General features: G+C 43.4%; 1 protein-coding gene and 2 long non-coding RNA genes across 5 annotated transcripts; 2 read left to right on the top strand and 1 right to left on the bottom strand.

The window, feature by feature from the left end:
• Nucleotides 1-27,478: 27,478 nt before the first annotated feature.
• On the top strand, nt 27,479-30,115 carry LOC119625117 (uncharacterized). Its single transcript, XR_005241237.2, has 3 exons — nt 27,479-28,023; nt 28,940-29,082; nt 30,016-30,115. It is a non-coding gene; the product is annotated as an uncharacterized lncRNA (long non-coding RNA).
• A 29,692-nt stretch (nt 30,116-59,807) lies between these two features.
• Nucleotides 59,808-104,708, bottom strand: GAD1 (glutamate decarboxylase 1). 3 transcript variants are annotated; one of them, XM_007965322.3, is made up of 17 exons: nt 104,481-104,702; nt 102,869-103,013; nt 99,403-99,465; nt 91,362-91,520; nt 89,809-90,051; nt 84,029-84,119; nt 76,747-76,859; nt 75,294-75,409; nt 75,130-75,209; nt 74,852-74,906; nt 73,092-73,208; nt 71,535-71,599; nt 68,119-68,197; nt 66,886-67,035; nt 63,798-63,905; nt 62,063-62,152; nt 59,808-61,247 (listed from the first exon to the last, which is right to left on the bottom strand). In XM_007965322.3, exons 2-17 carry the CDS (start codon nt 102,948-102,950, stop codon nt 61,074-61,076), a joined length of 1,785 nt encoding a protein of 594 aa, XP_007963513.1. In that variant the 5' UTR covers nt 102,951-103,013; nt 104,481-104,702; the 3' UTR covers nt 59,808-61,073. The 3 variants fall into 3 exon arrangements, with proteins under 3 accessions (XP_007963513.1, XP_072875907.1, XP_072875908.1); XM_073019806.1 differs by lacking the exons at nt 59,808-61,247; nt 62,063-62,152; nt 63,798-63,905; ... (5 more) ...; nt 75,130-75,209; nt 75,294-75,409 and adding an exon at nt 78,246-78,331 and having other exon boundaries at nt 76,751-76,859; nt 104,481-104,708; XM_073019807.1 differs by lacking the exons at nt 59,808-61,247; nt 62,063-62,152; nt 63,798-63,905; ... (5 more) ...; nt 75,130-75,209; nt 75,294-75,409 and adding an exon at nt 78,252-78,331 and having other exon boundaries at nt 76,760-76,859; nt 104,481-104,708.
• Nucleotides 99,489-102,847, top strand: LOC140712579 (uncharacterized). Its single transcript, XR_012094216.1, has 3 exons — nt 99,489-100,541; nt 101,209-101,332; nt 102,426-102,847. It is a non-coding gene; the product is annotated as an uncharacterized lncRNA (long non-coding RNA).
• Nucleotides 104,709-122,297: the final 17,589 nt, after the last annotated feature.

Genomic DNA, 122,297 nt, shown 5'->3' with positions numbered 1-122,297 from the left:
GTTTTTCGTTATTGTTGTTTGAGACAGTCTCTCATTGCTGGTGGGAATGCAACATTTTATTGCTAAATGGTACTGGCTTTGACCATGGGAAGCGCTTTTCAGGTTGGCTTTTGTGTCCCTTTGACAGACCACCATTCTTTAAAAGAAAAAAAAAAATTGTGGTAAAATATACATACATAATATTTACTAGCTTAATCATTTTTACGTGTACAGTTAAGTGGTATTAAATATATTCACATTGTTATGCAATTATCCTTTTGTATTTTGAGCACGCCTGTACTTTCTGGCACTATAGGATGCTCAGGTTCATCTTGTATTTTTTCTTGCTCTAGCCCTAGAGTTAGTCATTTATTTAAGGCACCCTGAATTCCTTAGAATGGAGAATCGTATTTAGAAACCAAGATTTGGCTTGTTTTTTCATTCTCTTAGTGTAAATCACAGGGCAAAATCTTTAAATTTTGATAAAGTCCAACTTATCAATATTTTCCATGGACTGTACTTTTGATTTTATATCTAAAAACTTACCACCAAACCAAAGGCCATGCAGATTTTCTTCTAAGTTTTTTTCTAGAAGTTTTACAGTTTTACATTTTATTTATAGGCCTATGATCCATGTTGACTTAATTTTTGTATAGGTGTGAGATATGTGTTTAGGTGGATTACTTTCACAGTTGGATATCCAATTTTCCCAGCACCATGTGCTGAAAAGACAATCCTTCCTCCATTGAATTGTCTTTGTTCCTCTGTCAAAGAGAATCTCTGGAGCTGGATACAATCTTCCCAGCAAGCAAACTCAATAAAAGGCCCAAATTGTACTGATATTCTTGTATTTCTTTGACATTTCCATCATCTTCATTAACACACACACACACACACACACACACATATATAAATAAAATAATAATTATTATTTTGAGACAGAGTTTGACTCTGTCGCCCAGGCTGGAGTGCAGTGGCACCATCTCAGCTCACTGCAACCTCTGCCTCCGGGGTTCAAGCGATTATCCTGCCTCAGCCTCCCAAGTAGCTGGAACTGCAGGTGTACGCCACCATGCCTGGCTAATTTTTTTTTTTTTTTTTTTTTTTTGAGACGGAGTCTCTATGTGTCCCCCAGGCTGAAGTGCAGTGGCCGGATCTCAGCTCACTGCAAGCTCCGCCTCCCGGGCTTACGCCATTCTCCTGCGTCAGCCTCCCGAGTAGCTGGGACTACAATTTTTTGTATTTTTAGTAGAGACGGGGTTTCACCATGTTAGCCAGGATGGTCTTGATCTCTTGACCTTGTGATCCGCCCACCTCGGCCTCCCAAACTGCTGGGATTACAGGTGTGACCCACTGTGCCTGGCCACACATATATATTTTTAACTAAAACCTCTTTTACTCAAGGAAAGCTGCCAATCCGTTTTTTTTTTTTTTTTGGTTTTTTTTTTCCAGATAAAATAATCAACACAGCCTTCCTGGGCCTGCCTCAAACTGTCTCCTTGCAGTTGAGTCCTTCTAGCAACTTTGCAGGTGCCTAATTTTAGGGAATAATTGCTTGGGTTAATTATTACCTGTGGATCCTTTGAAGATGAAAGATACTGGTAGGGTCAGTCATTACTGCAGTAAGAACACTACTCACCTTTTGATGCCTGCCTTACTTGTTTGACACTTCTTTAATTCCCCTTAATATTATGAAGAGAGAGAGAACGTAAACCAAAAATAAAATTTGCAGGCCCCCGCAACCATCTGAATGGACTTCCTCCTCAGCCAGGGGACTCTAAAATTTCACCTGAAAGACTGATTCAGGCCACAACTGGAAGTAGTGGTTTGGACATGCCTCATTATTCCCCTCCAGCATTAACATCAACACAGACCTTCAGTCTGATAAGAAACATTTACAGTCTTCTCTCTAAAGCCTGCTACTTGGAGACTTCATCTGCTTGATAAAACCTAGGTCTCTACAACATCTTCCTAATCCAGATATTTCCTTCCTGTTGAAAATAACTATTTCAACCAATTGCCAATCAGAATATGTTTAAATTTACCTATACCTGGAAGCCCACCCTTGGAGTTGTCTTGTCCTTCCATATCAAACCAACGTAAATGTTCCGTATATTGATTGATGTATTATGTCTCTTTAAAATGTATAAAAGCAAGCTGTAACCCGACAACCATGGGCACATGTCCTCAGGACCTCTTGAGGCTGTCATGGTCATGTCCTTAACGTTGGCAAAATCCACTTTCTAAATTAATTGAGACTTGTCTTGGATACTTTTTGGTTTACAAAACCCATGAGCTGCACCAGATTACTTCCTCAAAATATGGAAGAAGTGGGTGTAGTTTCCATATGGTTCTGGGCAATAGAGAGGAGCGTATCTTGCCATTTCAGGCAATTTATTTCTCCTTGCCCCCTCTGCTGTATCATGGGACAGTGTCAATCATATTGTTAAAGCATGATACATACAGTGATGTTAAGAGGTGACTGCTAAAGGTCTCTTGTCTAAAGGTCACATATTTCAAGAGGCTTTCCGGGCTTACAAAAGGCTTAGTAACACATTATTCGTTACTTCTGCTGGAAATTGTCCCAAGGGGAGAGCTCTGTTTCATGTTAAGATAAATTCTTTCCCCTCCCATGACACTGTTAACAGATGGTTTTCACTTGGAAGACACACACATCTGGGGCATATCTAGGATTATGCAAAACTCTCAGTTTGATAGCTGTGATTCAAGTCCTTTCTTAAGAAAGTGATAGGCCGGGCGCGGTGGCTCAAGCCTGTAATCCCAGCACTTTGGGAGGCCGAGACGGGCGGATCACGAGGTCAGGAGATCGAGACCATCCTGGCTAACACGGTGAAACCCCGTCTCTACTAAAAAATACAAAAAACTAGCCGGGCGAGGTGGCGGGCGCCTGTAGTCCCAGCTACTCGGGAGGCTGAGGCAGGAGAATGGCGTAAACCCGGGAGGCGGAGCTTGCAGTGAGCTGAGATCCGGCCACTGCGCTCCAGCCTGGGCGACAGAGCGAGACTCCGTCTCAAAAAAAAAAAAAAAAAAAAAAAAAAAAAAAAAAAAGAAAGTGATAGCAGCAGGAGGCAGACAGGGGCAGGCCCCCAGTGAGACCAAAGACAGTTTAAAGCCTGAAAGCCAAGCTACAAGTCTTGGATAAATCCATGGACTGGATTGAGAACGCCTCTTCCCACTTGGCATGCTTTCCTCTGATTGATCCCCCCACTTTACCTATTTTACATATACCTACCCTTCTCTAATTGTTTTTTTACACTGTCATGCCCATCTTTGAGTGGTGCCTTTGTTTTAGCCTTTTTTGGAACTCACAAACCAATCAGCATGCACTCCCCATTCTGAGCCTAGAAAAGCTCTGGACCCAGCCACACTGAGGGAGAAACCAGCTGACTTTGGGTAGGGGGCCACCCTCACATCCCCACTCTGCTGAGAGCTGTATCATCACTCAATAAACAACTTCTCTGCCCTCCTCACCCTTCGATTGTCAGCATATCCTCATTCTTCTTTGACATGGGACAAGAGCTCGGGACCCACAGAACATGGGTACAAAGAAACCTGTACCACTGTGACCCTCTGCCCTCTGCCAGCAGAAGGCAGCCACTCCACGTGATGGGAAGCAGCGGCGGGGCAGAGCCAGCCCCAGAGCCATGGGCCAGAGTGGGGCAACAGAACTGACAGAGCTGTTAACACGCCACCATCTGTTGGGCTGTGGATGGTGAGACTGAAAGGGTTATTAGCATGCTGTAACATCCACTCTGCGGCTTTGGGGTTGCTGACATCCCTGTCTGGGTGTCTCTGAGTTCCTCTCATCTGGATGCTGGAGTCCACCGTGAAGGTGGCTTGCAACATGCCTGGTCCAGCCTCAAGCTCTGCATAGAGCCCACTCCTGTGCGGGCACTTGGAATGACTGGCTGGATCCTGTACTTACTTGCTCACACACCCTCTCCCACCAGGGGCTTAGCCCACAGTCATGGCAGCCATGGAATTCACGCTGGAATGCAAGTCAGGTGCAGCCCAGGTGGCCAAGCAAATGGAGCATCTCCTGTGGCAGACCAAGGTCCAAGCACGGCCTGGGCAGGGGTGTCACTGGCTGGAGATCTCTGGCTAGTAAAGCGACTGAGAAAAATCCTGCGTCAAAAATGTATTGTAATGTAACTGGATGAGAATGCTATTATGACAGGAAAACTTTGAACCTGCTTTAGTGTGGAGAAAATGTAATTTGCAAATGTTGATGCATTATTAAGTAGTAATATATTACTGATGTCACTGTAACTGTAATAAATCCATTGCCTTCTGTGCATTGCAAATCTATAAGCTAAGATATGGGTTGCAACAGAGAAAGAGGTTTAATCATAGAACTGCCAAGTAAGGAGACTGGAGGAAACCTCACATTCATCTCCTCAAGGAATTTTGGGGCTAGGATTTTGGAGTGGGCTGGAGTGTGGAGATCATTGACTGGTCAAAAAGTGCGGGGTGAAGTCATGGTACAGGGAGATGAAGAACCAATATTCTCATCCTGATTTGGTTCCTCTGTGGGGATCTTCAAACTTGGTGTCAGCTGTTCACTGGAATTCAGGATCTGAAGAACATCTTAAGTAATTCTCAAAAGCCTCATGATTCTAACATCAGGAATCCTATCTCTAGGAACAATGGGGATGCAAATGATCAGTATCCAGTGTTCTTTTAGTTTTTAAAAAGTGGGTCAAAGTGCAGCCTGATTAACAATTAAAAGTACATTTCTGTCCAGGATTCTTGCTAACCTTGTGAGAATGGCTTCATAACCAGCAGTCACAAACTCATATGTCCATGGAGGGAAATACGTTGGGCTGAGTATGTGGGAGTGGTGCGGGCTATGGGAAATAGGAGATCTCAAGCCCCTTCTAAAAGGGCTAGCTACTGCTCGTCTCCACCTGATTGAGGACGTTTAGGAATTGGAGTCCAAGGTTGTGAAATTTGGTTTTTTAAGAGAATGTAGAAACTTCCAGTACTCTTATGAAATCAACCAATTTTTAAAATATCAGTAATCATGGCCAGGTGTAGTGGCTTATGCCTGTAATCGCAGCACTTTGGGAGGCAGAGGCAAGCAGATCACTGCATAGGCCAGGAGTTTGAGACCAGCCTGGCCAACACGGTGAAGCTCCATCTCTACTAAAAATATGAAAAACAAACAAACAAAAAAATTAGCTGGGTATGGTGGTGCTGCTGCACCCCAGCCTGGGTGACAGGAGACCCTGTCTCAAAAAATTAAATAAAAAAGCTGACAATACTAAGCACTAGCAAGGATGCAGAGCACCTAGAATGTGCAAACATTGCTGGTGGAAATGCAAAATGGTACAGCCACATTGGAGAACAGTTTGGCAGTTTCTTATGAAGTGAAACAAACACTTAACATATGATCCAGTGATCTCACTCCTAGACATTTACAGAAAATAAGTGTCCATCCAAAATGTTCATACAAAAACCTATATATAACTGTTTATAGCAGCTTTGTTGTATGTTTAGTGCTAATCTGTCTGGAAGTAAACTAAACTCCCCAGCGAGGTCTTCCCATTGGGTGGGTATCCTGGGGAAAAGAAGCTCTTCCCTATGGAGTCTTTTCATGCCATCATTGCATGCAAGGGATCACTTGACCATCCACGGTACAGATGTTCACAGTGCAGCCACCTAGCACCTGGAGGAAAATGAGGGCAATGTTGGGGATAGAGTGAATGAGAAAGGGAGAAAAAGAATGAATTAAGGAAGGGAAAATTATTTAGCTGGTGGTAAATAATGAAATTGACCTGATCATCTCAAGCCCTACCTCCTTGAGGCTGATCCAGACACTGTAGGGCACACTGGTACCATGTCAGTGGAACTGTGCTTAGGACTTCTCTGAGCATTTAAGATAACGTCTACAGGAATGTTGTCAGGCTGGGCATCAACCTGTTTGGGGAAGGGTGACCTTAGTACCTTTCTTTCAGCTATGGCATGAAGTTACCAAAGCGATTAGATGGAAAGAAATATTTTTTCCAGGCCGGGCGCGGTGGCTGACGCCTGTAATCCCAGCACTTTGGGAGGCTGAGTTGGGCAGATCACAAGGTCAGGAGTTCGAGACCAACCTGGCCAATATGGTGAAACCCCATCTCTACTAAAAATACAAAAATTAGCCGGGCATGGTGGCAGGTGCCTGTAGTCATAGCTATTTGGGAGGCTGAGGCAGGGGAATTGCTTGAACCCAGGAGGCAGAGGTTGCAGTGAGCCAAGATTGTGCCATTGTACTTTAGCCTGGGAGACAGAGAGAGACTCTGTCTAAAAATATATATATAGTTTTCCCTACAAATCATGCTGGAACAGTTGGATAGCCAAATGCAAAATATAAACCTTAACTCTTCCTACACCATATAAAAATTAACTTGAAATGGATCCTAGACTATTTTCTTACCCAAATGTAAAAACAAACGTTATAAAGCTGCTAGAAAAAAAAATAGAAGAAAATCTTAGCAATTTGGATTTGGCAAAGATTTATAAATAGGTTTCAAAAACACAGTAAATTGGACTTACAAAATTTAATGCTTTTGCTCTTCAAAAGACAATTGTTGAAAATGGAAAGTCACAGAATGGGAGGAAATATTCTAAATACATATATGAAACCCACAGATGACAAAACATTAAATGACTTGAAGGAGAAGGACTGGTAAGGCAAATTAATAAGGAAAAGGTGCCATCACAAGAGGCAGTAGGGCAAATAATTCAAACAAGTAATTATAGAAGAAAAAAATCAGATAGTTAATAGAAATATGAAAAAAGTCAAGTATCTCCAGAAAAAAAAATTTTTTAATCACTTAAAATAGGTTCTACCTGTAACGAAAACTATAAAATATTGCTGAAAGAAATTAAAGGAGACCTAATTAAATGAAGAAATACCATGTTCATAGCTTGGAAGACAATATTGTTAAGATAGCAACACTACTCAAAGTTATCTAAAGATTCACTGCAATAACTACAAAATTCCAACAGCCTTTTATTGCAGAAATGGAAAAACTGACATTCAATTCATATGCAATTGCAAGAGACCCCCTCCCACGCCCCACGATAGCCAAATAATTCTTGAGAAACAGTGCTGGGAGCAGTGGTTTATGCCTGTAATCCCAGTACTTTGGGAGGCTGAGGTAGAGGACTGCATAAGCCTGGGAGTTCAAGACCAGCCTGGACAATGTAATGAGACCTCATCTCTACAAAAAAAAAAAAAAAATTAAAAATTAGCCACGTATGGTGGCACATGCCTATAGTCTCAGCATTTGGGAGGCTGAGGCTTGAGCCCAGGAGGTCAAAGTTTCAGTAAGCCATGATTGCATCATTGCACTCCAGCCTGGGTGACAGACTGAGACCTTGTCTCAAAAACAGAGACGGAGAACAGAATCAGAGGACTCATACTTCTTGATTTCAAAACTTACTACAAAAATACATTAATCAAACAATGTGATACTAACATAAGGATAGACATATAAGCCAATGGAATATAATTGAGACTCCCAAAAAAAAACCCCGTACATCTATAGCCAGTTGATTTTTGACAAGAATGCCAAGTTCATTCAATGGCAGAGGAATAGTCTTCAACAAATTGTGCTGGGACAACTGGATAACCACATGCAGAAGAATGAAGTTGGATTCCTACCGTACTCTATATATGAAAATTAACTCAAAATAGATTGATAACCTAAGTATAAGAGTTAAAACCATAAAACTCTTAGAAGAAAACATGGGGAAACCTTCATGACTTTGGATTTGGAAATATATTCTTAGATACGACACCAAAAGCACAGACAACAACAACAAAAAAATAGATAAGTTACACTTTGTCAAAATGAAAAACTTTTGCACATCAAAGGACGTTATAAAAAACGTGAAAAGACAACCTATAGAATAGGAGAAAATGGGCTGGGCTCAGTGGTTTATGCCTGTAATCCCAGTACCTTGGGTGGCTGAGGTGGGAAGATCACTTGAGGCCAGGAGTTCAAGACCAGCCTGGGCAACATAGCGAGACCCCTACAAAAGATTAAAAAATTTGCCGGTCATGGTTGTGTGCACCTGTAGTCCTACCTACTTAGGAGGCTGAGGCAGAAAGATCTCTTGAGCCCAAAAGTTATATAGTGAGCCCAAGGTTACCATGAGGTATGATTGTGCCACTGCCCTCCAGGATGGGTGACAGAGCAAGACTCTGTCTTTAAAGAACAGAAAAAGAATAAGAGAAAACAAAATAATGTATCTGATAAAAGTTTAACATCCAGAATATATAGAGAACTCCTACAACTCAATCACAAAAAGACAAACAACCTAATAAAAATAGACAAAGAATTTAGACAGTTCTCCAAAGAAGGTATGCAAATGGCCAAAATGCATGTGAAACGGTGTTCCTCATCATTAGTCTTTAGGGAAACGCTAATCAAACCCCAGTAAGATACCACTTCACACCCAGTTAGGGTGGGTATTATTTACCCCAAAACCAAAAGCCAAAAAGAAAAGAAAGAAAGAAAGAAAAATAGCAAGTATTCGTGAAGATATGGAGAAACAGGAACTCTCATGAATTGCTGATGGGAATGTAGAATGGTGTAGCCACTGTGGAACAAAGTTTGGTGGTTCCTCAAAAAGTTAAGCATAGAATTACCATATAACTCAGTGGCTGGGTGCGGTGGCTCACGTCTGTAATCCCAACACTTTGGGAGGCTGAGGCGACTGGATCACCTGAGGTCAGGAGTTCAAGACCAGCCTGGCCAACATGGCAAAACCCTATCTCTACTAAAAACACAAAAATCAGCCAGGCATGGTGGTGCACGCACACTCCTCAGCAAAGGCAACTCCCCAGTTACTCGAGAGGCTGAGGCAAAAGAATCGCTTGAACCTGGGAGGTGGAGGTTGCAGTGAACCAAGATAGTACCACTGCACTCCAGCCTGGACAGCAGAGTGAGACTCTGTCTCAAAAAAAAAAAAGAATTACCATATAACCTAGCACCTTTACTCCTGAGTATATATCCAAGGGATTTGAAAACAGGGACTCAAACAGATGCTTGTACATGAATGTTCACATTATTCAGCATTATTCACAATAACCAAAAGGTGGAAACAACCCAATTGATCATAACAGATGAATGGATACATATGGATGAGACTTGAAAGCATTATGCTAAGTGAAATAAACCAGACACGCAAAAACAAACATTGTGTGATTTCACTCATATCAACAATCTAGAATAGACAAATTCATACAGACAAAGTAAATGAGAAGTCTGGGAGAGGGGAGAATGGAGAGTTATTGCTTAATGAGATAAAAGCTTTGGAAATAGTGATAGGGTTGCAAAACATTGTGAATGTAATTAATCCCACAAAATGGTATGCTTAAAACTATTTAAGTGGTAAATGTACATATACATAAAATAAAAAAAGATATACATATATTTCATATATATCTCACAATAAAATTTTAAAAATAGATACTACCTTTCTTTGGCTTACCTTTTTTTTTTTTTTTTTTTTTTGATGGAGTCTCACTCTGTCACTCAAGCTGGAGTGCAGTGGCACGATTTCGGCTCACTGCAACCTCTGCCTCCCGGGTTCAAGCAGTTCTCTGCCTCGGTCTCCCGAGTAGCTGGGATTACAGGTGCTCGCCACCACGCCCAGCTAAATTTTTTTAAAAATATTTTTAGTAGAGACGGGCTTTCACCAACTTGGCCAGGCTAGTCTTGAACTCCTGACCTCATGATGCACCTGCCTTGGCCTCCCAAAGTGCTGGGTTTACAGGCATGAGCCACTGTGCCCGGCTTTGGCTTACCATTTTAATGATAAACCCAGTGTTAGCAAAAATATGTGCACTACTACTGGAGAGAGTTTAAACTGTTGCAAAATTCCTAGAGTTAGGTCTACCCCAATTTGCAGAAAGATAAACTGGATACACAGTGGTAACAATAGGGATTAGTGAGGAATGCAATTGTCATTCATGGGTTATATTTAAAAAAAAAAAATTTTTTTTTTTGAGACAGGGTCCCACTGTGTCACCCAGGCTGGAGTGCAGTGGCGAGATCACAGCTCACTGTAGCCTTGACTTCAGGCTTAGGTGATCCTTCTACCTCAGCCTCCCAATTAGCTGGGACTACAGCCGCCCACTACCATTCCCTGCCAATATTTGTATTTTTTGTAGAGATGGGTTTTCGCCATGTTGGCCAGGCTGGTCTCGAACTTCTGGCCTCAAGTGATCTACCTGCCTCAGTCTCCCAAAGTGCTGGGATTACAGGTGCCAGCCACTGTGGCCAGCTTCAAAAATCTTATTCTATTAATCAGTATGATAGTAAATATAAACATAGCTTTCTGTACTGTTTATATTACCATTTTCTTTACAGAGTTTTTTTTTTTTTTTTTTTAACCTTTTAAAAATTACAAGTTCCAGGGCACATGTGCAGGATGTGCAGGTTTGTTACGTAGATAAACGTATGCCATGGTGGTTGGCTGCACCTATCAATCCATCACCTAGTTATTAAGCCCTGCATGATTTAGCTATCTTTCCTGATGCTCTCCCTCCCCGCTCTTCCCCAGTGTGGCCTTCCAGACAGGCCCCAATGTGTGTTGTTCCCCTCCCTGTGTCCATGTGTTCTCATTGTTTAGCTCCCACTTATGAGTGAGAACATGCAGTGTTTGGTTTTCTGTTCCTGCATTAATTGGCTGAGGATAATGGCTTCCAGCTCCATCCATGTCCCTGCAAAGGACATGATCTTGTTCCTTTTTATAACTGCATAGTATTTCCATGGTGTATATATACCACATTTTCTTTATCCAGTCTATCATTGATGGGCATTTGGGTTGATTCTATTTCTTTACTATTGTGAATAGTGCTGCAGTGAACATACACGTGCACATATCTTTATAACAGAATGATTTATATTCCTTTGGATATATACCCAGTAATGGGATTGCTGGGTCAAATGGTATTTCTGGTTCTAGGTCTTTGAGAAATTACCACACTGTCTTCCACAATGGTTGAACTAATTTACATTCCCACCAACAGTGTAAAAGTATTCCTATCTCTCCGCAGCCTCACCAGCATCTGTTGTTTCTTGACTTTTTAATAATCGCCATTCTGACTGGTGTGATGTGGTATCTCATTGTGGTTTTGGTTTGCATTTCTCTAATGATCAGTGATGTTGAGCTTTTTAGCATATTTTTGTTGGCTGCATAAATGTCTTATTTTGAGAAGTGTCTGTTCATGTCCTTTGCCCATTTTGGCACCACATGGCGCTTACTCTAAAATTGATCACATAATTGAAAGTAAAACACTCCTCAGCAAATGCAAAAGAACTGAAATCATAACAGTCTCTCAGACCACAGCGCAATTAAATTAGAACTCAGAATTAAGAAACTCACTCAAAACCACAAAACTACATGGAAATCGAACAAGCAGCTCCAGCATTTTGTTTTTAAAGACAAAGATACTCGAATGGTAATGAATGCTGATGGATTTTTCTTAGACAGTGACACCTAGTGATGGTATAGCTGTTTAACAAAGAGCCAATAATTTAATAGCAAGTTGTCCAAATTTAACCCAAATATTTATGGAGGCAATGCCCTAACAATTTTTTTTTTTTTCAACCTAAAGTTTTCTCTGTATACTAACAATTCTCAAGTACTATTTTAGCAAACCTTCTGGTCAGGTGACAGTAGTATTTCATTCCAAGAAAAAAGATTTCTAGCAAATGGTTGAGCTCAGACCTTCCATAAGATTATCATTACCTTATTTGAAATATGAAATTATTTTGTTACTCAGAAAAAAATCTTTTTTATGGTCAAGGCTAGGTATGGAGCAGGAAATAATAAGTGAGTTCTAGAGATAAAGTACCTAAGGTATATTGTTAAGAGTAACAGACTGAATTGAAAAGAAAAAACATTAGTAATGGATAAATGAGATATTTTTGTTTCAAACAATACCCATCTCAAAGGGTCGTCCTTGAAGCTAGTAACCACGTTTCATTTCTTTGGGGGAAATGATTTCCAAGAGACTGAAGGAAGTTCTTGTCATGGTACTAATTTGTCCTAAATTTTCCATCCATAGCATTTGATTCCGTGTGTCAGGGTCTTTGCATTACCACATTGCTTTTGAGGAGAGCCTCCATTTCCCTCTGGCCTCACCTGTTCGCAAGGGTCTCAAATTGAAGGAGTTCTCCTTTCATCTCTCCCTAGCCCTTATTCATTATGCTTGATAGGTGGTATGGGCCTGGCATTCATTGGTTTATGCTTCTCAGGTCAGCAGAGGAAATGAATTAAAATCTAAAATCACTGCAAGGAGTCTTGCCCCACTGGGACAACCGTGTGCTGTTTGACTATGGAGTTAAATGTTAACGCCCAATGGGTCAAGTGAGAACGTAAAGCTGGAGAGTATTAGAACAAACACTTATCTGCCCTCCTCAAGCTTCTACAGGGAGGTAATTTCCACATGCTTGCCAGGAAAAATAAGTTAGGGAGTATCCTTTCAGCTTCTCTGTCCAGGGAGAGGAGTGGCGGATCTCACTGGAGTGTCTGGGGAAGGAACTGAGCATACTTAGTTCCAGTCCTCTGGGCTCTGCCTGCTGGGTGGGCCACCCCGCAGAGACCAGGCTTTCAGGTTTGTTGTTCACTCTGTGGTAAACATCCCGTGCAGGCTCTACAGTGTCCAGCTCTCCTCCTATGACTGAGTGGAAAAGTAAATGCTGGGATGAAGAAGGATTAGGAAGCCCACTGTGGCTGCACATTTAAACCATATCCTTCAATTGCTTTCTCCATCATAATGGCATGACAAAAGTCACCATCTGCCTAAACCCTATGTCTTATCCTTCAAAGGACAGAGTTGGTTCTGAACTCTGTGAGGATGAAAGGGGTGTGTCTACAGCCTCTAAAGCCCCAACAGGGTGCTGAATTTGTTAGCTACTCTTTGGTTAGAACCACCTTGTAAACCCAGAGATGCCAGAATTTAGTAATGATGGACACATATACCATGTTTGCTTGAGTTGTCCTCAGGTTTTTGTGATTTCCTGAAAACTTTGTCTAGTCTCATGCCTTTGCTCTTACTGTTTTCTGCAGAGAACACCCCTCTTACTGGTTCTTTATTCAGTGAACTCCAGGAAGCCGCCTTTGACTACCTCCCATCTGATTAAAAATTCTTTTTACTTTATTAGATTTTTATATTTATTTATTTATTTTTTTGAGATAAGCTCTCACTGTGTCACCCAGGCTGGAGTACAGCAGTACGATCTTGGCTCACTACAATCTCCACCTCTAAGGCTCAAGCAATCCTCGTGCCTCAGTCTCCCGAGTAGCTAGGGCTACAGGCATGTGCCACCATGTCCAGCTAATTTTTGTATTTTCAGTACAGACAGGGTTTTGCCATGTTGGTCAGGCTGGTCTCGAACTCCTGACCTCAAATGATCTGCTTGCCTTGGCCTCCCAAAGTGCTGAGATTACAGGCATGAGTTACTGCAGCTGGTCTATTAGAGTTTTAGATTATAAAAGGATACAGGCCATTTTTAAATAACAGAAAGGCAAATAATACAAACGATTATTATGATGTATAATTAAAATGATAAAAAATTCATAATTCCCATACTGTAATTCTACTCTTCAGAAATAACCAATATTAAGAGTGTGGTGTATATAGTTCCACTTCTTTGGCTAAATATAAATGGATACACACCTATGCACACACTGGTTTTCTTTTTGCCCAAGCCCTCAACCCCCACACAAAAACAGGGTCGAATTATATACAGGACTCTGCAGTGTGCTTCCCTTCCTTTCATTTAGTAGTATATCATGAACATTCTTCTATTTTGATAGCAATATTATAGTACATAATTTGATACTTATTAAAATGCCTAATTTTTATTTCCTTTAAATAATTTTTGCTGTATTATCTGACTTCCAAACCAAGACAATTACCAGTATTATCTTACTCTTGACTTAAATGGAAACGTATTTAATAATCCTTTTTTTTTTTTTTTTTGACAGGGTCTTGTTCTGCTGCTCAGGCTGGAGTGCAGCAGCAGCTCAATTACAGTTCGCTGCAGTCTCAGCCTCCCAAGTTGACGCGATCCTCTCAACTCAGCCTTTCGCATAGTTGGGACTACCGGCATGCGCCAACACACCCAGCTATTTTTTTTTTTTCCAGTAGAGACAGGGTCTCATAATGTTGAGAGACAGGGTCTCAAAATGTTGCCCAGGCTGGGCTCAAGCAATCCTCCCACCTTAGCCTCCCAAAGTGTTGGAATTACAGGCCTGAGCCACTACTACTGGCCAATAATTCATTATTTAATATGGTGTTTGCTTTTGGTTTTGTTTTTTGTTTGTTTGTTTTTTGCTAACTAGTCTTTATCATGTTAAGATGGTTTCCTACTCACCCTGTTTTACTTCAAGTTTTTATTAGGAAAAGCTGCTGAATTTTTTCAAGTGACTTTTTGACATATTACCCCTTAATTCATGATTTTTCTCATGTAACATGTTGTATTTATAAGTTTTTAAAAATATTGAACCACTTGCATTCTTGAAATAAGCCTTTTTTGGTCATATTATTTTTTTTTTCACTATATTGCTAGATTCCATTTGTAAAACATTTTATGTATTTAGAAAATTGTAGTCTCTTTTTTCCTATCAAGCTCTGTGCCTTCATAGTATCCTAGTCAGGCCTCTATCATAGTACTTGTGACCTTGATGAAACCGGAGAGCAGGGACCAGATTGTATTCTATATTCTGTCCTTTGTGTCAAGCACAATGCTTAGCACATGGTAGAAGCTCAATGACTCTATTATATGTTGAATGAAAGAAGAGACGGCTTATTTATTTATTTCTCTATTTGTATATTTTTACTCAACATGCCTAAGGTAGAAAAGGAACAGCTTTTAGAAATATTTTCCTTTAATCTAGTTTTACCTACTTTTTGTGGTTTGCCATCTAGTACATTTAATACCTCTTTTGTTCCAATGCCAGGGCTTCAGTGTTTCTCTCTTCACTAGTTCCCTTGAAGAAATATCATTATTGAATATAATATTGCAGTAAAAATGGAAAAACTAGAGCCACATGTATTAACATGAATAGATCTCAAAGGTATAAAGTTTAAAAAGCAAGGATATGTATGGCATACAATCTATGTAAAGTTTTAAAAATGCACACAAGGCTGGGTGAGTTGGCTCATGCCTGTAATCTCAGCACTTTGGGAGGCCGAGGCGGAGGGATCACTTGAGGTCAGGAGTTCGAGACCAGCTTGGGCAACATGGTGAAACCCCATCTCTACTAAAAATACAAAAATTAGTTGGGTGTGGTGGCTGTGCCTGTAATCCCAGCTACTCGGGAGGCTGAGGTGGGAGAATCGCTAGAACCTGGGAGGCAGAGTTTGCAGTGAGCCGAGATCATGCCACTGCACTCCACCCTGGGTAACAAAGCAGGATTCCACCTCAAAAAAAAAAAAAAAAAAAAAAAAAAAGTGAACAACGCCAGTGAGTAATTACACACCTGTAATCCCAGCACTTTGAGAGGCTGAGGCAGGAGGATTGCTTGAGGCCAGGATCTCGAGACCAGCCTGGGCAACATTGTGAGACCCCATCTCTACAAAAAACAATTTTTAAAAAATTAGCCACGCATTGTAACATACGCCTGTAGTCCCACCTTCTCACGAGACTGAGGTGGGAGGATTGCTTGAGTCTAGGAAGTCAAGGCTGCCCTGAGCCATGACTGCACACTGCACTCCAGCCTGGACAACAGAATGAGTCCCCTGTCTCAAAAAAAAAAAAAAAAAAAATGCGAACAGTACTAGGCACTTGTACTGGTTATGTGCCGTGCACTCTTCTGTATTGCAAGAGGCTAGAAACCTGTGAGCTACATACCTGTTGCAGGCTTCCTGGCTAGTTGGATTCTGATTAGGTTTTGCCAATGCAAGGCAGTAGCGGGAGATTAGAAAACAGAAGAAAGGGAGATGCCATTTTTCTTTCTGTTCCTGGCAGTGCTCCTAGCAGTGGCAGCAGCAGCAATAGTAGGTGACTGAAGAGGAGCATTTCAGTAGTATCAGTGGCTATTTTGGCAGTGCACTGCCAACCTGTAGCAACCCAACAGGAAAGAAGCCAAGTGAACAGGTACTCTGATCTCCTTCTCCTCTTCCTCTTCACCGTTTACCAGTGTTTCCCATTGGCCAAAGCCAACCAGAAGCCAGAGATAAAGGGAGTCCAGTGAGGCAGTCTGCACCACCCACTTTTCTGAGCATATAAAAGGTAGAGAATTGATCTGGCGGATAAATGGGTGAAATTGAATATAACCCCTTATTCCTTTCTGTGAAATGCATAGAGTGGTTTCCATTTTCCTGATTGGACAGTGGTTGATTGAATATAGTTTATGGATACAAACATTTAGCAAAGGAATAAAAACTTCCATGGAAATAATAAACCCCATGTTCAAGATACTGGTTACTGCTGGTCGAAAGAGAGAGAATGGAATTGGGAATAAGTACACAGAGGCATCATCTGTATCTGAAATATTTATTTCTTAAGCTGGAAGGTGAATTTATGGATATTTTCCATATTATTGTCTATGTTTGTTACATTAGACTCTGTTTTCGGTTGCCAGAAGCATTTATTTACTCTCAAAACTAGGTGTGTATAAATAAATGAAAAAATTAATAAATGAACAAATGAATGAAACTTGACTCTGAATTCTGACCCTCTCATTTAATTGTTGTTTGAACTGAGATGAGTTAAACTACTTAAAGTTCTCTTATTTTGTGTCTTCATCCACAAGACAAGGTTAATAGTAGCCACCTTATAGCACTATTATGATGATAAGTGGCATGGTATATACAAAAGGTCCTAACCCTCAACAAATCATAGTCTCCTTCCTTCCTGAACTTTTAGAAAGAATAAGAGCTTGATTTTTTATAAAACTTTTAATTTTTATAAGCTTTGAATTTAGAGACTTGATTTTTACATACTCTGTATGACTTAAGGCATACCATTGTGCTATGCATCAAGAAAGTTGCTTGCTTGTTTTTTTTGTTGTTGTTTTGGGACAGGGTCTTATTCTGTCACCCAGGCTGCAGTGCAGTGACACAATCATGGCTCACCGCAGCCTTGACCTCCCCTGGCTCAGCTGATCCTCCCACCTCAGCCTCCTGAATAGCTGGCGCTACAGGTGCGTGCTATCGGCTAATTTTTGTAGTTTTTATAGAGACCCCGTCTCTTCAACATGTTGTCCAGGTGGGTCTCGAACTTCTCAGCCCAAGTGATCTGCCCTACTCAGCCTCCCAAACTGTTGGGATTACAGGCGTGAGTCACTGTGCCAAGCCCACTTGCTTTTCTTTTAAAAATCATGTAATGGGCCTGGGGCGGTGGCTCACGCTGTAATCCCAGCACTTTGGGAGGCCGAGACGGGCTGATCAAAAGGTCAGGAGAACGAGACCATCCTGGCTAACACGGTGAAACCCTGTCTCTACTAAAAATACAAAAAATTAGCCGGGCGTGGTGGCGGGCGCTTGTAGTCCCAGCTACTCACTTGGGAGGCTGAGTCAGAAGAATGGCGTGAACCCAGGAGGCGGAGCTTTCAGTGAGCGGAGATCGCACCACTGCACTCTAGCCTGGGAGACAGAGCAAGACAACGCCTCAAAAAACAAAACAAAACAAAACATGTAATGTTCCTTTAAAAAATGAAAAAGGGGGTAGTTAAAAGAGGGGTAGTTGTTCAATGCAGAAAACTTGAAAAATGCAGAAACATAAATAAATGAAAATAAAATTTACTGTAATTCTATCACTCATAACTGTTATAAACATATACAAATATTGAAAATTAGGCTGGGCACAATGTAGTGTGCCTATAGTCTTGGCTATTAAGAAGGCTGAGGCAGGAGGATTACTTGAGCCCATGACTTTGAAGCTAGCCTGGGCAATATAGCAAGACCCCTGTCTCTAAAAAAAAAAAAAAACAAAAAAACCATAAAATTAGAATAACATATTATATATAGTTTTGCAATATGGTTCTTTGATTTCATATTATAGAGTATATGTGTTCCTGTGTCAAATATTATATGATATCACTTCCACTGGTTATATTATATTCAGATGGATGTACTTGAATTTATTTAACAAATTGGCCTATTTCAGTACTGTAATTAATGTTGTAATGAATATCTTTGTTGATAAATATTTGCCTGCATTTCTTATTATTTCCTTGGACAAAATACTTGTGGAAATTTTGATCAAATGATATGTATATTTTATGGCATCTGAAACTTACAGCTATCATGCTTTCAAGAAAGATTGTACCAAAAAAAAAAAAGCAGAAGAAATTTACAAAGAAGGATTATACTAATTAATGCTGCCTCTAGCAGTGTTGGAGGATACTACTTTTCCACATTAGGAAGTTACTTTCAAAAAGATAAATTGGAACAAGCATGCACTTAGTAATGAAATCTACAACGGATTATAACTGGTTTGATGTTTAAAGAATACCAGCAAAATGCCACATCTTCACAGAGCAAGGACAGCCATGAGCCATTAAATATAATTTTAACAGGTTGCCATGCAGAGGGATTCTAGCAAAGCTTTCAAGTGTCACCTTCTATCTGGAATTAACTAAACATAAACATCAGCTGGAAGTGATTTGGACACCAACTGATCTGTGGGTTTCCTAAATCCAGGCGCAGTAGTGATTTAGTTAGGAAAATGATGGAACAGGAGCCAGGGAAATTCTCTGCTCTTGCCTGGGGCCTGACACTTGGATTTCTTGTGTCTTGGACGCTTAGCTCTTACCTTTTCTCTGCTTCCAGTTTGAAGAGTCTTAGACCCACTCTGAACTAATTAAATGGCAGGAAAAAAAAAGATAGCAAAAAGTATCAGCTCAGCCGGGCACAGTGGCTCACACCTGTAATCCCAGCACTTTGGGAGTTCAGGACCAGCCTGGGCAACAGTGAGACTGTGTCTCTAAAAAAATAATTACCTGAGTGTCGTGGCACACAGCTGTAGTTCCAACTACTGGAGAGACTGAGGTGGATTGCTTGAGCCTGGGAGGTCAAGGCTGCAGTGAGCTGAGATTATGCCACTGTACTCCAGCCTAGGTGACAGAGTGAGACCCTGTCTCCAAAAAAAAAAAAAAAAAAAAATTAAAAGTGTCAGCTAATAAGAGCTTCCACTTATTTGTTAATTAATATCTATGAACCTCTGGCACCTGCTAGCTTCACTTTGAACCAATGAATTTCAAAAATAATTAAAGTTAATGAGCTGCTTTTTGTGATAGGACCCTGACAACTCAACAGCCTTATGATGAGTGGGAAGTGCAAAGTGGGGAAAGTGTCACTTGCTGATGAACAGGATTTCCTCATCTTCAAGATACAAGAATCCAGCCCATAGGTGAAAGTGATGATCTATTGAGTCAAAGAAGACATAGGACGGGGTTTACAAATTTAATTGAAGGACAAGTACCAACCTTAAAAATGATTTCTCTAGGCTAAAATCAGACTTTCTCCCAAAGTTATAAAATTATTGTGTCAAAATGTTGGTAAGAATTCATGGCAAATCGTAGGCTGGGTGCGGTGGCTCAAGCCTGTAATCCCAGCACTTTGGGAGGCCGAGACGGGCGGATCACGAGGTCAGGAGATCAAGACCATCCTGGCTAACATGGTGAAACCCTGTCTCTACTAAAAAATACAAAAAACTAGCCAGGCGAGGTGGTGGGCGCCCTGTAGTCCCAGCTACTCAGGATGCTGAGGCAGGAGAATGGCGTAAACCCGGAAGGTGGAGCTTGCAGTGAGCTGAGATCCGGCCACTGCACTCCAGCCTGGGCGACAGAGCGAGACTCCGTCTCAAAAAAAAAAAAAAGAAAAAAAAAAAAAGAATTCATGGCAAAGTCTCCCATGAAGTCTGGGAACCCAAGAGAGTCAGTCATCACAGCCAAAGTAGGACACCAAACTTTCCATCCCTTAGTAACAAAAGTCAGAGTTGGGAATTATGGGTATGGAGGACTAGAACACTAAGTTGGCAGCAGCTGTCTATGAATTCAGTTTATGCAGGGATTTTTAGTGGGAATTTCTTGAAGCAAATGCAAATCGAGTCTGGAAATGTCAGGTTGGGATCTGCCTCACTGGCTGGGAGGAAAAGATAAATCTGAGGAGGTAGAACATCATCAAAATTTATTTCCCCAAGGGATCCTGTGCTTGTCTGTATTCTACTGTAAGACAATTTTATGTGGTAAATGGGCAAACTTTTTTGTTCATCTTAATGGGAATAGATTTATTTTAATTCTTTTTTTTTTTTTTTTGAGACGGAGTTTCACTCTTGTTGGCCAAGGTGGAGTGCAAGGGCACGATCTCAGCTCACTGCAACCTCTGTCTCCTGGATTCAGGCAATTCTGCGTCAGCCTCCCGAGTAGCTGAGATTACAGGTGCATGCCACCATGCCTGGCTAATTTTTTTGTGTTTTTAGTAGAAACGGTGTTTCACCATGTTGGCCAGGCTGGTCTCGAACTCCTGACCTCAGGTGATCTGCCTGCCTCTGCCTCCCAAAGTGCTGGGATTACAGGCATGAGCCACCGCGCCTGGCTGTAAAAATTCATATTTAAATAATGCAACTAGCTCATCAAAACCTTCATTTTACATCTACAAGAATAATATATTTTTTTGCCAAAAGAAATGTGCTTAGGTTTAAACAATGAGATAAGTTTTATTTTATTAAAAAAATTTTTTTCTTGAGATAGAGTTTCGCTCTTGTCACCTAGGCTGGAGTGCAATGGCCCGACCTTGGCTCACTGCAACTTCCGCCTCCTGAGTTCAAGCGATTCTCCTGTCTCAGCCTCCCGAGTAGCTGAGATTACAGGCACACACCATCACGCCTGGGTAATTTTTGTATTTTTAGTAGAGACAGGGTTTCACCATGTTGGCCAGCCTGGTCTCGAACTCCTGACCTCAGATGATCCACCCAACCCTGGCCTCTCAAAGTGCTGGGATTACAGGTGTGAGCCACTGCACCCAACCAAATTTTAAAATTAAATATGGCTGGGTGTGGTGGCTCAAGCCTGTAATCCCAGCACTTTGGGATGCTGAGGTGGGCGGATCACTGGAGGTCAGGAGTTCGAGACCAGCCTGACCAACATGGAGAAACCCCATCTCTACTAAAAATACAAAAAAAAAGGTAGCCGGGCATGGTGGCACATGCCTGTAATCCCAGCTACTCGAGAGACTGAGGCAGAAGAATCGCTTGAACCCAGGAGCTGGAGGTTGTGGTGAGCCGAGATTGCCCCATTGTACTACAGCCTGGGTGACAAGAGTGAAACTCCGTCTCAAAAAAAAAAAAAAAATTAATTAAATATTATTAGTGCTGGTGGAACTTAGTTCTGCCACTAGTTGAAAATTTGGAATGTTGGGAAAAATTTCAAGGTAGCTATTTTGGGCTCTCCAGATTGTTGCTAGCACTCTGAAATGTATCATATTTCATCAAATCTAAAAAGCTTTTAATTGTAAAATGAATCATTATTTTGTGTACCATGAAGAAACAAGAAAATGCTGCCAACTAAACTATGATGCAGTGCTTTCTTAGCACTTAGAATTTTGTTTTATGTTTAATGAAAGCACTTTTTTAGGCTGACTAGGCATATTTCTTAAATCATATATTGCACTGCTCTGTTTCTGTGCCGTTCTGTATGTGTGATAACTTTTCGTTTCAATCTCAATCTGAAAGACATTCTAACATCGATAAATCTCAAATCCTGTGCTACGAACAATGCACATCACTCAACTGTGGGGACAGATGAGCAGCTATAAGCATGTTTGTGCACACGTAGGCAATGGCAATGCTTTCTTGCTGCATCCAATTTCAGAGGAGGAAAAAAGTGAAAAAATATGCACCTTACAATCACTGGTATACAGTAACACCTTCCTCAGGGTTCTCTTTAAAGGGGACTGAATTGTTTTCTTTCTTATGTCCTGAGCTTTTTCCAGAAGCACAGACTACAGACAATGGTGAGGTAATTTAGAAAGGTTTAAAGGAAATAATGAGTTGGCTATCAGAGCACTGTGACGCTTCATATTATCTGGTGATTTACGAGGCCCTGACTCAGTCACAGCCAGGTTGCTACAATGGGGTGACTTCTGCATGCAGCAACTCATCACATGATTGTGATGTATGTGCAAAATCACCAAGCAACCAGAAAGTAGAGCTTATGTAGGAGTCACCCTTGTGGCTCCATCACCCCACCGTTACCCACGAACCGGCTAATAGATGAATGGTAGTTGACATGACAATTAGTTGTAGGTAATTTACAGTCTCACCCCTTGATGAAATAATGATCTTTCAGTAGTGACATCCTCTAATAAATGCTCAATGATGAGGGCTTACTATGGGCCCAGGCTCCATTCTAACTGCTTTCCATTTATTAGCTTATTTACTACTTAACACCAAGGCAGACGCTGTTATTATCCCCATTTTACATACGAGGGATCTGAGGCGCAGAACTGTTAATTAATTTCCCCAAGATCACATAGCTGCTAAATGTCAGTGCTAGATTTGAGGACAGGCAACTGACTTAACAGTCACCCTCTTAACCTTTATACTGTATCGCCTCCGCCATATGGTACTGAAGAGCTGTAATCAAATAATAAAAATGCATACGATTGTCTAAATCCACAGCTACTAAGTAAATGTAGAAAGTAAACTGTGCTCTCTGGATTTTCAACAAAAACTTGTTTATTGATTGTTCAAAAAATGAGACAGAGGGAAGTACCCCACAGTTCGTTAAAATGAACAATAACTAAACCCATGCTGTCAACGAGTCTGGGATTGGGTGAGGGATGGAAGACTGATTTTAGGACTTTGACCATGAAGTGGGGGCAAAATGTCAAACTCAGGGCAAAAAGTTTCAGACTGTCCAAAATCCCCTTTGATGGACTCAGAGCTGAGGCGTCCTCGTGTGTGCAAGCTAAAAGTCCATACCTGATTTTGACCACACAGCCCCGAGATGATATTTGGAATTTAGTGTGCTGCAAGCAATGAATCATCTCAAACTGAAATCAAGTATTAGGAAGTCTCAAATCACTGTCTGAATTCTGGCAGGCTGTGGTAAATACTGTGTCAAGGAAGTTAATTAAATCAAGGAATTGAATTTTTCTTTTTTAAAGAAATGGCCATTGGGTGTTAATCAGCTGTAAAGAAGAAAGCAGAAAGCCAAGGGAATCCATAAGAGCTTTGTCCTGTAAGCACAGTTGCCTCACCTCTGACCTCCATAACTGAGAAAGAATTTGGCTCCAGCAATATTCTCTGTGAGGTTAGTGGCTTGAATCACTGCCACGAGCAAATGAGTTTTCTCTACAGAGAATGAATTCTCCTGAACTGCTGAAACAAAGGTCTATGTTCCTGAATTTCTTTGGAAGATTGCTGTAGACACCCCCTACCCTGTGCTGGAAGCTGCAAGCTATGGCATTTAGCCTCTGATCCACTGGAACAAAGCTCACAGAAAGGAAAACTGGCTGGGCAAGTAGTATGCCCAGGGCGAAATGTGAAAACTGCCCCACAAATCTGAGCAGGCAATAAAGGGCGGTCTTATTTATTGTATTGCCTTATACCTTTGAGATAACGCACCTGACTGAACTATTGATTTTTTATTGCACCAGACAGTGCGTTTGGGAACAGGTAAGGAAGAGGGGCTGAACTCTACTGATTTTGAAATCCTCTCTGAGTCAGCTGTAGTGAATTACTGAACAGCTGCCACAGTATCATATTCAGAAGTTTCCATTTTTTTATGTCAATAGTCTGGAGATTTTTGCACTAAAATATTTTAACTTAATCACTGTAAAAGCTGTTATATATTCTACTACCATGGCTAATACTGCTACCACCATCACTACTGAGTACAAACTCTTGATAGCTTTGCCTTTTGTGAAAACATATCCCACGTGGTGAGTTGTCTGGGACTAGGGTTGTATCCGTTCCCCAGGTCCCAAAGAAACCATTTAGAGCATTTGTGCATTCTACATGTCATCTCCAGGTCCTGTCTAATCTCACGGTTCAATGGAAACAACATATCATTTGGAGAAGTATTCTATTTCATGTACGCAGATCCTATTCCATTGAGGATCTGAGGATCCTACACCTCTTAAATATTTCAAATGAAATAGTCTTCTGAATGTTCAACACCGAAAATAGAATCCTTTTGCAGAAACAAAATACAAATAGGTATAAACAATTTACCATATTATTTATTTTGGAGAGCACAGTTCGTAGCTCATAGTAAATAATAAATATTTATCAAATAACCAAAAACATAAATATGTAGTGGGTGCTAGTAGAGCAGCTGGACATTGCCCTCTACTAGTCACTTTTTCTAAATGACAGCTGGTGGGTGCTCTGGCTCTCCCAGTGCCCTGGCTTGCTACTGCAGCCAAGGTTCAGGTAGTTACCTGGAGGGCTGTGTTAGCTGCCCACAGATCTTTAGGGGTGCAAGTTCTGTGTCTCTTTCCTCTGTTCTCTGGAGTGGGTTACTGGTTATGAAAGAATGCAACATTACATTAAAAGTAACAGACTATATCTAGCGGGGAGCGGGGAGGGATAGCATTGGGAGATATACCTAATGTACATGATGAGTTAACGGGTGCAGCACACCAACATGGCACATATATACATATGTAACAAACCTGCACGTTGTGCACATGTACCCTAGAACTTAAAATAATAGTAAAAAATAAAATAAAAAATAAAAAAATACACAATTAGAGTAGAATAATTCAACACTTGCCTCTCAGTAAATGAACGAATAGACAGAAAATCCGTAAGGATACAGAGGATATAGAAGACTTGAACAATGCTATCAACCAGCTGGACCTAGCTGACATTTATAGAACACTCTATCCAACGTCAGTAGAACACACATCCTTTTCAAGTGCACATGGAGCATTCATCAGGACTGATAATCCACTGGGCCATGAAGCAAATCTCAAGAAATTTTAAAAGACTGAAATCATGCAGACTATGTTCTCTAATCACAATAGAATTAAATTGGAAACTAATGCCAGAAAGATAACTGGAAGATCTCACAAATATTGTGTTTGATTAACCCATTGGCCAAAGCAAAAATGAAAAGGGAAATTGGAAAATCATTTGAACTAAATAAAAATGAAAACACACACACACGCGCACAAAAAGTAACAGACTATATCTATCAGAAAGATAAAAAGTAAAAGGAATGAGAGAGAGGATGGGGAAATGCATTTTTACACACTTCTGGGGGAATGTAAATTCATGCACCTCACTGGAGGACAATTTGGAATATTTATAAAGTCTTTAAAAAGAAGATCCTGTTGGCCGGGTGCCGTGGCTCATGCCCGTAATCCCAGCACTTTCGGAAGCTGAGGCAGGTGGATTGCTTGAGCCCAGGAGTTCAAGACCAGCCTGGGCAACATGGCAAACCCCATCTCTACTAAAAATACAAAAAAGTAGCCAGGCATGGTGGTGCATGCCTGTAGTCCCAGCTACTCTAGAGGCTGAGGTGGGAGGATCACTTGAGCCTGGGAGGTCGAGGCTGCAGTGAGCCAAGATCACGCCACTGCACTCCAGTCCAGGCAACAAAAGTGAGACCCTGTCTTAAAAAAAAAAAGGAGGATACTATTAAACCAAGGAATTTTACTTCTAGGAATTTTTCATAAGGAAACAAAGAAATTAGACAAGGTATATATACATGAATGTTTAATACAGCAGTATTTATAATAGCAAAAAGCCTAGAAGTTTTGTAAAATTTTGGTGTGTTTTTACAATACAATACTATGATCATTAAACGTTTGTGTGTATGTATATATGACATAAAAAATAGCAAAGTAATATATATGACAGAATAATAGCAAAAAGCCTAGGAGTTTTGTTAAATTCTGGTATATTTTTATAATAAAATACTATGATCATTAAACATGTGTATATATATCTGTCATATATATGACATAGAAATTTTTTTTTTCTTTTTTATTTATTATTATTATGTTTTATAGAGACGAGGTCTCGCTATGTTGCCTGAGTGGTCTCGAATTCCTGCGTTCAAGTGATCCTCCCACCTCGGCCTCCCAAAATGCTAGGATTACAGTTATGAACCACCACACCTGGCCAGAAAAATGTTTTGAATTTTGTGTTCAGTGAAAAATGACAGAACAGTTTACAGGATGTGATTTTTTTGTAAAAAGATTTTTAGCATGTTTATGATTAGATAAAAGTCTGGAAGGATACACACAAAACATTAACAGTGGTGAGATTATGGAATGTTTACATTTTCATCTTTCTGTGAATATGTATTTGTACTTTTGGCAAATAATGTGGGCTATTTGAGCATACAAATTTGCTATAGTCAATAATATTGAATTGTATACTTGAAATTTGCTGAGAGTAGGTTCTGACTGTTCTCACCACATACACACACACAAAGTTGATTATGTGGGGTGACGGATGTGTTAACTAACTTGATTGTTGTAATCGTTTCACTATATATGTAAAGCAAATCATCATGTGGTATACCTTAAATATATACAGTTTTATTAGTCAATTATGCCTCAATAAAACTCGAAAAAATAATTGGTCACATGCAACGAAAATATAGATGAGTTTTCATTTTTCTTTTCCAAATAAGAAAACTCACAAAATTCTAGTACTTTAAAGCTGAAAGCTTTTAAAAAGGACACTTAAACTCATTATTTTACAAATAAATGTACTAAAGCCCTGGGAAGTTAGATGACTTGCCTGGAGGTGTCACCCCAGGCCATGTCTTTTTTTTTCTTTTTATTATTATTTTTTATTATACTTTATGTTCTAGGGTACATGTGCACAACATGCAGGTTTGTTACATATGTATACATGTGCCATGTTGGTGTGCTGCACCCATTAACTCATCATTTACATTAGGTATATCTCCTAATGGTATCCCTTCCCCCTCCCCTCACCCCATGACAGGCCCCACTGTGTGATGTTCCCCTTCCTGTGTCCAAGTGTTCTCATTGTTCAATTCCCACCTATGAGTGAGAACATGCAGTGTTTGGTTTTTGTTCTTGCGATAGTTTCCTGAGAATGATGGTTTCCAGCTACATCCATGTCCCTACAAAGGACATGAATTTATCCTTTTTTATGGCTGCATAGTATTCCATGGTGTATATGTGCCAAATTTTCTTAATCCAGTCTGTCATTGATGGACATTTGGGTTGGTTCCAAGTCTTTGCTATTGTGAATAGTGCCGCAATAAACATATGTGTGCATGTGTCTTTATAGCAGCATGATTTATAACCTTTTGGGTATATATGCAGTAATGGGATGGCTGGGTCAAATGGTATTTCTAGTTCTAGATCCTTGAGGAATCGCCACACTGTCTTCCATAATGGTTGAACTAGTTTACAGTCCCACCAACAGTGTAGAAGTGTTCCTATTTCTCCACATGCCCTCCAGTACTTCTTGTTTCCTGACTTTTTAATGATCGCCATTCTAACTGGTGTGAGATGGTATCTCATTGTGGTTTTGATTTGCATTTCTCTGATGGCCAGTGATGAGCATTTTTTCATGTGTCTGTTGGCTGCATAAATGTCTTCTTTTGAGAAGTGTCTGTTCATATCCTTTGTCCACTTTTTGATGGTTTTTTTTTTTTCTTGTAAATTTGTTTGAGTTCTTTGTAGGTTCTAGATATTAGCCCTTTGTCAGATGAGTAGATTGCAAAAATTTTCTCCCATTCTGTAGGTTGCCAGGCCATGTCTTAATTGGATGAGTCAGCATTTGAACCCAGATCAGCAGTTCATTGCTTGTTCTAAAGCAACGTGGCACCTCTGAAGAACTAAAAGGGGCCTAACCACAGAAGTGTTGCCAGCAGTTCTATGTGGCTTATGCAGCCTGGTGTGTGGGCACAGCCGTTCACTGGCTCTCAGTAAATCTTGAAAATAGCCCAGGACCACAGCCCAATGAACAGCTGAACAAAAACACTCAGAGCATGAAGAATGCCTTGCACAGCTGCCTGACAAGCTGTATTTTCCCATTTGGCAAGTGAAGTTCTCTCCAGAAAATGGTATGTTATAAAGAACTTCCTTTTCCAGGGGGTCAATGACATCTTTCATGAGGAAGACTCTAAGGCAATAAAGTAGATGCCAAGTATAGTTAAGCAGGCCCCACAGCCAGGAGGAGACAAATTGGACCAGCCTCCATTCAGTGCAGGTTGGATTAAATTAATAGATCAGCTGAAATTAGTAAAAGGGCAAAGTAGAGATTCTTCTTCATATGTGCTGCCCTTGCCATGGGGTTAGTTCGGGGTGACAAAGGAGTGGCTTCACTAGTTCAGCTTTGGGGTCTGGGTGACATGCTGCATGGATTCCTGTATCTTTACACCTGCATAGGAGACTGTTAGCCTGTGGGCAGGTGAAGCCCTTAGGCTGCCCCTTCTCCTTCCCTCCATCCAGCTTCTACCTTTATCATTACTCCTACCTGCCCTTATGCTTCCTCCGGTGACTTGGACCAAAACCCAATTAAAAGTTAAAATTATTTTTTTCCTGGTCTGGCAAAAGGTCATCTTACCATCTTTGGGCTGGTTAGAGGAATATTTTCAGTTCCATAACAATATACCCTCAGTTATTGAGCTAATCTTATAGCTGTATTATTTTTCTAAACTGTTTTTTATTTTATTTTTTTACTTTTCCTTCAGTTGATCTCTTCTCCTTGCTTTCGAGGGGCCCTAGGCTAGGAATGCCCAAGTGATTATACGTTTGGGGAATTTACCCAAATGGTGAACTCTAGTTGCATTGGTTTGGATTAGGTTAGGCCACATATAACAGAAGAATGCATAATATCTGTCTTAAATTGAGAACAATCTCTCATCTGGAAGTAGACCTTCTAGGTGTGGTGTTAGAGCAGTTTTTCTGTGTCAACAAAATCTTAGACTGCTATACTTTTAAGTTGCTGTCTTCAGCAAAGTGGCTTCTCTTCTCCAGGTCATCTCATGATCCAAAGTAGCTGGGAGAGCTGCAGCCATCTCAACACATTCCTAGCAGCAAGAAGGAGGAAGAGCAGAAATTACATTAAAAAAGATTGTAATGGAGAGTTTCTAGCCTGGGAGGCATCCTGTCTTCTTCAGGTGACTTTGACCCTACCTACTCTAATCCAGAATGTATTTCTCTTGCATTTTAAACTTTGAAAAGTTGACATTTCCTTCACTTCCCATTCTTGGTAGAGCATCTTATTGTGGCCCCTAAGTAATTGTAATCGGGTCTATCTCAGAATCCCACCTGCCTTTCTCGGGTATCAGGCCAGAATTCCTGCAACTCATCCTAACACATCTCAAACAGCTCAGAACTGCCAATGCAAAACAAAAAATTCCTGAAGAAGTAGAATGTTATTCTTTCTCTCTCTTCTTAAAGCCCTGACTCTACTGATAGAGACTCTTACAGATGGAGAGGCAACTTTCCCTGTCCCCATACTTAACATTATAAAGAACTTCCCTCTATGTAATCTAAATTTCTGAAATATAACTCAAATCCATTTTATGCTTTATCATCATTGGAAATTGAGACCAATTCGCCATCTTATACTTATTTCTCAGAAGAAGAGCTAGTGCTTTGGTTAACAGGTAGGTAGGGTGGATTTATTTAGATTTTTCCTTCTAAGGAGAGAGTTGCAAGGAATTTCAGTATTTTAAAATATTGCTTAACAAGCAAGAGAACATGTTGAAGATACAGTGGTCTGTAAGCATTGTATTCCCATAGCTCAAAAGCTCATGCAAGCTTTTGTGAAAGTCAGGGTCTGATCTTATAGTTGTGATATTTAGACAGGGATAGACTGCCTGCTTCAAGGTTATGCCCAATACAGCTTATCTGGGAATCTGAGACAGATGTTCTATGACCAATCTTGTCTGTGATGAGGATTCAAATTCCCCTATATCTGCAGCAACTCTTTGTACACCTAAGATTTTGATTTTTTAAAAAATCCTTGGGAACGAATTTTTAAAAACAACACAGGATGCACCATGCTGTAGTGAAAGGATATGATTTTTTTTTTTTTTTCTTTTCAGGATACCAGAAGCAAAACAAACAAACAAACAAACAAATGGTATGATCTTTAGAGCAAAGAGACCTGGATTCAAATCCTACTTCTGTCACTTCCTGGCTGTATGGATTTAAGTAAGTCAATTTTCCTGAGTTTCAGTTTCTCTATCTGCAAAATGGTGTCATACCTCCCCTTCTGAAAATAATCTGGGAGGAATATTGCCTTAAAGTGGTGGACGATATAAACTGCTGACTCCACTGACTATAAATATCTGCGAATGGTGTTTGGTATTTGGATTGGGACAGGGTAGGTTGCATGAGGAATGTAAAGTGTGTTTTTAGGGACAAGCTGGTCAAATCTAGAAGACTTCAAAGTATCCTGAGGGGGAAAGAGAAAAATGCCAAAATAAAACTATAAAACTAGTTTCTCTGAAAGACATCAGGAACTTGTTTTGTTTTTACTTTTTTGTGGGGGAGGGGGACAGAGTCTCGCTCTGTTGTCCAGGTTGGAGTGCAGTGGCACAATCTTGGCTCACTGCAACCTCTGCTTCCCACATTCAAGTGATTCTCCTGCCTCAGCCTCCCGAGTAGTTGGGATTACAGGTGCACTAATTTTTGTATTTTTAGCAGAGACGGGGTTTCACCGTGTTGCCCAGGCTAGTCTCAAACTCCTGACCTCAAGCGATCCACCTGCTTCAGCCTCCCAATTTACTTTCTTTTTCGATTTTTTTTTTTTTAATTTTTAACTTTTTTTCCCCCTCATTTTGAACTTCTTCGTCAAGGAGAATTCCCTTTAGACAGGAAAGAAAAGATGAGGCAGGAGAGAACTGGAGGTGTATTGAGCACACCTGGATTAGTGGTTCTTCATCCTGCTGCACCTGAGCATCATCTGGGAGCTTAAAACTATCGAGGCTTCAGCCTCAGCCACAGAGATTCTAAGTGTGGGCTCTGGAGATTAGATTTTTTAAAACCATACACACAAACCCTCTGTGAATGGCTTCTCACCTTGGTGGACATTAGAATTATCTGGGGTGCTTAAAAAATGAATACCCTGCTGGGGCTTCACCCCAGATAAGTTGATTTAATTGTCCTGTTGACAGGTCTAGGCCCTGGTGGTTTTAAATTTGTCTCCGGTGATTCTAATGTGTGGCCGGGGTTGCATTCCACTGACCTACGTGCTCTAAATCAGCTTGAGTGATCTGACCTGGATGAATTCCAGAGTATTGAAAACACATGCAAATGAAATTACTGAACTCCTTTGATTGTCTTTAAGGAATTGTGAGGAATGTGTTGGAGGAATATAAGGGGTGATTTTAGAAAGAGTTGAGATGGGCAAATCTTCAAAAAAAAATCTCAATTTTCAAAAAGTCAGAAGAAGCTCCTCTAATCTGTACTTCTGGCAGTAAGCCCAGCCAATATTTCCTTTTATTAAAATTATGGTTTATCAGTAGTGATCAATATGAACTTTCACAGGTTCAGCAGGAAAAGACACATCAAACTGACTACACTGGCTATTTCAACAGGGTTGCCTGACATTTAGATAAGGGGTATGTGTGTGTAAGTTCATTACATTTTAGAAGGCATAGAGACACAGAGAGAGGAATGAAAACCAAGAAAAGCAGCACATCTGAACTTTACTGTACAGTGAATCCCCTGGGCATCTTGTTAAAATACAGATTCTTGTTCTGTAGGTTTGGGATGGGGCCTGTGAGTGTATTTTAACAAACCGCCAGGTGCTGCCAATTATGCTGGTTCATAGGCCACACTTTGAGTGGCAAGGGTGTAGACTGCACAGTAGTACAGTGAGGGGGGTTAGTAAGCAACTGAACAGTGATAGCAAATGAATACTGGATAATGGGTCAGTGTTATTCTGGAAGAAGATTTCCTTTTCTTTTCTTTCTCTTTCGAGTCAGGGTCTTGCTCTGTCATCCAAGCCAGAGTGTAGTGGTGTGGTCATAGCTCACTGCAGCCTCCAACTCCTGGGCTCAAGTGATCCTCCCACCTCAACCTCCCAAGTAGCTAGGACTGCAAGTGAGCACCACTGTGCCTGGCTAATTTTTTTAAAGAGATGTGGGTCTCACTGTGCTGCCCAGGCTGGTCTTGAACTCCTGGCTTGAAGCCATCCTCCCACCTCAGCCTTTCAAAGTGCTGGGATTATAGTGTGAGCCACCACTCCCAGCCCTGCAGGAAAGATTTCGATGCTTGGGATTTAGTTTTGTTTTGTCTAAGAATATTAGTAGTGGCTTTGACATTCATGATATCCTTATCAAATTTTCAGATGACATAGAACTGGAAGAGAATTAATGACAGCATCAGCATCCAAATACTTTTTTTCTCTGAGCCAGTAGGAATAGATGATCCATGTCACATTCTTTTAGAACTTCTTTTCTAATTGGCCACGTAACTTACTAGCTGAGTGGTTGGTCATAGGCAAATCAGTTAACCTCTTGGACTCCCAGTCCCCTCATCTGTACAATGAATGGAATTATTAGTTAGAATTCTGTTAGTTGCATGTAACAGAACACTTGAATAATTTAAGGGGAAAAAAAAGAATGTGTTGGCTTCTTTGGGCGTAGTTGGGTCCAGTAGAGAAAACTTATTATAAAAGTTATAAAATGATTTAGCTTTCTGTCTCTCTTTCTTTCTTCAACTCTGTTCTGCAGGACTTCCCTTGTCTTCAGGCTGCCTCAGGCTTTCTCATGTCATAAGGAAGAGGGCATTGGGCTACCTCAGCTTGCTAGCTTAACCAGGAGTATCTATCATAGAAAACACTCCAGTCTTGCAGGGATCACATATCCTCTCTGCACCATCACTGAGGCCAGAGGGATGGTGTACTGTAATTGGTTCAGCCTGGATCATTTGCCAACCACTGAGGATGGAAGGGACAGGACACTATCACAGACACTCCACTCCACCACATTGAGTTGGAAAAAGATAGTTCCCCTGAGAAAACAGTGGTGAACGACTCAATGTGTCAAGCAAATATCCAGCAAATAACTCACACCCAAACATCACAAAATGATTAGGGCACGTTCTTCTTCTTCTTGTTGTTCTTCTTCTTCTTCTTCTTCTTCTTGTTCTCCTCCTCCTCCTCCTCCTCCTTCTTCTTCTTTCTATTTTAGACTCAGAAAGTACATGTGCAGATTTGTTACATGGATATATTGCATAATGTTGGAGTCTGGGCTTTGAATGATTATCACCCAAATAGTGACCATAGTACCCAATGGGTAGCTTTTTAACCCATGCTCCTCCCACTTCCTCCCTCCCACTTTTGGAGTCCCCAGTGTCTGTTGTTGCCATCCTAATGTCCATGTGTACCCAGTGTTTATCTCTCACTTATAAATGAGAATATGCAGTATTTGGTTTTCTGTTTCTATGTTAATTCACTTAGGATAATGGCCTCCAGTTACATCCACGTTGCTGCAAATAGCATGATTTTGTTCTTTTTTGTGGCTGCATAGTATTTCATGGTGTATGTGTACTGTTTTTTTTCCAGTCCACTGTTGATGGGCACCTGGGTTGATTCCATGTCTTTGCAATTGTGAACAGTGCTGCAGTGAACATGTGAGTGCTAGTGTCTTTTTGGTAGAATGATTTATTTTCCTTTGGGTGCATACCCAGTAATGAGATTGCTGGGTTGAATGGTAATTCTATTCTTAGTTCTTTGAGAAATCTCCAAACTGCTTTCCACAGGGGCCGAACTAATTTACAGTTCCACTAAGAGCATATAAGTGTTCCCTTTTCTCTGAAACTTGGCAGCATCTGTTATTTTTTTGACTTTTAAGTAATAGCCATCCTGACTGGTGTGAGATGGTATCTCATTGTGGTTTTGATTTGCATTTCTCTGATGATTAGTGATGTTGAGCCTTTTTCCACAATACTTGGCCAGTTGTATGTCTTCTTTTGAGAATAGGGCACATTCGGCCGGGTGCGGTGGCTCATGCCTGTAATCCCAGCACTTTGGGAGGCTGAGGTGGGCAGATCACGAGGTCAGGAGGTCGAGACCATCCTGGCTAACATGGTGAAACCCCGTCTCTACTAAAAATACACACAAAAAATTGGCTGGGCATGGTGGCACCTGTAGTCCCAGTTACTTGGGAGGCTGAGGCAGGAGAATGGTATGAACCCGGAAGGTGGAGGTTGTAGTGAGCCGAGATCACGCCACTGTACTCCAGCCTGGGCAACAGAGCGAGACCCTGTCTCAAAAAAAAAAAAAAAAAAAAAATAGAATAGGGCACATTCTTTACAATGCAATGCTGCAGGCAGGCAGAGTTGGCATGAGATGAGTCAGGTTTGCTCTTCCTGGACTAGATGGTCTCTAACGTACTATTTTGTCAGACTCTCAAGTTGCACTTGTGTGTAACATATAATCCAGTAGCAAGACTTTTCCAGACACAATTTCTTGAACTTTGAGATTCGAAGGAGTAGCTATTTAGGTGGTTGGGTTACCCTCAGATCACACCTAACCTCCTAAGAGAATGGCAGGTCTTAGTAGAGGAGTGGCATTTCATCAGGAGGCCTTCCTACCTTGCACCCTTCTGGAAGAGTCCCTGCCCCTTCTGCTGAGGACCCCATTCCCAGCCCCTGAATCCCTAGGCCAGTGACCAGGGGCCTCCATGCAGAGGTGAGCCAGTGCCCTCTGATTGGCATTGGTTGGCCTAAAAAGATGACCTGAACTTCTCAGAAGCTGTTTTGAGAATTAGAAGTAAAAGACACAGAGAAACCCCAGTGATCTGTGGGTACTGTGATGCATGGGCCTGCAGAAATGGAGCATAGGGTGGGCTTTGTTTAATTAAAAAAGGAAGCTGCTGAGAGTGAAAAAAGAATGTGGTGGGTGCACAGAGAGAAACAGACACAGAACGAGACCAGTGGAGTTAGGAAGGAGAGAGAGAAAGAGCGAGCTGTGGGTACCTATTTATTCAGCCACATAAGCCATGGGCTGTGACCATGAACTGGCTACTCCCGGAGCTTATCTGTGTCATTCGCAGACTTGAGCCCTGCTAGTTGGGAGGAAATGTCACCTTCCCTGTGGGTCACCTGAGGGATGGGGGTCCCCAAGGCTGAAGCTCTCCTTAAAGGTACATGATAGACTTGAGGTGGGAGCCGGGTGGGGGTAGCACTGTTGGTGCCAGGCAGTCTGAGAATGCAGTAGAGCTTGGGAACTTCAGGAATGAGGGAGCTGTGGAAGTTGGGCAGGAATGGAGTCAGGATGAGAGAGAAAGTAGGAGAGTGAAGAGCTTCTAGCACTTGCAGAAAGGAAATTGGGAACTCTACACCAGATGCAGTGATAATGAGATCTTTCTAATGTTCTGGGATTAAGGTAAATGCTGCCATTCTAAAACGGGCTGAAAAACACGTTATGTGGAATCTGAGGGTGGACAGAGAGTGGTGGAATGGCCTGGGAGAGCTGGTGCTTGTGATTCTCCACCACTGGCAGGACAGCTCATCCACAGTCCTTTCACTGGCCTCTGACAGCCTCACCACCTGGGCTCAGGTGCCTTCCTCATTAGTTGAGCATCTACCTGTCCTACAGATTTCCTTGAAGAGATGATAATACCCTCAAAAGATCGTTCATCTTACTGTAAGTGAGGAAATCGAATCTAGGTTTCCTAGCCCAGTGTTTATGTGTTGGGCCATTATTTAGGAGTCTGGTCATAACTAATGGAAACTACTTTATATACACTATTTATTGAGAGTCTTGTATATACTTGGCCCTGAACTTAGAATGGGAAAGACAGATAAAAACAAGAAAACCCCTAACCAAAGAAATGTGTAATTATAAGTTAGTAGAATCTATGAAGAATAAGAACAAGATGCTGTGAGGGAATAGAGGGGTTGTGGTGGAAGGACAGGCTTTAGAGTGGACTTTAGAGGTGAGACCTCTCTGAAGCATTGGCATTTAAGCTGAGAGCTAAAAGATGAGAAAGTGCGGTTTGGGGGAAGAGGGTTTCAGGTCATGAGGATGCCTGTGTGAGGCTATGAGGGGCAAGGCACATGGTCAGAACATAGTGAGCAGAGAGTGTGGGGCCAGAAATGACTAAAAGGGTGCCCAGACCATGTGGGTCTTGAAGGCTGCTGCATAACAAATTGTCGCAAAACTTAGTGGCTTAAAACAATAAACAGGCTGGGTGCAGTGGCTCATGCCTGTAATCCCAGTACTTTGGGAGGCCGAGGCGGGTGGATCACCTGAGGTTGGGAGTTCGAGACCAGCCTGGCCAACATTGTGAAATCCTGTCTCTACTAAAAATACAAAAATTAACTGGGTGTCGTGGTGGATGCCTGTAATCCCCCTGAAGCAGGAGAATTGCTTGAGCCTGAGAGGCAGAGGTTGCAGTGAGCTGAGATCGCGCCATTGCACTCCAGCCTGGGCGACAGAGCGAGACTCTGTATCAAACAACAGCAAAACAAAACAAAACAAAACAAACCCAATAAACAATGATTATCCTTGCAGTTTCTGTGGGCCAGGAATCTGGAGGCAACTTAGCTGGATGGTGCTGCTTGGAATTTCATGAGGATTTCGTCTCAGTGTTGACCATGGCTGCAGTTATCGAGAGGCATGATGGGACTGGAGGACCCACTTGCAAGGTGGCTCATGCCATGGCTGGGAAGAACAGCTGGTAGATGTGCGGGGCCTCCTTGCCTCTTGACTTGGGCCTCTCCACAGGCTGCTTGAGTATCCTCAAGACATGGCTGCTGGACTGCCCCAGAGTAGTTGAGGTGCAATGGAACAAGGTGGAGTGGCAATGCCTTTTATGATTTGACCTTGGAAGTCACACATGGTCAATTCCACCCCAGTGTAGTTCTTAGAAGTGAGTCACTAAGTCTAGTCCACATTCAAAGGGAGAGAAATTAGCCTTCATCATTGGAAGGGAGGAGTGTCAAAGAATGTGTGGATACATTTTAAAGACATCACGTGGGCCATGAGAAGAGGCCAGTTTTAGCAGAACTGAGGGCTTTGTCATAAGGCTACAGGGGGTGCTCATGGAATCTGATGGCAGCCAAAGTGAAGCTGAGCTTCAGCAAGGGCTGGACCCAGGGACTGGGATATGGTCAGAACACTGCACCTTAAAGACATAAGACTGATACAATGGACTGTGGGGATTCGGAGGGAAAGAGTCAGAAGGGGTAGAGGGATAAAAGACTACAAATTTGGTTCAGTGTACACTGCTCCAGTGATGGGTGCACCAAAATCTCACAAATCACCACTAAAGAATTCACTCATGTAACCAAATACCCCTGTTCCCCAAAAACCTATGGAAATAAATAAATAAATAAATAAATAAATAAATAAAGGCAAAAAAAAATCCCCCGAAAAACAATGCAGCACCCTTGATCTCTTGTCCTCTCTACCTGTTGCCTTCATTCTCCTTTCTCTTCAGATTGGCTTTCTTACTTCTCCTGCCCACCTGGCAGCATGTGACATCCAGCCCTCACCCCCATCCCTTGCTCCTGAGCTTGCAAAACATATACGGGCCAACTGAGTTCTCAGTCCCAATTCCAAATTCCCGGGACAAAGAATTGGATTGGCCCAACTTTGGTTAGATGGTCCCCTCAGGTCCAGTTGGCCATGGCCAGGGCAGTGGAGATGTATAGTATAAACATAGCTGCTGATGGCCCTCCTCTGTAGAACTGGGTAAGGAAGGAAGTTTCCTGAGGAGGGAGAGTTGAACAGCACCCAAATGTGTCTACTTCAGTCTTTCTGTCAGTCTTGTCAATTTGTCATTTCATCCCACATAGGCAACAGATTTTCTTTCTTTCCTTTTCTCTTTCTCTCCTCCCTTCCTTCTTTACTTCCTTCCTTCCTTCCTTCCTTCCCCCTTCCTTCCTCCCTTCCCTTCCCTTCCTTCCTCTCTCTCTCTTTCTTTCTCCCTTCCTTCGTTACTCCCCTCCCCTCCCTCCCCTCCCTTTCCCTTCCCTTCCCCTTCCCCTTCCCTTCCCTTTCCCTTTCCCTTCCCCTTCCCCTCCCCTTCCCCTTCCCCTTCCCCTTTCCTTCCTTCCTTCCTTCCTTCCTTCCTTCCTTCCTTCCTTCCTTCCTTCCTTCCTTCTTTCCTTTCTTCTCTTTCTTTTCTTTTTTTTCTTTCTTCCTTTCTTTGACAAGGTCTTGCTCTGTCATCTGGAGTGCAGTGAAACAATCATGGCTCACTGTAGCCTCAACCTCCTGGGCTCAAGCAATCTTCCTGCCTCAGCTTCCCAAGTAGCTGAGACTCCAGGTACACACCACTACACCCAGCTAATTTATTTTTTTGTAGAAATGGCGTCTCACTGTGTTGCCCAGGCTAATCTTGAACTCTTGGCTTTAAGCAATCCTGCCACTTTGACCTCCCAAAGTGCTGAGATTACAGGTGTGAGCCACCATACCTGGCTGGTGATAGATTTTCTGTAGGTTGTATTGCCATCAGTTGGAGTTTTCTAGAAGTAAAGGAGATTCTGATTATGGGACTTTCCAAAATGTAGTAGGTCTTGCTCATTAAAATGGCCCCAAGAAAGCACTCATGAAGCATTTTATGGGGTGCTTTTAGGGACTACTAAATAAAATGGTTTAGTTATAAAACAGTTGGAGTTGAACCGTTGAACAAAAATATGAGGGCTATTTCGCTGAGCTGGCTAGTGTTAAGTCTTACTAAAATTAGAAACTGGAGCCCAACACTAATAGTGAGACAGAGCATGGACAAAGATGTTAATAAACATATTACAGTGGCTTCTAGGGGAACTCACCAGTGAAAGGCAGGAGCTTTTATTTTGGAATCACTGCTGCAGAAAATGAGGGCATCAAAGACTAAGTCCCAGTGCTGTCATTGTGGTTGTTTTCAGACAGGGATGTCCATTTTTGTAGCAGGGAAATCTAGATGGTGGGCAGTCTCACCAGCTATACCCATAGTTAGAGAAGGTAACTTGACAAGGTACAGCCTGGGACACAGATTTCAGAAGCTACCTGGCCCTCCTCAAATACCTTCCCCCACCCACTGGCTGAGGTACTTTAAGATTGGACAAAAATCTTGTTCACTGCCTAGTGGTAATTTTACAGAGCAGGGATCACTGGGAAAGGTAACACATGGGCGGGCATGAGGCACTGTCATAAAAGCAGGCTTTGCTCAGACGTGTAACTGAACATCTAAAGGTGACTGTAGGAAGAGGGACGTGGGGAAGAAGAAAGGAGGTTGGTGGGATGGAAAGCAAATGGTGAATGCCTAACACTTCAGCTTGGGGTCTGTTCTGGAGGAAAAAAATATTTTTGTGCACCAGAAAATGTCTGAATACAGTCTACTATGGTTTAACTTAAAAGGGAAAAATACAGAGGGGAAATATTGCTTTCAACTACTTAAATGTAAGAAAGATTTTAATGAGCTTTATCTATAGAAAATAAAGATTTTCCGAGAAGCGAGCTGTAGTAATGAATTCTAGCCCAGGGTCAGGTTACTGAAGGGAAGTGGAACTGGGTTTGGGCACAATATTCAACAAGTTTGGAAGGGAGGATAGAGTTAGGTTTGTTTTGAATAAGGTGAGTCTGCCTTAGTTTGAGTCTTCTTTGCAGCCTATTGCACTTTTATATACCAAACAAAATCTCAGAAATCTTCCCTTTATTTTCACCTGTTCTAATACCATTCATGGGCCAAGGCAATCCATCTAATTAAGTATGCTTGCATAGGCAGGTGTTCCCACTACAGAAATAAAAATCAATGGAAGATTGTGGTAATTTTCACAGCCAACAGTGTTGGCCCACATTATTGGACTGTTATATACTTGGTTTGCTGTCTGTTTATCTGTTGGTTACTTTTTTTTTTTTTTTTTTAATGATATCATCAGGTACTCTTCAGGGCATAAAAAGGAGCTTCATTCAACTCCTCAGTAATAACAGTCATTACTGTACTCTCTAAAAACAATTGGCTAGTGATGTGCAGCTTCTAAAGAGTTCCCTAATCCAGAAAACTGCAAATTACATAGTAATGATTATTGAGGTTCTGTGGCAACTCCAGTCATCTTTTCAATGTAATTGGTAGAGCATGAATAACTATGAATTATGTCACATATACAACCTCTTTACAGGGAACTCACACAGTTATTTGTGGTATGCATAATAAAGCAAAATCTAAATTGAATGTTAATTTTAATAAAAATCAGTTTTATACCTCATTTCCATCTGAATGGGTGCCATCTGTTTTAAGGTGCTTGCAGGGAGCAAAGTAAAATTGAACTCCAGAAATACAAATATTTGTTGTTTTCCAGCTTTTCCAGTTTAATGCTGAAAGCCATGAAGGAAACAAGAGACTTTGATATAGTATTGTTTTCCAGGGCAAGGGGTTATCAAAGACATTAACAAACGTTAATTAAGAATATTAGGATTTTTTTCCATGCTGAGCTAAGAAAGCTCTCGGATCCCAGTTTTAGTTTGCAGATTTTTTGTTATTGTCCAACTTTAGGATCATCCAGTATCAAACTCACAGACTAGAGTTTGATCACAAGTAGTTCATGTAGGAGCTGAGCCAGGAAGCACCGATGGGGCAGTGGGAAAGTGAGACCAGGAGGGGAAGGAAGTGAATGAAGTGTGTATTTCCACCGTGGGCAACAGGAGCTTGATGCCGCTGGGGAATCTGGAGACCATGAGAAACATCTCAGAATAATCTGCACCTCATCCACCCATGGCTGGGATGTTTTGGGGCTCTAACTTTCTTTTTCTTTTACTTTTCTTTTTTTTTTTTTTTGAGTCAGGGTCTCGCTCTGTTACCCAAACTGGAGTGCAGTGGCACAATCTCAGCTCACTGCAACCTACGCCTCCTGGGTTCAAGTGATTCTCTACCTCAGCCTCCCTAGTAGCTGGGACAGATGCCCGCCACCATGCCCTGCTAATTTTTGTATTTTTAGTAAAGATGGGGTTTTGCCATGTTTGCCAGGCTGGTCTCAGACTCCCGACCTCAGGTGATCCACCCACCTCGGCCTCCCAAAGTGCTGGGATTACAAGCGTGAGCCGCCATGACCAGCCTCTTTTTCTTTCTTTCTTTCTTTTTTTTTTTTTTTTTTTTTTTTGAGACAGAATCTTGCTCTGTTGTCTAGGCTGGAGTGCAGTGGCGCGATCTCGGCTCACTGCAACCTCTGCCTTCCAGGATCAAGCGATTCTCCTGCCTCAGCCACTTCAGTAGCTAGACTACAGGTGCGTACTATCATGCCCAGTTAAACTTTAAAATTTTTTTTTGTAGAGACGGGGTCTTATTATGTTGCCCAGGCTGGTCTCAAACCCCTCGGCTCAAGCAATCCTCCCACTTCATCCTCCCAAGGTGCTGGGATTACAGGTATAAGAGACAATTTAAATTGACTATTAAACATTGCTTTTCTTAAAGGTCCTTGCCATCCTTCCCTGGGGGATTTATCCCAGCCATCCTTTTCTTCATTTGTTATGGGGTTGAGTTGAGTGTTCCCCGAAAAAGACATGTTAGAGTCTTAACTCCAGGTACCTCAGAATGGGACCTTATTTGGAGATAAGGTCTTTTTAGTGACAATCAACTTAAAATGAGGTTGTTAGGGTGGGCCCTAATCCAATATGACTGGTATCCTTACAAGAAGGGGACATTTTGGCCGGGTGTGGTGGCTCATGCCTGTAATTTCTGCACTTTGGGAGGCTGAGGCAGGTGGATCACCTGAGATCAGGAGTTCAAGACCAGCCTGGCCAACATGATGAAACCCTGTCTCTACAAAAAATACAAAAACTTAGCCAGGCATGGTGGCAGGTGCCTGTAATCCCAGCTACTCAGGAGGCTGAGGCAGGAGAATCACTTGAACCCAAGAGGCGGAGGTTACAGTGAGCTGAGATTGTGCCACTGCACTCCAGCCTGGGCAACAAGAGCAAAACTCCATCTCAAAATTAAAAAAAAAAAAAAAAAAAAAAGAAGGGGACATTTGGACACAGAGACAGACACAAATAGAGGGATTATAATAAGTGACAGAGGGACAAGATGGCTATCTATAAGTCTATAGTCCTGCCACAGATTATTCCCTCAGTGGGAACCGACTCTGCCAACACCTTGATCTTAGACTTCTAGCCTCTAGAAATGTGAGACAATACCTTTCTGTGATTTAAGCCACTTTGTAATACTTTGTTACATAGCCCTAGCAAACGAATACACTGTCGTACCCAGATCCCCCTCCACCAGGAGCTTTCTCTTTCACTTTCTCTCCTATACTTCCACAACCTTGATCTCCTGCACAGTAGAGAAAGGTTCAAATTTTCTGTGATTTTGTTGTGAAAAGCAATGGAACTCTTGTTAATTAACTTTTTCCCATCTAGGTTAATTCCTAAGGAGGCTAGTTGTTCATAACCAATCCATCCACTAGACTGTTTTTCTAAAACAAAAGAGCAGGTTTTCCTCCACTAATTAACTTCCTTAAACTTCAACTAGTTCTTATAATAACTGTCCCCATCTCCTGTTACATGTGGTTTTGTCATTAAATAATTGCAGCATTTTGGTCCTGCTTAAATATTTCTTGTGTTTATTTTGGATATGATGTAAGTTGGTTACATGTAGAAGTCTTTTATTCCTCCTGGAATGATCTCCAGGTGACTCAAAACTTCTCTGATTCTTCAGAACAGAACACTGTGTGGATTTCACATCTTAAAGAGGTAATAGAAACATATTAGCTCTCTTGGGAGAAACAACAGCTCTATTTCTGGCTACTGTGGAGTTTCTAAAGAGATGGGGCAAATTTTCCCTGGACATTGATTGATAAACCCTGGACATTGATTGATAAACCCTGGACATTGATTGCTTAGGAAAGTCCAGCTGGGCATGGTGGCTCACACCCATAACCCCAGCACTTTGGGACGCTGAGACAGGCGGATTGCTTGAGCTCAGGAGTTGGAGACCAGCCTGGGTAATGTGGCACAACCCTGTCTCTACAAAAAATACCAAAATTAGCTGGGTATGGTGGTGCATGCCTGTAGTCCCAGCTACTCGGGAGGCTGAGGAAGGAGGATTGCTTGAACCCTGGAGGTTGCAGTGAGCTGAGATCACCACTGCACTCCAGCCTGGGTGAGAGACCAAAAAAAAAAAAAAAAAAAAAAAAAAAAAAAAAAATTCAGGAACTACTATTTGGTACAGATATAGGTCATCATGGACTTGGTTTCTGAAAAGACTCTGGAGTGCTACTGTGATGAAATGTTTAGCTGGTACTTACAACAAACTAAATCAGCACTGCAAAGGTGAAAGGCATGCATGTACTTTATTTCCTTCATAGATGGATTTCTGAAAATTTGGGATAAATAAAAGACTTATCAGTCGTGTTTTAAATACACAAGAGAAGCTGGTTTTTGAAGGACTTTATCTGTGAATACTATTATTCACAGGGGCCTGGCCCATATTAAGTGAACATATATTTGCCAAATGAAAGAAGGAATACTTTTAAATGAAAAATTATTTTCATGGAAAACAATCACATTTAGTTTCTTATAGCATATGGAAGGACCTCAGAGAACTCTTAGTCAAACCTCCAACCCAGTGCAGAAAATCCTGTAATCCTTGCACCCTTGGAATGAAGGAGAGCATCCCACTCCATGGAATGGTAGTGTAGGGCGGCAGGTGAACTATGGGTTCTGGAGCTGGACTTCCTGGGTTTGCATAAACCCTGACACTCAAGAGCTTATAACCTTGGACAAGTTACTTATCTTGATGCCACTAAGTCTCCTCATCCATAAAATGAGGAAGAACAGTAGTACCCGCCTTATAGGTTGCTGTGGATATTTCATGAGTTCATACAAGTCGAGTGCTAGGCTCACAGTGAGCACTCAGTGATAACTATTAGTATGATTAGAAAAGTTTGATGTTTCTTCTTGTATTGAGTTGCAGTCTTCCTTCCTGTAACTTGTACGTTCATTTACTTTAGCTTTTCTCTCTGGAACTACTAACACCCTTCAAAGAGCAATCATTTCCTCTCCCTGTCCTCAAGTCATGTCCAAATGAAACATCCTCAGTGTGTCCAAATATTCCCGTGGGGCATCTTATAAGCATCTTCTCATCCAGTTGCTTTCTTTTTGAGCTCTGTCAATATTGTTTGACCACCTCCTCTTTCCCAGGTGGTTCCCAGAATTGCACACAGTCCTCCAGATGTAGTCCAAGCAGAGTGGAGAGCAATGAGGCTATTGTCATTCTGTGCTGGACAATATACTCTGAGGTGTCTGGCCACAGATTTCATTAAGTGCTTTAGTGGCCAAGTCACACTGCAAGCTCATCTACTAAAATCTCCTAACCTTTCTTTTTATTTTTCTTTTTACCTGAACTTTAAGACTTATCATGCTCATCCTGTGTTGTATAGTTGATGTATTTCAATGTTTGTACACATCTACATATCTGTCTTGTGAATCTATTAACATTATGTCATTAGGCAGAAAAAGAAGAAGTCTTTTGCATTTGTGTTGAGATAATTTTCATTTCTTTTATTTTCTTTTTTGTTTCTTTTTTGTTTTTTTTTTTTTTGTTTTTTTGAGACAGGGTCTCACTACGTTGCCCATGCTGGAGTGCAGTGGCATAATCATAGCTCACTGAAATCTTGAACTCCTAGGCTCAAGGAATCCTCCGCCTCTGCCTCCCAAATGCTGGAATTACAGTCATGAGCCCAACCATTTCTTACTTTTGAAACAGGATGTTGAGTGAGAGCTGTTTCTGGAGCCTAGGAATTGCTGACTGGGGCTCAGAGATGAGGACAAAGATTTACATACCTCATGTTCTAAAGAGAGCCACCAACTGTTGGGTTGGGCGCCTCCCTTGGGAGTATTAAGCTGTGGCTTAATTGGTTTTCCTACTTGCATCCATCATTCAAGCCCTCATCCCTGTGAGCCGTGCAATGATTTTTGCAAGGAACATTGCTTTAGTGAAGGGGAGGGAATGCCTGTTCCCCCTCCAAGCTAAATAATGGGAGAAGACTTCTAAGCAATTTACTCATAGATGTGGGGAAGCTTGAAAAGGGGGGATTTAGATATTTTATTCTCTTGTTGTCTGTCTGGTTAGAGAGTAGATATGTGAATTTGTCCTGTGCCTTTCTAAGCAGGGGAAATGAGAATGAAAGAACAATGGCAGGGTCAGGAGAGGAGGATGGATTTGGAGCAGGATTCACTCCCACTGGCTGGTGTGGCAAGGATGTATGATATTCACATCAGTCAAATGGACCCTGAGGAGGGTAAAGGAGGTTGGGCCAAGAGGGCTGGCAGGAGCCAAGGGGGACTGAGAGAGGCTGGGCCAGAGCTGGAATTCTTACATGGGCAAAGGTGCAGTAGGGAGACTCCCTGCTAAGAGCCTTCTGAAGAACTCATGCACCCAAGAGAGCCAGAGATGCAGGACAGCCACGGAACAAGGCCACAACACCGCCCATTGAATTAGGAGACACTTGTCCCTTTCTCTCTTCTTCTTCCCCTGACTCAACCCCCCCAGAGAAGCTAGAGCCCACAGGAGCTTGTGTCCTGTGGAGATGGTGTCTCAAGGGTAGACTGTGCCACAGCCACCCCAGCCAGAAGAGATGGGGGAAGAAGGGTAAAAGAGTCATTCCTGTCACACCCTCTACTCAGTTCCTTGCAGTTACAAGCTCTCAGGAGATGAGGGGAGGGAATGCTTTCAATCAGATATGATGTTGGAACCTTAAATTAAATAGACTTTTAATAACTAAAAGTGACCAGAAAGTTAAAGAAACCACCTAAGATATTGTTAGAGTACCTGTTATCCAGTAGGCAGTAAGATGTATCCTCATACAGTTGAAGGCAGTGGTTAGAGAAAAAGAAAACCATTTCAAATTTGTTTGAGTTGAGGTGTTTAAATAAATAAATAAATAAAATTTTCCCAAGACAGGGTCTTGCTCTGTCACCCAGGCTGGATTGCAGTAGTGCAATAGCTCACTACAGCCTTCACCTCCCAGACTCAAGTGATCCTGCCACTTCAGCCACTACAGTAGCTGGCATTACAGGCACATGCTACCAGACCCAGCTAATTTAAAATTTTTTTTTTTTTTTTTTTTGTAGTGATAGAGTATTGCTAATGTTGCCCAGGCTGATCTTGAAATCACAGGCTCAAGTGAACCTCCCACCTCAGCCTCCCAACTGCTGGGGAGAGTGTTTGCTCAAGTGGCTATGCCATGTAACTTTTGAGTCACCCTCCATTCCAGCTAATTCAGTTAGGGTTGGTCTTAGTTTTCTTTTGCTGCTTGACAGACTACCATAAATTGGGAAATTTACAGCACATCCATTTATTCTCTGACAGTTCAGTGGGTCAGAAATCTGGGTGGGCTTGGCTGGACTCACTGCCTAGATGCACAGGCTCCTGAGGCCAGCTAGGCCGGGCTCCCATTGCGAGGCTTCTCTGGGAGAGGAGCCTTCAAGCTCTTTCAGGTTGCTGGCCTAATCCAGTTTCTTGCAGCTGTAGATCTGAAGTCCTTGCTTCCTTGCTGCCTTTCGGTCTGGCATTGTCCCCAGCTCCTTGAGGCCACCAGTATTCCTTTTTTTTTTTTTTTTTTGAGACGGAGTCTCGCTCTGTCGCCCAGGCTGGAGTGCAGTGGCGCGATCTCGGCTCACTGCAAGCTCCGCCTCCCGGGTTTACACCATTCTCCTGCCTCAGCCTCCCGAGTAGCTGGGACTACAGGAGCCCACCATCCCACTCCCGGCTACTTTTTTGTATTTTTAGTAGAGATGGGGTTTCACTGTGTTAGCCAGAATGGTCGAGATCTCCTGATCTCCTGATCCGCCCACCTCGGTCTCCCAAAGTGCTGGGATTACAGGCGTGAGCCACCGCGCCCGGCCACCAGTATTCCTTTTCACGTGGTCCCCTTCGTCTGCAAAACAGCAACCGTGCACTGACTTCTCATTCTGCCATGCCTGAGTCCTTCTGCCTTTAAGGACTTAAGTGATGACCCTGGGCCTGCTTGCATGATCCAGGCTAACCTCCCTATCCGAAGGTCAACTGATTAGTAAACTTATGTTCAATATTCCTTATATCCAGACTTCCTCGGGCCCCAGAAGTCTTCTCCAGGCCCACAAGGGCACGCACAGTAATATAAAATATAGCGTGGATCAGAGGAGAGCTATTTCCTGCCGAGAATGAACCTCACTACTGCATGTCTGCAGGCTGGTGCTGCTGTCTTGAATAGTGATGACCTTCTAAGCATTAGACCTCTGTCTTGAGGACCAGTGAGTTCCAAATCGCCTCATCAGATACCCCAGATTCCAGATCCTTGGTGTTGCTGGAACCCTGACCAGTCCTCGGCCTTTCTGGTTCCTGACTGCTGGCTGGCATGCGGCAGCTAGGACTTCCCTTTGCTCTGTCCCACCTCTTGGGGCTCCCTGATTCTCCCGAGCCACGTTCCGTCAGTCCTGATCAGCTGCTTCTTCTACCCCAAACGTGACGGGCAACCTTCGAGGAGCTAAAGCTCTGTTTACACTCCTGCACTGGGCAGATGAAGTAAGGTGAAATGTCAACCCTGGCCGACCCCAGCTGCGGGCTGTGTCAGCTGCTTGTTTGCCCACTAGGTGGCGTCTGTGAAGCCTGAGGAGAGAACGAGGACTTGTTAAAAACGCACAAAGGAAATGTTATTTTGCTTTTCTTTTTCCTTTCTGTTTATTCCATTCACCACCATCATGGCCCCCACTACTGTAAAAGTAACACTAAAACAAGGCGTCTTTCTAAGTCTCCCTCCCAGGGGGACTGCAGCTTCTCTCAGACCCTCCTGACTAGAGTAAAACAAGAAGTCTGTGCTTTCCCCAGTTTGCCATTCGGTTGTAATTGGAGTCCACTGAGCACCAGTAACTCTCACCTCCTCCCATCCCTTGCTTTCAGCTGGTTTTCTCCAAGACCCACAGGTAAGAAGTTAAGCCATAGATTTCCTTTTGTTTTATTTCCTTCTTCTTTCTCCCTTTGTCTGTCTCTCTTTCTCTTTTCTTTCAAGTTTGCTCCGTTTTAAATTTACTTTGGAAGGAGGAGCAGTAGGAGAAGAAAATCTCTGCTATCAATTAAGTGGGATTTAACACGGCCTATGCAGTGCACGAGTGTCTATGCAGGCGGAGGGCATGGTGTGGCCTAAGAAGTGAGAGGTTACAAGGATTTGCTCAAAATAAAAACTAAAGCTATGCCTATAATGCATTGCCATTTCCAGGGAATGCAAAGCAGTTTGTACTTTAAAAGTGAGTTTTATTTATTTGTAGAGACAGGGTCTCGCTTTATTGCCCAGGCCAGTCTCAAACTCCTGGCTTCAAGCAATCCTCCTGCCCCAGTTTCCCAAAGTGCTGAGACTATAGGTGTGAGCCACGACACACAACCAAAAGTGAGTTTTTAGATCAGCTTGAAGGGAGGAAAGAGATTGGAGTTTTGTCTCTGGTCTCCTTTTTCCCATCTTTCCCCAGGCCACATCTGCATGAAAGGAAAAATAGGGTTACCACATTAGTAGTAAAAACCTATTTATTCAGGCTACCCCGTATGCATTCTCTGAGGAAACTCTAGGCCTGCTTTTCTGGTGATCTGTTACATGGCATGGTGACTATAGTTGATAACAATGGATTGCATCTTTCTAAATAGCTAAAAGAATGGATTTTAAATGTTTTACCACAAAGAAACAAAAAATATTTGAAATGTTGAATAAATTAATCAGCCTGATTTGATCATTCCACAATGTACACATGTATCAAAACATCACATTGTATCCCATAAATATATGTAATTATTATTTGTCAATTAAAAAGAAAATAAAACTTAAAGAAACCAAAGCCCCAGGTGGGGATGCCGTGCCCTCAGGCACCACGAGAAATTTATCATTTCTTCCAGCCCTGCCAGGAGGCATTCTCCAGCTCTTGCTGTGATGTGCCCAAGGTCCCCCTGGCTGCACAGGGGCCCAACATGGGAGGTGCTCTTCTAGGTCTGCAGGCCATGCTCCATTGTTCACTTCACTAATGCCATACCCTGGCATCATGGAGTCATTGCCTTGATTGGACTCCACGGCATGTCCTTTCACTCCTTCCTTCCAGTGTGTAAGAACATAATAAATCTAGTCAAAGTTCTTTGTCCTTCTCTGCTCATGAAATGATTGAGTCTGCTTTGGGCCCTTTTCTTTGTTTTTGTTCTCTGAAGTTATCTGGGGGAAAATATTCACAATCCAGCTTGCTTTTCCCTAATAAGAAAGAGTAAGGCAGCTTGACTACTATCAGGAGAAAATAAGATCCTTGGTACTGGCCCAGCATGGCGGCCCATGCCTATAATCCCAGCACTTTGGGAGGCCAAGGTGAGAGGATCGCTTGAGCTCAGGACTTCTAGACCAGTCAGGGCAACACAGCAAAACCCTGTCTCTACAAACAATACAAAAAATTAGCTGGGTGTGGTGGTGTGTGCCTGTAGTCTCAGCTACTTGGGAGGCTGAGCAGAGAGGATCACTTGAGCCCGGGAGGCCAAGGCTGCAAGGAACCATAATTGCACCACTGTACTCCAGCCTGGGCAACAGAGTGAGGCCCTGCCAAAAAAAAAAAAAAAAGATACGGCCAGGTGTGGTGGCTCATGTCTGTAATCCCAGCAGTTTGGGAGGCTGAGGCAGGCGAATCACCTGAGGTCAGGAGTTCAAGACCAGCCTGGCCAACACAGTGAAACACTGTCTCTACTAAACATACAAAAATTAGTCGGGCGTGGTGGCGGATGCCTGTAATCCCAACTGCTCAGGAGACTGAGGCAGGAGAATCGCTTGAACCTGGGAGGCAGAAGTTGCAGTAAGCCGAGATTGTGCCACTGCTCTCCAGCCTGGGCAACAGAGCAAGACTCCGTGTCCCCCCACCCCCCCCCAACAGAAGATCCTTGGTGCTTATTCCGCCATTATTGTAAATTAGTTGTAAACATTTTTGTACAGTCCTAACTGGTTGGGGTAAAAAATGAACTGGTTTTGTTTGTCATTGTCCCCTTTCCCAATTATTATCTCTTTCTCATTAGGTAGTGGACCCCTTAGCAACACCACCAGTTTGGATTCCATAACTTCCTGAACACCCTTGATTATTAAAGATGTTCCAGCTTCTCAACGCTGTCTATTTTCCCATCTTGTCAGGCTTGTGGCTCAAAGGAACTGCAGTGGTCGGGACAGGGCCACGAACTGCTCTGGTCCTCTCCTTTCCACCTTCCCTCAGAGTGGAAGGGCTGTATCACCTCTGGGATGCTGCCTCCTCTTCAGCCTCCAGGCTCTAGCTGCAGTGGGGTGTTGGGCCCCAACTCACAACCCTACCAAATCCCTTCTCTTCTTTCTGAGAAGGTGGTGGGGTTGGGGGGCTGGTTCGAGGCTATGACTGGTGTTAGAAGGGCCAGCTTGGCCAGGTATGGTGGCTCACACCTGCAGTCCCAGCACTTTGGGAGATCAAAGCAGGTGAATCACCTGAGGTCAGGAGTTCGAGACCAGCCTGACCAACATGGTGAAACCCCATCTCTACTAAAAATACAAAAATTAGCCGGGCTTGGTGGCATGCACCTGCAGTCCCAGCTACTCAGGAGGCTAAGGCACGAGAATCACTCGAACCCGGGAGACAGAGGTTGCAGTGACCCAAGATAGTACCACTGCACTCCAGCCTGGGCAACAGAGTAAGACTCCATCTCAAAAAAAAAAAAAAAAAAAAAAGAAGGGCCAGCTCAATATCCACCCCACCCAGTAAGCTGTGAGCGTGGTGAGCATCCTAGTGGTCGGCTGCTTTCTTTAGAATGTGGGGTACTTACCACCTTTTTGTCTCCAGCATTGGATCCCAAGCACCAATTTTGGGGCAAACAGAAAATCCCACTCATTAACCTGCTACAGAGTAGAATGCCATCCCTCATGCCCCTCTTCTTTTCCCCCCACTGTGTTAGGCCACCAGACCCCACCTCCATCATTGGGGATTACATTTCAATGTGAGATTTGCAGGGAACAAACATCCAAACCATATCACCCACACACAGTTGCTTTGAGGGCTCACCAGAGGAATACCTGAGACTGGATAATTTATAAATAAAAAAGGTTTAACTGGCTCACAATTCTGCAGGCTATACAAGCATGGTGCCAATATCTGCTCTGCTTCTGGTGAGGCCTCAGGAAGCTTGTACAGCCTGCAGTACTGGTCTGGGGCTTCCTGATCTCACCCCAGGAATCCCATCAGCCTGTCTAGGGTCAGGTGTCCATCCCTTTTGCCCAGAGGATTAGAATGCCTTGACTGACCACACTTGAGTTGGGTGACCACCTTGGAATCAGAGGTTGTGCTCATCCCTTTACTTTCATTGGGAAAGAATGAAGAAAGAATATTTTCTCAAAGAAAAATGAGGGTGATATGACCAGAAGAAGAAATAATAGATGCCAGGCAGGCATAAAACACAAATGTCCATTATGGAGAACAAGGGAACCAGGAATAGGAATTTTGAAGTGGTTTTATTGCAATATTAAAGCAACCTTGCATACCACATTTATTATAAAGAATCCCACTTTTCAGCCCAAAATATAGTGAGATTTTCTTTATAAATTTGCTTTATATCATTTGCTCAGATTAAAGGATTTAGGATTCTGGCAGGTACATTTTGATGCATGTATCTGGTATCTTTTAAGTGTAAGAGATAACAGAAGCCTCATAATGCCTAGAGGCAGAGCCCTGTGGTGTGACTGGAACATTTCCTGTTTCACAAAGTCTGTTTTATCTAAGAGTTACTGTTGCCATCCTCAAGGCAGCAAATCACCTGGATCACTGTGCTTTCAAACCAGCCTCAGAAATGATGCCCACGAAGCAGACAAAGGTAGAGAGCCCTTTCTAGAGAGGGGCTATTAGTAGGCTTCAATAAGGAAAAGTTCAAACACATGCAGATCAGGAAAAAAGAAAATTACCCAAATGAAAGGTCTGAGATGTAAGAGAGAATCATGCACAAACACAGTGGTAAATATATGGGCACATCAAGCAAAAATCAACCGAACAAAATTATAAATAATGTACAAATTGTGGGGTTAAAAGAAGAGAGACTTTGGATACTGGATACTGGATAGCTTTGGCATACGTATTGGGAAGAGGATCAGAGTAAAAGTATTCTTAGATTCTTAGATGACTCATAAGGAGGATAAAATTATTAACTTTTGAAATGGTAAAATATTTATGCTATTGTGTCTAGGGTAACCAATGAAAAACAGACATAGAGAGTGTAACTTATAAGCAGAGGGGAAAAATCAGAAAAACAAAAGAAACAAAAAGCAAACCTCAATGAATCCGAATTTTTTGACAAGCAGAGAAAAAAGAAGAACAGAAAAAGTGAAACAAACAGCACAAAATAAGATGATAGAATTAAATCAAAATATATCAGTAATCTCAATAAATGAAGTGAATGACATCCTTCAGTTAAAAGACAGAGGGTCAGAAAAAGGTTCAGGCATGTTGGCTCACGTCTGTAATCCCAGCACTTTGGGAGGCTGAGGTGGGTGGATTGCTTGAGTTCAGGAGTTTGAGACCTTGCCTCTACAAAAAATACAAAAATTAACTGGGTGTGGTGGTACATGCTTGTGGTCCCAACTACTCGGGAGGCTGAGGCAGGAGGATCGCTTGAACCCAGGATCTAGAGGCTGCAGTGAGCCATGAGAATGGCATTGCACTCCAGCACGTGACAGAGCAAGACCCTGTCTCAAAAGAAACAAAAAAAAAAGAAAAAAAAAAAAGAAAAAAGAAATGATAAAATCTAGCTCTAGGCCATTTATACAACACAAACCTAAACCATAAGGTACAGAAATATCCTTAAAAGAGAAGAAAATGTATATCAAGCAGAGACTTTTCTAAAGAAATGTGGTATAGCTATATTAATATAAGACAAAATATACTATTAGACAAAAAGGCAAAAAAATCCCACACCCAACACTGGTCACTACATAGTGATAAAAGCTTAAATCACCAGAAAAATATGAAAATGATAAACTTGTTGGCCGGGCGCAGTGGCTCACGCCTGTAATCCCAGCTGTCAGGGAGGCCGAGGCGGGAGGATAGCTTGAGCCCAGGAGTTCGAGACCTGCCTGGGTAATACAGCGAGACCCCATTCTCCACAAAAAGGGGGAAAAAAAAAAAAAAAAGACAAAAAAAAAAAAAAAAAAACTTGTTTATACCTAATAATAGAGCAAAAATTATCCAACTACAAGAGAAAATTGATAAATTCACTGTATTTATAATCAAATGATAATAAAATAATATGTGCCAAGCCTTGTAGTATATAGTTAAAGGGATGCTTGTAGGGAAATATATATTCTTAATGCTTCTATTAGAAAAGAAGAAAAGCTCAAAATTAATGATCCATGTATACAACCTGAGAAGTTAGAAAGAGGAACAGCAGGCCGGGCATGGTGGCCCACGCCTGTAATCCCAGCACTTTGGGAGGCCGAGGTGGGTGGATCACAAGGTCAGGAGATCGAGACCATCCTGGCTAACACTGTGAAACCCCGTCTCTACTAAAAATACCAAAAAAAAAAAAAAAAAAAATTTCAGCCGGACTTGGTGGCAGGCGCTTGTAGTCTCAGCTACTCGAGAGGCTGAGGCAGGAGAATGGCGTGAACCCGGGAGGCGGAGGTTGCAGTGAGCCGAGGTTGCACCACTGCACTCCAGCCTGCGTAACAGAGCGAGACTCCGTCTCAGAAAAAAAAAAAAAAGAAAAGAAATAGGAACAGCAGACGAAACTAAAAAAAAAAAAAACAAAAAAAAAAAGTAGAGGGAAGGAAATAATAAAAACAGAAAGATAAATTAATGAAGTAAAAAACAATCATACAATTGAGAGTATTGACAAAGACAAACATTTTCTGAAAAGTTTAATGAAACTGACAAATGTCTGCTAAGATAAAGCAATAATGAAAGAAGACAGAAATTAATACTTAAGAAAAAATGGGGAATGTAACTACAGATAAAAACATATTTTAAAAATAAGAGAATATTATAGACAACTTTATGCCAATAAATCTGAAAACTTAAAGTATGTGTAAATTCCTGGAAAAATACAACTCGCAAAAACTGACTCAAGGCATTGAAAATTTAGTTTATGAATAATGCCACATTAACACATGAAGAAGAAAGACATGATTATCTCAACCAATGCAGAAAAAGTTGATGAAATTAAACATTTATTTACTATAGAAACTAAAAATAAACAGAAATGTCATTAACATGTTAAAGGGCATCTACAAAAAAACTAAAGGAAATATGAAATCAAATGGTGACTGTGTGAAAGCATTCCCTCTGATATCAGGAATCAGGTAAGGATGCCTGCTACTAACAATTCTTTTGAACGCTGTACTGGGTATCCTGGACTGTGTAGTATATCAAGGAAAAGCAAAATAAAAGACATAAGAATCAGAAATGAATAAGCAAAATTGCCATTATTCATAGATGGTATATTTGTCTGTTTGGAAAGCATTAAAGAAACAAATTATTTGTGTTTCAGCAAGTTTTCTGGATATAAAATCATCAACCGAAAGGCAATTACATTTGTTTTTTGTTGTTGTTCTTTTTAATTGCTTTCCTTTTTTTCCAAAAAAAAATCCCTCATTGGAAGGAAATTATATTCTATACACCAGCAACAGTTAGAAAATGTAATTTTTAAGAGATGCCATTAAAAATAACAATATAAAGCACCCAGGAATAAATCTATCAAAAGTTTTGCATGGACGGGGTGAGGTGGCACACGCCGGTAATCTCAGCACTTTGGGAGGCTAAGGCAGGCAGATTTCTTGAGCTCAGGAGTTCGAGACTAGCCTGGGTGACAGCAAAACACCATCTCCACCAAAATACAAAACGTTAGCTGGGCATGGTGGCGTGTGCCTGTAGTCCCAGCTACGTGGGAGGCTGTGGTGGGAGGATCACTTGAGCCCAGGAGGTCGAGGCTGCATTGAGCTGAGATCATGCCACTGCACTCCAGCCTGGGTGACAGAGTGAGACCCCATCTCAAAGATAAACAAAAAAAAAGTTATCCATGACTGTTGTGAAACTTTATTGAACTACATTCAAGATGACCTAGGTAAGTGGAAGTATATACTATACTTATGGCTACTATATTCAATATTAAAAAGATGTTAGTGTTCTTCAGTTGATCCACAGATTCAATAAAAATGTCAATAGGAATTTTTTAGAAACTTGATGAATTGGATCTAAATTCATATGGAAGATTGAGGGGCTAATAATAGCCCTTTCAGTCTCAAAAAAGAACCAAACACAAAAATCAATTCAAGGTGGATTAAAGACTTAAATGTGAAAGGCATAAAACCTTAAAACTTAAAAGCCAATATATGGGAATGTCTTTATGACTTTGGGATAGGGAAGAATTTCTTAAAGAAGACATACAAGAAAAGCAGAAACAATGAAAGTAATTGATAAATTTACCACATTAAATTTAAGAACTCATGTTTTCAGAAAAGACCATTAACTGAGTAAAAAGGGTAGCCCCAAATTAGAAGAAGACTTTTGCCAAACATAATTAAAAAGAATTAGGATTTGGAATATATAAAGAATACCTAAAGAATCAAAAGAAAAAGACAAACAATTTAAAATTTGACGAAAGGCATGATTTAGGCATTTCGTAGAAGACAGAACACAAATGATTCATAATGATGTGAAAAGATGCTCAACCTCATTTGTAATCAGAGAGACAAATTAAATTTATAATTAGATACTATTTCATACTGGGCAGACTGGCAAAAATCTTAGGCCAACTGATGGTGAAGTTATGGAACAGTGTGCATGGCTGCTTGAAGTGCAACTTGGTATGACCGCTCTACTCAGTAAAGTTCAATAAATACCATGTGACCCAGCAATTTCACTTCTTGGTCTAAACCTTAGAAAAACTTTTGTACATGGACCCCGGAAAACAAGTACTAGAATGCTCATAGCAACGTTATCTCTAAAGGCAAAACTGGAAAAACTCATATATTCACCCCCAATAGAATGGATAATCCTTCTGGAGTATGTTCATACACTGTAATAGTATTGCAGTTATAAAAATGAATGAATTACAGCTGGAGCCGTTGTCAAAGGTGACTCTCAAAACCATGAGGCTTCTACATGAGACTGTGTTTGCAGGGTGTGCCAATGGGTTGAGTAGGCGCTGAAGTCTATTCCAGCTCCACTGGCACACGGATGCTTGGCTATCAAGGAAGGGGTTTCTTTTTTTTAATTTTAAACTGCACAAGGTCTCCCTACAGGTTAGCTCTGGACAAACAAAATCATAATGTTGACTAGAAAGACAAGTCACAGAAGTATACAAATTCTGTATTATTCTGTTTACATAAAGTGCAAAATCAGGTAAGACAAAACAATAAGGATGCATGTGTATGTGGTGAAACTATATAGAAAAATAAGAGAGTGAGTAACACAAAATTCAGAATAGTGATCACTTCTTAGGGAGTGGGGAGCACCCAATTAGGGAAGGTTCATGACGGGGTTGGAGAGTGCTAAGGTCATGATAATAATAATGTTCTATATCTTAGGTTAAGTAGTGGGTACTCAAATATAATGTCACCACCCTTTGTCCTATGCATATATGTCTAATAAAGCCCTTCTTGGCCAGGCACAGTGGCTTATGCCTGTAATTCCAGCACTTTGGGAGGCCGAGGTGAAAGGATCACTTGAGTCCAGGAGTTTGAGACTAGCCTGGGCCCCAAAACAAAACTCCATCTCTACAAAAAATTAAAAAATCAGCTGGGCATGGTGGCATGCACCTGCAGTCCCAGTTATTTGGGAGACTGAGGTGGGAGGATTGCTTAAAACTAAGAGTTGGAGGCTGCAGTGAGCTATGATCATGCCACAGTACTCCAACCTGGGTGACAAAGCAGGACCCTGTCTCAAAAAAAAAAAAAAAAAAAAAAAAAAAAAATCAGTTATTGTAGATTATCTAAGGAGGGTTTTGTTTTTGTTTCTGTTTTTTTGAGATGGTGTCTCACTCTGTTGCTCAGGCTGGAATGCAGTGGCATGATCATGGCTCACTGCAGCCTTGACCTCTTGGGCTCAAGTGATCTTCCTACCTCAGCCTTCTGAGTAGCTGGGACCACAGGGGCTCACCACCACACTCCCAGCTCATTTTTAAATTTTTTTTAGAGGTGGGATCTCCCAATGTTGCCCAGACTGGCCTTGAACTCCTGGACTCAAGCAGTCTTTCCACTTTGGCCTTCCAAAGTGCTGGGATCACAGACGTGAGTCATTGCATCTGGCCAGTAACTGATTTTAAATAAAAGGCATCCCAGCCAAATGTACTACTTGGAGAAGAAAGGATCCCAACCACAAGGTCTGGACAGTGTAGACTGCCAGGGGCCCAGGCCTGAGGGTCTGAGTCCTAAGTGGTTGCAGGAGGATAAACCTTTACTGCCTCCTGTGCAGTGAGCTGGGAGGACCCCAGAGGGATCCTTCAAAAGTGCTTCATGAAAAAGCAACTTAAAACCACAAGATAATACTTTCAGAATGGCCAGCATGGGGGAGAAAATGACAGTACCAAGTGTCAGCAGGAATATGGAGCAAATGGAATATTTGTGCATTGCTGGTGAGAATGCAAAATGGTACAGCCACTTTGGAAAATAGTTTAGCAGTTTCTAATAAAATTAAACATATTATTAATGTTATCTTGCAATCCTACACATAGGTATTTACCCAAGTTAAATGAAATCTATGTTCACACAAAAATCTGCACACTAATGTTTCCAGTAGCTTTATTCTAATTGCCAAAAAGCTGGAAACAACAGAGGTTTCCCTCTACTAAGGGATGGATAAACAGAGTATGGTACATCTATGCAAATGGAATACTATGCAGTAGTGAAAAGGAATGAACACTGATATAGAGATAACATGGATGAATTTCAACTGCACTATGTTAAGCAAAAGAAACCAGATTAAAAAAAGACTACATACTATATGATTCCATTTACATGGTGGGAAAGGCAAAAGTCTAGGGACAGAAAACAAAGCAGAGGTTGCCAAGGGCTGAGTAGGAGAGATGTTCAATACAAAGGGGGATGGGGAATTCACTGGAGTGATAGACCTGTTGTGCACCTTGATCACGATGATAGTTATTAATACATGACTGAATGGGGTTGTCAAAATCCACAGAAAACTATACACAGTACACTACAAAGAATTTTATTGTATCTAAATTTTACCTTAATTTAAAAAATCCTCATTCACTCCAGAAAATTTCTCAAAACAAAAAAAAACACCCAAAAAACAAAAACTCATGTTCCGGGGACCTTGATGCCCAATGACAATTTCATAGCCATGTAAAATTTTACCTTTTTCACTTTAACCCTTTCTCTCGCTAGGCCTGACCCTGAATGAGGAAGCACAGGAGCTAAGAGATAAGTAGAAAGACGAAGAAAAAAGGTGACCTCACCCACCATCAGCCTTGCTCTCTGCCACTGTAGGCTTGCAGCTGAAGCAGTGCCAGATCGGGGGGAGGGAGGAGAAACTCTATATCATATAAAAATTGAAACTTTGCTTATTACATCAAGCTGGACCCTCAGTTGCAAAAATGAGACTGTTCGTGCACCCAAGAGGCCAGAAAAGCTATGGGATTGGCCTAAATTCAAATGGGGGCATGGAAAAAATCAGATCCCAGAGGGGTTTTAAAGAAACAGTGAGAGAAAGAATAAGTTGCTTTATGATCACTCTCTATAGAGTCGTTTAATACAATGGTTACATGCAATCAGTGTGCTAATTACAAAGGACTCTTCTCTAATCCCTACCTGTGCTAAATAGAGAGCTTCTTGTATTCCAAATGAGTGAGATTGTATTAATATAGCTGAATAGAATATTGTAGAAAATGGGCCGGGCGCAGTGGCTCACGCCTGTAATCCCAGCACTTTGGGAGGCTGAGGTGGGCAGATCACAAGGTCAAGAGATCCAGACCATCCTGGCCAACATGGGGAAACCCTGGCTCTACTAAAAGTACAAAAATTAGCTGGGTGTGGTGGAGCATGCCTGTAATCCCAGCTACTCAGTAGACTGAGGCAGGAGAATTGCTTGAACCAAGCCAAGATGGCGCCACTGCACTCCAGCCTGGTGACAGAGTGAGATTCTGTCTCATACACACACACGCGCACACACACACACACACACAAAATATTGTAGAAAATGGGTCCCATATCCTAATGATCTAGCACCAAAATATATTTCCCTAGGAAGTGAATTGGGACCACTCTACAAGCATAAAGCAGCAGGAAGTTATGCTTCTGTGATCTTAGAGGCATTCACTTAGCACAGACACCTAGTGATATAAGGTGCCCACTAGAAGGAATACTTGTCTTTTGTTGAATGACTGAATGAATGTAATTCCAAGATGCAAGTAGGAAAAGGAGAAACAGGGATGGCTTTTCTTGCTCAAGGCTTGAACTGCACATTGAATTAATTATAATCATAATGATTTTATTGATTGATTGAGACAGGGTCTCACTCTGTCACCCAGGCTGGAGTGCAGTGGCACAATTTCAGCTCACTGCAGCCTTGATCTCCCAGGCTCAAGTGATCCTTGCACTTCAGGCTCCCAAGTAGCTGGGACCACAGGTGTGCATCACCACAGCCGGCTAATTTTTATATTTTTTGCAGAGACAGGGTTTCGCCGTGTTGTGCAGGCTGGTCTCGAACTCCTGAGCTCAAGTGATCTGCCTGCCTCAGCCTCCCAAAGTGCTAGGATTACAGGCGTGCACCACCATAATGATTTTATAGATGAGGAGCTTCAGAGCCTGTGACAGTGGATCGAGTCTCCTTCAGCTTAATCAGGGTACTGAGCATCACCTAAAGTCAGCCAGTAGAAAGCAAATGGGCTATGGGCAACCCAAGGAACTATAATTAGAAACATCTCTGTATGAAACACAAACTAGAAGAAAATTTTGTTCAAATTCTCCATGGAGAATATTTTTATTTATTTATGTTCTTCTTGCATACTCTAAAACGCACAGTGTGAATTGCCCTTCTTCAAAAACAGTTGTGAGCCTGGTCACTTTATCTGAGATCTTCAGAAGGTCTTCGGAAATGTTGCCTTAGGTTTCAGCTAAGTGAGTCACAGAGATTGGTCATCAACTACTACAAAATTACAGGAGATCTAGTTATTATCCAACAATTACTAGAAAAGCATTGAGAACACCAGACATACAGCCAGACAGAGAGGGTAAGAGAAGAGCAGATGCTATTTAAGTAACAGGATTTCCATATATATAACTCTATGTACAATCTTAGAATTCTTTTACAGACAGTAAAATGCTTAAATCATCATTTTAAGGGCACTCTAATATAAATACAAGTCTCACTAATTTTAATCTTTTCTCTTTGGCTCACAAATGCACGAAAATACCATAAACGTTTTCAGAACTTACTTCATTAATATATAAATAAGATACATTACAAATGGGAAGAAAATACAAGACGCCTCTTTAACATGGTACATCTCTGAATATAAATAAGCAAATATTTCATTGACCTACAATTAAACAATCATTGAAATCATGACACATAATCTCCCCCTCCCGCCACCAAGGTCAGACAACAGTAATTTACACAATCTACACAAATTAATCTCTAAAAATACAGCCATAGTACAACAATGACTCTGCTACTATTTTCCCTTAACAGAATGCTAATGGGGAGGGTGTGACTTGTCATCTGGTGGTGGTTTTTCTCATCCATCAGCACTTCAAGTGGAGAAACGCTGACAGTGAGGTTGATTCTCACCAACAGCATTTCCCTTGGCCCCTAGGACATGGCGTTTTGAAAAACAGCTTTCCTGGAGTTATTGGACAAGCTGGTTGGCAGCATGTTTAGCTCCTCGGTAACTGCTGAAGGTAAGGTGAATTCTCTTGGAGCGGGAAACATGCTGTGGTCTATTACTAAGCCACACTCACTATACATGTATATAGAGAGAGGGGTATGTATAACTGTACATATATACTCTGTTCCTAATGTGCAACTTTTTTAAAAAGAACACTATTTCCTGCTAACTAAACAAACAAGCTTTAAGTAATGTTTTAACAATATTCTTCAAGATATTATGTTTTCCCTCAACGAAATGGCCTATGTGTTTTAGCAACATAAAGAGGTTTGTTCTGGAGTGCCAGAGGGAAAAGGCATTCCCAGAAACTCATGTTCTGCGAAGGGTGATTACAGATCCTGGCCCAGTCTTTCTATCTCCTCAATGAGGAAGTCAATGTCAGACTGGGTAGCGGCTGGGTTAGAGATGACCATCCGGAAGAAGTTGGCCTTGTCCCCCTGGGGCTGGTAGCCAACCATGGTCGTGCCTGACTCCATCATCAGGGCTTTGATTTTTGGAGCCACCTTGTGATGGAAAACACAAAACAAAACTCAAGATTGATATTAATACCCTCTCTTTTTAACAATTGGACCCAACTTGCATTTTACTATTTGTGTTTACAATGACATAAAAGCAAAGAAATATTTCATATCCAGTAATCTTTGGGGGCTAATATCAAATGACTACCTGGTCACGGGTTCCCTCAGAAAGTACCGTGCAACTGAATTTTGAAAGTCAGTCATGGAACAATGATAGTAAAATAAAAAATGAAGACAAAACCAAAAAACTCTTACAGACAACACCACAAATTCAGGGTTTTGCATAACTCAGAGCCCAGGATACTGCCTGGCACATAGATTGTGTTTAACAAATATTTGTTAAATGGTTGGATGAATTAAATATTATATAAATTAAATATAATCTTAAGAACCCTGGATAAGATATAAACTGGATATAGAAAACAGCTAGAATGAATCAGCATTACAGTTTGCTTGAACTTAAAAGGTTATTGTGACAGACACAGTTTAATCTAGAACATCCCTAGGAATATGCACATTATTCCCTTATCCTGCGTAGGGCTCCTTTAATGAAGAACATCAACCAAGGACAAGGAGACAAGATGCATCCTTTAAAAGTTCCCGTGGTAACCACAGTAAGGGGGTGTTGCAGGCTCACGAGGAATATAACAAGATGGCTCTCCACCACCCCATTACTAGAAACCCACGCCAAGGCTTTATTTTTTATATTTCCCCCACTAGAAAGGCACATTGGAATGAGGATGTCCTGACCAGCCAGAGAAATTGCAGAGGATTAGATGAAACAAAAAGCGAGTCTATACCTTGTGTAGCTTTTCCCGTCGTTGAGGGCTGTCTGGCACACCCCTGAGGCTTTGTGGAATATACCAAAAACAGACGTTTGTGTGCTCAGGCTGCAGAGATTTTAACAGACAAACAAACAAAGAAAATTATGATAACTTGAGAGAAAACTGTTCCCAAACCAATATGCATCCTTGGTGGAAGTCTGTTAGACCAAAGAAAGAGGTTGAATGTTCATCTCAAAGGCAATGTTACTTCCACACTAGGGAGAACAATGCCTCATTTATCCAATCATATCTGGCAAGAGAGCTGTTCCCTACAACCAATTTTCTAGGTAACTAAGGTTACCAACTTTAAACATTAAAATGTTACAAATAATTACATTTGGGCAATTTTTTAAAAAAGGTATCCATCTGTCCATCTTGTTATATAGAAGATACTTGAAACATAGTTTATGGATGCTGAATATTTTATTTAGTTTATTATATTGATACTGAATCTTTTCTTGATGAATCAGGACTATCATAATAAACATTAAGACTGGTTATATCAATTAATAGAATTGATCCTTAAAAAAAACCCAAAAGACTGGTTCTACAGCATAAGGTAAGGCCTGCTGAGATGCCTCAAACTGTTTAGTGTCCCTCTTGTAAAGATTCCGTGCTTTTTGAGTTCTGTGTATTCTTGCTATAGTTTTAAAGTTTTCTTCCTAGTTGCTGTTTGCCATTACTGTGCCTGTCTCTAATTGATTTGAGATATCACATTTGTTGTTTTTAATCTGCTATTAAGAGTGTTTAAAGTAGTATGTAAATGATCAGAGCAGTGTCATTGATTTTAAACTGCCCGGGGCTCTTTTTTGTTCATTTGGTGATTCACATGTGTTCCTAGTAGTTTAGGTTGCCTGATAAATAGAATAATGTTGACTGTAGGCAGTGTTATATTATACTGGCTTATAAGTGGATTTTCTTTTATTCAACACTGGCTCCTATTCCATCTTTCTTTATTCAAGTGTGAGCTCCACTGGGTCAAAGAAAGTATCTGTTTTGTTCAATACTCTAGAATCTAGGTCCTAGCAGGAGGCCTGGCACATAGTGGATACTCAGTAAACTCTGACAGATACTTTACTGTGTGCAGTATGCACATGAACTCAGGGCAGAGACAATTTTATCTTGCTCTCCTCCTTATGAATCTATGTTAAGTAGAACCTCATTTTAGAACAAGTCTTGGGAGGTAAGAATATACCCACCCTATAAGCTTCTTGGAAATGAAAACCACTTTATCATTTTTTAAAATTTCTAAGTTATATATTTTTTTCTTATAGAGACAGGGTCTTGCTATGTTGCCCAGGCTGGTCTTGATCTCCTGGACTCAAGCAATCTTCCTGCCTTGGCCTCCCGAAATGCTGGGATTACAGGTGTGAGCCACCATGCCCAGCCTGAAAAACACTTTGTCATAAAGGTTCAACACAAAACAAACTCAAGAATGATGAAGGCTTCAGACCTGTCAAGGAAAGACCTCTTGTGTGCCCAAAGCTGGCCAAGAACAACACAGTTTTAAAAGACATAAAGGAAAAAGTCATCCCAGTGCTACCAGAAGAAAAGTTCACAGACATGGTAGGAATTAAAGAGAGGAATTAAGAGTGTATACAAATAAAAATGTTGAAGCAGTTTCTGACAATGTGGGAAAATCTAGCTTCAGGAGCTTCCCTCAATACCTTTTCTGGAAATACTGTGTACCTGGTCCAGGATGACTACCTACCTCACCATCGAAAACCATCTCAAATTCTTCTCTGTTTTTAATCTTGGCATAGAGGTATTCAGCCAGTTCCAGGCATTTGTTGATCTGGTTTTCAAATCCCACTGTGCCCTGTTTTAAAGAGAAAAGTCATGTTTGTGGTTGCGTTTCCCTGTGATGAGCATTTGAGAAAGCTAGGCCGTCCCTGTCTATGGGAAATATACAAAAAAGTATTTTTGGAGATGGTTAGGAAGAACAATCTAATCAAATATGTACAGCTTTTTCACAGATGTGCATGGAACAAATGATGTGTGCCCACTTCCTCTTTGAAAGGCACTCCAGTCTTTGGGTAGTTATTCTCAACTGGACCTATGCCTGATTCTGGTTTGCTTTAGGATGGTGCTACTCAAAGTGTCATCTATGAACTGAGGCCACTCCACAACTATAACCGGTCTACAATCAAATGAGTGTAGAAATTGAGATTAAGCATAGGAAACTTTTATAGCAATTGGACAAAGGGATTTTGTCTGTTGACTCTAATAAAAAATAGTGGCTTGTTCTTTGTATGTTTTTAAATTTCATTTTTCTAACAATTCATCTTTAGGGTACTGGTCCATGATAGGTGGAAAAAAAAAAAATAACTGGTTCTTCAGCATAGAAACTTCAAAAGATACTGCTGTAGAACTCATCTTCCCCAGCAGTAAGGCCTTGTGAAACATGTCCCATGCCCTCTCAGGCAGGCTACCTTCCACATAACAGTATTATACCTTTTAGGTGACAGGCAGGTAGGCAGATGGGGAAGCCATTGGTCTCAGTATATGCCCCGAGATTGCAGTAGTTACAACTATTGACAAACTGGTTAAGCATGAGTTTCAAAAGCCAGCATGGCTGATTCATAACAGCAGTATGAGGGTTGTTGAGTGGGTCGGTGTTAACAAGGAGAGCAGATGCACAAGGCTGGCTGTGGATTGCTAATAGGCCTGAGCGAAGTCCAGCACTGACAAAGCATCAGCCTCTCCAGGTAGTGTCACTGCTGACCGTACACCCTAGTCAGTCCACTTAGGAATGAAGCCTGTACCAGGGTCCCATTTCAGCAACCAATCACTATGGAAAAAACCTCCAGCAGATGGTTCAAGAGGTTATTGTTAGAAATGAAAAAGAAGACACAAATTACTGAAACAGGCTATGTGATCATTATATTTCAAAATGACAGGACTCCTTTTTTGTTGTTGCTATTTATGGTTCTTTTGTTTGTTTGTTTGTTTTTTCTTTTTTTGAGATGGGGTCTCACTCTGTTGCACAGGCTGGAGTGCAGTGGCATGATCTCAGCTTACTGCAATCTCTGCCTCCTGGGCTCAAGTGATCCTCCTACCTCAGCCTCCTAAGTAGCTGGGACCACAGGCATGCGCCATCACACCTATCTAACTTTTGTATTTTTTGTAGAGATGGGGTCTCACTTTGTTGTCCAGATGCGTCTTGAACTCCTGAGCTCAAATGATCTTTGCCTGCCTTCACCTCCCAAAGTGCTGGGATTACGTGCATGAGCCACTGTGCTCAGCCTATGGCTATTTATATGTTTACAATTCCTATGATTACTTTGTAATAGAAATCAAATTCAGACTATTTCTATATTAAGTCAAAACAGAGCTGGGTGTGGTGGCTCACACCTGTAATCCCAGCACTTTGGGAGGCCGAGGCAGGTGGATCACTTGAGGTCAGGAGTTCAAGTCTAGCCTGGCCAACATGGTGAAGCCCTGTCTCTAGTAAAAATATAAAATTAGCCAGGCATAGTGGCGCATGACTGTAATCTCAGCTACTTGGAAGGTTGAGGCAGGAGAATTGCTTGAATCTGGGAGATGGAGGCTGCAGGGGGCAGAGATCGCGCTTCTGAACTCTAGCCTGGGCAACGAGAACGAAACTCTGTCTCAAAAAAAAAAAAAAAAAAAGACAAAATGACTTACTGAGGAAAAAACTAATAATCTACCAAATTTTTCCTACAGAAGAAATATTTGACTAGAAATTTTGCTGGAAAATCTTGTTGTTTGAGTGTTAGACTCAATCTTAAACATAGAAATTATTAATATTAATTTACAATAAACAAAAACAAGGTATGTAATATAAAACTATGAAATCAAAATTTCTTTTACTTGATTGCATATAAATACTTTTGAAACAAAGAGTCAAATGGTAATCCTCTCCCTCACTCATATTTTGGGAGAAATTCCAATAGTTAGCTTTTTTCCTTAGGTGCAGAAATGAAACCCAAAAGGTTGGTGAATGCAGACACAGCATGCTACCATCTAACAGTAGGATTTTTCACAATAAAGTATACATTTTCCAGAATAGCGTATTGAGTACAAACAATAGGAAAGGAATTATTGAAGTAGAAGTTAAAACTGTCATACATATCCCATGATGAGAAGCCTCATAAAAGAATTTAAGGGGTCGGGCGCGGTGGCTCACGCCTGTAATCCCAACACTTTGGGAGGCTGAGGCGGGTGGATCATGAAGTCAGGAGATCGAGACCATACTGGCTAACACAGTGAAACTCCATCTCTACTAAAGATATTTTTTAAAAAAATTAACCGGGCATGGTGGCCGGCACCTGTAGTCCCAACTACTTGGGAGGCTGAGGCAGGAGAATGGCATGAACCCGGGAGGCGGAGCTTGCAGTGAACTGAGATCATGCCACTGCACTCCAGCCTGGGTGACAGAGCGAGACTCTGTCTCAAAAAAAAAAAAAAAAAGAAAGAAAGAATTCAAGGTTCTACTCAGAATAATGCAGTAATTTTATTTTTTTATCTCTTTCTCTATGCCTGCACTAAATAATCCCATCATCCCCAAGGATTGCTGTGGAAATCCGTATCTTGGCATAAGTTTTAGGTGTTCTAAGAAGACTTCATAATAGTTCAAATTGAGGAGACTGAACAAAAGGAGAGAGAATTTCACATAAGGAATAATTTCATTCACAAAGAAAACACAGTTAATTCAATTATCTAGATATTGATTCCACATATAGTGAATTATCTGTGATATATCTTTGCCCCTCTTTTGCCAGCCAGTCTCTGCAAATTACGTTTCTGCTTTATTTTCTGAATTATTCCCTTCATACCTTTGCTTTCCACATCAGCCAGAACTTGAAGATATCCACGTGGCGGCCACACTGAATTGCCTTGTCCCCGGTGTCGTAGGAGACATCATACTGCTTGTCTGGCTGGAAGAGGTATCCTGCACACATCTGGTTGCATCCTTGGAGTATACCCTATCATGCAAATCAAGATGGGTGCATCTGCATTTATAGATCAGAGATGTGGGTGACTTTAAAACCAGGCTGGCTTGGAAGGAGAGGCTTGGGGACATATGCAATCTTTCTTCTGATGTCTTTATGAGGCCTTACGTTTGTTCTGATGACCTTTTCTAAAATCACTCTTGGAAAACCTGCCATCCCTTTTTCTCTGACTCTCTGATTAGAAAGTGATTTTTCCGTCTCAGATGCCATCCCTCTAAGGGGAAATGTGTGTGGGTGTCTGGGATTGTTTCAAGATTGGGAAGTGCTATGGCATTCAGGGGGCCGGGGTTAGAGATAGAAACTTCCTCAGTGGGTGGGATAGTTTCATGCTGTGAAGAATTTTTCTCTCCAAAAGCACTCTGGCAAAAGTCTTCCAACCTTTCCAGGACCTCCTATGACATGAACATGGATTCCGCGTATGAGTGGACTAAAGAGGCTGTGCAGATTCTGGCTCCTACAGGCTGGAGGCAGACCTTTTGGAATTCTTCTGTGTGCAGAAGTTTTACGGGAGCAACAATGCCTTGGAGGGCAGGGCCCTATTATTAGGCATGTGAAGAAGGGAATATGAGGCTCAACCATTTATAGCAGCTTTTGGGGCAACATTCCTTGTGGTCCTAAGTTGGTATTTGTAGTTGTTGTTCTGTCTCATTTATTTCAGTTCTTGGGACCACACATTCATGCTAAGAACTCCGAGTATGCTCCAGTGAGTGCTTTTAGTCCTCACTGAGGACAAAACTGATTGGATGCCTCACCTAACTGCTCTCACTTTTTTTGTGCAAATATGAAGGAATACTCAATTAAATAATTCCCTTAAAGGTTCAGTTGCTGACAGACCCTGAGTACTGATCAAGGAAGAAGTGCAGTAGCCAGCAAGAGCCAAGAGAAGAAACCAGGTTAGTTGCAAGGACAGGAAAGGACAGCAGCAGCAGTCTCTCAATGGGGCTGCCAATCTCATGAGTCAGCCAACAAGTACTGCAAAGAGACCCCACGTGTGTCTCTTTTCGTGCTTTCTAAAGAATCTATGGGCTCCAGCATAGCTTTGGAGGGAGTACAGACCTTTTCTTTGACGAGAATGGCAGAGCACTGCAACAGCACACCCATCATCTTGTGAGGGTTCCAGGTGACTGAGTTGGCCCTGAAAGAAGCACATGAGACTTCAAGAAGGTGCAGGAGTCAGAAGGAGGCAACTGTTCTCTTGAGGAAAACACCACCCATCCCAATTCAAGTCAGTAAATATTATTCATGCCTATCCTCCTGAATTGACTAATCAAGTAGTAAACAAATGTTTTGCAGGCAGTCTCGAAGCATTACATTGCGGACTGCATCTTAGAGGTAACTGCTATTAACAATAGCTAACATTTATGAATAACTTATATGTCTTATTGTTTTGAGAGCTTTCAGGTATTACATCAATATGGTATCATGGTTAAGAACTCAGGCTTTGGAGCCAAACTGTCTAAGTCTGAGTCCTGGCTCTGACATTTGTTAGCTTGTGCACATTATATAACTCTTATGTGCCTCAGTTTCTGTTAAATGGGAAGTGTGTACCTCACAGAATTGAATAAAGGACAAAATAACTTAAAAAATGTAAAATGCTTATAAGAGTGCCTGGCACACATAATTCTCACCACAACCCTATAATGTAGGTACAATTATTACCTCTATTTTAGATGGGGAAGCTAACATGCAGAAAGGTTAAATATATTACCCAAAGTCACAGAGTTGGGAAGTGTTGGAACCAGGATTCAAGTCCAAGGCCTCTAACTGTACAGCCATTGTTCATAACCATCCAGTAGACTGCTTCTCTCTAGGAGATACAGTGGCTTCTTTCTGCCTTTCTCATTTATAGGCTGGTGATGCTGACCTACCCACTTACCGGGCAGTATCAAGAGTGGTACCTAAAAGCAAGGCTCGACTGGACTAGTCTAGACTCTGACTGCCTAGCAGCATTATTTAAATGCTAAATGAGAGTGATTTTGCCAGTTTGGGCTGCAATGATAGCTTAACAAGCATGGTCTCCTAGCAACTGCATCATTCTGTCAGACATAATTAGATGGTTAAGGAGCACATTAGCTAGGGCATTACAGAAACAACTAAGTCTAATGTATGATGATTAAAACATGGGTAACTTGCTTGATTGGTTTGCAGACTCCTTCCCAAAGGCCTGGCCCATAGCTAGGTGCTGTATTTTAATACCTGTGAAGGATCTTTTCCCCTAGATAGAGCAATTGGCTCAGAATCATCCTGCCTCTGCTCTCCCTAGAGCTAAACCCTTGCTGTGAACTTTCAACCTCTTCATCCTGCTTAGGTCCTTTAGTTAAAGGACCTAACAAAATAATTTAGTGCATATGTGCATTGTGTTTCAAGGCAAAGAGAGGAAGGTCTGAAGATCTTTTCCCTTCAGTGTATAATAAAACCTTTGTGAAAGAGACCTGTCAAAAATTCCAAGGAAAGTTAACTAAGTGCTTAGCTCACTAAAAAGCATCAGTGTGAGGTCATATTTAAATGGTAGTGAATTTAATCAAATTTCTTGTTGCTATCATTTACCAAGTTGTTAAAAAATTATATTTAGGTCTCATAAAATGTCTTAAATGGTTTTCTGCATATCCTAAAGGTCTGAAGTGATTCTTTGCTGCTACAAAAGGAAAGTAATAAGACATAACATGAATTCAATTTCCTTTAGAAGACGTATGTGATTTAAAATGTTAGAAAAGAAAAAGTCTAGTGTGAAATGTTTTAAGTTTTCCTAGACTCAAAGACAGAAAATTAAATTGTCTGAGAAATCTAAAGTTAAGTTGGCCTGGCTCATCCAGAGTTCTTTTTTTTTTCTTTCTTTCTTTCTTTTTTTTTTTTTTTTTTTTTTTGAGACAGAGTCTCGTTCTGTTGCCCAGGCTGCAGTGCAGTGGCATGATCTCTGTTCACTGAAACCTGTGCCTCCCAGGTTCTAGTGATTCCCCAGCTTCAGCTTCCTGAGTAGCTAGAATTACAGGTCTGCACCACCAGGCCTGCTAATTTTTGTATTTTTAGTAGAGACAGGATTTCACCATGTTGGCCAGGCTGGTCCTGAACTCCTGACCTCAAGTGATCTGCCCTCCTTGGCCTACCAAAGTACGGGGATTACAGGCTACTACACCTGGCCCAAATTGTTTACATTATCCTCTGAGTTGACAGAGTCGGTCTCACCCATGTTGACAATGGTCTTTCAAAACTGAGACAAAAGTTTGGGGAGGCACAGTAGAGGTAACAAAAGCCAGAGTCCTGGCTGTGGGAGGAGCCCTGGGCGTGCTCTCCCTGCCTACTCCATGTTCGCCTCTCCTTCCTTAGTCTGCTTCTACCTCTCCCACCTTGCTCCAGCCCCACTGGATGATCCTCCCACTTGCCAAGAACAGTCCTGCCTCAGGGCTTTTGCACTTATCACTCGCACTGCCTAGAATACTCTTCCTCATATCCTTGCTTCCTGTCTCCCTTTATCGCAGTATCTGCTGATATGTTACCTCCTCAGAAAGGCCTCTGACTACCCTGTCTGAAACAGCATGCCTTGTCACTCACTGTTACCTAACCCTGTTTTATTTTTCTTTACTATGAAACAGATTAAATATTTGTTATGAACATCTAGCCTACTGGAATGTAAACTTTCGGAGGGCAAATCTCTTAGTTGATAACACCTTTCATATATCAGATATGCATTTTTATTAGAAAAGCACCATAGGTGGCTGGAAGACAGGTAACTGAATATTCACATCCACCCCTACCTGGCTCATGATAGGTGCTCAGTAAATATATGCGGAATGAATCAATGAATCATTGTGACTTTGTTATGGGTCAACACGTAGGAGTCAGGTCAAAATCATATTTGGCCTAGAACATCCACTGAATTTGAACAGTAAAAAAGAAAATAAGTTAGGAGCTGAGTGTCTTGCCCTTTCTGGAAGTAAGCTTAATGAGGAAGAGGAGGAAAGTGAACCAGTGGCCCTTCCTGTGCCCTTGGCAAACTCTGATGGCCTCCAATTCCCCTCACTGGTTAGTCTCTCTCTTCTCCTACCTGTGTACCTGCAATTGCCTCCTGTTACACTTATCACATTGTGTTCTAACTACTTGTTTACTTCTCTTTCTGACTGATTGATTGATTGATTGTTATTAGAGATAGGGTCTCACTATGTTGCCCAGGCTGGTCTCGAACTCTTGGGCTCGAACAATCCTCTCACTTCAGCCTCCTAAAGTGTTGGGATTACAGGTGTGAGCCACCACACCTGGCGTGTCTTTCTCTCTTTCTAAATTGTGAATTCCTTCAGGACTCCTTTGACTGGGAAATAAATCATCCAATAAATGCTCAACAAATGCCTGCTGAACTAAAGTGAATTTAGACCGAAATACGATGCAGGGGATCAGGGCAAGGCGGTGCAGGCTGACATCAGAGCATGGTCTGTTTGATGTGCTGGGCGGAAGGAGGCCTGGCGAGTTCTGGCCCATACCTTTCTATGCCATTGAGTTTATGGCGGTGCTTCCTGGACATGAGCAGCCCACCTCCCCAGGCAGCCTGTGGGGACAGAGAAAGGAGAGGAAGAGGGGAGCAGTGACATTTAAGAACCTAAAACTAGTCATTTTTCACTTCTAGTAAAACATGAGCAAGAAAGTACAAGGTGAAAAACATAAGTTTCTCTGAAAAGTTCAGCCCACACTGATTGTTCAGTCAGTTGTGATTCTTCATTGCTTGTCATTTCTTTTTCAAAGTTCCTCTGGAGTGTAGCTGCACAAGTGATACCACTAGGCGAGGTCTGAGCCTGAGGAGTCTGAGGTGCCTGTTCTGCCAAGACCCAAAGGTCCAATGGCCTAATAGCCCAATGTGCTGTGGAAAGCCAACACAGTGAATCCCCCTCTGGGTGGCTCTGGAAGCTGCCCAAAAAACTGAGGCCTGCTGTCTGGTTCTTCCCAGAGTAGAATTCTAACAGCTCCTGAAAAACTCAAAAAGCAGCAGTTCCTGCTGGGTTTGGAGGTCTCACAACAGCTTATATAACAAGAAGACGTTTTTGTGGGTACCATGATGCATGTTTACTGAATAATTGGGATGCCACATGATACACAGCCTTTGTTAGTCATTAGTTCAGTAGCAAGGCAGATTATCCTACTAGCCAATTGTGTGAAATTAAATCCCTAAGAAAATGTGCAGAGAAAGAAAAAAAAATACACCCAGTTACACATGTGAAAATGCATCTTTTGTGTTTCTGGGAAAATTTGGGATTAAGTCTCTTAGTTGACAATGCCTTTCATATACTGCCTTATTTTTCCGAAATGTAGCAGATATTCTTTTTTTTTTTTTTTTTATTTTGAGACAGTTTCGCTCTTTCGCCCAGGCTGGAGTGATGTGACATGATCCCAGCTCACTGCAACCTCCGTCCCCAGGTTCAAGCGATTCTCCTGTCTCAGCCTCCAGAGTGGCTGGGATTATAGGTGCCCACCACCACACCCAGCTAATTTTTGTATTTTTAGTAGAGATAGGTTTTACCATGTTGGCCAGGCTGGTCTCAAACTCCTGACCTCAGGTGATCCACCCGCCTCGGCCTCCCAAAGTGCTGGCATTACGGGCGTGAGCCACAGAGCCCGGCCAGATATATTCTTTTTAAGAGACGTGTCATAGATGGCTGGACTGAAGGCAGGTAGCTGAGGGTTCACATTCATGGCCACTTTCTGTATGTTGTATCTTCTATTTTTTCACTCTGAAATCAGTTATGTTTTAGTCTGTAGCCATTTGTCCCAACAAAGCTACCTGGGAAGGCAATGACACCATATTCTAGGATGAAACACAGAAGACAGCAATCGACTAGTAAGGAACTGGATGAGTCCCAGAGGATGTTCCATGTCTGTGGTGTGTACCAGTTGTGAATGGCTGACTAGAGTCCAGACAAGAACTGGAACTAATGTGGTGTGGAGAGAGGGCTGGCTGGGGCGTGGAGAAAAGCTTGAGGCAAATCATAAAAAAGAGCTGCCTCTACCCCCGACATGGACTGGCCTCTCTGAGTTATAGCACTTACATCTACATGCAGCCAAAGGTTGTATTTCTCACATATATCTGCAATCTCTTGTATCGGATCAAAAGCTCCATAAACAGTCGTGCCAGCAGTTGCATTGACATAAAAGGGAACATATCCCTACAAGGTAAGACAGATACAGGCTGATTAGTGTTTTTAACCTTTCTCATTTGCTGATTTCCACAGGAAGCAGAATTGTATAACATTTATTTCTAACAGTAATTGGCAAAGCTTATGTGTTACCAGATACTACGTCTAGTAGTGTTTTGTTGGCTCATTCACTCATTCATTCATTTATTCAACAAATATTTTTTGAGTGCCTTTTATGTGCCAGGCTCTGCCACAGATACTAGGGACTCTGCAGTGAGCACAAGAGATAAAGAATTCTGTCATTGTGGAGTTTACATTTGAGTGGCAGGTGACAGATAATAAGCTAAATTAAATAAGCAAAATATACAGTATGTTTGATAACAATAATTTCTATGGCAAAAAATAAGGCAGGAAAGAGTAATAATAAGTGTTTGGAATGATGGTCAGGTAGTTCTGAATATATTGGAATGATGGGCAGGTAGTTCTGAATAGCATCATTCTTTTAAGAGGTTGTGTTGTTTTAAGTTTATTGATATAATAATTATACTGAAACATTGTGGGGTTTGATTATTTAAAAAAGGTCTATACACTGTGAAAGCTGATACACTCACTAACAGTGGACGTGGTGAAATGTTGACATAAACAAAAAATAAATGAAGGAGTAGAGTAATAGATCTAAGACAAATTTGGGGAAATCTGTGAATCTTAAGCTTTTCTTTTTTCCCAAGACAGGTTCTTGTTCTGTCACCTAGGCTGGAGTGCACTGGCACGATCATGGGCTCACTTTAGCCTCTACCTCTCCAACTCAAGCAATCCTCCCACCTCACCCTTCTGAGTGGCTGGGACTATAGGCGTGGACCTCCACACCTGGCTATTTAAAAAAATTTTTTGTACAGATGTGGGTCACCCTATGTTGCCCAGGCTGGTCTTGAATTACTAGGCTCAAGGGATACTCCTGCCTCAGCCTCCCCAAGTGCTGGGATTACAGACGTAACCCCCTATGCCAGCCCTGCCTCTTAGGCTTTTGTGAAGCTCAGCTCCACCTCTGTTCCTTGCTCAGTCTTTACAACACTTAGACCCACCTCCTGTGCCAAGACCCCAGCAAATAACTACAATTAGAGAAGGAGGTATAAGAATGTAACTGAAACAACCATGTGTTGGTAAGTGGCCTGACAGCTACCTGGCACTGACTTGTGGATACATCTGTTCTATGAGTTTTTTGTTTAATAGAGTTTGTTGAGGCTGGATTTGCCAAGTACCATGGGCCATCTGCCAGGGCATGGAAGCACTTTGCTAAACAGAATCCTAAGCTAAAATGGCATTTGTTAAAATGAGATAATACCCAACAAGTAGTAAGTAAAAAGTTCAATTAGGCTATATCTTCATGATGCTCAGGGAGTTGATTTATTGAAGAACATCAAACCAATCACTTGGCACCATGACGACAGGACAAATAGTTTAATGACCGAATTTTTCATTGTTTAAAAAATCCCTGATATTGTGTAGACACAGCTTTAAGACCAAATTATTTTACAAGTTGGAAATAAGCAAATATCTAAGAATAGAGTTTTAGAAACACAAGAAAATTGTCTCATATTATCAAGGACTTTTTTGTCTAGAGCAGAAAGAAGGTATTTTTAAACTAGGGTTTAGATACACCACAGAGTACATACCTTCTGTTTGGCTTCAAGAATTTTTGCCTCAAAATCAGCTGGAATTATTTTCCCCCTATAATTATTGGAAAAGGAGGGAAATTAAAATGAAGAATCAATGAGATTGCACATGAAAAAAACTTTAGCAGCAGCAAAAAGCAATTTAATCGGATATTTTCAACAGACCATTAGCAGCTTGGCACACTGTACTGAGCCAGTCTTTAAGCACAATAAAACAAATTTAACAGATGAACACATTTAATACATCAAGTACCTAATATTCACTCTCCCCTGCCTACCTTTCATTGCACTTTATCAAAATCACATTGTCAGTTCCAAAGCCAAGTGCAGCCCCAGCTTTCTTTATGGAATAGTGACTCTGCAACAAACAGAGGCTCGAGGTTAGAAGTTGGAGAGTCCCCTGAAAAACACCTCTATCCATGAGAAAGCATCCCCGACTCACGTGTTCTGAGGTGAAGAGTACCAGTTTGGGCACAGCCGCCATGCCCTTTGTCTTAACTTCCGGGAAGTACTTGTAGCGAGCAGCCATGATGCTGTACATGTTGGATATGGCGCCCCCTGTCAGCAAGCGGACATATTGGGAGGTGTTGAGGCTCTTTCATTACTGTTTCTAAAAACGAACGCTGAGCTGGTGTCTCAAGAGACAAGGGAGGTCAGGAAGCGGAAGGATAATATCCTGATAGGTTTTGCTGGCTTCCCTATTGCTGGGGCTTCCCACTGGACCCTTTACCCTGGGAATACAAGTAGTCACACTTATTACCAAAGCTATCTGGGCAGTTTGGCTGGAGGTGATTCATGTACTTCAGTGCCCTTTCCACCTGAAGTCTAGACAGAAATATAAGAGGTAGCTGCATCAGTGGCTGCAAGGGGATAGGTGAGTTATATCCTTCCTGCTTTACCTTCTGCTCAATCTACTTACTGAACAAAGATGAATCTGTTCCCTGAGTTCAGAAAGACAGAGAAAGAAAGAGTAATGGAGCCTACAGAAAGAAACAATGATATTTCTTGGTTACCTGCCTAGGTGCTCTCTTCAGCCCAACTGAGTTACTGAGTCATTTAGGAGAACTCTAAATTTATTAAAATAAGAACAAACTCATGTTTACCTAAATAAAGACACAAGGAGAACTGACATAACTATGTATGTTTGGCCAACACAAACTAGTTAGTTTTACATTAATTATCTGACAAACTTAGGCAAATTTTGGCCTGCTTGAATTACCTAGATAACTGCAATTCTTATTTATTGTTTTCCCCTTGTACACAGTCACACTGTCTCTGACACCATCAGAATACCTATCCTTGTTTTAAAAATTCTTATTTTATCTACTTCAAGCTAGAGATTCAAAGTAGATATACTATTTTGACTGAAATAAATCAATTAATTAATAATCTTGATTTACTGATCCCCAGCATAATCAAACTGCTGTTGACACAATGGAGTTGTTTAATAGTGAGACCTTGTTTCTAGAAAAGAAATTTTAAAACAGCTGGGCATGGTGGCACATGCCTATAGTCCCAGCTACTTGAGAAGCTGAAGCAGGAGGATTGCTTGAGCGCAGGAGTTCGAGGCTGCAGTGAGCTAAGATCACACCACTGCACTCTAGCGTGGATGACAGAGTGAGACCCTATCTCAAAAAAAAAAAAAAAAAAAAAAAGGGAGGGGGTTCTTTAGCATGATCTAGACATAGCCTTTGTCAGTTTTTATGGATTTATGCATAGGCTTTGTTAGTTAATTCATACAGAATGTAGCATTTTTGCTAGTCTTCATCTTGAAAAAAATAGCAAGTCGGAGTATCCAAAAAAATTTTAAGGCATTATTCTTCTACAAACCTACTTCATATTTTGTATTCTTGAGAATCCCAAACCTTGAGAAGAGGAAGAGAAGAGAAACCTACCAGGAGAAAATATCCCATCACCATCTTTACTTGACCATCCAACTATCTCTCTCATCTTCTTAAGTGTTATTTGTTCCATGAGGACAAACACTGGTGCAATTTCATATGTAAACCTGGAAAGGTGGTAAGAAAAAGGATGAAAGAAAATAAAGAAGTCAAACCATTTATTTTAGGAACACAGAGGATTGGTTTAATATTTGTAGTTGGGTTCTAAAAAAAAATAAAGCTGTTCAAAACCACTAACATGATTCATTTCCTGGAAATGCATTAAGTCGCCAATCATAAAATGTCAGAAACCAGCCTGGGTTACTGAGAGAGGTGGTGGAAGTGCCAGCCCTGTGATACTTCACCAACAAAATAGATTCTAATCTGAATTAAATGTCTTAGGCATGGTCCACCCAGAGGAATAGAAGGAAAGAAAATGACTTTTCTGAGTCCCTTTTACCTCTAAGATTGTAGGACAATGCAAATGTTAATTGAAAAAAGCATTCCAAGTTCTACGTAAAATTGGTTTACAATTTGTTTTTTTGAAAAAACTGACTGCCAGTTGCACACTTGTAGAATATATAAAAGCCAGAGTCAAAGTCTATCTTTTAAAAATAATGTAAACATCTGAAAGCTAACTGTGAAGATAATTGGAAATATTGACCCAGGTTTTAAAGATCTCAATATAATTATCTACATGGTTTTTCTACTAATAATCCTCAAGGACAGCTATGTTTCTATAATTCTCTGAAGTCAATATCTGTCAAGAATAATTCTAAGTGATGATTTTCTAATTACGAATTATAAATAACAAGAAGACGGTCAACTGGCATACACAGCTAGCTGTGGGCATCAGATATCTTGGCAGGTTACATTCGTCTTCTAACAAACTGATTTAAAAGTAGCAAGCAATGCTCTTTTCAAAGCAATTCAACACAGAGGCATAGTCTGGTAGACTAATCATTGAAACAAGATCGTAAGATCAAATGTGGAGCCTAAGAAAAAATCAAGGAAGGTCTGTCTGCAGAAAATTAAGCCAGAAAACAAAAAGGTATTTACTAAGCTCTGAGGCTCTTTGTCTTTCTTGTTTTCGCTTGGCATTCTTTAGCATTAGAGTCTGTGGGCTGAGCTCAGATCATCCTCACTGAAAAGAGATGCCTAGACTGACTCAGCTAAGTGACATAGGGAAGCTTTATTGCTGGTAAGGGTGTTTGAGCCAAGTGCTAATGTTGAAGACTAATGGGAATTCTTGCTTGCTTAATGTGAGGAAAGGCTATTTGTAAGGATGAGATAACTATTGTTGTACATAAGACACAGGTGAAGCTACTAAGTTTTAATTGTGGATGAAAAAAGTCGAATTAATCACATGGAGGTAAAAGAAGACAAAAAGATCCTGAAGGATCCTCAGATATGTTGGTGGAAGTATTTTATTTCCAAAAAGAATATGTCCATTTTCCTTGGGAGGCCCCTGGAAATTTAGGAGGAAGACCCTTGGAAACCATGTGTGCAGTTACCATCACCTCTGGAGGTCACAATCATGCTTTGGTTCTGCTCTGAGCCCCATCACCGTAGCAACCAACACTCCCTCATGTCTGATGGCCTGATAAAGGAAGAAGAAGAGAAGGATTCCTGGTTTAGCCTGTGCTGCCAAGTGTACCAAGAGGCAAACTCATGATGGGCTTTTAACCATTCTTGAACAAATGTGTTATTAATGGTTCCACTGGTTTTTGAAAATGTTGACATGACAAAAATGTTTGCATGGCGAGGAGATATGGTGGCAGTGTATGTGCTAGAATCTCCAGTACTATATAAGAAAGCTCTTTGGGGTAAGGCAAGGAACAAGTGAAATCACATACCATAATATCAGAACCATATCAAAGATTGGATGAAAGTTGGCTTAGGGTCAAGTCAATATTGGCCAGGCAGGAACCACATGGACAAGGGAGAGGGAATGGGACTGAATATCAGGCATAGTTCCCACTCCATGCTTCAGATTTAAAACTAATTAGGCCCGAGGTTTGCATGAATTAGCCTCCCCAAGGACCAGGAACATGGCCATTACTCTCAGGATTAGGAGGAAGAGTCTAGAGAGTTTATCTTGAGATTAACTGATCTTATCTATTTCAGGTTCCTTATCTATGTCAGGTACCTGATTCCTAAACTTTCTTTCAGTTCTATTCAACAAATACTTACTGAATGACTATTCTCTCGCCAGGTGACATCCTATGTACTAAGGAAACTAAGATATTAGAAGACACCATTCTCAACCTTGAGGAGGAAACCTACTAGGATAAATCTAGCATCTGGTTCTTGGCCTTAGCTGCATCCTGTTTGATAGTTCCTGCCTGAGTCCAAAGGACCAATTTTCCACTCTTTTCCTGACTCATGAGCTTAGTCTTGACACTCTTTCCTGAAAGCTGGCATATCAGTCCATGGCTGCTGATCCACAGCCAGGCCTGACAAATGGGCTGTCATGGTGTTCTTCATTCCTGACACCTCTTCTGACCCTGCCGCCCCATCCTGGGCCATGTTTACAATCTGTGCAGCTGCACCCACAGCCTTAAAGAAGGCCTTGTAGTTCACCTAAAACAGTTTTAAAAAATTTTTTATTTTCAATTTTTGTTTTTAAATTTTGTGTAGAGATGGAGGTCTCACTGTGTTGCCCAGGCTGGTCTTCAATTCTTGGCCTCAAGTGATCCTCCCGCCTTCACCTCCCAAAGTTCTGAGATTACAGTCGTGAGCCACCGTGCCCAGTGGTTCTTCACCTAATTGGAATCGCAGACCCCTTTGGGAATCCTAGGAAATCTGTAGTCCCTCTCTCCAGGTAAAAAAATGAAGATAGACATATCATTTTGTATAGAACTATAGGAGATTCTTCTCTTGCAACCTGGACTCCAGGTTGGGTACCCTTTTCCTAAGTGACTGATGAAAGCAAATGAAGTCAAGAGATCAAAGGTCAAATATGAATTCAGAAGAAGCTGGTTAGATGCTAAAGTCAAAGTACAAGATTACATTTCAGAGTCAGAACCAGAAACTAAACCTGCCAGAAGCTCTGGGTTGAAGCATAAGAACATAGGATTGGAAGTAAAGATTTAAAACAGTAGGATGGTGGCATTCATGGATTGACACTAAAGGAGCATTCTGAGCATGTCTATATTCCAAGTCGGGAAGTGAGTCAGCCCTTTTTCAGGGGTTCAACTCACCTTCCCAGAGGGGTTCACTCAGAGCGAAGGCAAATTGACTGTCAACAAGCTGTAGTTCTTGTGTGGCAGAGTCTGCTTGTTGCTAGCCATATCAATTTTCCCTTGCTTTGTTAAATTTTATTTAGGGTTGCTGTTCACTCGGATCAAAGACTATATTTTCTACCCTTTTTTGGTGTGGTCATGGACTAAGTTCTGGCTAAAGAGGCTTTATGGAAACGTATGAGACTTCTGAGAAGGTTTTTTTTTTTTTTTTTAAATAAAAAGGAGTATGTCTCTTTTGCCCCTCCCCTCCCCTCCCCTCCCCTCCCCTCCTCTCCCCTCCCTTCCCCTACTCTCCCCTCCCCTACCCTTCCCTTCCTTCTTCCCTCCCTCCCTCCCTCCTTTCTGAGTTCTGGAACACAGGAGTGGTGACTGGAGCTCCAGCAGCCAGCCTGTACCATAATGCAACTTTGAGGATGGGAGCCATGTGCTACAATAGGGATTAGAAAGGCACACAAAATCTGGATTCCTGGTGACTGTCAAACAGGGAACTTCTTTAATAAGAGAAATAATCTTCCATGCTGACTCTATTCTGATACTCCTCTTGACCTCTTCTCCTTAAAGAGGTGGCAGGTAGCACATCTTCACTTTAAAAGGTAACACAGCTGAGGGGAGCTTAGGGAAACACTCTACTATCCAGATGAGAGACAGAAATAAAAGAGTCAGGAGGGTCTCACATAGCAACAGTGACTGTGCGGTGGTTGCCTTTCCTAGGTGCACACACTGTACCTTGTATACACTAGGCACTTAGGACTGGAGCCATTTTTAGTCTTCAGAACCACTCTGTAGGATGGATACTATTATCTTCCATTTTCTTGATGAGGAAACTGAGGTTCAGAGAAATTCAGTGATTTGTTTTAAGATCTCCAAGTTAGTGTGTTTCATCAGAATTCCAAGTCTACGTATGTCACAGCTGCTTTTCCATGACAAACGAGAACTGCTTACTGCAGGCTCCTCTCTAATGACCTGCCCAGTGGTGTAAAATGATGAATAACTCCCATAGAGAATTCCTCCTGGATATTTTCTATGAAAATAAAGTGCTAGATGGTTGAAATCATAACCTCGTAGCAAAGGGTTATGATAGATCTTGCCATTAAGATTGTGTATTGCCATCAGATGTTTGAGGGCAGGCTGTTGTTTACACTCAGGCCCTGCTCAACCTGCACAATTGTGCTTGGTGGCCCTGTTTTGGAAGAAAAGAGCTGTAGGTGCCTTGGACAACTACACATTTATGAAGCTTTTTTTGGATCTTCACTGAGTTGTTGCTTAGAAGAAGAATATACTGCAAAGCTATGTGCAAAAGCAGGTGTAAAGGCATGGACACAGACGTTCTTTTTTTTTTTTTTTGAGATGGAGTCTCATTCTGTTCCCCAGGCTGGAGTGCAGTGGCAGAGTCTCAGCTCACTGCAACCTCTACCTCCCAGGCTCAAGCGATTCTCCTGCCTCAGCCTCCTGAGTAGGTGGGATTACAGGTGCCCCCCACCACACCCGGCTCATGTTTGTGTTTTTAGTAAATGCGGAGTTTCACCATCCTCGAACTCCCACCTTAGGTGACCCACCCACCTAGGCCTCCCAAAGTGCTGGGATTACAGGCATGAGCCACCGCGCCCAACTTATGGTCTTTCTATTCTAATAGTCAGACACCTTGCACTTTGCACCTGAGTCAGGTTATTGGATCATTTAAAGAGGCTATGACTGAGGAATATAGTTCTTATTTTCTATGTCAGGTGTCACCTAAACTCAATGAAAGTACAGGACCAAAAACCAGGTATTATCACTAAATAAATCCTGCACTGCCATAGAAAGATCCTTTTGCCATTCTTTCCCAGACTTATTTTGAACACTGTTCCCAATCAGAGAAGGAATTGTCACAGGGAGCAAATTTTGCCTCAGCTCCTGACAGTGCTGCCACATTTCATGATCTTCCAGGGGAACTGGCTTAGAACAATTTCTAGATAATAGTTATTACTTCTTTAGACAATGCCTGTCTCTAGAACTGACAGAAACTATTTTGCTATTTTAAATAACCTTCTCTATCGATCTGTTGGAATCAGATCATATTTTATAAATATCTCCCATTCAGTACAGCTGCAATTACTACATGTCATTTAGTTGGATTGGCCTTGACCTCAGATGGCTGGGACACATTTTAGTGTTTTGCAGCTGAGCTAAGAGAACAGTAAAAGACTTTGGTTTTATGAACACATGCCAAAAAAGGAGAATTTGTGGGATTTTTCTGGTTGAGGAATATCTGGTCATAAGTGGTTGAAAGGGGGGAGGTCCCTTATTTACCTTGAGACTGAAGACATATATATACATGGAAAAAGCAGCTGAGAGCCCTACAGAACACACACTTAAAGGTGCTGAGTAAATTCAGGGCCTATATTAATATGGGTACTTGGACTTTAATAGATATGTATTTTTTACTCTGTTTTTCTCACTTATTTTCCAAATAGTTGAGTTAAAAACAACTATATTTCCTAATTTAAATTGTTCCTTAGTGCTAGATACTACAATTAAGCATTAGTGTCTTTTCTCAAATTATAATTAACTTTACTATGATGTCTGTGCTGGCTGGTATATTTTTATCTCAAAAATCACAATACGGTAAAGATTGCTAAATGGAGCTTTTTGTTCAAATTCCAAGCAACTGTATCTTTGACCTGTATTCCTCTTGGCCCTTTCAAATCTCAGTGACCCAGCATGGACACTCCATGAAGCTAAGCATGACTTGCAAGGAGGGAGCATGAAAATCATTTTAGTTTTTCAATCAGTTTAATCTTTTATGCCTTTTAGCACCAAAGGCTTCACTTGTCACATTTGCTCTTTAAAATTTGTCACTGTTGTTTTAAATTAGCCAAGAAAACAGGAATTCTTAATTAATTGAAACTTTTCTGAATATGGTTATGTATTTTGAGTCACAGCATTAAATAGCTTTAGAATACACATGGATCACTATATAATTTTAAATGCCCTTCAGGTTTTCTGGCTGAGAGCAGTTTAAGAAAAACAGAATACCTTAAACTTCAATAATTTACATTCTATCTTGATATCAAATGGAATTTCTCATTTTAAGCAATACTACCCTTTCACCTAAATTCATTTCTTGGAATCTACTTTTCTATGAACTTAAAAAGTGAGTGGCTATTTTCTGAATATTTCCACAGTGACGGACACCCATATAATTCTTATGTAGTTGTTTTAAAATTATTATAAGATAATTTGTTTTATTATTTTCCTTTGGATACTTTAATAGAATGTGATGCCATTGTCTGGATGTATAGATACTGGTAAAACATTGTCAGTAGTGTTGAGAGCAAAGGCAGTACTCTGATGACCCTCCATCGATTTGTAATCTGACATTTTCTTAAAAGAGAGCACATGTATGTAGAGGAAAATTTGGGGTGACTGCTATAAGACTACCCAGGTATAACTTGTGCCCATACCATACAGGACCTTAGAGTCAGTTTCATGTAAATTTTCAAGAACTTAGAAACAAAGAACGGCTTTGCCTATACAAACAAGTATGAAAACAATGTCACGTTTAGAAAAACAATCACTTATTTTGAAAAGAATATATACTGTATCAGTACTGGCTGAATTTTGTTTTAGAATTTTTAGTTAAGCAGTAGGTTGATCAGATTGATTTGTGGGTTTATGGCTGCTTTAATTATGGAAGAAATATGATCTAAATGATAAAGACCAATGTGCTTGGGTAGAAAAAGGTAAAACCAAGATCATACCTCAAAACATAACCTCTTTAGATACACACATTAAGAGAAATGGGTCTTTTAACATGAAATTTCAATACTACATTTTGGAAGTCAGAGTTATTATTTCTCATGACCATGTTCTTCTTAAATTCCATTATTAAATTCAACAATAGTTTATCAAGTATTTACCATTAAATCAGAACTATGATTAAACCTAAAGATTTTAAGAGAAAAAATGACCAGGGCAACTTTAATAAAATAGAACCACTGGAATTGAACTTTTAAAGCAACAAGCCATAGTCATACATCAGGGTCGCTTATATGAAAACATATGGGACTTACATATTGGTATTGGCTGTTGATGTCAGCCATTCTCCAGCTAGGCCAATGATATCCAATCCAGTGGAGAGCTGGTTGAAAAATCGAGGATGACCTAGAGAGGAAACAGAAAAGCATCACGACAAATGCAGATTTCTCAACCTATCTTCAAGGCAAACGGCCTGCCCCACTGGGTCACACTGATGGGGCTTGCATCCCAGTGATATGTTGAATAAGGCTGCTCAAGGATATTGAAGAAGGAAGGGCAAGTTGACCCACCCCATACCAACCATTAACATTCATGATGTCCCCCAAACTTCTATGTTTCTAAAGCATCATGCTTTTAAAGAATAATATCTAATATCATGAAACTCATGCTTTCCAGTGTTTTGTGTTTTGATGTGTTTTGCCAATATATATATAGTCAGGTGACCTTCAGATTAAATTTATGGCTGAGATAACCTAGCTCTCCTCTGTGAAATGGGCAGTCACAGCCTATTTCACTCATTGAGTTGTTGGTGAGGTAATTGTTTTTGCTACACAACTCTAAATCCCTGTGCAACCCACAGTATGCTTTAACAGGCTTTGCTCTCAGCAAATTCAGGATTGTTGCCAAGTTTTTGCCAACTTAGCATTCAATGGAAAACTCAACTCCACATCAGCAGGCTTGGCTCAGCTGTCAGGAAGGAGTCAACGCAATAGATTATCTAGGGACGTGTGGCTGGGAACTGGTGTTAGAAAGATATGCTGACTGCTGTGTTTCCAGTGGAAATTGCCTTTGCTTCTGAAAAAAACAAAAACAAAAAGGGTCAGAGAGCTAGTGTTAGAATGTTCCTGGTCTAACTCTCCTCTCTGAGAATCTCTATTCTTCCCTAGATGTGATTCAGAACATCTGGACTATGACTTCTTATATCAGAAGATACCAACCTCTGCATCTTAAGAGCCCTCACAAAATAATACTGGTTTTTAGAGAAAACTAAAAGAAGCACAACTGGTAAACTTAGTTTAAGTATGGGGCCATATTCTAGATATTCATGTGGACTATCCTAGATAGTGAAATGATTCCATGTTACTCAACTTTGCTCATTGCCAACAGAATCTGAGGTCTTTTGAAACAACACATTTTATTGAAAGTTATTAAAATATATATGCAATATCCATTTAAAAACTTTTAACAATATACACTTCATTTTAAGACAAGACTGAATGGTAAATAAATGCAGTCACAGTATTTGATAATGTATCAAAACCATACAGTTTGGCAGAGACTTTTTTTTAAAAGATGGACAAAGAGAGATTAACACAAAGTGAAACAGTATCTCTTTGTCAATTAAAATATAAAGGACACAAAGTCCTTCAAAATCTTATTTTTAGTTTATGGTTACAACCTTGAGCCCCCAAATCTTATATCTACCAGAATTTCTATTAAGTAAAAAGTTTCAATTTCAATTCTCTATATTGGATGAAAATAACAGATGATAGATACGGTGCTGGGCCGCTCATGGCCTAAATTCAGGTAGAGGGAGAAGGAAAGAATTATTTTTTAAAGTAAAGCTTTCCTACAAATAAACTACAAGAAAAAAAAAAAAAGAAGGGTTGGAGGGGGAGATCCCTTGATTAGGAGACATGGCAAACAATTGCATGTAAGAAACTTATTTGGATCCTGATTCAAATGAGTTTGACAAAATTAAAGCATTTATGATGCTCATGATACAACTGGAAATTTGAAAACTGACTAAATATTTCATTAAGGAGCTTTAAATTTTTTTCCAGGTATGACAGTGACATTGTGGATTTTTAAAAAAAAATTCTTAAGAATGAATATTGGGCCAGGCGCAGTGGCTCATGCCTGGAATCCCAACACTTTGGGAGGCCAAGGCAGGTGGGTCCTCTGAGGTCAGTAGTTCAAGACCAGCCCGGTCAACATGGTGAAACCCCGTCTCTACTAAAAATACAAAAATTAGCCAGGCATGGTGGCGGGCACCTATAATCCCAGCTTCTCAGGAGGCTGAGGCAGGGGAATTGCTTGAACCCAGGAGGCGGAGGTTGCAGTGAGCCAAGATCACATCACTGCACCACAGTCTGGGCAACAAGAGTGAAACTCCACTCAAAAAAAAAGAAAAAAATGAATGAATAGTTATGGATACAATAATATTATGTTGGGGATTTACTTTCATGTAATGTAGGTGATGGGGAATGGATGGCGGTACAAGTAAAAGCTGATAATAAAGCAGGGCATTAGGTATATAGGGTTCATTATAGGATTCTGCTTTTGTATAAGTTTAAAATTTTCCATAAGAAAACATTTAAAAAAGAACAACGAAGGGAGTCCAGCATATCTACAAATCACTTAAATTAGCTGCTGTGGCTGAAGGCTGACTAGTGCCTGTTAGTTAATGGGAAATCTCTGTATGCTGGTTCATTTTTTAAAATAAGTCTTTTATTAATTTATAGAGAAATTTCTAAATGCCATTATCATCTCTTCACAGACTATACCCAGATCAGTATGTTTTCACTATTAAAACCCAATTCATTATTTTGGCTGAGCCCATTGATGCATTCATATCCTTGAAAAAATACTTTCTACTGTTTGTAGCTACTTGTGGGGTTTACCCTATTGCTCCTTATCTATGCTTAAATTCCACATCAGCAAGCAGGAGCTGTTTTGACGTGGCAGCAACAGCATGCTTTTATCAGCGCCAGCATCCTGAGATATAGCAGGAGGTTTCACATTGCTTGGAAGACTGCGAACTCTGTAAAGACAAATATCTGCTCCAAGAAGCAACTCTGAGGAACGAAAATGAATGTTTGCAGGCTAAGTACCTAAGTGGGTTCATACACTGGACTAATAACAGTCAATGCTTTCTCTCTCTCTCTCTTTTTTTTTTTTTTGAGACAGTCTTGCTCTGCCGCCAAGGCTGGAGTGTAGTGGTGCAATTTCGGCTCACTGCAAGCTCCACCTCCCGGGTTCATGCCATTCTCCTGCCTTAGCCTCCCCAGTAGCTGGGACTACAGGCGCCTGCTACCGCGCCCGGCTAATTTTTTGTATTTTTTAGTAGAGACGGGGTTTCACCGTGTTAGGCAGGATGGTCTCGATCTCCTGGCCTCATGATCCGCCCGCCTCGGCCTCCCAAAGTGCTAGGATTACAGGCATGAGCCACAGCACCTGGCCATTTATTTATTTATTTATTTATTTATTTATTTATTTATTATTATTTAAACAAGTCCTGCTGTCACCCAGGCTGGAGTGGTGCAGTGGCGCGATCTCAGCTCACTGCAACCTCCGCCTCCCGGGCTCAAGCAATCCTCCCACCTCAGCCTCCAGAGGAGCTGGGATCACAGGTGCACACCACTACGCCTGGCTAATTTTTGTATTTTTGGTAGAGATGGGGTTTTGCCCTGGCTAGTTTTGAACTCCTGAGCTCACGTGATCCACCTGCCAGCCTGCCAATGTGATGAGATCACAGGTGGGAGTCACCAGGCCAGGCCTGTCAGTGCTTTCTCTGACCGCAAGATGCTTTGGTTTTGTAGATTATATTAGATGATATTATGACAAAATCATGTATTTGTATTTGAGGGACAACGCCATTCTGGACTTTCATAATAAAATGACGTAGTTCTCATCTCTCTGAGAAAGTGCGTGTAGAGCAAACTGACAAAGTTCAAAATATCAGACCAAAGCAAGTCAAGTTAAACATACATGGGGAATTCTGACTCTTTTTAAAATGCAGCCAAATAACACTATTTGTTTTCCATCAGGAATAGATTAGCCATCTGACCAAGATGAGAAGTAACTAATTGTAAATTGATAGAGTGCTTTTCTTTAAAAATCAAACAACATAAACTTTGTACATATAATTGAGTCTTGTGTATCCAGCAGTTATTTAATGAAGCTACACTTATTCCAGTGGTGTTGGCAGACCTCAGCAGCTCTCTGGGATTCCTCATTTTAAAAAGCATCTTTGGCCAGCATCATTATTTCATTATAACACTTTGTTTTTGACATCCAATAGTCTTACTCAGCTCAATCACCACCAGCCTCCTAGTCTCAGTCTTAAATCTATCTTCAAATGATGAGGAAGAATGAGAGGGAAAATAAAGAAGGAGAGACAAGAACAAAGAACACAGGATTGCCAGTTGTGACCTTGGGGTTTCCCCTGTGGTGGCAACTATGCTAGGGATGGTCAGTTCTTCTAGATCTGTCTGCCTGAGAGCTCAGGAAAGCCAGACTGTAGTGTGGAGAGAGTTATAGGGAGAAGAAACCACGGTGTCACTCCTGGGCTTAGTCCAGTCTGAGCTGTTTCTAAGCATCTCAGAGGCCCCAAAGTCCTTGAACTTGAGGCAATTGGAAAGCAACTGCTTTGATGAGGATTGCTGATTAGGGAGGGCTCCTGGAACATGAAAAGGAGGCAAGACGACATCCTCAAGGACTCCCACTGGAAATAGAATTTGGTGACTCAGAGTGTCCTAAGCTCCAGAAGTTGCAGTAGAATGAGAAGGCGTGTGCATGTGTCTTTTTGGCCTAGCCAGTAAAAGGTGTCATGGGTTGAATTGTGTTCCTCCAAAAGATGTGTTCAAGTCCTAATCCCTGGTTCCTGTGAATGTGACCTTATTTGGAAATCGGGTCTTTGCGGATGTAAACATGTTAAGATGAGGTCATACTGGATTGGGGTGGGCCTTAATCCAACAACTGGCATTCCTATGAGGAGAGGGAAATTTGGACACACACACAGAAAGAAGGCCATGTGAAGTGAAGGCAGAGGTTGGAGTGATGCATCTACAAGCCAACAAATGCCAAGGAATATCCACAACACCTGGAACCTGGTAGAGGCAAGGGTGGATCCTCTCCAAGAGCCATCAGAGAGAGCATAGCCAGCACCTTGATTTTAAACTCAGCCTCCAGAATTGTGAGAGAACAAATTTCTATTGTTTTGAGCCATCCAATGGGTGGTCATTTATAAAGGCATTCCTAGGAAACTAATATAGAAAGGGAGGGGAAATAGCCCAATTCTCCCCAGTGTCAGGGACAGGCAAGGGCAGGATTTATCAGAATGAAATAGACCTGAAAATGGACACAAGAAAAGAAGCAGAGGATGGGTCATTCTGCTCTCTTTAGGTTGTGAATAGCCTAAATCCAAGAATGAAAATTATTCTTTTTTTGAGATAGGATCTCGATCTGTTGCCCAGGCTAAAGTGCTGTGGCAAGATCTTGGCTCACTGCAGCTTCTGCCTCTTGGCCTCAGCCTCCTGGGTAGCTGGGACTACAGGTGCATGCCACCATGCCCAGCTAATTTTCATATGTGTATAAACATATATAACATACATATATATATATATATATATATATATATATATATATATATATATATATATATTTTTTTTTTTTTTTTTTTTTTTTTTTTTTGGTAGAGACAAGGTTTCACCATGTTGCCCAGGCTGGTCTCGAACTCCTGAGCTCAAGTGTTCTGCCTACCTTGGCCTCCCAAAGTGCTGGGATTACAGGCATAAGCCATTGTGCTTGGCCAGAATGAAAACTCTTTATACAGAACTTGACCTAGCACCAAGTATTTCTATCTTTTTTATCTACTTTTACCATGATATATGCTGATGAACTTTTGCCTGGGTCAGGTCCCTCCACCAACTGTTACTGCCCAAGCTTGTTCTTGTGGTCACTGGGTGCTTTGCCGCCTTCTCTCACCAGGGCTGTGTTTTTCCTCCAACACGAGTTTGATATCCTTACAACTGGCAAGGGTGAGATGGAGGGCAGAGTTGCCACTACCTGTCTACCCGATTCTCCCCCTTACCTGTGCGAACCCCATACTTCAAGGTGTCTCTGCAGTCAACCAGGATCTGCTCCAGGGACTCGGGGTGGTCAGAGAGCTCCAAGTTGAAGCCCTCCATGCCTTCCAGCAACTGGTGTGGGTGATGGAAGTCCAGCACCTTGGTGGAGCGATCAAATGTCTTGCGGACATAGTTGAGGAGTATGTCCACCACTTCCAGGAGGAATTGCACGGTTTGCTCCTCCCCGTTCTTAGCCGGAAGCAGATCTGAATTTGGGAGAGCAATGAATGGTTATCACCTGACTCATATCTAGATTTCTTCAGCCCAGAGACCCCTAATATTAATCATGCTATCTGTATAGGCCTGATTTCATTCTGGGATATGTATGTGCACTGAGAATCTGATGTACCACATCCCCAGAAAAATGCACATACCCCAGAAAAATGCACATGCACATAAGTTTTGCATGTTTTCCTGGGAGTTCACAGCCTTTCTGACAGGCTGCTCAGACATGGAAGGAAGTGCTCTGAGACGTCCTGAACAACCTGCAACTGCGGTTGTCATCTGCAGGTTTAATGGGCATCTGTGAGGAGTGTGATGGAGGGGGCATCTGCCATGCTCCCCTGGGACCAGATGTGTCCCTGTCCATCTGGTTTAGTGTTGTGATGTGCTTGGTTTGTTGGCATCAGAGGGTAAGTCCTCTCTGGGTAGAGCCTGAGGTCCCCCCTGAAGAGGGTGGTTCTTGGCGGTGTCCTTAGACAGGAAACTGGAGCTGGAAGATGGCGCTCAAAAAGGTGGGACAGGGAACCCCTGCCTCTTTCTTGACCTCATCCTTTTGGGCCTGGACTTTGAGATATCCAGAGGTGACTTTGGGTTTCAGGCTCTGCAGTAGTCAAGCTAGAGGTTAGGCAGGGAAAAAAGCTGTAGGGGCCCAATTCTGTAGCTCATAGGCAGGCTGTGCAGCTGTGCACGATACTCTCTGTGGCTCCCTGGGTTAGCTCCAGGGTTCTAGGGACATATTGTTTAACACTCTGGTCTGCCTTCTGTGGCCCTGTGGGAAGTTCACGGAAGGGGATGGCAGTGGATCTACCTGTGAGCTGTTTGGGAGAGACTGGTAAAGCACCTCCTGAGACGAGAGTTATGAGGCAGCAGGGGTTAGTGAAACATCTCCGAAAGGAAAACAAGTTCCAGGACACTTAGTTACGAGGTTCAGCATGCAACTTCCCACAGTGTGATTTTGTGTGTATGTGTGTGGCCAATCTTGCAGGATAAATGTTATTAAGGAAATCATTTGATTTTCTTATATGTAAGGTTCCTTCGGCTCTGAGTCTATGAATCCATATTTGTTCCCTCGAGTGTCTTTAGAGTTGACTTTTATTGACTGCCCTCATCCAGCTGGGCAGCAGGGAGAGAGGAAGTCAATTATATTCCCCCAAAGTCAGAAAAGCAGTTTCTTGTGGGTTCAGAGAGAATAATGACATTTCTTGATAAAAGAAGTAAAATTGCAGGAAACAGTCAAGAAACTCAAATAAGAAATCTACTGGCTAGCATGGGGCAGGAGTGGGGCGGGGGCTACCTCTAGCAAACAGGTTGGAGAAGTCCGTCTCTGTGCGCCGGAAGCGGGCATCCCGGTCGCTGTTTTCACAGGAAAGCAGGTTCTTGGAGGACTGCCTCTCCTTGAAGGCACTCACAAGGCGACTCTTCTCTTCCAGGCTGTTGGTCCTTTGCAAGAAGCCTATGGCACAAAAAGCTGCTCAGAGAGAGTGCTGCAAACTGCCCAGCCCCTGAGGGTCAGCTGCGGAGCGAATTAACTCTCCAAGCAGGGCTCTTGTTTCTTCTGAGAAGAGAAGTGAGTGTCTGAGTTTTAAATATAGTGGCTCTGGCACCGCTCGCCTTCAGGCAGGGAGGGGGGGCGGTGCCAAGTGTCATCAGTGGCAAAGACCCAGTCATGCAAGAGAGAAAAACAGTAAGTGAAGCCCATTCTCCTCTCTGAATGTGACAGTGAACTCACAATTAAGTAAGTTGGACAGCTTCCACTACAGTGACCAGCCCCAGGATAGGGCTTTAAAGGAGGGGACACAATCAGAGAAGATGCTGCCAGCACTGTTCATGGGCTGTATAAGCAGAAGGAGGAGAGGAGAGAACAGCAGAGGGAGGAGGAGAGGTGAGGGCAGCAGAGGGAGGAGGAGAGGTGAGGACAGCAGAGGGAGGAGGAGAGGTGAGGACAGCTGAGGGAGGAGGATGAAGATAGCAGAAGGAGGAGAGGTGAGGATGGCAGAGGGACAAGGAGGGGTGAGGACAGCAGAGAAAGGACAGTGAGGACCACAGAGGGAGGAGAGCAAGGACCGCAGAAGAGGAGGGTGAGGACAACAGAGGGAGGAGGGTGAAGACAGCAGAGGGAGATGGCGAGGACAGCAGAGGGAGGAGGGTGAGGACAGCAGGGGAGGAGGGTGAGGACAGCAGAGGAGGAGTGTGAGGACAGCAGAGGATGGCAGAGGTGAGGACAGCAGAGGACAGCAGAGGTGAGGACAGCAAAGGGAGGAGGGCAAGAACAATAGAAGGAAGAGGAGGGGTGAGGACAGCAGAGGGAGGAGGGTGAGGACAGCAGAGGCAGGAGGGTGAGGACAGCAAAGGGAGGAGGGTAAGGACAGCAGAGAGAGGAGGGTGAGAACAACAGAGGAGGAGGGTGAGGACAGCAGAGGACAGCAGAGGTGAGGACAGCAGAGGGAGGAGGGTGAGGACAGCAGAGGCAGGAGGGTGAGGACAGCAAAGGGAGGAGAGGGAGGACAGCAAAGGGAGGAGAGGGAGGACCATGGAGGGAAGAGGAGGGGTGAGGACAGCAGAGGGAGGAGGGTGAGGACAGCAGAGGCAGGAGGGTGAGGACAGCAAAGGGAGGAGAGGGAGGACAGCAGAGGGAGGACAGTGAGGACCATGGAGGGAAGAGGAGGGGTGAGGACAGCAGAGGGAGGAGGGTGGGGACAGCAGAGGGAGGAGGGTGAGGACCATGGAGGGAAGAGGAGGGGTGAGGACAGCAGAGGGAGGAGGGTGAGGACAGCAGAGGGAAGGGGTTGAGGACATCAGAGGCAGGAAGATGAGGACAGCAGGGGAAAGATGATGAGGACAGCAGAGGGAAGAGGGTGAGGACAGCAGACAGAGGAGGGCAAGGACAGCAGAGGGAGGAGAGCAAGGACAGCAGAGGGAGGAGAGATGAGGACGGCAAAGGGAAGAGGAGGGGTGAGCACAGCAGAGAGAGGAGAAGTGAGGATGGCAGAGAGAAGAGGAGGGGTGAGGACAGCAGAGGGAGGAGGGGTGAGGACAGCAGAGAGAGGAGGTGAGGACAGCAGAAGGAAGAGGGTGAGGACAGCAGAAGGAGGGTGAGGACAGTAGAGGGAGGAGGATGAGGACAACAGAGGAAAGAGGAGGGGTGAGGACAGCAGAGGAGGAGGGTGAGGACAGTAGAGGCAGGCGGGTGAGGACAACAGAGGGAGGAGAGTGAGGACCACAGAGGGAAGAAGAGGGGTAAGGACAGCAGAGGGAGGAAGGTGACGACAGCAGAGGGAGGAGAGTGAGGACAGCAGAGGGAGGGGGTGAGGACTGCAGAGGGAGGGGTGAGGACTGTAGAGGGAGGACAGCAGAAGGAGGAGGGGTGAGGACGGCAGAAGGAGAAGGAGTGAGGTACAACAATGAGGATTAGGGCAGACACTTTCCTCCAGCACCAGGTAATGCTCACAGGGTTGAACATAAGTGGTATTTTTCTGAATGCAAACCTGAATGCAGCTTTTCTTGTACCACCCCCTCTCCTCGAATAAAGGTATTGCGAGACAAAAAAAGCTTCAATCTTATATATGTTGCCATTTAATTCTACAAGTACTTATTGAGCACCTGTTGTACAAAAGCACTTTGCTAAACATCTAGGATGGGGGACCGATAAAACTGAGTGAGACAGATCCCCTGCCCTCTAGGAGCCTACAAGCCTGGCAGATGGTGACCAATGCTGGAATAAAAATAGTCATCCAAGAACTCCACAGAGATGACAGGAGGGATCTGAGCCCAGGGCAGGATTCTCAGTGCCTCATCACCCCTCGGAGGGAGTGGAAAGTTCTCCTGCCTGAAGCCAGCAGGACAAACTCCAGCAGCAAACGGGGAAGGAGAGTTGAGCCAAAAGGGCAGGAGAACCTGCCAGCGTAGAGCACACTCCCCTCCACATCTCCACCGTCCCCTGTGGGGCTCCTGGCCCGCACACCTGCTCTTTCCCTTGGCTTCTCCTCCTTCAATTCAGCCTTAGTCTTATCCCAGATGGCAATACACTGAAAAGAGAAAAATGTTCCAAACTTCTGGTGACCCCAAAGCTGTCTCTGTAAATACCAAGATCCTTGGAGAGTCACGTGTCACAAGGCAGACTTGGAAGAAAGTCCCAAGAGGTGCAAAAAGGCAAGTTAATCTGGAGAATGCAGCTTTGCTTCCCAGGACACAATTCAACTGTGATGGGTGGGAGATGGAGGGATGCATGGGAAGGCTGCGGTGATTAGAATCCTCCCACACAAGGGAGCCAGGGGCTATTTCTGGAGGGAAGAATGGGAAAGCAGAGGCACCAAGCTTCTTGTTGTTCCCAGCACCTTTTACATTTATCACTAAAGCCCAAAGGACATGAGAAGGGGGGTAAATACACTATAATAGAGCTCTACACTTGGGTATAAAGATGGGGTTGTATCCTTTTCCATATCTCTTTGCCTACTTCCTGAATTCCTCCTCCAAATCTTCAAAGTCCAGAGCCAGGAGCCAGCGCTCATTTGCCAGAGGGATGCAGGATCAGATGGCACCTGAACTCTGAGACTACTCCCCTGGTCTCAGAACATTGAGCTGTGGAATTTGCCAGACTTGAAAGATCAAACCCATGTGGCCTCATGCAGTGAGGTCCTACCCAGCTGAACCGCCACTCTGTTGTCCCTGATGTCTGGTTAGGCTTCTGACTCACTCCCTGAGTCTCCCCACCTTGAAGCCCCTTCCCTCTGGGCAGCTGCAGGAAGCAGAAACTCGGCTTGAGCTTTTGACACAGGCTCTCCCAGAGATGCCCTGATGAGGCTGATGGATGATCATCATGCCACGGCTTTTTTTTTTTTTTTTGAGATGGAGTCTCACTCTGTCGCCCAGGCTGGAGTGCAGTGGCTTGGTCTTGGCTCACCACAACCTCCATCTCCCAGGTTCAAGTGATTCTCATGCCTCAGCCTCCTGAGTAGTTGGGATTATAGGCGTCCACCACCACGCCTCGCTAATTTGTGTATTTTTAGTAGAGATGGGGATTTTACCATGTTGGTCAGGCTGGTCTCAAACTCCTGACCTCAAGTGATCCACTGTCTCGGCCTCCCAAAGTGCTGGGATTACAGATGCGAGCCACCGTGCCCGGCCCTATGACACAGCTTTAAACCTGCATCCCATTCCTTGGGCTGCACTTCCAGTAATGTACTAGGAATCAGAATCCTCTCTAAATCCTGTAATTATTTTATGAATAGCACACTTACACTGCATTATAATTTATGTTAAAAACAATTAATTTGCTAGTCTAAACATGTAATGCACATTGTCATGTCTTTCACTTCGTTTAGGAAGGTGTTTGTTTTCTAAAATACTGGGATCCTCAGACAGGTAAGGTGGTCCAGGCTGCCCTTGGCTCTGAGAGGTCCTGGAAGGAGCTGCTTCTCCAAGGATGAAGAGGTGGTGGATGACATGGAGGTCAGTGCCTTGACAATTTCCCTGGCTAGCAAGGGGTCCTGTAAGAAGGGGCCCCAGAGAATGAAGCTGAATGTACTCCCTCTTGCTCTACACTCCAGCTTCGAGGACTTACTTTAAGCCTGTGAGTAACTGGTCACAGAGCTCTACATTCTTAGAGGCAAAGAGGAAAGCAGAGGAGAAGCAAAGCTGCAGTTGTTTGGTTGGGTGCTAGCACACTGGCCGGCTGCAAGGGGAGAAGTCATGACCCTGAGCTGAGGGGAGCTCCTGCTGTGGGTTCCTCACCCCTGCTGCCAAACTCACAGGCTTATGGGGCCCAGTGAGAGTGTGTATGTGTATGTGCGTGTGCATGTGTGCACACGTATGTGTAGCTAGAAAGCTCCTGGCTCCAGCCAGTTGTTGCCAAGTGGGGCTTTGAGCTGTGCATGGCATAAGCACCTATGGCCAACAGGGCATGTGGGAGCTGAAGCCCAGCATATTCTGTGTTCAGCAAGCTATGACATGGAATTGCATATGCATAGACGGAGGTGCTCTTTTTCATTTTTTGTTTTTGTTTTTTTATTTGAGACAGGGTCATACTCTATTGCTATTGTCCAGACTGGAGTGTAGTGGCGCCATCATAGCTCATTGTAATCTCAAACTCCTGGGCCCAAGTGATCCTCCTGCCTCATCCTCTTGAGTAGTAGGACTGCAGCTATGCGGCCACCACACCTGGCTAATTTTTAAAAAGGTTTTGTAGAGATGGGGTCTCCCTATGTTGCTCAGGCTAGTCTCAAACTCCTGGCCTCAAATGATCCTACCACCTTGGCCTCCCAAAGTGTTGGGATTATAGATGTGAGCCACCATGACCTCTTTTTCTGATTTTCATTGGCTAACAGCACCTGCCATGTTCCCCCACCCCCATTCCCTACCCCCCATTTTTTTCAAGAGAAACCAGAAAAAGAGAACACTTGAAATCTCTCTATTTTTAAGGTTTGGCACTTGATACAAAATTATACATACACACACACACACACACACACACACACACACAGTGTAGGCTAAATAAAACAGTTCAGGGGCTGTAATTGGCAGCAAGAGGTAAGTGATGGAAGCCCAAGGACACCCTGGGAAGTTAGCAGAGCCCGGAGCCAGAACTTAGGGATCCCTGCAACTCATTGTATTTAGGTCATGCCACCATGCCTACAGCTACTTTCTAGCTCTTGGCAAGACCATGGGTTTCTTCTAGCTGATTACTCTCCCTGGGGGATTCTGCCTCCAGAGCTCAGGGTACCTACCACTAGTGGGGCCCAGGGCCTTCCTTGCAGCTTCATTCTGTGGCTTTTGGGGAAGGGCAGGGGGAGAGTGGGTGGGGGTTGAATATTTTGGCAAGGCACTGAGGGTGCTTCTGAGAGTCATCCAGGATAATAGGTTTGGAAATGGGAAGAGGACCATGAGTTCCTCTGCTCTCTTAATGTGAAAGGGCAAACCAACCTGGATGGTGTCAAGTCAAGAAGGGACCCTCCAGGTCCATCCCTCCAGGGATGAAGGGAGGGGTGTGTGTGTGTGTGTGTGTGTGTGTGTGTGTGTGTGTGTGTGTGTGTAGGAAGGCAGGGAGCAGTGGACCTACCTAGGGCCAACACCAAAGACTGCACTCTGCCTCCACTAGCTTAAAATGGAAAGCCAAAGTTGTCTCAAGGTATGGAAAATAAATCCTCTTAGTGTTTTGTTTTCTTTCAGAATCAAACCTAATGGGAAGCCTCCTAACCTGTGGCCCCAAAAGCAGAGCGTTTTAGCCCAAGGCAATTTCCCTTCAATAGACTACCTTGGATTGTGGGGAGCAGAAACAGGGAGGAAACTCTGAGGACTGTAGCCCCCAGGAGCTCTCCCTCCTGGCTTTGGCTGACAGTCGGGGAGGGGGAGTTGAGGCCAACTCCGGGTTGGTTCCCTATTTCCGGACCCAGCGAAGCCCCACTCTTTCCCTCCTCTTTACCCTTTCTGAACTTGTCGGGTATGTCCCCATAAGAAGCACTTAGACCTTTTATTCCCGCGGAAGTGGAGCGCCTGCAGCCAGAGGAGCAAGGGACAGTAGGGGGCAAGATGGGAGTGAATGAGGGCTGCCCCCCACCCTCAGCAGGTCAGGCGCCGCGGGTAAGGAGCCCTCACCCAGAGCCTGCCCCTACCCTGTCCTCGGCTGCGGCGGGCGCCCGGGGCTCGCTCAGTTCTGCCTGCCCGGCTGCATGACAATGACGGCTGCAGAAGCCGAGCGCCGCGGCCGCCGAAGGGACCTGGCGCGAAACGGGCCATTAAGCCCAGAATGGCGGCAGGGTGGGGGTGGAGGTGGGAGTGAAGGTGGGGGTGGGGGTGGGAGTGGGACGGGGCTATTTATAGAACAAAGCTCCAGCCGGCGGCCACCCCAGCACCGGGATGCAGCCCTGGCCTCGCTCCATGGGCTGGCGTCCCGCGCTGGGGAGAAGGCCAAACCCCCAGGCCACCCGGCGGCAGGGCTGGGCTTTCGGTGGAAAATGGCTGGGTCTAGGAATCCAGCGCCCCTTCCTCGGTAAACACCAAGTCCCAGGGTCTAGAGGAGAGAGCCCCAGAAACGCAGGGAAGGCGCGGCGCAGCCAAGCAGGGAAGGGAGTAATTCCCCAAAGCGGCTACTCTGCTCTGACTGCAAACTGTCACCGCCCTCGCCCCAGGACCCAGGGAGGCTGGGAAGATCAGGTGCAGAGAGCACCCAAGCGGCGGGCGGCTCTCGGCGCTCCGGGGCTGGGGCGGGCGGGCGGGCGTGTCCTGCGCCTGCTCTGCCCCTATCTCCCGCGCGCAGCAGCTGACGGATGGCTCTTTAATAAGCCCCTCGTTAATCTTCCCCCGCCTCTCCAACCTCTGCCCGGGGACATCCGTATTTTCTGGCCCGATAAGGCTAGAGAATTTTAGACGGTGAAATGTAGCAAGGAAAGCAAGTCCTTATTGTTCAGCCAGAGTCACTCAGCTGTGTCCCTTCGAACAAATCTCCCTTTTTCCTTAAAAAAAAAAAAAAAAAAAAAAAAAAAAAAACTACATCCCTTGGGCGTTTTCATTTCAGACCCTCCTGTCTCCAAAGAGCAGTTCTTTCTCCTCTCCAGCTCCCTGATCTATTTTTTCCTTCCCGGCAAATCTCATCCGGCACCGCCCGGTCCTTTAGCTCCCTGCGACTTCTTGTCTCTGCTCATCCCCTTTCCCTTCCCTCGTGGCCTTCAAGGATACGCCAGGCAAACCCTCGTGCCTCCCCCAGGCAGGTCATGGAGGGCTCCAGGCAATCCTTTTCTCTAGCGTCCAAAGCCCCAAAGAAACTTGAATCCGTTCTGACATCTCAGGGCAAAACCCCTCAAGGTGGAGAGACCACTTTCAACGCGACCCAACCGCGGGTGGAGGTGTGAGTGAGGGGTAGGCGATGATATAGGGGACGGGGGAGACTTGTCAGCTACAGCTTTAGGCAGATACCGCGCCTTTGGTCTGCTCTCCAGCAAGCCAGATAAGTTCACCTTTTCTACGCGACCTTTGGGACGCGCGGGCAGAGTGCAGAGCACCGGGTGGGAGCTGCTTGTGCACGGGGCTAGGAAAGTGGTGTTGCCGCGCGGGGGCGCTTTCCTCCCGCTTTTGCGCCCAGGCAGGACACCCGGCGTTCGCTCCACGGGGTCTTGGGGATTGGGGACTCCAGAGGAAAAGACCCCTGGGGACCGGGTCTGGGGCGGGCAGAGGAGGGTCAGGGCCTGTAGGGGAGCGTCGTCGCTGGCTGTGCTGGCTGTAATTACTTTAGAAAATCAGACCCAAGAGCCGGGATTCCCCTCCGCTTGCGTACCGGTCTCCCAAGCCCAAAAGGTCTGCGTGCCTTGCCGCCCAGCCGGGCCCTAGCGGGCCCTGTCACTTACCGCAGATCTTGAGCCCCAGTTTTCTGGTGCATCCATGGGCCACGCCGCACCAGGTATCGTACGCTAGGACGAGAGAGAGGGAGAGAGGTGCTGTCAGGGAGGGTCCGACCGTGGGGAAATGGGTGGAGGGCAATGGTTTTCTTGGGGAAGGATGAGGTCTTTGCCAGAGCTCTTCATTAAAAGCTCCTTCCTGAAAGGAGCTAGGAGCCAAATCTGTGAGCCGACAGGCATACCCTCTGAGCCCCCATCTTACTCCCTTCTTGCTCCTGGCTTCAAATATAGAACGGTGTCTCTGAGAGGTGGGGCACCCAGCACCCCTCCGGGCCCCCAAGCGACCCCACCCGGCAGCCCCGGAGGTGGGGTCAGAGTTGGGTGAAGGCTGACCCACACGGAAAGGGCCAGGCCCCGCAGACGCAAACTGCCCAACACCCACTGGCCAGGCCCCGCAGACTCAAAGGGCGACCACAGCAGCCCAGAAAGGGAACACAGGCATCTGGGACCGAAACGTCTCATAATTTCTTGGCGGGTCTCCAGCCTAGTGGCAGCTTAAAATAAACTGGCATGAAATGGGGTCGCGAAAGAGTTCAAGAATTAATTGGGTGAAAAATAGTATTTGACTAGATGATCGGGCTCGCATGGCTGCTCTTCAGTCAGATCGGGGAGTGGGGAAGACAATAGTGCGCCTCAGCTCCTCATCCCTGGCCCCTCTTCCCAACCTGCCCCTCATTAACCCTTCCCTCTGACATCTTGGGTCTGGAGCAGGCACAGGTAAATGGAATCAAGCAGCCTTCCTCTGAGTCACAACTGAGGGTGGAGGTGCTGCTGGATTTTCCTTCTTTTCCAGGCTGTTCTCAAACCCCTCAAGGTCTACCTGCTGCCTTCGGGGCTCAACTTCCAGCAAGAAGCGTGGAAAGCAGCCCCATCCCCGCTAAGCCCCCAAGCGGGCTGGTGTGGTGAGCCCAGCACGAAATCCCCTTCCAATCTCTCAAAGCAAAGCTCTCCAAGCACTCCCATCCCTTACCCTACCCTTCCTGGTGCCTCCAGCTTCACACAAGTGTTGCAGGCGATAAGGAGAGTGACATCAATTAAACCCGAAGCACAACAGAGCCCCAGCGGGGAGAAGAAACAGCCTGTCATCGGTGAGACATCTCACAGATGGAGTTCCAGTGACAGACAGGAAATCAGTGCAAAAGCGAAACCCTAATAATACCTGGCGGATAAAGAGCTATTTGGACCTGATAAAGTACTTTCTCTTTAAACATCATCTCATCTAATTCTCCTAACAGTCCTATGAAACTGGCAGGAGTGTTGATCTAAGAGTCATTTGACAAAGAAAAAACATCGAGGCTCAGAGAGGTTACATGAGTTTTCCAAGGTCACTCAGCAGGGAAGTTGTAGGTCAGATACATTGCACTGCCTTTCAAAATTGGGGGCTGCAATGAAAGGGAAAGGGAGACGGGGAGAGCAAGTGAGAAAGCCCCTTTGATGTAGCAAGGGTCGGGAAGACCTAGCGGTTGAGGACAAGGAGGGCTCCAAGTCCCACCCAAGGGTTGCTGGAACAAGAGAGTGCCTAAGGTTGCCTGCACTAAGGCCACCTCCCAGGATACTCTAAAGGGGCAGAGAAGTGGAGCTAGCTGGGTGGGCAAGGGTATTATCTCCAAGGGAGGGTGAGAGTGGATAGAGCGCCCAGCGCTCCTGTGAAGCCTGGGGTGGGGATGCCGTAGCTAGGCTAAGGGCCCGCAACAGTGTGCCTGGGACACGTGCTGCTTGCTCTTTCACAGCAGGGTCCCCGGCTCTCTTTTGTAGCTTCGAGGCAAACCAGGCCACGTGCGGATTCAGGTCATCGCCTCTGTTGGGTCTCCTACCTGTGACTGGGCGTTTGCACCAGCGACTGGCGGTCACCGGAAAGTAGGGGCGCCGGGAATGAACGGTAAATTAACACAACTGCCTGCTAACCCCCCACTCCCACCCCCAGGCGGCAAAAGGGGGTGGGAAATGTGGAAAGCGTCAGAAAAGAAATCCATCAAGGCGAAAGCAACACACAAAGGCGCGCAGGCCTTGCGTTCCTCCCGCCCTGCCCTGACCAGCTCCAACGCCGGTGCCTGGTTCATATGCTACCAGGGCTGGCGACTCTCCCGAGCCCCTCTTTGTTGTGTGGGTAATTGTATCCCTCCTGGGTGGCGGGAAGAGGGAGATGCAAAGGAAATTGGAATGAGACCTGAGGACTTAACACAGGACCTCCTGCCCGGGAACCAATGCCAGCGTCTAAAGGGGCTTTCCGGTAATAATCCCCACCTCGTTGATGAGGATACTTATTTTGTCAAATATAAAGTGCCATAAAAGCGCATCAATAAGCACTCCCTGTAACCACATTGTCCTTCTTAAGCCCTTTCTGTATACAAATTCTGGAAATTCATATAATTAATTACATCTCAGAAACAAAATAAACAAAGAGGGGAGCGGGAACCCTTACAGTCTGAAGCTGATAGTTTTTTTTAGGGGGGTGGGGTCAGGAGACACTTCTTCACTCCAACAAGGAAAAAGAAAAACGATTTTCTCATCTCAGACCTTTACAGAGGTAGGAAATAAAATTAAAGATAGATTCTGGAAACGGGTTGAGGAGCCTGTAGCACTTAAGACAGGGAAGCATAGATCCTCCTCCCTCTTTTATCTGGCGTCTCTTTTCTTTCTCTCTTTTCGGGACGTGTCACCTCCTGACAGATCTCTTGCCTGGGGTAAGGAGAGAGGTGCTCTCTCCTCTCTATGATAAATCTTCTTGCCCCCTCCCAGTTCCCCATCTCTTGCCACTCAGAATGCTGCCCGTTCCCCGCTTTATTTATTTATTTATGTCTCTGAGATGTAATTAATTGTATGAAATGTCAAGGCTCAGTCTCAGTTTTATGCACCTTTCCCGCCCCTGGCTTCTCCCTAACTCGTCAATAGCTTGATGCAAATTTGGAGCAATTAGGGACCCTGAGTTTTCTAAACGCTGCAATTAACGTCCAAATTTCCGCTGATTACAGACTTTGAGCACAGCGCAGAGGGAAAGGAGGAGGTTAGATCTTGGCTCAACGAAAGCCGGGGACTGAAAACTCTTATTCCTGCTGGGGCTCCCAGCTCTTCATTCCGCCCCCTGCCCTGACCCCTGTCGTCCCACGAAGCAAAGAAATCACACACAACAGAATAAAAACGACACTGGCTGCGCGCCCCTCCTCCGCCGCGAAGCCCTCAACGATCGCCGCCACTCGGACCTTGTGTGGTCCTCGCTCTCCGGTGCCCTGGGAGTCACCTAGCGTCCCTGACAGCCAAATGACCTCTGGCAGGGACCCGGCCAGAGCCCCATTTATTTCCCAGCCTCCATTATCTCCGCGCTCCCTCTTTCCTTTCCGCCAGCTCAGCCTCCCGACGTCCCAGCGCCCCCATCTTCCCCGCAGTTCATTTGACAGAAAATTGGGGCGGGACCTACTTGTGGGGCGCAGGTTAGTGGTATTGGGGTCCACTCCCGCGTTCGAGGAGGTTGCAGACGAAGATGGGGTTGAAGACGCCATCAGCTCGGTCGTCCCGGGGCCTCTACTGTCCGGGGTCCTCGACTGGTCCGGCGCAGAAACAGGCTGCAAAGAGAAGCAAGAGCTGTGCGGGGAGGACTTCCGGGGTCCTGCACACCGGAGGGACTGAGCAGCCGGGGGCGCGGACGACTCCCCTTGAAGATCCGGCGCTGGAGAGACAAGAAGAAGGAAGGGCAGCGAGCCTGCCTGGTCGGGGTGCACGGGGGTGGGGGCAGCGGAGGAGACGTGCACGTTAGCTCCGGTACTGGGGCGCGGGCAGCGTAGCCCTGGGCCGGTCTCGAGTCTGGCGGTGCATTGGCGCGACCTGGAGTGAAGCGCCGACACGAGGCAGGGTCGAGGTGGGGGTCCAAGGCCAGTACAAGACGCGGGGGTGTGGGGGACTGGGCTAGGAGTACAGGGGAGGGCTCAGTGAGCGATTTTCCAACCGAGCCGCTACAAGCCCCACTGGGCACTCAGCACCGGCGTGCCGGCCAGCGGGGGGAGGGCGCACGGGGCGGGCATGTCTGGTTCGGTGTCTGGTTCCCGTTGTTGTGTCTGGCTAATTCCCTGGAAAGAAAAACACTAACTGCTCCGGAGACCAGGGACTTTGGTGAGACAAGATGAGAGGGGGAAAAAGGCCCATATTTTTATGTTCTCCCTCGGACTCGGCCAGAGAAGAACCACAGTAACCTTGCACTCGAGACAGCCAGAAAACAGCTAGTCGGAACCTTGCTTGTCTCCCTCTTATCCCTACCGGTTTTTAGCCATCGCTAAGCCTAGGGCGAGGTTTCGGTCCGGTTTCAGCGTTTCTCCTCTAACTAGCCCGTTGAGGACCTCAGAGACCTCGCAGTGCAGATCCAGAGAGGGTGGGGTAGGTAAGAATGGGGATCGTCACCGGGGAAACGAACTTGCGCGCAGCGCGCAGGAGGCGGCGGACAAAGATCTTGCGCGGCGCCGCTGCTCGACTCTCGGCGCTGGCGCGATGGCGCCCGAAGGCCCTGGGACAGAGAGTGCGGGAGAATCTGGGTAGATCGAGGACCCCGCAGAGAAGCACCCATCGGCTATCGCCTCCACACCCTCCCTCCGACCTCACACCTAGCCCCGCGCGCGCACTCGCACAGCAACACGGGCAGCGGGTCGACCACGGCCGCTGGGAAAGTAACAGGTTACCGCTCCTAGTAGCGCCTTTGGCTGCTGCTGGTCAGGCGCCCTTTGGAGGGACAGGCGCTCGCAGCATGGAAGCTCAAGGGAAAATCGCTGTTGCCCCACTTCAAGTAGAGCCTCAGCCTCTGTGCGTCCCCGGGGCTTGAATCCGGCGGGCAGAGATAAGAAGAGTGACGAGGGCGGGGTGGGGGGTGGGGGTACCTGCGCAGCGCACCCATGGAGAGCAGGGACTAGGGCGGGCACTCATTTCGGGAGGGTGGGTGGCCGGCGCCTGGGATGGGGTTGGTTGAGAAGCTGCGGGCGGAGAGGACCTGGCTGAACAGCCACGGTTGGGCGCTGGGAAGTCCAGGTGGTCGCTCGCTTACCCACCTCGGCTCGGCCACAGCGAGCCGGGCACTCCCGCCTTTCCTCTGCACAGCGCCCAGCGATCCGCTCGGCTCGGCTCTGACAGGCGTAATCTGCCCGGCGTCACCTCCAGCTGCTTCCTCGTTCTCGCTAGTTCCGTCTCGCACGCGAGCGCCAGGAGAAGAGAGAGATTCGAAGAGGCGGCTGCACGGCTTCGGGGTAGGCGGGGGCAGAGTGGGGAGGCGGGGACCGGATCGGCGGGGAAATCACGAGGCCGTTGCTCGCGGGGGCAGCTCGTCGGCGGAGCGGCGGGGCTCCTCTGCAGGTGCCTGACCGCCTCTGGAGCTTTAGAGGGCGATTATAAATCCAGCTCACGGTTTTGCGCCCGGAAGGAAAAAAAAGGTCTTATGAGTAATCCAGAACGTACTCAACATGCTTTTTTTTTTTTTTTCCCTTTGGAAATAGGCTGTCGGTTGAGAGGAGGGAAAAGATAATTCCTACGAAGAATTCTGCCTTTCTGAGCGTTTCTTCTTCCCTCCCCTCCTTTCCCCTCTCCCATTTCCCCTCCCCCTCCCATATCTTGTCGGAGACCAGCGGCGGCTTTGCCTCAGTCCTTTTCCCCGGGGTTCCCCCAAATCTGTGACCCTGCGACACTTCCTTGAGCGAAAGCGCGCTCTGGGTCGTGTCCTTGTTGGCTCTCTACGGAGCCGGCATTGTTGTAACGGCAAAGTAGGCAGAAATGAGGGGAGATCTCTCAGACCACCGAGGAATTCGTTTCCTCATCCAGCCCTGGGCCTCATCAAAGTACCACACCTGGCCACAGCTACCCAGTGCCACCAGCAGAGAAAATGACCCCACGTCCCTTTAGCTATGCGCTCGCTCCTCGCTTTGGCCCCCTTGGTGATGGGAAAAGAAGGCCTCCTGATTAATCACGTCTGAAGGTTGATGACACGCACGAGCGCCGCTGCACGCGCATGGGGAACCCGTGCACAGAAGTGCCCCGGGAGGGGCGGACCAATCCCCCTTGCCCTGGCCCACTTCCCCTTCGATTTCACGCGCTTTAAGGATTCTCCCACTGCAATATTTAGGCACGGTTAAAAGAACCGCTGCGTTGGGAAAAGCCCCTCGCCTTAAAAATGCGTTGATGGAGAAATTCCCACCAGAGGGCGCCAAGAGCCCAGAGACCGACCGGCCCTGCGCTCCCGGGTCTCTCCTCCAGCGCCCGAGAGGAGCCCACACCTGGAGCTGCTGGCCAGGCGGTTACGCGCCGGCCTGCCTCTTCATGCCTTGCCTTACCGCCCTGTCTCTAGTTTAAGTTCTCCCCTTTCTTCTTCCCCCGTTTCTTTTTCTTTAGTGCAAAAAAGTTGATGTCTGTGCGTGTCGGGGTAACACTGTGTAGGCAGTGATTCCTCTACAGGTATTTACCGTATTTACTCCCCCTCTCCCCCGGTGGTGCAGCACGCAGAGGTTATTTCTGCGCACGTCTGGGGCCTCACTGGTTCAGCCGAGGCCCGTCCGTTTTCTTTGAATGCATTATCACCTTTCACTACAACACAATGGAAACACAAAAAAATGTTATAAATCACAGAGAGTTCCATGAGGGAGAACGAAGGGTCCGCCCTGGGCAGATATGGCCTGATAAGCAAGAGGGATCTCGAAGGGTCCGCCCTGGGCAGATATGGTCTGATCAGCAAGAGGGATCTCGCTGTTGGGTTTGAAATAATCGCGTTGCCTTTGGTACTAAAGAAACTACTGTTTTGTCGCCTTGTCTTCTCCTGACAATAAAATCCTGGGCACTTTTTAAGGACACAAAAACATCCTAAACGGCGGGGCGCGCGGTGACTGCAGCACTGGGCACTGAGGCTTGGGCCTGGTCAGGCTGGGGGTGCCTGCTCCACGTAGGAAACGTCCCCCCGAAACCACTCAACCGGCAGCTGCTCGGCGCAACCAGGTGAAGCTCGGAATTCCATCCACTGGCCCTCCTAGAGCCTTCCCTAAATGAGACGGTCGCACCAATCAGGGAGCCAGGTGCCAGTGCTAAATCATTCAAGAGCCACGGGGCAGGAGACAGGAGGGAGGAGGCAACACATCCCCGGCGCCCCTCGGTCTTCATTGTCCAGCAGAGACGCCCGCTCGTCCTGTCTCCTCAACCTTTTTCCAAAACCCGTGATTCCCTGGAAAGGAAGATTCGTTTATTTCACCTGTGGCATGAGATTGAGACATTTACAACCATTTCCTCCTTTGACCCCAGAGTTCAAAACACCCCTAACGTTTTAGCCAATAAAATAATCTCGTTGGAGAAGGAATCTCCTGCAAGGCTAGGTATCACAAGCTGAAGCTGAGTCCGTCCAGCTTCGAGGACATCCCTCTCTTTCTCCTTTATGGTGAGTAGGGGAGGAATGAAGCCTCTTGCCCGTCCTTGTTTAGAATGTTTAATTGAATATTAGCAATAATTGATTAAACGAGTATTTATTAATCCCCTACTATGTGCCAAGCACTTATTTTTTGGAGCTTGCATTGTCCCTGCGGTTTATATTATCCTGCACGCCGAGAGTGGACATTCCAGTGAGGCAGGGAGGGGAGCGGACTTATAGACTTCATGAATTTGAAGTAATTTTCAATGATCTCCTCCTCCAACTCGGACTTTTGGGCACAGAGGGAATGGTAAGGAATTGAAGGCCTGGAATTCCACCCCCATCCAGATACTGAGTTTTGAGGTAGGGCATAGATCTTTCAGCACGAAGGACAGCGCCGGCCCTTCTGGTCCCCACGCCTTTGTTTCGTTCGCTTCCGCCAATAGCTCTGGGCCAACCCACCAGGCTTGCCCCAGCACTCTTCACTCCTGGCAGTAACTGCAGTGTTTGTTTTGCCTAGTTGGGGCATGAGGTATTTCGCCCACTGCTCTTCTCTCGGGTAGGAATTTGAACTAAGAGTGGCTGTGGTTGTCATTCGGCTCTAAACAACATTTAAAACCTATATTTTTATGTCTTTCACTCTTCCTTTAATCTTTTATTACTCCTGGGGGAGGATTCTTGGGTTAATGGGGGGTGGAAAAAAGATATCCTCTCCAGGGACTCGAACCGGTGATGAGGGGTGGCCCGGAAGGGAGTGGTATCCGCCCAGCTGTTTCGATTGTAGTTGAAGCGCTTTGAAGAAATGGGAACGCGGCGCTCAAAGGCAGAAGAAGGAGGGGGCGATGTGCGACCCCTCCAGTCTCTTTCGGGCGTTAGGGATTTGCGATCTTGCAGCCCCAGCTACTCCACCCTGTCTTGCCGAGGATAATCTTTCCTTAGGTCAACCACAGCTGGGATTTGGGAACACGACCCTCCGCCCACAATGCCCTTTATTCCTTTCCCCGGCGTGGGTGGGTGGGGGATTGTTTAAAGATATTCCAACCGGATTTGGGGCCAAGCCTTTTCTGCAAAGGGAAAAGCGGGTGGGTGGGAGGAGCGTGAGGCGTTGAAGGAGCGCCCAAACGGGCTGCGGGGAGATCTTCATGCCTAAAACGTGGTCAGTCAAGGTGAGTAGACAGGACACGTCAAATTTTTTTTTGACGCACTTAGAATTTTTAGCCTCCAGGAAACGTAATTTAGAGCCACGGTATTGGTTCGTTTCAGCTGGCTCTTTAAAATCTATTTTAAGTGTCTAATTTATGACCAAAAAAAAAAAAAAAAGGCAGTGTTCACCGTTTAAACGTCTGTCTCCCGAGACGAGAACTGGGGGAAGCGTTACTTAACCTTTCGTTCTGCTTAAGTTGGAGCTAAGGTCCATTTGCTGTTTTTGTACTTTAAAGATAGTTCCCTGAATTATTCTGGACTTTCTTGGAGGACCATGGCTAAATCCACACCCCCATCCCAACAGACCACACAACACTCACAGCTGGGAGGTAGGAAAGGGTTAAAAGAGTGCGAGAGGGTGGGAGGGGTAACGGCAGAATGCTGGAAGGCTGGAGAGGGAGGACTCTAGGAATTACAGTCACTTCTAAAGAAGAGAGCTGGATTATTCGGATAATTGGCAAATGTCCTTCCCCTTTGATCGTCAGAAGATGAAAATATTCTAATACAAAGAAATGAATCAAGGAGGACAGGGTGACTTGTGTTTGGGCAAATCTCCTTGTGCAAATCTTAAAACGCCCACTTCTTGCTATTCTAAACACGAACACAGAACGACCACCAGGTGGCAATAGATTACAATTTCTGAGAAGAAACACCAAGCCTCCCAAGGGAACAGTTCTTCAAGGAAGAATGCAGGCTCATACTCATCCCTGCCGTATTTCACAAAGCATGGCCTTTTCAAATGGTCAGAAGTGCTCCGGAAGTGACCTGAAACACCCAGGGTGGTGTGTCCCTTTGGTGAAAGACTAGGGGATGAATGGCATCTGTTTTTTTCCCACCTAGCTGTGTCCCAAAGGTAGTGAACCTTTGAATATTAGGCAAGAAACTGTTTCACTGCAAAACTGGAAACCAAGGAAATATAGTTCTGGATTGTAATTCTGATGGGGAGCTTTAAAGGTATATCTGTGTTTTCTGATCTCAACAGAAACCAAGGCAAAATCAGTCCTTCCCCAAAAGGGTGGGATGCAAAAAGGAGGATTTCCCACCTGAGATGCTTTAGTGAAATACAGAATTCATGGGAGACTGAGGAGAGTAATATTTTATTCATTTCTTTTAGTGTAAAAGTTCTTGAACTATTTAAAATAACAGATATTTAGTCCCCATTTTCAATATAGGTATCTGGGACTGTTGCTTGTGAAAAGGTTCTGGAAAGTTCTGACTTAGTTGTGGAGAATCTAATAACTTAAACTTCTATTCCAGGCCAGGTTTCTTCCCCTAATCCTGGCCAGTTACTCAGGGGAGGAAAATAGAACCTTAACAAAAGGGATGCATGATTGATTGCCATTCTCATCAGGGCCCACCTTCAACATTGGGGGGTCACATTTCAGCACGAGATTTAGAGGGGACAAACATCCAAACTGTATCAAATATTGTGACAATAGCTGACGAATGCATACCAAGAAGGGCAAAGGGGGAGGGGGCGCAGTGGTTCACGCCTGTAATCCCTGAACTATAGGAGGCCGAGGCAGGCAGATCCCTTGAGGCCAGGAGTTTGAGACTAGCCTGGGCAACATGGAGAAACCCAATCTCTATTAAACATACAAAAATTAGCTGGGTATGGTGGTGCACGACCTGTAATCCCAGCTACTTGGGAGGCTGAGGCAAGAGAATCGCGTGAAGTCAGGAGGCAGAGGTTGCAGGGAGACGAGATCATGCCACTGCACTGCAGCCTGAGCAACAGAGTGAGACTCTTGTCTCAAAAAATAAGCCAAGGCAGGAGCAAGGTGGAACTCAGGGGAAAGTCTGGCATAGGCTGCCCAGAATTGCTTACTGTGGGCCCAGTCTGGCTAACAGTGGTGGTGTTGGGGTCTGTGGGGGACATTAGAGACCTCTGTCTCTGTATCTCGGTCTCTCTTGCAGTCTCTCTCTCTTTAACAACATGACTAATAATTGTCCTCATATTATAGAGGTAGGAAATAAGTCTCAGGGAAATTGTGTGGTGTGTTTTTTGTATGAATTCTCAGTTAATTATCACCTGAGGTCTTCTGTTTTCTTGATGAGGAAACTTAAGTCCAGAGAGGCTACAGGACTTCCCAGACCATACTCCTAGTGCGCAGGGGACTGGAAATGCTTTCTTCTTCCCTCAGTCCCAGCGCCTTACGCTTGTTCAGTGAAGCCTTCTGGCTCTGTCACACAATAATCGTCAGACCTTGGAAAAATCACAGAATCTCTCCAGACCCCCATAATGGGAGGGTTAGGGTACAAGATAAGACTGGAGGAGGCTTCATTCATCTGAAACAATTTATTATTACAGGTATTTTGTGATTCTTCTCACTGGCGACTCTTCTCATGTTGTAAATACCATGGACTCAAGAATCTCTTGAGGCCCTCAGGGCAGCTTTTGCTGGGAGAAAAGCAAAAACGTTGAAGTCAGTCTGACTTGAGTTTAAATCTAGATTCTACTTACCGGCTGTTGTATGACTGCTCCAAGTTTACTTCTAAGTAAAACGGGTGTTAATATCAGCCTTGTGGGCTATCTTATTTGATGCTCACAGAACCCATTTTAGGCTGGGCACGGTGGTTCATGCCTGTAATCCCAGCACTTTGGGAGGCCGAGGCAGGCAAATCACCTGAGGTCAGGAGTTCAAGACCAGCCTGGCCAACATGGTGAAACCCCCGTCTCTACTAAAAATACAAAAATTAGCTGGGCATGGTTGGACACGCCTGTAATCCCAGCTACTTCAGAGGCTGAGGCAGGAGAATCGCTTGAACCTGGGAGGCAGAGGTTGCAGTGAGTCAAGATTGTGCCACTGCACTCCAGCCTGGGCAACAGAGCAAGACTCAGTCTCAAAAAAAAAAAAAAAAAAAAAAAAAGAGAAACCATTTTAGCAAGCACAACTGTGCCTAGTTAATGATGTTCAATACATGTTAATTGCTGCTTCTGCTCCTTCCCCTTAGTTCAACAGTGATTTTGATCAATTTAAATTTGTTCTCCTGGGATGTATAAGCTAAGCATAATATTTGTATTATTTTGCCAATTTATTTTATTAGAGCTACTGATCATTCCCTGACATAGGACTCAAAACCCTCCTCTTTAGTGCCTTAGAGGTTTCTATTAGTGCACAAAAATAGTTTGATCTGTAGAGAAAGTTTTCTGATGGAGTATTCAGACTCTCTTAGGAAGGGGAGAGAGGGAGCCAGTTTTGTGATGAGGTGACATTTACACATAATTATGGATTTCTGCTGGGATTCAATCTTTTGATCATTTCTATTTTCCTACTTTCATTCCCTCTATAATCTCATCCAATCTGGCAGTTTTAAATATCTTAATTTTTATTTAAATTAAAATAAAAACATTTAGATGTTGTTGACTCCCAAATTTATATCTGTACCCTGAACCTCTGTCCAACATTCCAGTTTGATATGTCCAGTTGAATTTTCCATTTGGATTTTTTTTTTTTTTTGAGATGGAGTCTCGCTCTGTCGCCCAGGCTAGAGTGCAGTGGCGTGATCTCAGCTCACTACAACATGGTTTCAAGCAATTCTGCCTCAGCCTCTCTAGTAGCTGGCATTACAGGCATGTGCTACCATGCCTAGCTAATTTTTGTATTTTTAGTAGAGATGGGGTTTTGCCCTGTTGGCCAGGCTGGTCTCGAACCCCTGACTTCAGGTGATCCACCTGCCTCGACTGCCCAAAGTGCTGGGATTACAAGCATGAGCCACTACACCTGGCCATCCACTTGGATTTCTAATAGGCATCTGAAACTTAAGGTGTCCCAAATTGAATTCCTGATACTTTTTTCCAAACCTGCTCCTACTACAGTTTTCTCCATCTCTGTAAATAACTAGAGGCAACTCCACCTTCCAGTTGGTCTGGTCCAAAACCTTGGAATTATCACTGACTTCTTCCTTTCAATCTGTCAGTAAATTCTGGTGGAGCTACTTTCAAACTTTAACAACTTCACTATTTCTGCTCTTACTATCCCTCATTTCCTTCCCTAACACACACAATGTAAAATACTAGGTCATACTCATATCATGGCTTTCCTCTACTCAATACCCTCTAATGATCCACATGTCAAAGGAAAAGACAAAGTCTTTATAATACCGATAAAGTCCTACATACAAGGTCTGACCTTGTTACCTGTTTGAGTTCTTCTTGTACTGCTCTATCCCATCCTCATCTGCCCTAGGGACAATGGCCTTGCTGTTTCATAAACATGAACTAGAATGGGCCAGGGACTCTGTAATTACTAACCCTGTGCTTGGAAAGCTCTTCTTCCAGGCATTTGTAGGGTTTGTTCCTTCTCATTCTGGTCTTTACTCAAATGTTCAAGTGTTCTTTTCCCAGTGAAGTTTTCCTTTATCATATTTAAAATTGCAGGCTGGGCACTGTGGCTCATGCCTAGAATCCCAGCACTTTGTGGGGCCAAGGGTCTCACTCTGTCACTCAGGCTAGAGTGCAGTGGTGCGATCATGCCTGCCTGCAGCCTTGACCTCCCTGGCTCACACGATGCTCGCACCTCATCCCCACCCCTGAGTAGCTGGGACTATAGGCTCACATCATTACACCTGGCTAATTTTTTGTTTCTTTTTTTTTTTTTTTTTTTTTTTTTTTTATGGAGACAGGGTCTCATTATGTTGCCAAGGCTGGTCGTGAACTCCTGGGCTCAAGTGATCCTCCCACCTCGGCTTCCCAAGGTACTGGGATTACAGGTGTGAGCTACTACGCCCCGTCTGCTTTGACAGGTTTTCAAAGAAAGCTCAATTTAGCAAGTTTTCATTTGAGATACGTTTCTTGAAGTATTCCCTTAATTTTGTGTAGTGACATATGATTTTTAATATTTTTTCTCTTATTTTCTTTCATTGGCAGGTTGTGAGCTAAGAGAAGGTGGATTTAGATGAGGATGTTGTCTGCTGATTTAAAACTCTGTCCCCCCACCAGGTGCCATGGCTCACACCCGTAATCCCAGCACTTTGAGAGGCCAAGGTGGGTGGATCATCTGAGGTCAGGAGTTAGAGACCAGTCTGACCAAATGGTGAAACCCCGCCTTTACTAAAAATACAAAAATTAGCCAGGCGTGGTGGCATGCACTTGTAACCCCAGCTACTTGGGAGGCTGAGGCAGGAGACTCGCTTGAACCTGGGAGGCGGCGGTTGCAGTGAGCTGAGATCACTCCATTGCACTCCAGCCTGGGCAACACAGCAAGACTCCATCTCAAAAAAAAAAAATACTCTGCTCCCACCTTTAGTTGGGTTCTTCTGATGCCAATTGGAAGAAACTGAATTTGGTGCCTGTTTTGATGGGAAAGAGATTTTCCTCTTAACATATTGTCCAGTGGTAGGCAGGGAACTGTGAAATCTATCATCTTAAAGAATAGTTACTTTCAAGCAAGTCTTTTTATGGAAAGACATTTAGAATAATTTTTATTAGAGATGAAGATACATTAGGGACCTGAGAGCATGGGACACCAAAAGCCTTGTTACAAAATAGCTGAAGTATTAAAAAGCAGGGGGAGGAGCTTATGACAATTCAGTATTAAAATACATGTTGTTGTGCAGCAACAGGAACTACATAAATCCTAAGAAAACAGGGACTTTGGGGGCTATTTGTGATGGATTGCAATTAACCCTGCATAAATATCCAATTAGTCATCAGGGTACGCAATTTGTAAATGTACTACTGGTTAATATTTTATGAAAATAAGCAAATTTCTATCTCAGGTGATTTTTTCCCCCTGTACTTAATGAACTATTTATTGGCTTATTTATTAGTATTTATCCTCATTAAAAGCTTCCATCATACCAGAAAGAGTACTAAGGCCTGCTAAAACACCTCACATAATTGTATACTCCATGAATGTTGATTTCCTTCCTTACGTTAACTTTTCTGATCCTAAGGTCAATTTTACCTTAATTCTCTTTTAAAGATTTTTTCTTTCAAAAAATGTACATCTTCTTTCCTTTCAAGTAATATATGATTGCTAAAGAAAGCTTATGACTTTAGAATGATGAAAAAGGAAATAACCTCATCACACAAACACAACCATGGTTAGCATTTTCAGTAACCCCCTTACCCCCATATTTTCCCCTACCCCATGTATAGGCTTAATTTAAAAGGTTTTAGCCTCCAACAGATATTTGTACACCTGTGTTCATAGCAGCATTATTCACCATAACCAAAAGGTGAAAACCACCTAAATGTCCATCAGTGGATGAATAGATGAACAAAATGTGGCATATGCATACAGTGGAATATTATTTAGCGGTAAAAGGAATAAAATATTGACATATGCTAAGACATGCATGAATCTTGACATGCTAAGTGAAATAAACCAGTCACAAAATGACATATATGATTCCTTTTATATGCAGTACCTAGTGTAGTCAAATTCATCAAAGCAAAAAGTAGAATGGTGGCTAGTGGGAGTGGGAAATGAGGAGTTACTGTTTGATGAGGATGGAGTTTCAGTTGGGAAGATGAAGCAGTTCTTGAGATGGGTGCTGGTGATGGTTGCACAGCAATGTAAATGTGCGTAATACCACTGAAGTATACACTTGAAAATACTTAAAATGATAAATTGCATTCTATGTATGGTTTACAATAAAAAAGTTTTTAGTTATAAAAGTGATATATGCCCATGATTTAAAATTTTTAAGGGAATAAATAAAAGGTGTAAAATGAAAAGTAAAACTCTTCTTACCTACCTCCCCTCAATTGCACAACCCAGAGATAACCATTTTAACCAGTTTCACATTTCTGCCTATCCTGACTGACAGAAGGACCCACCAATTCCTCTTCCTTGGCTTTGAGTGGCCATGAACTCTTGGGGACCTGAGGGCAACCTAAGCATCCAGTTTGACTTACACAGTCTTAGGAGATGTTATTGGCATTATCATTGTGCTGTGGCAGATACATTGGATATACTCTCAGCTACTAGTGATAGAAAATCTGAAGCAAAATGGTTTAAATAGCAAGAAAATGTATTGTTTTACATAGTGAGAAAATGTCTTCAAGGACCAGGTTCCTTTTTCGCTGTGCTCTGCTGCCCTTAGCCTTGGCTTCAGCATGAGGCCTACTCCTGGTTCTAAGATGGCCGCCAGCAGCCATGAGGGCTCCATTGCTTCCTGTTAATATCCAACTCCTGCTGATGTTTCATCAGCTGATATTGGTGTAGTTCTGCCCATGCGTAGCAATAACTAGTAGCAAAGGGGATAGGATTACCATGATTAGCTTAGAATCATGGGGTGGAATCTGGGGTGGAATGGATATAGGGGGAACCAACCATGATATGTGTCATAAGCTGTCTCTTGGTTCAGAAAGGTACATTTTGAACAGGCTATGCAAGCCAATATCTTCTCCCAATACTTTACTTTCCAAGCTCCTCCAAGCTCTATACTCTCCCCCTGCTCCATTATAACTCATATCCTATGAGACTGGGGGGCTTATTAGGAAAGACAATCAGAAAGACCATTATACTCCTTAGTCTGGCCTTGGAGGCCTTATCTTACTTGCCTCTTGTGAACTCTCAAGACCTTATGGTATAGGACTTTTGCCCCGAACTCCACAATGTTTCCAATGGCCGTAGGCTTGACTTCACATCTGGTACCATGAGCTCTGTTCACGTGCTCCCCCGTGACCAACATCAATATTTCAGGCAAATACCACAATTATGTGTATCTTACATGTCCACCAGGACCAAGCTAAAGGGAAATAAACATTGTAATTAAAGTAAATGCAGGCTGGGCATGGTGACTTACACCTCTAATCGTAACACTTTGGGAGGCTGAGGTGGGAGGAATCCCTTGAGGCCAGGAATTGAAGACCAGCCTAGGCACCATAGCAAGACCCAGTCTCTACAAAATATTAAAAAATTAGCCAGGGGTGGGGGTGTGCACCTGTAGTCTCAGCTACTCGGGAGGCTGAGGTGGGAAGATCACTTGAGCCCAGGAGTTTGAGGCTGCAGTGAGCCGTGTTTACACCACTGCACACCAGCCTGGGCAACAGAGTGAGATCTTATCTCAATTAATAAATAAATAAAGGCAGGTTATCACCTTGTTTAGTATATAAAATAATGTAGGGTAATTGAAGGCTATGAAAGGACCAATACTGGGGAAGAGGAGACACAGCTCTGATTCCACACTTGGACTGCTGGGACAGTCGTTCAACTAAACACTGCCATGTATTAGGTTCCCTTACATGGATCTTCTAAAGTATTAGATAAATGCCTTGTAAGTTATCCCTTTTTTCAATCTGTTCCTCTCCACTGGCCTCTTAGGGAGGAAACCATAGCGTGAAGGGCAGGGTATTAGAATCAAATGACCTGGACTTGAATCTGCCAGTTCCCAAGTACGTGATCATTAGAAAGTTACTTTCTACCTCTCTACACCTCACTTTCTTTGTATGTAAATTGGGAATAATAACGTCTATTCCATACAGGTGTTATGAGGATTAAAAACATTAACATCTGAATGCTTAGTGCCTAACACGTAACAGGCTATCAGTAGCTGTTATTATCATCCATCCTATTAAACAGGCTCAGGCTCATCAATATTTATTTATTTGTTTGTTTGTTTGCTTGTTTTGAGATGGAGTCTCCCTGTTACCCAGGCTGGAGTGCAGTGGCAAAATCAGATCATGGCTCACTGTGGCCTCAAACTCTCAGGCTCAAGTGATCCTCCTGCCTCAGCTTCCCAGGCTGAGACTACAGGCATGTGTCACCACTTTCAGCTAATTTTATACGTTTTATAGAGATGGTTTTTGCCATGTTGTCCAGGTAAACATGCTTAAATGTTTTACAAATAATACTCCACTTACCTTACGTCTTCCAATGATACTTCATCTTTTTTCTTTCCTTGTTTTCCTTTTCCTTACCTCCAATGCACTCAAATTCACTGAAATACAACACCCCCAATCCACACTCAACTGACACAGCTTTCCCTAATATCACCAACTGCCTCTTCGTTGCTATCCAATTACCCTTTTAGTTCTTATCTTACTTGTCTTCTCTGCGACTTTGGGCAAAGCAAGTTTTTGCAGCCTCCTTGAAACTCTTTTTTTGGGTTTCTGTGGTGCTACTCAATATCAGTTAGGAGCCTTTTGGCAGCAGGTAAAAGAAACCTTGATCCAACTGGCTTGAACAATAAGAAAGTTTATCTCATAACATAAACTCAGAGGGCTGGCTCCCAGTCCGGTCGATTCAGCGGCTGAGCATTATCAGGGGCCTACGTTCTTTTTGTTCTCCCATCCACAGCGTCAGCTTCTTCCTAAGATTAGCTTCTCTCATGATCATGAGATAACTGCCAGCAGAAATTAGAGCAGCATGCTTCCTGGTTCTTAACCAGAAGAATGGAGGAACATCTCCTCCCAATCATGAAATAAAGTCCTCGATCTTTTTAGAACAAGTAGGTCACATGTCCATCTCGGGAACAATAACAGTCACCAGAGAAATGCCAGGCACTGGTTGGCTGAGTCTCATGGCTATGTATGTGGGGAGTGAATATCTGAACAGAATCAGGACTGTCTTTGCAAAGAAAGGGAAAAGGACAGTTGCTGAGTAGGAAAACAACAGTGCCCCCTATATTTGCTTTCCCAAGTTTCCTCTTGGTTGTTCTTTCTCAGTCTATTATGTGCACTTCTCTTTCATGGACTGCCACTTGAATGTTGGTAATCATTATAATTCTATCCCTGGTCCTTTTCTATTAGGACTACACCGTCTCCATGGGTCCTCCACTCTGTTTTTTTGATTACTATCTCTAACTGATGACTCCTAATAAAGGTATATTTCCAGCCCAAGTGTCTTTTTTAAGCTTCCTACCATGAACACTAGTTAACACTTACCCAATACTTCCTGAAGTTAGGCAGAATAATGCACCCCTCTGCTTCCAAGATGTCTACATCTTAGTACCCAGAAACTGCAAATATGTTAGGTTACATAGCAATGGGGCATTAAGGTTGCAGATGGAGTTAACCTTGCTGATCAGCTGACCTTGCTGATAGGGAGACTCTGCCGGGCGCGGCGGCTCAAGCACTTTGGAAGGCCCAGACGGTCGGATCACGAGGTCAGGAGATTGAGACCATCCTGGCTAACATGGTGAAACCCCGTCTCTACTAAAAAAATACAAAAAACTAGCCAGGCGAGGTGGCAGACGCCTATAGTCCCAGCTACTCGGGAGGCTGAGGCAGGAGAATGGCGTAAACCCGGGAGGCGGAGCTTGCAGTGAGCTGAGATCCAGCCACTGCGCTCCAGCCTGAGCGACAGAGCAGGACTCCGTATCAAAAAAAAAAAAAAAAAAAAAAAAAGATAGGGAGACTATCTTGGATTATCCAGATGGACCCAAGGTGATCACAAGCATCTTTAAAAGCGTAAGAAAAAGTCAGGAGAGAGAATAGAGAGATGGCAGCATGAAAAGGACTTGGCCAGACATTCCTGACTTTGAAGGAGGAGAGATGGGGACATGAGCCAAGGAATATAGGTGGGACCTGGAAGCTGGAAAAGGCAAGGAAACAGATTATCTCCTAGAGCCTCCAGAAGGAATGCAGCTTTGCTGACACCTTGCTTTTGGCCCAGTGAGACCCATTTTGGACTTAGAACCTCCAGAACTATAAGATCATAAACTTATGTTGTTTTAAGCCACAAAGTTTGTGGTAATTTTTTATAGCAACAATAAGAAACTAATACATTTCCCATAGTCAACTTGTGCAAGTGAAACTCCATCTTCTTCAACAAAGCTGTTTTCCTGTGTTCCTGCCTTTAGAGGCTGGCATCACCATATACCTCATCCTCCCACTGAGAGTCGTCCTTGACCTCTACCTCTTTACCACATTTACTTTATCACCAATTCCTTCCAATTCTTTCTACCTCTAGAGTAACCCCTCCTTTCCATTACATCTCCCTGCTACTATCTCTTTTCAGGTTACAATTTTGAACTGCTAGAGTCTGTATTCAACTCTAGTCTGTTCTCTGTACTCTAAAATTTTGTTTTTCTTTTTTTCTTTTTCTTTTTTTTTTTTTTTTTGAGACAGAGTCTCGCTCTGTCGCCCAAGCTGGAGTGCAGTGGCCTAATCTCAGCTCACTGCAAGCTCTGCCTCCCGGGTTCACGCCATTCTCCTGCCTCAGCCTCCCGAGTAGCTGGGATTACAGGCGCCCGCCACCTTGCCCGGCTAATTTTTTTTTGTATTTTTAGTAGAGACGGGATTTCACCGTGTTAACCAGGGTGGTCTCGATCTGCTGACCTCGTGATCTGCCCATCTCGGCCTCCCAAAGTGCTGGGATTACAGGCTTGAGACACCGCGCCCGGCCAAAATTTTGTTTTTCATTGAGATCCATAGGAAGAAATACATTTCGCATCAAGGTCTAGGGAATACACACTCCTGAAACAAGTTTCATAAAACAATACTTGCCATACTCTTTTGCAGTATATGCTGATATTTTCTCTTTCTTTCTTTCTTTCTTTCTTTCTTTCTTTCTTTCTTTCTTTCTTTCTTTCTTTCTTTCTTTCTTTCTTTCTTTCTTTCTTTCTTTCTTTTCTTTTCTTTTCTTTTTTTTTTTTTTTTGAGACAGAGTCTCACTCTGTCGCCCAGGCTGGAGTGCAGTGGTGCGATCTCGGCTCACTGCAAGCTCCGCCTCCCGGGTTTACACCATTCTCCTGCCTCAGCCTCCCGAGTAGCTGGGACTACAGGCACCCGCCACCTCGCCCGGCTAGTTTTTTTGTATTTTTTTTTTAGTAGAGACGGGGTTTCACCGTGTTAGCCAGGATGGTCTCAATCTCCTGACTTCGTGATCCGACCACCTTGGCCTCACAAAGTGCTGGGATTACAGGCGTGAGCCACCATGCCCGGCTATATGCTGATATTTTCTATTCTATGTATTTAATTTTGTAAAATCCTAGGTATTTGTGATTTACTGAAATGATTTCATAACTGACCAATGGATCATAATGTGTAGTTTAAGAAGACGTCTTTTCTACCTGGCTACCAGAATGCTCTTTCTAAAATACAATTATTTTCCTTAAAGTCATTCAATGCCTCCATTACTCTAAGGATAGAGTTCAAACTCTAACATGGCTTCTAAGACCCTCCATCACCCAGATCTTTTCACTGTAGCTTCATCTTTCTCCACTCTAACTGGTTCATTTTCATTTTATAATCCAACCTTACCTGCTTAACTTCTGAACTCAGATTGTGTCTCTGTGCCTTTGCAAGTTGTGTAACCCTACTCAGACTATCTTCTACACACCCTTTTCTTACAGTTGATTCCCATTTCCTCTACCTTCTTAGCTTAGACTTAACTTCCCTCTAAATGCTTTTCCTGGATGCCTAGACTGGGTTAGGTGTCTCTCCTGCCCTCCCACATGCTCCCTTGGTGCCCAGGACCCCCACAATGGCAGAGTTTATCACCCTGTATTTAACAACAATGCTGTTTAAGAGCAGAGACTGGGTTTTGTTCCCTACAGAATACCTAGAAGGCCTTCAGTAAATACTTATTGAGGCCAGGTGCAGTGGCTCATGCCTGTAATCCCAGCACTTTGGGAAGCCAAGACGAGTAAATCACCTGAAGTCAGGAGTTTGAGACCAGCCTGGTCAACACGGCAAAACCCCGTCTTTACTAAAAATACAAAAATTAACCGGGCGTGGTGGCATGCACCTGTAATCCCAGCTACTTGGGAGGCTGAAGCAGGAGAATCATTTGAACTTAGGAGGTGGAGGTTGCAGTGAGCCAAGATTTCACCATTGCACTCCAGCCTGGGCAACAAGAGTGAACTCTGTCTCACAAAAAACAAAAACAAAAACAAAAACTCCTTATTGAATACATGAAACTTTTTCAGTGGGTTCCCCTCTGAAGTCTATTGAGTAGGCATTCTTATATATTCTCACACTGTTGGATATTTGGGTTCATTAACATCATTATAATGTGTTGTAAAGTTATTGAAGAAGGCACAGGTCTGGAACTGAACTGTCTACACAGACATAACTCACTGGCAGACTTATTAAATAGTTCCTAGAGGCTAGCTCTTTGTGAGGTAGCAAAGAACACTGGGTTCAAGGTTCACAAAATCTCTCATACTGGGACATAACCAAGCATCTCTAAGTTTCAGTTTCCTCATCTGAATTCCAACATTGTAGCCAATATTTAACCTTAGATTCCCCAATTACATCAAATTCAGTTTGTGTAATTGATGGGGATAATGGCATGCTCTTCAGATGATTGTGAGAAGCAAGTAGGTTAAATAATGTAAACAATAATTTGCAGATGATTTTTAAGCTATTATTACTATGTACCTATTATACACACATGCCTATTGTCAGGTCATGCCAATACCTTACCATTTCATTGATTAATGAGTGCAAGTAGGATGACGAGTATGGACAGGGGGTACTGATGATCCTGAATGAACAAACCTCATAAATTCTTAGATTTCGCTATAACATGGCCTGTGATATCATGGCTTTTTATTTAGAGAGTTTCTTCCTCAAAGCTTCCCTGTTCCTTTAAAAGACAACTAAAATCTCATTGTAACTTATTTAGTCTTCAATGTCAGCTTTAGGGTATACTATGAACTTCTTATAGAGGGTTCTCCTTAATCAGGTAAGCATCATCAGACTGAGATATGGCGGTTTTCCCATGGTGGAATGAATATTAAACCCAAATGAAAATGAAAAGAACAGGTAATTCCTGAGATCTGTCAGCCAGACCTCTGATGCTATTTGGTTATTTATGCATGAAGCCCTGAGAGTTTACTGTAGATTAAGAAGGGTAACTGGAGGGTTACACATATCCATCTTCATTTTTTTTGGTCATCCCTATGATTTGGTGCCACAGATTTCCTTACTCTGAATGTTAACAGGCCACAAGAATAAGCAATGCCTAAAGAATAAGCTTATGCCTAAAGAAGAAGCAATGCTGCAAGCATTTTGGATATGTTGTGACACTGTACTGACATAAGATAAAAATTCAAAATGCTTCACCTCAAATCAGATTGGCACATTTGTAAACAAATTACTTAGGAATAATTTTCTTTTACCTCAGTTACTGCTTTGGTCTATATGTGGTTTGCCCCCTTCAAAACTCATGTTGCGCTAGGTGCAGTGGCTCACACCTATACTCTCAGGATTTTGGAAGGCTGAGGTGGAAGAATCACTTCGGGCCAGGAATTTGAGACCACTGTGGGCAACATAGCAAGATCCTGTCTCTACAAAAATTGTCTTAAAAAATATTAGCTAGGTATAGTGGCATGTGCCTGTATTCCTAGCTACTCAGAAGTCTGAAGCAGGAGGATCACTTGA

Source organism: Chlorocebus sabaeus, chromosome 10, assembly GCF_047675955.1.
Source record: "Chlorocebus sabaeus isolate Y175 chromosome 10, mChlSab1.0.hap1, whole genome shotgun sequence".
In the NCBI taxonomy this organism is placed as follows: domain Eukaryota; kingdom Metazoa; phylum Chordata; class Mammalia; order Primates; family Cercopithecidae; genus Chlorocebus; species Chlorocebus sabaeus.
Note: the sequence above shows the minus strand (reverse complement) of the source record. Positions and strands in the feature narration are given on the sequence as shown.

Excerpts from the sequence above, each read along its gene's own strand:
- GAD1 (XM_007965322.3), bottom strand. The coding sequence starts at position 102,950 with ATGGCGTCTTCAACCCCATCTTCGTCTGCAACCTCCTCGAACGCGGGA. Across the intron at positions 99,466-102,868 it reads CACTAACCTGCGCCCCACAA|CGTACGATACCTGGTGCGGC; the intron begins GTAGGTCCCGCC and ends CTCTCGTCCTAG. Across the intron at positions 62,153-63,797 it reads AGATGGTTTTCGATGGTGAG|CCTGAGCACACAAACGTCTG; the intron begins GTAGGTAGTCAT and ends AAATCTCTGCAG.